The sequence below is a fragment of the Canis lupus genome, chromosome 33, assembly GCF_011100685.1.
Source record: "Canis lupus familiaris isolate Mischka breed German Shepherd chromosome 33, alternate assembly UU_Cfam_GSD_1.0, whole genome shotgun sequence".
Taxonomy (NCBI): domain Eukaryota; kingdom Metazoa; phylum Chordata; class Mammalia; order Carnivora; family Canidae; genus Canis; species Canis lupus.
This window is the reverse complement of record NC_049254.1, coordinates 26,087,045-26,193,434: the sequence shown is the minus strand read 5'-3', so window position 1 is coordinate 26,193,434 and position 106,390 is coordinate 26,087,045. Positions and strand designations below refer to the sequence as shown.

The following is a 106,390-nucleotide window of genomic DNA, read 5'->3' as shown; positions in this document are numbered from 1 at the left end:
CCTTAATACAGGACTTAATCCCAGTCCTGACACACATACCCAAAACATTTATTTAAAAAACAAAAAATGACCTATTCGTGGCATTTCTATTTAGAATATCTGCAAACTTGACTGCGGAAAAGGGAAATAAATCAATCATTAGGAACTCAGTTCTAAAACATTTATGGGAAATCTAAAGTAAACAAGTTGACTTCTAAAGAGAGGGAAACTTCTAAATCACCTAACTGGTGAAGATTAAGAGCTGCAAAAATAGAAATTGTTAAAAACAGGACCACCTGAGGAACTGCTTGAGAGCAGCAAATGCAAAGCTCTAATTAGGATTTCTGCCACTTTGGATTTACCTTTATCAGTATTCCTTACTCCTACACACTCCACATTGATGCTACCCTCTCCCAAGGACCTAACTACAAAATTCTTAGGCCTAATTCATAAGGACTACAGTATCAGGACTACATATTAATATTAGAACATGACTGGTAAAAAGACTTAACTACTTACATTTGTAGCTTTAATTATCTTTACACAATTTATTTTATTTATTTATTTATTTATTTATTTATTTATTTATTTATTTATTTATTTATTTATTTATTATTTATGATAGTCACACACAGAGAGAGAGAGAGAGGGGGGGGGCAGAGACATAGGCAGAGGGAGAAGCAGGCTCCATGCACCGGGAGCCCGATGTGGGATTCGATCCCGGGTCTCCAGGATCGCGCCCTGGGCCAAAGGCAGGCGCTAAACCGCTGCGCCACCCAGGGATCCCTCTTTACACAAATTTCTGATGCACTTTGTAAACAAAAAATTCCAAAGACCTAGGAATTGGTTTTAATAGTGGAAATTTCCTTAAATTCTGGGAAAATCTGAAGAAAAATTATTTCTGGACATTACTTTTTTTTAAAGTAAACTCTACCCCTAATATGGGGCTTGAACTCAATGACCCTAGGGATCGAGTGGCCTTGCTCTATTCACTGAGCCAGACAGGCGCCCCTATCACTAGGCGCCTTGACTGCCCCTTGTCCCCCTCATTCTTGTATTTCTAGTGGGTTATTAAAATATACTCCAGCACCAACACACCTTCCTAGTCTTCATCTCACAAGTTTACCTTCTATAATTTCCCTTCTTTACTCTCCTGGTGCATAGAACAGGTATTTGAAAAATACAAATTTACTTAAAATCTTTGGAACAAAGCCTACACTTTGTTCTCTATAGCGCTCCTAAATTTATTTTTTAAGGAGTTAATAAAAATGAAAATAGTCTCAACTGATGCAAAATTTTGGAGGGTTTCTAAGCTTCCCAGTAAAAATCATACAAAAGCTAATAATGGGAAAGAAGCAGAGTTTAATCATAACTTTAAGATCCATAAAAGACAAAAAAAGAAAAAAAAAAACAGAAGTGCTCTCTTTTTAAAATGTTACAAGGGGAATGGTCCGTGGTGGCTTGGCTTTAATAAATAGCTAAGAAGAATCCTACTTATTTATTTTTAATTTATTTATTTATGATAGTCACACAGAGAGAGAGAGAGAGAGAGAGAGGCAGAGACACAGGCAGAGGGAGAAGCAGGCTCCATGCACCGGGAGCGCAACGTGGGATTCGATCCCGGGTCTCCAGGATCGCGCCCTGGGCCAAAGGCAGGCGCCTAAACCGCTGCGCCACCCAGGGATCCCTTATTATTATTATTATAATTAATTAATTAATTAATTAATTATTTCTAAGAAGAATCCTAATTTAACGGATATAAATGGATGTTACAATCTACTTAAAAAGATGCTCTTCCTATTTCCAGCACCTCGTTATCGTTATTCGGTTAATCTGCACCAGCTAAGACTTAAGCTTTTGTCCAATTCCTGCCCAAATTCCAAACCATAGTAGTGGGGTCTTAAGGTAAGGAGGTTTTTAACTATATAGTCGATCATTACAGGTGATGGAATTATGTCGTGCCTCATTTAAAAAAAATTTTTTTTAAAGATTTTATTTATTCATGAGAAACACAGAGAGAGAGGCAGAGACACAGGCAGAGGGAGAAGCAGGCTCCATGCAGGGAGCCCGACGTGGGCCTCGATCTTGGGATTCCAGGATCACGCCCTAGCTGTAGGGGGGGCGCTAAACCTCTGAGCCCCCGGGCTGCCCCGTCGTGCCTCCTTTAAAGGCCAGACTTTCAATGATCCCTAATAAAGAACAGGCCAGAATTTATTTGCTTCCAAATGCTCTTAACTGTTGTTGGCTGTCCGGAAACATCCAGAGATACCCGCCGCAGGGGCGCCTGGCTAGAGACGTGGTAGGTACACACTACTCTTGGGTTGACGTCCAAAAAAAAAAAAAAAAAAGCAGCAGCAGCTATTTGCCAATTACAAGTAGGTACAAACTCATCAGGTTTGCATTTTTTTTAAACTTTTTTTTTTTAATTTTTATTTATTTATGACAGTCACAGAGAGAGAGAGAGAGAGAGAGGCAGAGACACAGGCAGAGGGAGAAGCAGGCTCCATGCACCGGGAGCCCGATGTGGGATTCGATCCCGGGTCTCCAGGATCAAGCCCCGAGCCAAAGGCAGGGCGCCAAACCGCTGCGCCACCCAGGGATCCCCCCCCCCCTTTTTTTTTTTAAGTAAGCTCTAACGCCCAAGGTGGGGGCGTGAACTGGAGACCCGGGGATCAGGAGTCGCACGCTCTGCGGGGCTGAGCCAGGCGGGCACCGAGACAGCAGCACCTGAAAACCATGTATCTTTGCGTCTCACTCACTCGGCCGCGGGACGTTCCCGGGGACTTGAGGTTCTCTAAAGCCGATGGCCGGTTAACCTCACAGCCGCCTTTATCGCTGCACCGACCTCTCGGTCGTCTTCGGGCTCAAGCACCCAGGCGGGGCTCACCTGTTGTCCTAGAAAGTTCGAGAAGCCCGGAGGACGTGCCGGAACGCACGTCTGCGCTCTCCCCGGCGCCGGCTTCTGGAGGCCCGCGACACCCTGTCCTCCCCAGGACGTTCAGGCAACGCTGTTAAGCCAGCAGCTTTACGGTCGGGGCATTACCCGGCTCAGCGCCGCTCGCCTCCCTCAGCCTCAGGCCCAGGCCGCCGCGACCACCGACCTGCGGAACCAAAGGCGTCCCCGGAGCCCAGGCTCAGGCCGGCGCCGGCGGGGGGAGCGGGGTCCACGCTACCTACTCGCCGCAACGTAAAGGGAATCGGGAAATCCAGTCCTTTCTTGTGACACGGTTTCCAAAAAAGAAATGAACGTTCCTTGAAATAGTCGCCGCTAGCCAGGGAGGCCGGGGACGAGCCCCGAACACCCGCATCCTCTCGCCGAAGGACGCCCTGCGCTTGCGCTCGCGCTCGGCAGCAGCCGGCGGAGGCCACCGGAAGGAAACGCCGGCGCCTTCCTTTGCGCAGGCGCAGGCGGGCCTCTCGCGTGGGGCCCCTCGGCGCGAAGTTGGGGTGCGCATGCGCTCTGCGGTGGGGCCGCCGGGTTGGCCGTGAGGCGGCGACGCCGCGCAGCGCCGTGTTATCCGCGGCTTGGAAGCGCCTGAGCCGCAATTCGTGATGCTTACGCAGGTTTGGTTTTGTTCTTTTTTTTTTTTTTTTTTTTACTTTCTGAAATCTTTTGTGTAAGGCGGAGATTGATTCGTGCTCGTCTGTCTGGCGGGCTTGCTCAGCGTCCGCCTACGTGCGGGGGCGGGGTGGGGGCGGGGCGGCGAACACCCTTCCTGCGGCTCCCGCGCGCCCCTCAGCGCCGCGCGCGGCCGTGGACGCCCGGAAACCACCCCCAGCGCCACGCTTGCCGACGGCGCGTTGGACCCGTTTAATACTGTTTCTCCAGTAGGAAGCGAGGAGGCAGGAAAGGGGTCCGGGCCGTGCCGCTGAGTCGTTGTACGTGGTCAACACAGACCGGAAATTGTAATCCTCAAAAGACCGATTATTTTTGAGTCTGATGCTTTTAATCTTCATTTTTTTGCCGGGCAGAGAGTCCGAGTATGGGGCTGCCCGGTTCCGGGCCGGACGCTGACCCAACCCACTGACCCGGAGCTTCAGAACCATGGCGACGGAGGCAGGAGAGGCCAAGGCGGAGTCGGGCCTCCTCTCCTCAGCCAGTCGGAGCAAGCAAATGCCTGAGAAACCAGACTATGCTCTTAAATTCACTCTGGTGGGACATACGGAGGCTGTGTCGTCAGTTAAGTTTAGTCCTAACGGAGAGTGGCTAGCAAGTTCTTCCGCTGACAAAGTAATTAGGATTTGGGGAGCCTATGACGGGAAGTATGAGAAGACACTCTCTGGTCACAGCCTGGAGATATCAGATGTTGCCTGGTCATCAGATTCCAGCCGTCTTGTTTCTGCCTCAGATGATAAAACGCTGAAGGTTTGGGATGTGAGATCTGGAAAATGTTTGAAAACCCTGAAGGGGCATAGTAATTATGTTTTTTGCTGTAATTTCAATCCACCATCCAATCTCATCGTTTCAGGATCTTTTGACGAGAGTGTGAAAATATGGGAGGTGAAAACAGGAAAGTGCCTCAAGACTTTGTCTGCTCACTCTGACCCGGTGTCTGCTGTTCATTTTAATTGTAGCGGGTCCCTGATTGTGTCAGGTAGCTATGATGGTGTCTGTAGAATTTGGGATGCTGCATCAGGCCAGTGTTTAAAAACACTTGTTGATGATGATAACCCGCCCATCTCTTTTGTAACATTTTCTCCAAATGGAAAGTATCTTCTAATTGCAACTCTGGACAATACTCTTAAACTGTGGGATTATAGCAGAGGAAGATGCCTGAAAACATACACTGGTCATAAGAATGAGAAATACTGCATTTTTGCAAATTTCTCAGTAACTGGTGGAAAATGGATTGTGTCTGGTTCAGAAGATAATCTGGTTTACATTTGGAACCTTCAGACTAAAGAGATCGTACAGAAACTACAAGGTCATACAGACGTCGTAATCTCAGCAGCTTGTCATCCTACAGAAAACATCATTGCATCAGCAGCATTAGGAAATGACAAAACAATTAAACTGTGGACGAGTAATTGCTTATCCCTTTAGAAATCAAGTAGTAGAGCCAAGTTGGAAAAAAAGTGTTTAAGAAGATGGGTTTCTCTTAAGTTTGGCATGGTTTTGCATTTCTTTTTAATAGTCTTAAGACTTCAGACCTATTACCTAAATTTACAAAGCAAGACAATTGGAAAAGCAAGTCTAAAACTTAGGGCTTCTCACCCTTAATCTTCAGGTCTGGTAATAACTTATGTCTGTCCCTGAACAGATGGCCATTCTGTGTCTTTCAATATTTTTGAAAAATATTTGGAAGTAAGGTTCACAAAATAGGATGACTGATTAAATAAGGGGAGCCAGAGTTTGGAATCACTCCAGTTATTGGTTTGGAGGATGAATAAGAGCATAAGCCTGGGATAGTGGTGGATTGGAGATGTATGGCAGCTGCCACTTACATGAAATGGTTCCATGGAACCAAGTCCATATAAACTGGGGAAACTAAGTCATGGTTAGGTTTGTTGTGAGAGTCTGAACATTTTAAGTTGTATGGTTTTTTAAAAAATGATTTTGAGAGAGAGTTCCAGTGAGAGAGTACAAGCAGGAGGAGGACCGGAGGGAGAAGCAGGCTTCCCACTGAGCAGGGAGCCCAATGTGGGGCTTGATCCAGGTGGGATCATGACCTGAGCCAAAGGCAGCCAATTAACCAAATAAGCCACCTGAGTGCTCCACATTTTAGGTTTTTTATCAAGATAAAAACTAAAAATAAACTGGAACATCATAAATGACATTTTCCTGAGGGACCTCTCCACTACCCTGTCATATTGTGCCCTCATGATTATCAGGCAAGCTACATGTCTAAATGGTGAGGCTATTCTCTTTCACTGTGTCTGACGAGTAACTCCTACCCCTACTTTAAACTCGGTTCAGAAATCACCACTTTGTGGACCATCGCTGCCTACCTGACTCCAATCACACCACACAGCTAAGTTAGATTTTTTTCTTTCTATAGCTTCTGTTATAAAGTTCAGAATATATCTTTTACCAATTTGTTTTATAATGATTTCACCGGCCATGTTTCCAGCATATTACAAGCTCTAGAAAAAAATAGGTTTTTATTCATTTTTGTTTTCTCAGTATTTATATATATAAGGGACTACGGTAATGTTTGAATGACAATGAATTATACTATCACCACTTCATTTCTTGCCTATTTTTCAATAAATGTTTGGAATCATATCCCCATACTATAAAGTGTAAAACGGTTTCTGCCAACTTTACCTACAGCGACATAAACGTGGAAAAAAATCTAGAAATTAGCACAATAATTGAAAGTAACAGGGCAAAACTTAATTTTTTGGTATTCTTTAGTAAAATAGTGCTTATTAAATCTGATTTGCCTGACAAGTTCTGAGGAATATAAGGTATTAGAGTTATTAGTAAGGTATGACTGCCAAGAAGGTATTATGTGAGGGTACGGGAAGAATTGGGATTTTTTTGTTTGCTTGGGGCAAAAAGAAAAGATTAAGGATAGGTGAAGTTTTGCTTTTAGCTGAGGGTAGAAAAAGCCCCAGTCTCTTTTCCCATGGGTCACAAAGGCAACTAGGTCTTTGAGCCTCTGTGTTGTGCCAGATGCCCGCCCAGGAGAAGGGCTCCCGTTTTTTCTCTTGTAATCCTCTAACTTGCTCTTCGAGGGAACTGTCACTGTGATGTAGGTGACAGATCAAGACTTAGGAGAATCTACTTTGCCCCAAGGTCACAACCCTTAGACGCTGAATGTCCAGTGGTGGGAAAGAGCCCTGCAGGTTGTGCCTGGAAGAAAGCAGTCATGTGGAGATGTTCTGGGTCAGGAACTCCCAGACCAGACTTAAATAGCCACAGCTGGACCAGTCTTTCTGGCTCTTTCTCACCGGCATCTTTAAAATAAGGTATGAAGTTGCTTTTAGGTTACATATTTTGGGAACATAAGAGCCTCTCACCCCAAACTTCTTTTCTCTTCCATGGTGCTAGAATTCTGTGTATGACCTGACAAAACAACAGAAGTCAAAAGGTATATACGCAAATGATTGATTTTGAGTTTAGTAGCATATAACGGGTAAACTTAGGTAGTTACTCTAAGTTACTGAATAGGAGAATGACACAAAATGAGAAATGATCATGTAAATTCTTGCTGTTCATTTTAACATGTGGGAGTTTTGGTTTAATGAAACTTTTTTACAATAAATGTCCAAGATAACACTTTAAAATACTTCTTTAGTAGTTAAAAATGGTAGTATTCTATGAAGGAAAACTACTTATTTTTTAAAGAAGTAGATTAAAATCAAAGAACTTGATATCTAAAAAGCCAAGGTCAGATTACTCTAAAGTATATCAACAAACATCATTAACATCATCAGATTATGAAATTCCATGTGGTGCGATACAGCTGCATATATTACTTCCTATCTGTAATAATCCTCTGAAGACAATTAGCAGGTTGGGATGAGGACTTCTCAGCCATTAATACTCCTGAGACATGTGAGAATATAAGAAATTCTTAAAATAGAAACCAGCATCCATACTTAAGTATGAGACAGGCTGGCATCCCAAAGTGTAAATGAAATACATACCATGTGCCAATGCTTATCTCTCAACATTTGTAAGAAAAATGCATTTGATAGATTTTTGTAATTGAGAAATTCAGTGTAAAAGTAAAAGCAAAAGGACTAATTGGGAGTTCGAAGCCATAGAGTAGAAGGTGTGTGCTGGCCCCAAGTGCTGGGATTTCAGAATTCTCAGAAACTCATGGCCAGACTCTCATCACCCTACTGGGACCTTTTCCAAGACTGCTGTCTGATAAGCCTCAGTCTGCCAGCATGCCCCAAGACGGCAGAGTATGATCCAGCTTCTTTGCGGGGTTCTGGCATTTGGGGTGGTTAGCTCCCCAGGATGTACCTAGGCGGCATACTCAGCTGGCCTTCCTTATCTCTCTAGAAATGAGTACACAAGAGAGAGAAATACAGAACTAGAAGCCATTTTGGCTTCTACAGAGGAAGTCACTTTGGTAATGGAAATGGGAAATACGGGAAGTAAAGTAAGATACGGTATCTGACTCTCTAAAGGAGAGTTAATACTAAAGTTTAAATCAGTTGCCCCATTCTTCATTTTCTCCAAGACCTGAAAGGCTGCATTTAACCCGGATCAAAGCCACAAAAACATAAGACAAGTCATTTCTTTTTTTTTCTTTGACATTTCTTAAAGGAAATTTATTTGTACCATTATAGCAGAAATAGGGAAATTATAAGTCTGTGCAAACCACACTTTGGATTCATGAAATGAATCCTCATACCATATTCTTTTAATACAGGCTAATGCTGCAACATTATTCCTGCATTTTCAAAGTCCAGCCAGCATGGATACCACTGCTACTCTGTCTTGGCCTTCACAGCTGCTTCCTCTCTCAGGCGAGCTTTTTTTTCTAAGTTCAGGCTTGTTAAGGACTCGTTTCTTTTGGCAGCCTAAAGTAAAACAAATTTGAGTAAGTGATTATTTATGCAGGTTTGGGGAGGCTGTCATTACGCCGCACCAATGTCAACAGATTAACTAGGGCACTGCAGGCCCAGAATGATCTACCGTGGACACCCTGAGCACAGAAGCCCCTGCCGTGCCTTCTGCTTCCTCTGATGCTTCACAGTCCTGTAGCATGAGAGAAATGCCATCCAGTCAAGCATGAGAGAAATGCCACACCCTCTACCTTCCCTTTCTTTCTGGCCCGTTCCTTTAAATCTGCTTTCTTCCCTTATCATTTATTCCTTTATCTTTTCTCTTTTTTCCTCTCTTTAGTATTGAATGCCCTTTTATTTCCATTTCTATCCTTTTTTTCTTTCCACTTTTCTTTGTTGCTACCATTTCTCCTTCCCCAACTTATTTTATACTTTCATACCCTTCTAACTCCTTACTCCTCTTTTACCAAAAATACTGAGCTTTGGCGATCCCAGACTTCACCAAATACTGAGACTAATGACTCTGAGCAGTATCTATCCCGCTATCCATCCCTTGACCGCAAGTAGCAGTGGGGGAGAGGCAACCATCCTCCTCCCATGTTTCCCTCCATGTGACCGGTTACACGCCTGTGAAGCTTACATAAGCAGACCAGTTTCAAAAGTTTTATGCCAAATAAATGAAACTAGCACCCTATATATAAGGTGGGATTTTCTTATACCTATGTAATTTCACGTGTAAAGAATTAAGTATGGGAAGGGAGAGAATGGGAATGCTAAGTTGATAGGATAAAGCATACAAGGTAATTTCTCTCGTCTAAATAGCATTCCAGTAGCATTTACCAACTTGTAAGAAACGGACAGTTCCATGTAAAACAAATAAGATAGTTTTCTGGCATATAAGGGAGAGAAACTTTTAGAGTATATGGTGTATACCCTTAGATGAGGCTAGAAGAAATCCCAGGAGGTGACTTACTTCTCGAGTACTTAGACTCAGTATAATCAAGTATACATAAGTAACGCAGACTTCTTGGAATTCTAGAAACCCCTATGTCCTGTCCACATGCTTCTGTAGGTTTCAGTCTGAGAGCTATGCATGAGAAGTCAAAGAGGAAGCCAGAAGAAAATCTGAAGTGGGGTAGACAGAAATGTCAAAAGAACTTCACCCAGTCCTGCACACTTGTCCTTCATGCTCCTGTAAGGTTAGTCTAAATGGTCAGTATTTTCCATTCCAAAAGTCTACAGAGAGCCAGAAGTTCATTTCCTTTTATTCTGTACTCACTGGGAATAAGGGAAGTCAGTTACTGCTGGGTTGATAGAAAAACCCTTTTAATAACTCATAATAGATATAAGACATCTCTTTGCATGTGGAAGCTGTAATATATAGAATTAGACATGGTATTAAAATAGGGGTATGATCAGTGCTGCTGCATATTTTTTTAAAAAAAACCCTATATTTTAATCACAAGATAGTATTATAGGAGTCTGAAAACTTGCAAACTTGGCTCTAAATTTTTATCCTGCCACTTATGTGCCTTTGGGAAAATGATTCAGTATCCCTAAGCTGCAGGTTCCTCTTATAAAGTATAGATAATAAGAGAACCTACTGCTTAGGTTCTAGGATATTGTGGTGATTGAATGAGTTTAATAAATGCCTGCTATATAATGAGCACTTGATAAGTGGGAGCAATTTTACTATCACCTCAATTAGGTCTAGGTTCAAACTGTGGCTCTGCCATTTAGGAGCTGTGTCATCTTGGGCAAGTGAGCAGAGCTTTCGAAGTTATGTTTCCTCATCTATCAGTGAGGTTCTAATAATCGTACCTATTTTGCCATACTGTTGTGAGGTTCAAATGAAAAAAAGAGCCAAGTGCTTAGAAGACAGTGAGTATTCAATGAATGATAGCTATTAATAATGATCTGGGTTAAAACAGATTTTTGGAGTTAAATTCCTATGTACTTATTTAGGATCTATTATCCTTAAACACATGGCCCAGTGTGGCCGACCTTCAAGGAAAGAACAGTGACTAGAATGCTCACTAGGGTCAGTGTGGATAAATATGCCCATGTCCTAGAAGTGCTATACAGACATACAGGTGTCATCATTAAATACAGTGCTATTTTTCTGGTTTCATATTATGACATCTGTGATAACTACCCCTCCCCTTTTTTTAACTTTATACAAAACTAATTTAGTCCTTTACCTTGCCAAAATTAAGAACTTGCAATTTATCCCCAGGCATAATATCCCAGGTTGTCTCTACTGTTTCTCATTTTGTTTCTTACCATTTCTCATGTAGAAAGTAGCCTCCTAAAGAATAAATTCAAGGGTCAACCCCTGATTTCTTTTATATCCTTTGTAGAAAACAGACAGAGGAAGTCCACTCTTACCTTCTTGCCCTCAATAACCATCCAGATGCATCCTGCCACTGTCAGGACAATCATTGCATAGCTAACCTTCACCCGGATCTTGTTCTTTGCAGCATCAAGCATCTCAAACCTAATAGCACAAGGAAAGCATGAGAGAAAGTTAACTCCTTTATGAAGTTGCCAGTAGGAAATAAAACTGTGTCCCACAAATCAGAAGTGAAATGGTACCTATAAATAGAAAAAAGGATGCAGGGCCTGGAGATCTTGGAGGATTTTGGAGAAGATGAAACATTTTCACAATTCACTATAAACTTGTACATAAAATCCAATAAGATAACACAAACTTAAAAGTAAGAAAAAAGAGAAGAAAGCATGAAGACAGAAAGTGAATCCAAGGGATGCCTAGGTGGCTCAGCAGTTGAGCATCTGCCTTCAGGTCCTGGGATTGAGTCCCACATCGGACTCCCTGCATGGAGTGTGCTTCTCCCTCTGCCTGTGTCTCTGCCTCTCTCTCATGAAAAAATAAATAGAATCTTAAAAAATAAAAATAAAAATAAGAAAGTTAATCCAAGAAAAAAAGCGGGGGAAAGGCACAGTATATTAATCTATGCTTGTGATGGTGGCCCCCAATTTTGGCTTTCAAGTTTCACATTAGCGGCCAATGCTAAAAGTAAAACCAAGAGCTGTTTCTCCCTGGGGTTCTTAAGAAGATCTTATACAATACAGTGATTGTCTAACAATATCCTGGCAACAGGTGCTACAATGAGCTTCGTTGAGTTTTATACATTTCAACACAAATCACAATTCAGAAAATGTAAGAGGAAGTTAAACAATGTGCTATTTACACCCAAGTTTTTCCTCTCTGCCTTGAACCAGGAATAGACTTAATAATCTAAATCTAATACTTAGATTCCAGAGAATATCTGGAACAGCACAAAAATCTTTTAAGCAATGCTCCCCTAATGTTTACCTTTTAACTAATGTTTTGCTAAAATTGCGTGACAGTTAACCTGAGACTGTGCTCTTTGGCATGTACCTCTCTGAACCTGTCTACTGAATACAGATCCATGTACCTTAACAGAAAATTGAGGGTTGAATCCAAACATTGTGTGAAAGCTAAGAGGCCTACCAAGGAAGAGTCTAAAGAGAAGGCCACTCCTCCTTGATTCTGTTATATAGGCAGTGAGGTGTGGTTCTGAGTTTAGTAGATCCTCAGGGCAGGGCAGGAGGAGTCCAAATGGACCCTGGAAAGAGCACTGGCCTACTCAGTAGGGGTGTAAATAGGAATTGATTATCTCTAGGTGATGGGATGAAAGTGCTAACTTCTTTCCTTTCTTTTTTCCCCAAATTTTTAACACATTACTTTTGAAATCAGAAGGGAAAAAGTACATTTTTTGCCATCTAGGAGGCACAGGGTCCAGGCTTTGCAGGTGGTAGGAGAACCCTGAAAGCATATACATTGTGATGGGAGAGCTGGAACCCAGTGAGGCAGCAATGTGAACAGAGTTCTCCAGGCACTGAAGCTGGGCCTGCAGGGGGGTGGGAAGACCCAGGGACAACTGCTAAGGACCATGAGTTGCTCTACTGAGAGCATCTGAGAGGCCGCCAACCACAAACTACCCATGTTGACAACATGTTATATGAATTGGCATGTCCAACATAAGTGCTGTGATACTCATGAAAATAATATATTTTACTTTTCATTAGAAGTATTTTACATTTTGGGATGCCTGGGTGGCTCATTCAGTTAAGCGTCCAACTCTTGATTTTGGCTCGGGTCATGATCTCAGGGTCATGAGATCCATCTCCACATTGAGCTCCATGCTGAACATGGAGCCTGCTTAGGATTCTCTCTCTCCTTCTGCACCTTCCCACCCTCGCTCTTGTGTCATTGTGCTCCCTAAAAAATTTAAAACTTTTTAAAAAGAAGTAGTATACATTGAGTATTTTACATTAAAAAAGTAAAATGCATTTAAATAAGATCATGAGGCTGCCCTCCATTCTACAGAAAGCAATCAGAATGGGCAAGTTCAGCAGTACCTGTTCAGAACTACCAGCATAAGGATGAACACTTGCCTAGGCCCAGAGCAGAACATTCTAGGGTGACTCAGTAAGTACTACTTTGGGCTTGAGGAGGATCTTGGAATGACCTGCAAGGCAGACTGAGGAAGGTGTTTCATGGCAAAGTCTATCTGGCACCTATTAGGTAGGCCATGAGTATACAGCAGCTTGTTTTCTGCTAGAATATTCAGGAAGAAATTAAGACATAGCCAAGAAATTAATATCATTGATATTTCCACCTTGCTCTTATTTCCCAGGAAAGTACACTGTCACTTTAGTTAAGAAGGACCAGGGCTTTCCTGCTCAAATAATTTTAGTGAAAATAATGTGCTATTTGACAGAAGTAGAATGGCCCTGTTAAAGCCGTTGTAAACAAAAAGCAGATAACTCTTTTTTCTGGGAAAAGATACCCTGAATGAACTTTTAAAATCATGCCTCAAAACCAGAAGCCAGAAGGTCCAAGAATAGTTTCTTACCAGAAAGGAATGTCTAGAAACTTTATCCCAAGTCCTTATCTCTGAAGAGGATGATGCCCCACAGGAGAGATGGCGCCTACTTCTCAGAATCTCTCTTGGCCAAGATGCAAAGCAATCGGGGTCTTTAACACTGGGCTAGAGCACTGGTTCTCAATCAGGGGTGTTTTATTTATTTTTAATTTTTTGTCATCCTAGGGGACATTTGGCAATGTCTGGAGACCTTTTTCACTGTTAAAACTCAATGTTACTGGCATCTGGTGGATGAAAAGGCCAAGCAAGGGTGCTGCTCAATATCCTATCATGTACACAATGGCTCCCAACAACAAAGAATTATCTGGCCCAAAATGTTGATAGCCTGGGGTTGGGAAATCTATACTCATCCATAGACTCTAAAATAAAGTCCCAAGATCCCAACCAGGGCTGGATTTAAGGAAGTTGGTGATAGGGATAGGAAGCATGCGTTCTGGAATCCCGAAAAGAGGATATGTTGCTCATAAATACTTTTATGCCTATTGTTAAATATTTAAGTGGATTTTATAGAATATAACTATTAACTGTCAATGGTATGTGATAGACCCAGATTAGAAATAAGCTAAGAACAGTGACCATCACTGCTTAGTCACATTTCTGTAGCTAGGAGAGGAATCAATCAGTTAACTTCAGAGTACCTGAGAGGCACAACATAAGGTATCTATGATAAGACACAAGATTGTCCAACTGTTTTTACTGCAAGTACCCACCAAAGAGGAAACATTTAGTGAAGTGAAAACTACTCTAAAATTTGGTTGAAAGGTTTTAAATAGACTCAGAGGAACTGCTTTGCTTTTGAAATATATCAGCGAGAAAGAAAAGCTGCTTGTAACCCCTACATTCAGCACTCACGAGACAGTCTCTGGGATTTCATCTTCCTTTTTGAAGCGACCTGACCACAGCAGGATCTTCTTCTCCCAATGTGTAGGTTTGTGTAATGGCACTCTGTGGCTGTAAGTGTCTATGAGAAAAACAAGACAAGTTATCTTATTTGAGGTTATGACTAAAATTTAGCAATTAAAAATACTATTTTTAACTATTCACGAAACAGAAACATTGAAAAACCTCAAGCTAACTAGAGCTTTATTTGAATGATTTCTTAGGATGCCTCATTTCTCAAATGAGGTTCCAAAAGTCTTTGAGGACTGAGGTAAAATAAAAGCCTAATTTCCTAGGCATTGAAAGTTCAAAGAACTCCCTAAACAAAAATATAAAGGTAAAGATGAATTAAAAGGGAACAAAGAGAAGCTTACTTGACTTCACTAGAAGAAAAGGGTTATAAGGTAAAATAAGGTTACAAAAGACCCTGAATGCCAGGTTAAGCTTTTGAAACCGGATTTGGGAACCACTGTATATTTTGAAGAAGGTAATGTTTTAGAAGATTAATCTGCATAATAGATGGGAGAGAGAAGGGAAAGATAGGCTAGAGTGGGCAGCAAGTCCAAATGGGGGGTTGTAATCTAAGAATGAGGTGACATGGTCTGAACTGGAGCTGTAATGGTGAGAACGGAGACAAAAAAAGTCCATCTCAAGATGACTGAAAGAATCTGGAGGGTGATTAAGGACGGCAAAGAGGCAGATGAACAAAAAGGTACACGATCACAGACTGGGAGAGAGGGTCTTCCAAAAAAGTCACTGAAGGAGCAGAAAAAGTTAGGGAATCACAGACTGTCAGGGTTGGAAGGGACCCTGGAGATAACCTCATCCAACTTCTATGTACTGCCTGCATCTCTTGCAGAAGGACCACCTCCTTGGCTCTGCCTACAGGACACGCTCATTCCTACCCCCACACCTTTGCTTGTGCTGCTTTTTCCACTTAATCAGAAGGCAGCAGCAAAAGGAACTACAAAGTCTCTCAGGAAAAAAAAAATCCATGAAGAACTGAAGGCAAGAAGAGGATCAGAAATATAGAAATACATTGCTGTAGTTTTATCTTTTAACCCTTCTAGCATAGCTTTATAGTTGTTTTTCCATTTTTGTTTTTAAGTACATTAAAGACAATTTGGAAAGCATAGATGGAAAAAAGGTAAAAAGATATCTCCAATTCTCCTGTCATAGCAGAATCACTGTATTCTTATTTTGGTAGTGTTTCTGAAGTCTTATCCCTGTAAGTATGGGGATTTATATGTGTATATATCTATATGTGTATCATGCTGTGCTTATAAAGGATATAAAATTTTATATCCTGCTTTGTTCACTGACATTAGGACAAACATTTCCCATGCCAGTACATGGTATTTATAAGCACCATTTCAAACAGCTGCACAATCTCATCAAGGAGATCTAACATATATACTTAATCATTCCCAGATTATCTGACATTTAGATTAGTTCTTATTTTCCTATTATATATAAAAAATGAGAATATCTTTACACTCAAAGCTTTTTCCACATATAGGGATTATTTCCAAGGATCAATCACCAGAAATGCAATATCAGGTTGAAGGGTACAAACATTTTTAAGCTCTTGATAAATATTCTTTGAGAATAGTTTTTTTCTATTTACCAAGATCTGCCTGACCCTAGTATATTCCTATTAAGAATTAACAAGCAAATAGCTCAGGGGACCCTACAGTTTATATATTATGCTCCTTTTTTCCACATGGACAGTGACCAGGATTTAAGTTAGTAAAAAGACTAATAATGATGGCTGAAATTAATGCCCAAGCCAAGGCTAGCACTATTTATACTGTACCCAAAATATCATTTCCTGATTTGGTTCCTCTTTGGGGTTCCTTAAAAGACCATTTCTAGATCACTATTACTTTGGTGCACCTATTCTCCAACAAAAAACTCCATAATCCTGGAAGCAAGGGTTAAAAGTGACAGATGAGGAAAATGAAGAAAGCATTGCTTTATGTGACTCAATATAAGTATAATTTAGGAGGGATGGACTACAAGATAGGAGAGGATGTCAGAGCCCCTGGGACAACCTTTTAGGTTCTTTTGATTCCATGTAGTTTCACTCTTTGGAGCTGCTTAGTCTATAACAAGAAAAATGAATAAAAACTTACAGGATGGAGCTTTTGGACTTTCTTGTGGTTTGGCACAATATCCATTTATTCTCTTCAAAGCAGAGTTTCTGGTAAGTCTTAGGGATGAAGAAGCACCTCTTTCATATAACCTAAAATAACTTCCTATAAAAGACAGAAAAACGTTTCAGAGAAAGAAAATCTAATGTTGTCTCAAAATGAAAAATGCCTACAGAGTATTATTTCATCTATAAAAATTAACTCATTTTAAAAGTGAAAATGCTACTCTCTATGTAGGATACACATATTTAAAATATGATACTTGATGCTGTTAATTTCAGCTATTTTATAAAAGTACTTCTTACATATATCTTGTTATAACAATGGTTCTGGTGGAAATATTACATATTATAGCACCCAGCAGTTTAGGTAAAGATTAGAATCTCCCACAAGTAATAAACCAAGATGTCAAATTGCCAATACTACTCTGGTAAACTCTGGGTAGGGTGCAGTGGCCAGCAAGGGGCTCTAGAAAGCCTTTTTCCACCCAAGGCAAAATTTTCCAACTGGAAATCAACTTTAGGTATAGTCATGAATTTTGTGAAATTTTTAAACTATATATTTTAAAAATATATAAAACTGTATTATATATATAATATATAATTTTAAAAATTTAAATTCTAAGGACACAAAGGCATCAGAATTATAAATCTCCATGTACTCACCACCCAGTGTCAACAATTAACAATACATGGCCAATAAATACGGTTTCATCTGAACACCCACACTCTCTACTTCCTACTGAATTATGTAGGAAGTAGAGGAATTATGTCTCTCTTGAGAGAGACAGAGTGAGCAAGTTGGGGGAGGGGTTAGAGGGAGAGGAAGAGACAGAATCCTCAAGCAGACTGCACTGGACACACAGCCCAACATAGGACTTGATCTCATGACCCTAAAGATCATGACCTAAGCCACCGTCAAGAGCTGGACACTCAACTGACTGAACCACCCAGGTGACCCCCAACTGAATTATTTTAAAGCAAATCCCAAACATCCTATTAATTAGTTCATCTATAAATACTTCAGTATGCATCTCAAAACAGCAACTTTTCAAAATCATTATCTGGAATACCATTAGCTTAACTAAAAAATATTATATCCTTGATATAGCATATGATGATCAAATAATGTATTTCCCCAGTGGGCTCCTAATTTTTTTAAATAGTTGGTTTATTCTAAATAGGTACACACTGAATATGGTTGATACATCCTGTATAGGTTTCCCCTTCCTTTCTTTCTTGTCATTTTTTGAAAAAAACAGGTCATTAGTTCTATAGAATTTCCCTCATTTAGGATTTTGCTGATTGTATCCCCACGTTAACATACTCTTCTAAATTCTTTTTCTTGTAAGCGGATTGTTGAGGCTTCAGCAGATTTAAATTAGATTTTTTAGCAAGAATAGGCCATAGGTGATACTGTGTATTCTCTACTGTATCACACCAAGAGGCATACATCAATTTTGTCTTTTTGTGATATTAAGATTAATCAGTAGATGCTATTATTCTGACTCAACCCTTATAAAATTGTCCACCAACCTTTCCTTTGATGTTTTAAGCATTGTTGTTACCTAGATCTGCTGTTTCAATATGAATTGTAAAATCGAAGTATTCTACAGTAACTATTTGATTATCCTAAGGTAAAATCCACAAGAAATGTGGAATAAATGCTTGATTCTTTCCATTTACCAGTTTTCAAATTCACAAATTGTTTTCCTTGCAGCCTCCACAAGTGATATTTTGTTTAAAAATAACATAAGGGAAAAAAAATAACATAAGGGGGGGTTCCTGGGTGGCTCAGTTGGTTTAGGGTTGACTCTTGGTTTTGGTTCAGGCCATGATCTCATGGGTTGTGGGACTGAGCCCTATGTCCGGCTCTATGCTCAACAGTGTCTGCTTGAAGGGTCTCTCCCTCTGCCCCTAGCCCCACTTGTGTGCGTGTGCTCGCGTACTCTGTCTCTCTAGGATAAGTGGAGAACTCTTTTTAAAAAATAATTAAAAATAACATAAGGGACTCTTGCAATTTATTTTATTTTTATTTTTATTTAAAAAAAAAATTTTTTTTTCATTTATTTATGATAGTCACACAGAGAGAGAGAGAGGCAGAGACATAGGCAGAGGGAGAAGCAGGCTCCATGCACCGGGAGCCTGATGTGGGATTCGATCCCGGGTCTCCAGGATCGCACCCTGGGCCAAAGGCAGGCGCTAAACTGCTGTGCCACCCAGGGATCCCTGCAATTTATTTAACACATGTACTCCAGCCCATTTCAGTCACTTTGTTTTAATGCTCAGATATTCCCATTTTTAGTCACTAGGGACCTTTTTATGTTGGCTCCTGAGTACTTTCAGCGTGTGCTCAGTGATCATTGGCAGCTTCCTTACTTTCTGACATGATGGTCCAGATTCATTTTGAATGCTTCCTGCCCCTGCTTTGGAATCAGACATTCCTTTAGGGTGCTCTGGTTCCTTTAAAGAGGAAGTATTTTTAGAGATGCCTTAGGGAAGGCTCATTGTTACTGAGATTGTCATTGTTTCCATGCCTTCTCAGTGAACAAAACTAGGGAATGCATTCATTCCTAAAACAAATGTATGCTAAAGAACTTAGTTTCAGGGGGTGCCTAGTTGGTTAAGTGCCCAGACTCTTGGTTTCACCTCAGGTAGGTGACCTCAAGGTCCTGAGATCCAGCCCCTCATCAGGCTCTGAACTCAGCACAATCTGCTTGAGATTCTCTTGTCTTCTCCCTCTGCCCCTCTCGCTCATGCTCTAAAATGACAATAAATGTTTTTTAAAAAAACTTAATTTCAGTTAGCCATTTTCACCTTCAGCCTTATTAGCATGAAAATTTTAAGTCAGTCATAATCAGAATTCAAAGCAGAGACAGCCAGAAATAGTTTTGATGAGGGTGAGAGAAAAGGAGGGTGATTCTGAGTATGGGAGTCATGGTACAAGAGGGACCAAGGCTGGTATCGGATTCAGAATTAGAAAATCCCTAGCTACCTAGAACACAGAAAAAGATGAGTGCTATTAAGCACAATGGAACAGAAAAGAAAACTGGAAAGGCACCACCAGTGATAAATCTGATTAATGACCAGGCACTGAGTGATGCTGGGGTGACCAAAAAAGGAATGCCTAAGACTTGTCTTTAATGCAGCAAGAATGTGCTCTCACAGCTATGTGGATAAAAGCTCACAGAAAAGCTCAAGTCGTTTTAAAAATCTGTTTGTTAGTAGACAAATAGTCTGTACCGTTGCAGTCCCTAACTCCCAACTTGGATATCTTTATAGCTTCAGAGTTGGAGCAATAAGGGGAGGCGAAAGAGGGGATAGGAGTAAAATATGGTTAGAGGTGGACTTCACAATGCTGGTGAGCAGCAGGGTTTATTCACTTTTTCTCTCTTGCTGTTAAAAAAATTTTTAATGTAACAATTAAAAGATATTACTATAGATTTTATACGGGCCTATGTTTATATTTGTGTAAAGATTTTTAAGATAACACTTATTGACACATAACCCTATATCACAAAATTCACCCTTTAAAAAAAGATTTATTTATTTACTTGAGGGGAGGGAAGGGACAAAGGGAGAGGTGGAGAGAGAATCTCTGGCAGACTCCCCATGACCCTTAATACCATGACCCGAGCCAAACTAAAGAGTAGGACACTTAACCAACTGAGCCCCCAGGTGCCCCAAATTCAACCTTTTAAAAATCCAACAGTGATTTTTAGCTTATTCACAGAGTTGTGTACTGATCACTACCATCTAATTCCAGAAGGTTTTCATCATCCCAGAAAGAAACCCCATATACATTTAAGTCACTTCCTGTTTCTTTCTCCCTCCAACCCTAGTAAATCACTAATCTACTCTCTGTCCCTATGGATTTGCATATTCTGAAAATATAGACATTTCTGGATGTTTTGTATGAACAGAATCATGTAATATGTGGTCTTTTAAGACTGGCTTCTTTCAGCATGTTTTCAAGGTTCATCCATGTTGTAGTACTTATTAGTACTTTTTTTTTTTACTGACAAATCTCATTCCATTGCATGGATATCCTAGATTTTGTTCATAGCTAATAGACATGTAAGTGGTTTCTACTTTTTGGATATTAAGAATAATGCTGATATGGAAAATTATGTACAAGTTTTTGAGTAAACATTTATTTTCACTTCTTTGGGGCATATACTAAGGTGAGACTCCTGGGTCGTACGGTAACTCTGTGTTTAATCGTTTGAGGAACTGCAAGCCTGTTTTCCAAGTGGCCACAACATTTTACATTTCAACCAGCAACATACAAGGATTCCAATTTCTCCACATCCTGGTCCACATTTACGTTTTTTGATAGAAGCCATCCTAGCATGTGTGAAGCAGTCTATCCCACTATGGTTTTGATTTGGATTTTTCTACAGAGGAGTAATGACGATGAGAATCTTTTCACCTGCTTATTGGCTAATTGTGTATCTTCTTGGAGAAATATTTATTCAGCTCCCCTCCTTATTTCTTAACTGGGCTGTCTTTTTATTATTGAGTTGTGAGAATTCTTTATCCACCCCCCCCCTTTTTGGTAACTAACAAAGATTTTTTATTCAATAGCCTTCTGTTCTTTATAATTTTCAGATACAAGTTCCACATCTATGATTTGCAAATATTTTCCTCCATTTCATGGGTTGTTCACTATCTTTTTTAAAAAAGATTTTATTTATTTATTTATGAGAGACACACAGAGAGAGGCTGAGAGAGAGGTAGAGACATAGAGGGAGAAGCAGGCTCCATGCAAGGAGCCTGATGTGGGACTCAATCCCACGGGGATCACATCCTGAGCCGAAGGCAGATGCTCAACCACCAAGCCACCCAGGTGTCCCATCTTTTCACTATCTTGATTAAGTCCTTTAAATACAGAAGTTTCAAATTTTGATGAAGTCCAACAATCTATTTTTTTCTTTTGTTTCCTGAACTTTTGGTGTCATATACAAGGTCATAAAACTTATTTCTATGTTATCTTCTAAGAATGTTCTTGTTTAGCTTTAACATTTAGGTCTGATCCATTTTGAGTTAATACTCGTATATGGTGTGTGGAAAGGCTCCAACTCCATTCTTTTGCAGGTGGATATCCAGTTTTCCCAGCATCATTGGTTGAAAAAACTCTTCTTCCCCCTGTTGAATTGTTTTGGCACAATATAGAAAAGCAATTGACCATAAATGTGAGGGTTTATTTCTGGACTCTCAATTCTATTCCATTAATCTATAGTCCCTTGTCTTCCATGTACGTTGTGTTAGCTTAGTGATTAGCTAATCACTGGGCAGAGACCTCCTTCAGTGCCTTCCACCAAGAAGTTTGCCAGCTTTTGCCAAAGGGCTTTGCAAGCCTGTTACAGTATGCTCGGGGTGGGTGGGGAGAAGCTGTTCTCACTGAATTCGCTGAGTCAGGTGGAAAAAAAGGCAAGCCCAGTGAGTGGGAGTTTCCAGAGAAGTGCCAGACAAGCAAATTGTAGCAGGTCTTGGGGGCTGGGGATTTTAGGGAGCTCCAAATCCATTCTGCCTTCCTCAGTGCCTGCTAGAAACTGCGGGTTTTCATAGTTACTGTGATTGAGAGACTATTCATTTTCAAGGCTACTGTGAAGCTGACAGGAGACAGAAAACTGTTAAAGCTATTATAAAGTTTGCTGTTCTCACTATGTTTAAGTCATTTTTCTTGGATAAATGCTACTCAGATTGTCACAAGCCTCTGGTTATTTTCTAGTTCTGAAAAACTTGATTTTAAGAATTTTTGGCAGTGTTTTCATCGCTTTTATATAGGAGTGGGTTTTCAGAGGTCCTCTTACATACCAGAAATTGGGACCTCTGTTTATGTAAAGATTGTGGTTATTTGCTGTCTGATTTCTTTCATAAGGGGCCACATTTATTTCATTTTCTAAATCTGTAATGCCATAAGGCCTTGCCCAGGTCTGGGAAACCACCCCACTAGTGCCACCTATTGGCAGTAAGTGTGCACCAGGAGGAAAGTAGATCAACTACAGTATAAATGATCTCTGCTTCTTCTTTCCTCCTTTTAAATGTGGATAACATAGTATTTACTGCACCAGGACTGCTTTGAGGGTTAAATGGAAAAACAAATGTGAAAGCATCTGGCAAGATTCTTGAAACACAGTAGGCACTCTAAATTTTAAGTTTGTTTTTTGAAGCACTACTTAATTAAACCAGTACTTTTCAAAACATTTCCATACCATTTTTCAATTTTACCCCTAAAGTAGTCAAAATGTCTCGCCAAGGTAATTTTATGCAGTTACCAGGGCATGAAGAATTCTATAAAACTTTACAATAACTTTTTATAGCTCTCGGGATTAAAACAAAATTCTGTAATGCTGTGATTCTCAAACTCAGTGTGCGCCAGAACCACGTGAGTGGCTTATTAAAACATAAAGCACTGGGGACACTCACCTCTGGTTTAGAATCAATAGTTCTGGGGTGAGGGTTGGGAATCTGCATTTTTAACAAGTTCCTATGAGGCTGCTACTAATGATTTGAAACTACATTTTCAGAACCACTCTGTGTTTTTTAATTGTGGTAAAATATACATAAAATTTACCATTTTTACCATTTTTAAGTGTACAGTTCTGTGGCATTAAGTATATTCACACTGTTGTATCACCGTCACCACCATCCATCTCCAGGACTTTTCTGTCTTCCCCAGAGAACCCCTTATTTACTGTAATCTATAAGCCCCATGTGCACCATCCTGCCCCATTCCTTTCTGCAGGCACTAAGACAGAAAGGAACAAAGTTAACTGGTAGTGAGCTACAAGGTCCACAGGAAGCAAAAAGGTCAGTAATTATTTCTTTAGGTATTGCCCTTCCCCCTCCGTCTTAATTAGAACAGAGGCAATTTTGGAGAATAGAAGACAAGGTGCCTCTCAGCTCAGTTTGGGTAATAATAAGGCAAAAATGTTATCATGTACCCCTAATTACTATCAGTGATATAAATCATGTTTAGAGATACTCTTTTCACAGATAATAACTGAGTACCTACTATGTGTTAGGCAATGTTCTAGACAATATACAAAACATAAAAATCTATGCTAGTAAAACTTATATTCTACTGAAGACAAAGTATATATATACACACACACACACGCATATATACACATATTCATATATATACAGACACACATATAGTTAGTAAATGCCTGAGGAAAAATGAACACTGGGGACATGACATGAAGTGCAATGTTTGTGTGCTTGGAATGGGGTATGTGTGTGAGATTTTAGGTACACTATTAGGGTAAGTTCTCTTTGAGAATGCCATTTTCAAAGGAAGTGAGGGAGCTAGCTATGCAGATATCTAGTGGCAGGATATTCCACACAGAAACAATTTTAAGTGCAAAGGCCCTACGGTGGTTCTAGGAACCACAAAGAGGAGGCCAGTGTGGTTGGAACATAATAAGGGAAGATTTGAAATCATAGAAGTATCTAGGGTACAGGTGGAAAACAGGGATGTGAAGGCATGAGAGGTTTACCTAGATCAGAAAATATGTCCCACCGTTTTTTTTTAAGACTTTATTTATTTATTCATGAGACACAGAGAGAGAGAGAGAGAGAGAGAGGCAGAGAAACAGGCAGAGGGAGAAACAGGCTCCATGCAGGGAGCCTGATGCAGGACTTGATCCTGGGACTCCAGGATCATGCCCTAGGCCAAAGGCAGATGCTTAACTGCTGAGCCACCCAGGTGTCCCCCTCCCAATTTTTTCTTACTACAACTTCATACTGGATGCCAATAATTTTTACCTCCCTAAAGTATAACTGTTGATTAAAACATAGCAAATGTGATCATATTATACATATTAGAAATAACAAATGTAAAAAATAATTTTAAAAAGCTGCATCACTAAAGAAAATTGTGAAGCACTTAATATGATTTCAATTATTTTGCAATTACAAAAAAATAAAAGCAAATAAAAGTTTTAGTATCATTAAGACTTCCTTTTCTGTCTCAAAGAGATAATATATATTCCCCTATAGACATCCAAGCCAGAAGTTTTCCATCCTCTGGTGAATCACAATTAAAAACAAACATACAAACCAAATGAAAAACAGCTCTTTGACCCTTTGGCTGCACTTGCAGCCTGCCCCTGGCTGACCAGTTCTGGATCCCCAGGGCCCTAGCAGGAAGTCAAGATGAACCCTCACTGCTGCCTCTAAGGATGTGACTGACAAACGGCTGGTTAACCTAGAGTTGAGGTTCTTAAACTTAAGTGTGCATCAGAATTACCCAAAAGATTTATAATAGATTACTGGAACCCAGTTCCATAGTTTTTGATCCAGTGAATACAGGTGGAAGCTGAGAATTTCCATTTCTAACAATTTTCCAGGTGATGCTGCTACAGTTATTGTGTTATTGAAAAACAGTACCTTAGTAGCTGGAGGCTGTAGTGGGTCAGCTGGAATGAAGCTGGCTCAAGTACTAGCTTTTGTCTTGTTGTTCCCTCCTTTCCCTAAAAAGCCTTTCCAGCCCCATGATGGACAGTGCAGAGAGGTGAAGATGCCTTTTTCTTTCCCTCAGAATCTTTCAAGACATTCCTTGAGAGAATCATCAGTGATGTGACCTTAGACATGATAAATGAAGGTTGAAAGAATGCTGGGGGAGAAAGAGGTTTTTAGATTACCGAATTTAACCTTTATGAAGATCAGTAGCCAAGTGTGATGCAAGTATGTTGGTAACTATGAAGGCTGCCAATGATCTGCTTAAAAATAAAATCATGGGGAACCTGGGTGGCTTAGTTATTTAAGTATCTGCCTTCAGCTCAGGTCATGATCCCAGGGTGCTGGGATTGAGTCCCACATCAGGCTCCTGCGTCTGCCTATGTCTCTCCCTCTCTGTCTCTCATGAATGGAATGAATGAATGAATGAATGAATGAATAAATAAATAAATAAATAAAGGCATTTGTCAAAACCCATAAAACTACATCACAAAGAGCTTTAATAAATTCAAATTTTAAAATTATCAACCAGGATGCTGGAGAATCCCAGAATGGAATGCAGACTGTGACAAATGTATCAAAGTGTATCAGAAATGTATGACATGACCTAGCCTCACAACCTTCAAGGTAAGGAAAAAGCAGCTGACCTAAGTAACTTTGAAAAACATCATTTTGACTGGAAACTGTAAGACTCAAGACAAAAAGAACTATACATTAAACACTGTACTCTAGTTGGCAAACTTGTTTCTTAGAGGAGCATGGGTTAGCAATCCCGAAACTACTTTACAACTGTACTGGGATTGAACAAATAAGTAAATAAATGGTAGATAATGAGACCCCAGAGAAAGGAGTTCCAAAAGCAAGGGTGGAAGGCTAGAACGAATGGATCAGTCAAAGAATTCAGTATTAACTCCTTTCTTTACATAGCTATTTATTAACATATTTATTTATATGTTATTTGTATATATTTATGTGTATGAGATGACAGACATGAGATATGGACATATTCCTAAGTACATGTGTGCACATGGGTCACTATACATGCATATGTTTCCTAGCTCTACCCAGTGGGAGGGCCTACAATCTTCAGTAGGAACAAACACACTCAGTGCCCAGATAATGATTTCTAAATACCATTATCTAATAAAAGGAACTAGGGTTCCTTTAAGAAAAATGTAAGCTCTTTAAGGAAAGTCTGATTTTATACTGGAGAAGAGAAAATACAAGATGAGTCTGGAATACCCTGTAGTGCCAGAAAGTGAGGAAGTATTCAAAAAAACACAAGGATGTTTTTGGATAGGGGCCATACAAAGGGACACAGGAGCTGATCTCATAGAGCCTAACCTAGAATAATTTGAACAACAAAATAATGTAGTAATAGATTACAATTTAGGGTATAAAATATATGAATCCATATTAATATAAATAACAAATGAATAAATGAGGGATAAGGGACAAATCTTCCTTATACAAAAAAAAAAATCCCAAATATATGTAGATAATCTTCCTTCCTGGATTGCCCCTCCCCTTGTGGGAAAGTGTGAGTTGGACTCAGTGACTTGTTTCCAAAGAACAGAGTATGGGAAGGGAAAAACAGTAACTTTTTAAGGAAGAAACAAAGTGACCAAGGTTAAAATCATCAGTCACAGGTCATATGGATATCATGTACCGTCAGAAGGATACTTGACCTCTGTGCTAGTTATTCTGTCCTCAAACCCATAACCCAGTCTAGTCTCATCATGAGAAAGCATCAAATAAACCCAAATTGAAAGACATTCTACAAAATATCTGACTAGTATTCTTCAAAATTATCAAGATCACCAAAATCAAAGAATGTGAAATTGTCAGAGACATGACAACGAAACATGATGTGACCTCCTGTAACAGAAAATGGGACATCAGTAGAATAATTGCTGAGATCCAAATAAAGTTTGTCCTTTAGTTGATAGTAATAGACCAATGTTAATTTTTTAGTTCTGACAAATATACTATAGTTATATAAGATGTTAACATTAGGGGCAATTGGGTGAGAGGTAAACAGAACTCTCATACTATCTTTGCAAGTTTTCTATAAATTAAAGTTATTCCAAAATAATATTTCTAAAACATAGTACCTGGGTATTAATTATATCTTTTTTTTTTTAAGATTTTTATTTATTTATTCATGATAGTCACAGAGAGAGAAAGAGAGGCAGAGACACAGGCAGAGGGAGAAGCAGGCTCCATGCACCGGGAGCCCAACGTGGGATTCGATCCCGAGTCTCCAGGATCGCGCCCTGGGCCAAAGGCAGGCGCCAAACCGCTGCGCCACCCAGGGATCCCGGGTATTAATTATGTCTTGTTTTTACTTTATACATGTTTTGTGGATATTTTATCCACAATTTTTTACTTTTTATTTTTTTACTTGATATTTAGTTTATTTATTTATAAAGATTTTATTTATTTATTTTATTTATTTATTTATAAAGAGAGAGGCAGAGACACAGGCAGAGAGAGAAGTAGGCTCCCTGTAGGGAGCCCGATGAGGGACTTGATCCCAGGATCTGGGGATCATGACCTGAGCCAAAGGCAGACACTCAACCACTAAGCTACCCAGGCATCCCAGTATTTTAAAAATATGATATTATCCCTATAAAACTGTCACTCTCACTCACTTGCACTCCAATATGCTTTTGGCATGAGACAGAAAAAGAAAGGGCACAGTAGGAAATGCGCCCAATTCAGGGTGGACTAAAAATAAAGGCATCTGACTATGTTGGTGGAAATGAGATGAGAAAATTATACATGTTGGTATGTATCTTGTCACACCTTGCTATTCTCAAATGTAGTCGACATCACCTGGGAGCCTGTTAGAAATGCAGATTCTTGGCTCCCACCCCAGACCTACAGAATCTGAGTCTGCATTTTTATTTTTGTGTTGAGAATCAGATCAATTTTAAGTCTCAGGAAGACAAAGCTAAATGTATGCTTATCCTGACCACTGCAAAGCTCATACACATTCACCTTTTAATCAATACTGTATTTAAAAATTATGATGAAATTATATGTCGAATGTTTATAACTGCTCAGTAGACCTAGAAGGAAGAATGACTTAATTACGGTAATTATCCCACTTAGATATTTTATTCCCACTCAGAGCTCATTTAAATTAGAGAACCACTGATTTAGTTTCCACATTAGAAGCAAAGCTGGGCTACTCTAAAGGCTGGCCACAACAAAACAAATGAATGAACCTGAGATAACTAACTTACCCTGAGCTTTCCCAATAATTAGGCTTGATATTTCCTGCAATTATTCTAAAAAGGATGGAATTTTTTGGTTTCAAACTCTGATTTGCCCAGCTCTTATATGCAACAAAGACTTCCAAATCTGCCTGCCAGGCTCCCATTGCTCACAAACCTAACTGCCTTCTTAATAAGGTCCATGCTGATGTTCTAGAGCTTGGAACTTAAGACACTGTCCTAACTCACTCTGTCTCTGGTTACTGTACCTACCCATGCTTTCCCACAGTGAGAATCCTTTTGTCTGAAAAACTCCCACAAGGATTTGGGGACAGGTAGAGAAGATTCAAGCAGGAAAACAACAATAACAATGGTGATTTCGTAAGTAAATAGGAGTCCAGAATGCAGGATGGGCCAGGGCTGAGGGATAAGTAGGGGTAAAGGGAGTAGAAAGACATATATATGGAATCCTCCTTTTGGACAGTGTCGTAACACTGTAGTTCAAGGGGATTGTGAAAAGAAAATAAGACAGGACCCAATGAAGAGCACGACCTGACAAACGGAAGGAAAAATGGCAAGAGAGATTGACATTATGGACTTTTGTGGGCTGGCTAGAACTCTAATCACTATTTGTAACATTGCTTCTATGGGAAAAAATTTTTTGAGTTCAAAAAATAGATTTATAAATAAACCTTTGAAACCTGGCCAGTTTTTAAGTGGGGAGGAAATTCAATGGAAAAAGTCTTGCGATTCTATGAATCTGGTGCCCAAATTTTAGTGAGATGGGGCCATTTCTTGGTGATTTTTCCCCCCTCTATCAACATTCCAGCCCATTCCCAGCAGTGGTTATCTGAAACTCTGTTGGCTTTAGCTGTTGACCTAAATCTTTGTGACACAAACAAATTCCCTATTTTTCCATCTGTTTTCTCATCCTTCCCCGCAGGCTTGCAAGAACACTGGGCTTTCCTGCACTTTAAACTAGTGAAGGAAGGGATGTTGTACTAAACTTACCTCACCATCTCTAGATCCTTCCCTTTGCCCCTTTCTCACCTAATGTCTGATTGATTTTTAAGATTTGATTTATTTACTGGAGAGGGAGAGAATCTGAAGCATCTCTGCACTGAGCACAGAGCCAGAAGTGGAACTCGATCCCACAACCGTGAGATCATGACCTGAGCTGAAACCAAGAATTGGAAGCTCAATCTACTAAGCCACTCAGACATTGCTCTTTCCCTGCTCTTAAAAAAATAAGCTTTAAATTATAAAAGTAACACTTGCTCATTACAAAAAAATTTGGAAGCTTAAAAAAAGTATGAAGAAAAATAAAAACACCTATAACCATATCATCCAGAGATAACATCCCGGTATGTCCTCCCCAGATTTTTCCTATGCTTGTACGTAACATATACATTTTTCATAATCAAAAAATACTGCATCTTATGTCAAAACACTTTTCCAACATATAAATTAAAAAATACTTTTGATGGCTATATAACATCTAACACCTGAATATAACCTGAATTCAACCATTCCCTTGGCTGGATTTGTTTCCCAATTTCACTAAATGAACAGTTTTCTACATAAACCTTTGAGGGCATTTCTGATTATTTTCTTTTGTAGAATCCTGATAGTGCAGAGTTAGAGAAGATGAGCCCTTTTAAGAACAGAACAGTTGCTTTCTAGATAGTGCAGAGTTAGAGAAGATGAGCCATTTTAAACAGAACAGTTGCTTTCTAGAGGCAGAACTGATTTGCACTTCTACCAGTTGATGCAAGTCCTTGTCTCCTCATACCACATTCGTTCTGAGGGTACACTATTTTGTACAAAACAATCACTTGTTCTCAACAGTTCTATAAATAAAATACTAATCTTCGTTTCATTGTTCGAATGACTGAATAAGTGCCATATATTCAATTTACTACCTTAGCCTCACCACCCACACATTTTACTATAATGTTTCTTCCCCCACTCGTTTTACTAAAATTGCTCTAACATTAGTGATCTCTTTATAGTCCCATGACTGTGTTTTTTAGAATCTCATCATTAGCTCAGTTGATTCTACTCTTTCCGTCTTTGAAGCCGTTTGACTCTACTGATCTCAGCCCCCTACAAGGCCTCTTTCCCTCCTTACATTATACTGCCACATTCTCTGCCTTCATCTCTGACTGCCATGATGTACATCTTTAATGTCCTTTGCCACTTCCTATTCCTTACACTGTGTCAGGCCTCCAAGATTCAGTCTTTAGTCTTTGCCTCTATCCCACATTTGTCTGTCTCAGGGAGGACTCCCTCTTTGTCCCCTGGTCTTTGACTAAGAGGCCCCACACTCACCTGTAAATCCATGCCACCTACCACTCAGTAGTGCATGACCCTCTCTGCCACAGCAGTATCCCTTAACTTTCTTATTTCAGACAACAGGGCAACACTCCTTCAGTCCTCTACACTCAAAAACTGCATCTTCTTTAAATCAACCTGTCCAGAGGTTGATTTACACAGAGCCACTAATTTCTTTAAGACACTTCCTAGATATATTCCTTTGTTGTCATTTCCATCAACATCTTACACATGGATATCTTCACAGGTAGTAACTATTCATGTTGTATGCAGCAACCATGTACATTTTCCAAAAATGTTTCCTTAATGACTTCTGCTGGAAGGCTTCCTTTTTGCCCAAATTCAAGTGGTTCAAAACCCTCAAAAGGCCACACCTTATCTATTACCTCCTGATGAAATCCAAGGTAATCCTTTCTCCCTACTACCCTTTCTCCCCTCATATCCCCTGCAGACTCATTACTGCCCCTACCTCTGCTCTTGTCTATCTCCCATGCCTTCTGTTTCAACGGAGCTTTCAGTAATTTTAACCTATACTTCTATTTCTTCCCTAAAGCCAGTGGTATGTTGGTTCTTGGGAGGAAGTCAACGGGGAAAAGCCCTGATTTTGTAGTGTTTGCCAATAACCCTCACCATAGCAGATTTTAAGCTACCAATGTTAACATAACTAATTGGGAAAATATTTGTACAAAGCCAAGAGGACCTGGCTCCATGGCACCATAGCAGCACTTAAAATCTGTTCTGTAATCTAGAACTTAATATATACTGTCTTACATAAGTTCTCCCGATGTATTATATACTTGTTCACTGCAACAAACTCCAGCCCTAGAAGAGTGGGAGTCCATTAACTTTAGAGCTTTCATAGTATACAGGGCACACAGTGTGTGCTCAATAAAAACCTTCTGAGAAGACCTGGAGGGACTGGTAAGCAAAGCCAAAGAACAGTAAAAATGGGCATGTACTTATTTAGGGTTGGTTAGCAAGAACAAACAGGAAAATGAAGGAACAGAATGTAAGAGAAATAAAATCAGAATAGGAGCCAGGAGATATTGGTGACTCTTCTGGAGCCAAGTCAATTCCCTTCTGAGGCCTTAAGTTTCCTCACCAATAAAATTAGAGGACTAGACTACATGAGTCCCACATTATCTCTGGATTCTAATGCTGTAGAATGTCAGTTAAACTGACAAAGAGGCTGCTATCCATGATCCATTGTATTGGAATAATAATGATGATAATAAAATCATTTTAAAATCTGCCGAGTCGAAGTTTAGGACAACAAAAATTTTTCTGAAGGTGTGAAGAAACATTCTTGTAAAGCCATTCCATTCCTTTGACCTGATAACTATTCTGTAGAATGTAATAAGTGTTATTAAAAATAATTTTAAGTTTTTAATTTAAAAAAATTATAATTATTTAAAATAATTAAAAATAATTATTCCAAAGAATATCTACTGTCTGCCTACTCTGAGCTGGACACTGATAAGTGCTAAGGTTTAGTAAAAACAATTTAGTCTTTACCCTCATGAAACCCACAGGAGTACGGGTCAGTAGCCATTTAGTTCCAAATCACTGTATCAGTGTCCTTTTTAAAAAAAAAAAAAAAAAAATTTATTTATTCGACAGAGAGAGAGAGAACACAAGCAGAGAGAGCAGCAGGCAGTGGGAGAGGGAGAAATTGACTCCCAGCTGAGCAGGGAGCCTGATGTGAGGCTTATCCCAAGACCCTGGGATCATGACCTGAGCTGAAGGCAGACACCCAACCGACTGAGCCACCCAGGCACCCTGTATCAGTGCCTTTTAACTTAAAGAGCACAGACTGCTCTAAGGAATGTATGCAAGCTATGGATCCTCTCTTCCCAAAACAAGGATATAGTCATAAAAATATGAACATAATTGCAGAGGTTCACAGGACCGCTTATCTGTGAAGGGATCCAAGAACCTTTACAAGTTAATAACTCTGACCTATATCTATACCTACATTTGCAAAATGATAAATTCAAGCTCATCAAAATCTATATTCTGTTTACTAAGAAAGTACAGCAAAGATTTCCAACAAACAATTTTAAAAAGGCCCACTGTTTAAAGGACACTGTTTAAAGCCCACTTTAGCTATTTGATATTTCCCTCACCTGGAGTGAGTACCTTATTCCAAATAATATCCTGGATAAGTGATGCATGCATAGATGGTTTCTATTTGATCTGCCATTCCTTTGGTTAAGATCGCCTGATAAATCATTCTTCTTACTTGAAAACCTATTTGCACATAAATGTGTGCTTCCACTTCACAAGTAAATCTGCATTTCATGACTCTCCCATTTCACATCAAAGAGACTCAATTAGCCATGACAAACACATATACGGCACACACATATCCTGAATAAACCGCTTGACTGAAACAAAGAGCACAAGTTCCTGAATTAGATGGTACTTACTCATCTCCTGGCTCTAACATTTTATGGCTATATGATCTTGAACAAGTCATTTAACCATCTGACCTATGTTTATTCACTTGTACATTGGAGGATGGATGATAAGATTTACCTAAGAAGGGTACTATAAGAAATCAATCCAGTAAAATAATGTATGTCAAAGTATGTAACTATAAAACGGCCACAAGTGGGTGAAAGGGCAGATTGCTTAGTTGCTCACAAAACATCAGACATTCAAAGAAGATCTTTTGTTAAGAGTTCTTCATATAACATTCAAGTGGATCTATCTGGAATACAATACATTGTTCTTTAATTGCTCAAGGAATTTTGTTTTGAGTGCCCAATAGTGAAGTTCTTAAATATCAGAAGTCTGCAGAGAGGCTTTGGAATCTTTATAATGCATAAATATATTTTCAATGCAGGAAGATAAAACTGCTTAAAACTCTAAGGTCTTAGTTCTGATGTAGTCAAAGTCTCTGTCACTCCGTCTATTTTAGCTTTTTTACGGAGCAATGATTCTTTCACTTACCTTGTAACAGCTAACAGGTCAGTAGGATGTACACAAAAGATTTTAGGTAAATTACTTCCACAAAGCTAAATAAATCAATTAAATCAATCTCTTTTAGTGGAGGGAACGTTTACTTTAAAGGAAGTAAATAATATTCTTCAGTTTGAGACATGTTTTCCAGTCCATTCTCCATTGGAACACAAAATAAGCACACAAAAGATAAATTTTTTTTTTTTTACGTTACTTCATGTACACTTGCAATGTGTATTTACACTATTTCAATAGGCAAATTTGGGGGCGATTCTTCCTTTAAAATTGGAAATAAATACCTTTTTCGTAATTTGTCACCACGGAATAAAAGATCAGTCATTATACCTTATCAAAGGTGACTTAAAAGTGATTTGCCCTGGTGCCTAGAAAAAAGTCAAGCAGCAAATACTCTGATTTCTCAGTCCCTACTAAGCAAAGGCTCCGCTGGTTCCCCAAGACGACAACTTAAATTCTGACTTCAAATACCCATTTCGCAGATGCCTACTAGAAAAATAAACTGCAGATTCTATTGAACACTTTCCTCAACAAAATTCAAAGCACTTAACTGCAGATCTGCTTGTAAGAAACGTACCCCCTATCTTAGGCAACACCCCCCCCCCCATTATCCTGTAAGACCTTAAATTCCTTTGCTAATCAGACACTAAGTGCGTGGGAAACCCTAGACTCAGATTGAGATTTTCTCTGAGAGCAGGGATAAACTCTTGAAACTGTGGGGAGGCTGGGGAGACTCAGAGCTGTGGACAGGAGAGGCTGGAGCAGAAGGCTGAACCCACCAGGCAATGGGGGAGTCCCGGGGATGGCAGGCGCATTAGGAACCGGGGATATGGGGGCGATAAGGGTCTGGGAGCAAGGGCCCGTTAAGTTGGCGGGAGGGCCAGGCGCGGCGGTCACTGTGGGCCAACCCCGACTACCTGCTCGGCCGCTGCGCGCTCAGCCTTCGCTCTGTGGTCACTGGGGTGGGATTCCGAGCCACCTGGGGCTGCGTGATGCAACCGAGCAACCGCCAGACCCGGCGGGCAGGAGGACTCCCCGACCTCCAACCGCCCCCAGCCCGGCCCGCGTCTCACCCGCCACCTGGCGCAGGCCGCGCAGGCTCCCCATGGCCGCCTACTCCGCCGACCCGACAGCGCCTCCCGGCCGGTGACGGCGCGACCGCATTCAATGTCACCAAGCGCCCGGGACGGGAAAGAGCCTGACTGCGCGGGCGGGGCGGGAGGGCCTGGGCGACCCGAGGCCGGGGGCGGGGCCTGCGTGATGCGCGGGGCGGGGCGAGGGGGCGGGGCCTGCGTGATGCGCGGGGCGGGGCCTGCGTGCGGAGCGTGTGGGACGTGCCTGACGCGCAGACTCTGCGGGCGGTGCTCCCCTCCCCCCCCACCCCGTGCAGCGTGCAAGGCGCGGTTGTGTTTTTTGTTTTGTTTTGTTTTTAGTTTTTAGTTCCTGAGAGAGAAAGAGAGACACCCAGGCAGAGGGAGAAGCAGGCTCCACGCAGGGAGCCCGACGTGGGACCCGATCCCGGGTCTCCAGGGTCACACCCTGGGCCCAAGGCAGGCGCCAAACCGCTGAGCCACCCGGGCCGTCCCAGGACGCGTTTTAAAGGATGCTTTGTGGCATCTGGGTGTCGCAGGCCTTTGCAGCCTATTCCCTGCGTCTGTGCAAGGACTCGCTAAAATACAGGTGTGCTCGCTGCAGAACTTCTGTGAACTGCACACCCTGAAATCACACTGCCTAGATAGACAAGTGTTTCAAAACTGTTTTTCCAGCATTTTTAACGAATACGTATATTTTTCTTTCCTTCAAAAACACGTAATTGGGCTCCTGGTGACTGATGGGCCCCCACATCTTACTATTTGGGAGTATTCCCAGCCTACTTAGGAAATCACATGTGTGCTTCCTATTCCTTTGGTTTGTCTATTTTAATAACACCTAACATTGTATTCCCACGCCCGAACCACCTTTGTCAACCCTTACCCCACAGGGTCAGTAAAGTCTTTTTTTTTTTAAGATTTTATTTATTCATGAGAAACAGAGAGAAGCAGGCTCCATGCAGGGAGCCCGATGCGGGACTCGATCTCGGGTCTCGACCCCGGGTCTCCAGGGTCATGCCCTGGATCGAAGGCAGGCGCTAAACCACTGAGCCACCCAGGCATCCCCAGCAAAGTCTTTTTAAAGACTGTTCCTTAGCAGCCCCAAGGGCCAGGAGGTCAATGATGAAATGGGAGGTTAAGAAAAACACGACTTTTAGGCTAGATTTCCTACTCGAACGACCAGGTTGGTGCGACCAAGAAACTGTTTCCCGTTCTGTAATATATATAAATATATAATATATACATAATATATAAAAATATATAATATATGGAATATATATAAATATATAATAAATACATATTATATATAATTAATAAATATAAATATATATATATATTTTTTTTAAGAGATTGGAGTAAAAAAGACCCCTTCCAGTTTCGGTAGTCTCCGACCCATCGAGGCCTGTTCCAGGAGGCTCTGCGAGAGCGAGACGGGGGTACGCGAAAAGGATACAGGGTTCCGGGTTTGGATGGAAACCAGCGCCAGGTCCCGCTTGGGCTCCCCGCGGATTCCCTGCGGTCTCAGTTCCGTTCAGGCGGCGACGCGGACACCCTTGCTCCGCGGTGATTGGCTCGCGGCGGGGGCCTCGCGTGTGTCCAATATGGCGGCGCCCAGTGGCGGTGTGAACTGTGAGGAGTTCGCCGAGTTCCAGGTGATGGGGTTTTCCTCGCGTGGCAGGCGTGTGCCTCCCTTGGTCCCCGCGCCCTGTTCTCTGCTGTGGCCTGGGAGGGGGTACGGGCCGGTTGTGGAAGAAGCGGGCGGGTCAAGGCTCCTTTCCCCCGCCCCACCCCCCCCCCCCCAGCCATTGGAGGTCACGGGGGCGCGGGCTCGGCCGCGGAGAGCGAGGCAGCGCCGGCGGGGGGTCATGCCCGTGTCGGCGGCGCCCAGACCTCGGGTCACCTCCCGGGGAACCTCTGGTTAACACCGAGCTGGGGCCGGGTGGTGGGGATCGCAACCACCTTTTAAGTACCCTCCCCCCCGCCCCGGACGCAGCTCCTATAACCTCTGCGGTTCCCCTTCCTATACTTAGAGTCGAGCATTAGTAGGAGAGAAGAAAGTGGAGGAGAGCTTACTTCCTTGATAAAGTAAACAAACAAACCCGGTACAGGCTTGGCTCTTACGATGGGGGCGATTGGTTTTAGGACCTGTTGTGGTGCTTCTGCCTTCCTATTAGAGGGAATGTGACATTTAAGGAACAGCCCAGCCCGTACCTTTTATACGTGGAGAGAGACCAGAGGTCCAGGGCTGCTATCAGCCTGTCAATTAACAGGGGTCCGGATTCTATGACTTAAGTTGCTATGAAAGGGATCTGTTTCAACCCTAGACATAGACATGGTCCTGTCTAGGTAAAGAGTGGAGTCTTGAAAACAAAACAAAACAAAAAAAACAGGACCTTACAAATGTACGTTTTAATCAAAGACAGGGAAAAGTAATTTCAGGCGTCACCAATCTTATCTGTAGGAAGCTTTGTGCTATGACCCGTTTTGTAGGGAGTGGCATTCTTGAAGATGACCTCAACAGGCTGAACTATTTATTTTAATTTTATTTTTATTTTAGAGATTTTATTTATTCATGATAGACGTAGAGAGAGAGAGAGAGAGAGGCAGAGACACAGGCAGAGGGAGAAGCAGGCTCCATGCAGGGAGCCCCACGTGGGACTTGACCCCAGGTCTCCAGGATCGCACTCTGGGCCGAAGGTGGTGCTAAACCGCTGAGCCACCCAGGGATCCCCTGAACTTTTTTTTTTTTTTAAGATTTTTTTTTTCTTATTTATTCATGAGAGACACACAGAGAGAGGCAGAGACCCAGGCAGAGGGAGAAGTAGGCTCCATGCAGGGAGCCCGATGCAGGACTCAATCCCAGGACCCCAGGATCAGGCCCTGGGCTGAAGGTGATGCTAAACCACTGAGCCATCCAGGTGTCCCCTGAACTATTTGACAATAGGATTTGGGCCAAAGAAATTTGCGTGGGAATCTTTCCACCTCTTACTTGTACCCACGTCACCCTTCAGCTCCCCGTCCTCAGGTTAGATCAGTGCAACAGCAGCCAACTTCAAACGTGATCAAAGTGTGGGACAAATACCGATGACTTGTAAACATCTTCAATAAGATGGGAAAAGACCGTTGGATCATAAAGCATAAGGAATATTTAAGTTTAGCAGGCCCGGTTGTGGCCTTGGCCTTTTCATATTAGTACTACTATGGCTTGGCTTGAGTTAGTGAGCTCAGATAACTGGGACATGATAGCCTTAAGATTTATCAGAATGAGCACTACTTAAGGAGTTAGATGACCTGGGTTCTTTTTTTTTTTTTTTTTCCTAAAGATTTTATTTATTTATTCATGAGAGACACAGAGAGAGAGAGAGGCAGAGACACAGGCAGAAGGAGAAGCAGGCTCCATGCAGGGAGCCCAACGCGGGACTCGATCCCAGGTCTCCAGGATCACACCCCGGGCTGAAGGTGGTGCTCAACGGTTGAGCCACCCGGGCTGCCCGATGACCTGGGTTCTAATACTGCTTTGGAACCTTGACCCTAATGGCTTAGCCACTTAACGAAATTAACTTTTGAATCTGTAAAATAAGATCTTGCTAAGTGACATTTAAAACCGCTTCCATCTCTATAATTATTTGAATCTCTAAAACAGGGTTTTTTTTTTTTTTTTTTTTGGTTTTGTTTTTAAGATTTTCTTTATTTGAAAAAGAGAGGTTGTGCACAAGTGGGGAGAAGGACCAACAGACCATGAGCTGAGCAGCAGCTGTGGCAAGTGGGGGTGCTCTATCCCAGCACCCTGGGATCATGACTGGAGCCGAAATCTACCAACTAAGCCACCCAGGCGCCCGTCTAAAAACTAAATTTCAAAGGATCTCTGTTAAAATACCCAACAGTGCTTAAGAAACACTTGTATTTTTCTTTTGGAAGTCAGATAAGATGTAAGGGGGACAGAAGCTAAACTTTCTTGTAGAAACATTCCATTCACAGAAATAATGTAAATGAAAAGATTGTAAAATGGGTTTCATTAGTGAAACCTGGGGCAAGATGTTTGTTTTTTTTTTTAAGATTTTTTTATTTATTTATTCATGAGAGACACAGGAGAGAGAGGCAGAGACACAGGCAGAGGAAGAAGCAGGCTCCATGCAGGGAGCCCGACGTGGGACTCGATCCCGGGTCTCCAGGATCATGCCCTGGGCTGAAGGCAGGCGCTAAACCACTGAGCCACTGGGGCTGCTCTGGGGCAAGGTTTTAGATAGTTTTCCTAGGCTTTTCCAAGTGTGTGTTTTACAATGGAGAATACCATGGGTTAAAAGTCAGAAGATCTGGTTTTCCAGAGCTACCATGGCATATCATTTAACCTCATTGTAAATAAGTAGAACGTTTGCCCCAACTATGTCAGGCACACATGAACATAAGTTAATGTGCTATAAATGTAAAAAATTAGTATAATATTTAGGTTTAGGTGGATTGGGTAAAATTATAAGCTGTGGTTAACCGACATACAAATTATTAAAGTTAATATTTTTTAAAGCTATGAAACCATTACTTTTTGTATGTTAAGTACCATAAATGTGAAAAGCTCTGCACTGATTCTATAATCAGTGATTTTGTGTGTTTATCATATCTATCTCTCAACATAATCATCACTTCACCTTTTTTAAAAAAGACTTTATCTATTGGAGAGAGAGAATGCATGAGCTTGGGGGAGGGGCAGATGGAAAGGGAGAAGCAGACATCTGCTGAGCAGGGAGCCCAATGTGAGCTTGATCCCAGGACCCCCAGGATCACAACCTGAGCCAAAGGTGGATGCTTAACAGACTGAGCCACCGAGGTGTCCCCACCTTTTTTTTTTTTTGATGCATTTCAAAGTAGGTTGCAAAAGTCCTTATTCTTTATTTGTAAACATGTCTATTCATATCATTTTTTTTCTATTCATATCATTAACTAGAATTCAATATTTGTTCACTTTCATTTAGTAAAATTTACATGCAGTAAAATACGCTAATCTTAAGCATACCATTCTTTTGACATTTACATATACCTATAGTACAAACCTCGATCAATATTGAGAATAATACCATCACCTCCAAAAGTTTCTCATGCCCCTTCCCAGTCAGTCAGTCCCTGTCCATATATCCTTCCACCCCTGTTAAAACTGCTGTCCTGGTTTTTTTCCATGTAGGTGCAGTTTTAAAGCTTGAGTTTTTAAAGTATTTTAAGTTTTTGCAATTCTTATTTTTCTGTTATAAAAGTTGGACTTAATACTCCTGGAAAATATACTATTTCTAAAATGGAATAAAATCCAGACTAGAATGTTTAAAATTGAGTGTTTAGGATTCCATTTGAACACTCAGTTAGCAAGGATTTATTGGATGTCGCATTAGTCTGCTGGGGCTGCCATAACAAATTCCACAGAATGGGTGGCTTAGACAACAGAAATTCATTTCTTCACAGTTCGAGAGGCTCAGAGTCCAAGATCAAAGTCCTGTCAGAGTTGGTTTCTGGTTCATCGCCTCTTCCTGGCTTGCATATTACAGCCTCATTGCTGTGTTCTCACATGGCCTCTTTGTGCACAGAAAGAGAGATTTTTGTTGTGTCTTCCCCTTATAAAGACATCAGTTCTGTAGGATTAGGGCTCTACCCTTATGACCTCATTTAATCTTACTTACCTCCCTATAGGCTCTGTCTCCAAATACAGTCATGTTTGGGGTTAGGGCTTCAGTATATGAATTTGGTTGGGGGAAGGGACACAGATAACTTCATAACAGATACCTGTTAGGTACCAGGCACTTGGAGAGATTCAACTGACAATATAAGGAACGTAATGCAAGCAAGGAGACAAAACATGTAGAAGATACTGAGAATGTGAATAAAATGCTGTAACAGGTTAGAGAGAAATAAGAGATAGTAATTAAGTTAGCCTTAGGTGGGCAGTACCATGGGACTTCAAGGTAGACAGAACAGTATATAGGCAGAAAATTGTATGTATTTGGGGGAAATAGCCAATCAGTATTGCTGGAATTCAGGATTTGCACAGGGACACACTGAGATTACACAAAAGATTGGAACAAGATTATGAAAGGCCTTGAATGCCAAGTGTGAGATTAGGGAGTCATTTTTGTCAAAGAGATGCTTTAGGGACATTCATCAGTACTGCCACAGTCTGTTGAGACCTTATGTTTGCAATTAGCTTTGCAGTATCCCTCCCTATCTTCAGTCATTCCTTTCTCCAATATCTCCCCCAATCTGATCTTCATAATACTTTGGTTTCATATTGTTGTCTTCTAAATTTTAGAATCTGAACCATGCATCTAATTTCAGGCTTCTGTGACTAGGTCTAAACTACTTAACATGCCATACAAGACCTTTTAAAACTCAATCCCAAAGTCTTCACCCTACTTCTATCTCTTATCCTCCCTTACTGATGTTTCTCTCTCCTTAACCACTGTCACCTCCAAAACACATTTAAACTCTTCTGTCCAGCTGCATAGACTTGCTTTTCCCTGAACACATCAAGCTCTATATTTTCTGTGTTTTTCCCCCACTGTTGCCACCCTGAAATCGAGGGTCTTCCTGACCCCATCTCCAACCCAGTTCATATATCACCTGAACAAAATCAACTAAGTATTCTTTCCCAGAATGTTTAAGTCTTGGTGTTTCTGTCGGAAATACTTATTCATTTATAGACGATTGTGGTAATTAAGTACAGATGAAATAGACTTTTCTGACATCAATGATGGTTCCTTTCGCAACATGCCCAGCTGCTGTCTGAGCCTGGGGTGCTAGGTGTCAACTCTGGCAATTACAGGCAAGTCTCTGTTTCTGATATAGGTGGACACAGTGTGAGTATTACCATAAAAATGTGGTTTGAAGAACAAGATCTGTTTGAAAAGAGGACCATGTGAATAGAATCTACCTCTGGGTGCCTTTAGGCCTGGATCTAAGCTAAATTACACAGAATTCTTTGGCGTTCATTTTTAGTTTACTGTCATGTAATAGGCCTTTTACCACTCCCCATATACCCTAGAAGCTACCCAAAATAATAAAAGGAATTTACCTGAGGATTAATCTTGGGAGTAGAGTGTAGTATAATTATAGGGGCAATAGAAAGTTTTCTCTACCCCTCTCTACAAAATGTGGGCACTCATTCAGTACCAAAATTGGCTTCTGTGAGGATGAGATTTTCACCCCACAATTACAAACAAGACATAAAATGCATTTCCAAGATGAGTGTCTGAATAATTTTAAAGGGCCAGCCTAAAATTAGAAATTCATGATATCAGAATCTCCTTGTTTTGGGGAGGAAGGAAAATTGGAAAAGCTGGAGACATTACCAAATTTGGAGAGTTCGTTTTTGCTAGTCCTTTGACATTTAGAAGTTGATTAGGGTTCCAGGTCCTATACAAAGATGTGGTTTGAGAGAGCCACTGAACTGTATGTATTTCCATATTATCTCTGTGGACTTGTGGCTTATTGTGTATAATATCTGCTCGGGGTGTCTTCTGTATATTTTCTTAGTGAATTTGTGAGAGAGAAAGGAAGGGAGGATGCCATTGGAGCCAGGCATCAGATAGGTAGTAATTTCTTATGAATGATACACATGATTTAATGGCAGCACTTTGGTGTCTCCATTAACCTTCATTTGCCCTGAGTCTGTGAGGGCCACTCAAGCTTTTCTCTAGACCCTTTTGGAGCTGCCTTAAGAGCTTTGGCACTTTTTGCTTTGCCCTGTAAAGAAATGTGTGCCTAGTGAGATGGTTTGTAGTTGCTTTCCTTCTCCCTTTGTGATTTTGAAAGAAATTCCTTTCTGAATCTTACCCACTCCTTTTCCCCTTTATCTTTAGGTTTTTGTTTTTTGTTTTGTTTTGTTTTGTTTTTGGTATCTTTTCTGTAACATTTAAGAATAGCTTATAGTTCTCAGCAATCCCTGAACAAGTGCATTATCAATTTAGAAATTCTCATTATGTTTTCTTGAATTCAGCACTGTCCAGTAGAACTGTGATGGTAGAAATTTGTGCCATCCACCAGCAACATATGGCTTTTGAGCACTTGAAATGTGGTCAGTGCAACTGAGGAACTAAATTTTAACTTATTTAATTAAAATAACTTCATATAGCTAGTGTCTACCATATTAAAAGCCAAGCTCTAGATCATATATTGATGATTTCTAGCATACTGAAAATTGATATATTTGAAAATCCACAGTTGTAGGTTCCACTGGTAAGACTGTGAAATTGACTTCTCATTACCAAGTTAATGTAGATAAATTTCCATTGCTATATAAAGGAACTTAACAGTTATGTCCACATTTTTTAATGGAGAGGAATTTGGCTATACAGCTAGTGATCAAACTCAAAGCTGGTTAAAGTTAAGAGTAAATAAAAATTCCAGGGAATGTCAAGCTTTGTAATGTCTTACCTGGATTACTGTGTTCATCTCCGAACTGATCCTTTTGCATCTACTCTTTTCCTGTCTAATTCATTTTCCACATTTTAATACTTTAACCTAAGTCATTTCAGAGTACAAATTTGATCATGTAACCTCACATGTAACACTTCATTGGTTCTCCATTCTCTCAGGAAAAAGATTAAAATCCTATAATGTGACCTATAATGGTGGGCCTAATTTATACTATGTTTTTTCTTACTCTCTGTACGTAAGCCACATTAACTTTCAGTCCATTAAACATCCTATTCAAATGAAGATATTATCACCCAGGATTTCCAGCTTGCTGAATCTGAAAGTTAATTTCTGTTCACATCTTTCTTTGACTTCCTAGTAACACTCAGCACAGGTAGCCATTCCCTCCTTGAAATCTTTCTTCTGACTTTTGTGATATCAGTTTTTCTCCTGTACTTTTTTTTTTAAGATTTTATTTATTTGTTTATGAGAAATGGAGAGAGGCAGAGACATCGGCAGAGGGAGAAGCAGGCTCCTGGTAGGGAGCCCGATGTGGGACTCGTTCCCAGAACCCTGGGATCACGACCTGAGCCAAAGGCAGACGCTCAACCACTGAGCCACCTATGCCCCTCTCCTGTACTTTGATTGCTAGAGTTCTTTCTGGACTCTTCTTCACTTTCTACAGTCTCCCTAAGTGATCTCTTCTCATCTCATGGCTTTTAATAATGTCAGTGTGTTAATATGACTCTAGGCTGATTCAGTGTCAGACTGAGATTTTCAACTTTCTGTTCAACTTGTCTATTCAGATATTTATTTTTAAAAAATATTTTATTTATTTATTTATTTATTTATTTATTTATTTATTTATTTATTTATTTATTAATGAGAGACAGAGAGGGAGAGAGAGGCAGAGACACAGGCAGAGGGAGAAGCAGGCTCCATGCAAGCAGCCTGATGTGGGACCTGATGTGGGACCCAATCCCGGGACTCCAGGATCACGCTCTGGAACAAAGTCAGATGCTCAACCCCTGAGCCACTCAGGCGTCCCTCTATTCAGATATTTAATGAGCATCTCAAATTTAACATGTCCAGAAAAGAAAAAAGAAAAAAACTTTTTGCTTGCAAAATTTCAGTCCTATTCAAAAGGAGAGTTGCTACCATGAAACCATATGTATCCAACCCTTAATTTCAACAGTCAATTCATGGCCACTCTTGTTTCATTTATATTCCACCACTCACCTCATTCTATCTAGCTTATTTTGCAGCACACCCTAGATACCCTTTTTCTGTAAATATTTCAGTCTGTATCTCTAAAAGATTGTAATTTTAAACATAATACCAATATCACATACAATCGACAGTCATCCTAAGTATCATCAAATATCCTGTGAGTCTTAATAGCACCTTGATCTTCTCATCCCTTCCAAATCTTTTCTTCCCCTACTCTCTCCCCAACATCTGTTAATGGCACTACCATCCATTTTGATGCTCAGACCTCAAAGCTAATGGCCATCTTGTTTTCTCTTCTCATTCCTCACCACCAATTCATCAGTAAGTCCTACCCACTGTATTTTCAAAACATATCCAGAAGCCAGCTTCCTCTCGCTATTCCACTGCTACCTCTCAAATTATCTTTATCTCTTGCCTAGACTACCATAGTAGCCTGCTATATAGTCACCCTGTTTCCATTCTCCTCTCTATAATCCATTCTCTACATAGAGGTGAAGTTATCTTTAAAAATTGATCACGTTATAGCATTCCCTTGCCTAAGGGAGAGAATCCTTCATTGTCTGCATGGCCTGTGTTGTCCCTCACTTTCTGGTCTTTCTGACCTCACACAATATCACTTTGCCCCAAATTCACTCCCAGCCCACGTGCCTTATTTTAGTTTAGCTTATATATCCTGAAGTTTGTTCTTGCCTCATCATTTTTTACTTACTCCCCCAGGTGTTCATTTAGTTGGCTCATTCATAGCCTTCAGTTCTCAGCCCAGATCCTGCCTCCTCGGAGAGGCCTTTCTTATTCTCCCTGTCTGAAGGGCTAGCCTCTCAGCCCCACTGTCATTCTTTATCCCATTACCTCAGTTTGTTTTCTTTTTCACAGTATTATCCAGTACTAAAGTTACCTTGTTTATTGAGGTACTTGCTCATTGTCTGTCTCCCCCTATGAGAAAGTTTCTCCAAGAGAGCCAGGACCTTTTCTGTTCATTCACCACTGTAGCTCTGGTGTATAGAATGGTGCCTGGCACACACTAGACATTTCCAAGTGTGTTTTGAATGAAGAGTGAGTTAGTAAATGAACTGTGCTGTGTTCTAACTGCTGCATATATTTAACGAAGAAAGACTGCTGAGGACTGTCAGCCAAGGAAAGCTTTATCTAAAAGTTATAACTTAAACCTCAGCTTCAGAAGATCATTCAGCGGCTGGTTTGTTTGTTTTGTATAGAATAGTCGAGTTGAGGGTGCTAAAGTTGGCAAGGAAAGTCCCTGTTACTACTGCTACTTACCTGGTTTTTGACACTAAATGGTGCTGCCACCATTTGTGTAGAATTTGGCCACTCTTACACATATATCCTCCATTGTACAAAAAACGTTCAAAGTGATGGTTGCTTAGTGAATATATTGAGATTATCCCTTAAGAATTCCAGTTTATAGAGAATAATACTACCATTGACAAAAGTAGATAAAGGAAGAGGGGATAAGATAGTGACATTGATTTTAGACCTGACATTCGCCTATATTTTAATTATTAGTCTAAATTATGAGCCTTCAATAAGCTGCTTAAATTCTAGATTGAGATCAAAAAAAGGCCATTAATTTACTAATTAAAAGGTTAGTGGACTGATAGGAACAGAATCTAAATTGCAGACTTAGATGGAATGGCTTAATAACCAGATGGTTATTATAATTGGAAACACCTAAATGTTCATTATTGGAGAAGTGGCCTTACAGGTTGTGATAGCTCCACAGGATACTTAGTAACTATTAAAAATGTCTTCTTGGCACTTTCTAGTAACCAGGGCAAAATGCTCATGGTACAATGTCATAAAGTAGGCAGGGCTTTAGAGTGTTACAAAGGACCTCAAGTTTATAAAAATATTCATAGATGATGTACAGAAAAAACAGAAGGAATATCTTATAATAGTAATAGTGGTTAACTGTGGATGATTTTTATTTGTAAGTTTTTCTAATTTTCCAAAAATGATAATACTTTAATCATAATAAAAGTTTTTACTTTAACAAATAGATGAAGAAAGAAATGAAGAAATTGGTTTCAGTCATGGATTTCATTGTAGCAAAGGGAAGAAATAATTGGCATGTAGAAGGAGGCGAGGCAGAGGATCAAGCAAAGTTGCTTTTAATACACTTTAATATTGACTGTTAACTTGTTGGGGTTTTTTAATACTTATATTTCTGGCACTATATACTTCAGTTTTCCTGGTGATTTTTCAATCATGTTTTGCTAGGCTAGGGGCAGAGAGGAGAATTTAAGAAACAAAAAGAAAAGAAAAGAGTATACTCCTAGAAACTGGTTCTAGCGTTTGTGTTTTCTGGGGACAGAGCATAGCTGTTGTCCAGACTTTCTCTAGTGACAAGTGAAAAGAAGTACTCTAATCAAAATGTAGAGAGGAGACTACTACCCTGGGTAGTATACTCACCAGAGTCTTTCTTAGTCATCTGACCGGTTGGTATTATTATTATTATTATTTTTTTTTTTGGTTGGTTTTTTGAGAGTTGGAGCCTTTTGAGGAGGAAGAGATCTTGGAAAATGAGAGTAGGGTCACTAAAAAAAGATAAAACTAATTTCTATTCTGTGAACAAGAAAGCCATGAAGAGATTTGAATCCTTCTCTAGCAGCATGCTTTGTTTTACCTATTTTTGTTACAAAAATAATACACAATCATAGTAAAAAGCCTAAAAAAACAAAGACTAAAAGGTTATAGGTTAATTTCTGCAAGTGAACCACTACTGTTTCTTGAATATCTTCACGGAATTTTTCTCTCAAGCACCGCATTTTAGAATGATAGACAAGGGCATAGAGCAAGCAATCATGCTGGATTGTTTGGGACAATTTGAGGTAATTAAGTTTAGTAGAACCCTTTATTGGCTGTATGCTGGGCATGGAGAGAGCACACACTGTTTGCCAAGCACTGTCAGCAGATGGGGTATAAAAGGGAATAAAACAATCTTGACCCTTGAGATGGTCACATCTGAGCCAAGGAAACCGAGTTGGTGCCCATTCTTAGAATTCCTGTTACATAACCTACCCATTATTCTTGTAATAAAGATTTTCCTGTGGTTGCACTAAATATAGCATGGTTTCTCTCCTCCTAACTTACAAAGCTGTAAAATATCCAAGAGCTTGATGGGGTTTTTTTTGTTTGTTTGCTTAAATGTTTCTTTTTTATCACTTTCCATTTAGGTTATTATTCTTTTATTTTAAACATATATAGGAATTACTCAAGGTGATGAGGACGATTGATGACAGAATAGTACATGAATTAAACACTACGGTTCCAACAGCTTCCTTTGCAGGGAAAATTGATGCAAGCCAAACCTGTAAACAACTTTATGAGTCTGTAAGTGTATCTTTTGAGTCTTTTGTGCTTCTGTTATGCCTTTCTTTGCAGGCAAAATAAGAAACCAATTGACATATAATTAAACTGGATAAAAGTATGCCATCTTCATATTTTCTTGCCTACATCTGAGGGTGTGTATAAGTTTTGATCTGGTTGCTACAAACTCAAGAAAATGTGTGATCTTATGCACAGGCCTGTGAAGAGAGGGTTCTAAGGGATGAGCGCAGTAGTTTTTTTGGCCCCTTCATGGGCAGCCTTTAACTTAGGGAAACCTTATGCACCAGGGAATGAAGGAGAGAGTGGAACAGTCAAGTCAAACAGTGAAACAAGAGCAAGGGCTTTGAGTGAATCAGTCCAAAGAGCCAAACACCTGATACAACGAAGAATTAAAACCCTTCACACTTTCTATCCTCAATCATCAAGAACAGGAATAGAAGCATTTGGTAGGAGAAAAGCCACAGATAAATTTTCTTTTCCTGAGGCTTTGGTTTCTCAAGTATATATTTTTTCTTTGCCTCTTAAAGATTCCCGTTTTGTCTCTTTATAATTTCCAAAAGCAAAAGGAAATTGTAATATAGCTAAGTATTTTTTTATATATGTAATTTACTTCTATCTTTTCATTAATTTGGAAGCTAATGTTCAAATGACATTTGCTTTTTTGGGATCTCCCACAAGATTACTATTTAAATTCTTGTAAAGAAGGTATTACTTAAAACCTATATTTTGTTTCTCAGTTACAAAAAAAAGTCAGTTTTAGATAAGCTTATTCATATCAGTTAAATTCAGAGTGTTAATGTTGATATTTTTATTCTGCTTTTATATGAAAGTATGTTATTTCACTGAGTGGTCAGGTAATTCTGTGGCTTGAAAATTTCCAAGGTCGTGGGCTTTAATGAGTAGGATCCAGTATTGGAAGTAGGGAGCATGAGTCCAAGCCCTAATTTATTTTGAGATTATTTGATAGTTTACTTAGTTTCTTTGGGTAGCTCTCTCTGAAGAGCTAGAAATTTATGATCTCACTACCCATATAATTTCTATAATCTGTTCAATTGTTTCCATTTACAATCTTTTTATTAACTTGAAGATTTATAGTGTAGCGTTTCACAACATGGATTCCATATCTAAATTAAATCCTACCTCTGCTACTTCTTAGCTGGTAACCTAGAAAATGTTACATGACTTTTTGCCCCAGCTTCCTTATGTGTAAACTAATACCATAATAGTACCTTGTTCATAGGGTTGTTAGGGGCTTACCTGAGGTAATAAGTGCTTAGTATACTAAGCGTCTTACCTATAAATGTTTGCTGTTTTCATTACTGTTGTTTTTATCTCTTATTCCTTTGTTGAACCAGGATAATCTTGCATACTGGAACCTTTTGTTTGGGATATTTGGGATCTTTTCTGTTGTGGATATTCTTACGTATGTGTTTGGGTTTTTCTCTGTATCCTAAGGGCTCCAACAACATGAACAGCAGAGAAAGGATGGTTTACCTAGTACTTTTGTGCCAGTGATGGAACCTGCAGCAGAGTGCCCATGCTAAGAACTCCCACTAAGTTCCTTTAAGTATTGTCTCAGTTGAGAATGGAACAATGTCAAACCTCCAGAGTGTTTAAGGTTACCTTGACTTCCTTTAGTCCCAACCCTTCCTTTACAGACAGCTAAGGAAGGAATGTTTGCACTCTCTAATGATAATACTTCTTCACATCAGATGGTCAGCAAAGTTATGAAGAAGCCCTAATTGTAGAAATTCCAAAACTTAAAACTATACTCTTAATAAAAATAATTTCAGTGAAGATGCCCTTATTAGAGCATATTCCATTCAGTCTATGAAATTTTTCTAGCTGTACGTTGTTTATTGTTTAATCTCAAGATAAACATAAAAATCAGGACTGAGCCTTAAAAAGTCTATGAACTTGGAATAGTGCTTAACAAATGCAAAACTAGTATTGGTGTCACAGTAATTAATTTAGGATAATTTTTAAAGGTATCTCTTTAATATAATGAATTTTTGGAATATATGTTTAAATGATATGTTTCCTGAAACTTGAATCTTTTTGTCAGAAATTCTAGAGGAAGATTTAAAACAAAGTGCCATGACAAAAACTTATTAATTTTTATTCTGTTTTTAAGGATAGTTAAACCAAGGGTCATTGTCAGGGTTCTAAAAGGGTTCTTAAGAGATGTTTGGGGAATTAGAATTTAATTTTGTAGAGTTAATTTAGAATCAGCCTTTGTTCTGGAAAGAAAAACACCAAAAAACTATAATCAGGATAACTCTTGGCATTGTTTCCCTTAAAGGCAAAAAGCATTGTTTTAAAATAACGATTAAAAGATAGTAGGTAAAAATTTGACTAAAAAAAGTTTTTACAGTTTTGGTAAAGTAAAATAAAACTGAAGTCCTAAGTAGATGCTACTTTTGAATCATTCTCCTGCCCCATCCCAAATGACTTTAATTCCAGAATTACTCCAAATCAAAGGAAGTATGGTTATGATAGGGGTATCATTTAGGAATTTTCTCCCCTAACCAACGGCCTTGCCTTTTACCCTACCAAGTTTCTTGATAAATTTTATCTTAGTTCCTTTAACAAGCACTTTGTATATCAGAAACAATTCTCATGTGACCCAGCTTCCAAAACATCTGAATCACTAATGAGTTAATAAGTCTGATTTAGTGCTATATTTTTCTCTGGTAGGCTTATGTCACACAGTCTTATTACTAGTTATCAAACGTCCTCATTTCTTTGACATACCATGTGTACAGAAGTCAATGCATATTCCTCTTGCCTGTGGCTCTTAATTCTGAGTTTTGTTGAAGGATAGTCATAAAAGCTAGACTAAAATAATTGATGATACAGATTAAAAGATAATTGGCTCAGTAATTTCTGTCCACATGGGAGTGGGTGCACATTGGGGCTAATCTGAAGGAAGAGTACACAGGTGAGGGTAGGAGGGTGGTCTTTAGCTAGAAGTGTGTCCACAGGAAAGGAGCCATGTGAGGGAGGGGAGCAGTGGATGAAAGGCCAACCATGGAAGGAAACTGGTGAGAGAGACTGAAAGGAAAATATTGAATATTTTGATAAAATATCCACAATTTGAACTTGATTTTAAAGTGCAGATAGAAAAATTAAAATACTGTGACAGACTTGTAGTTGGTGCTAATACGATTCTGCCAATTGTTGGAGGTTTAGACAAAATATCAAAGCGATTAAGTAGCTTCTGACATCTGAGCAGTGTACTGAATTGCTAATGCAATTTTACCCTTAAATTTTAGAGGTAGAAGGATGTTAGTAGTGATTATTTACTCATAATCCATAATTTTGTAAAAGCAGAAACTGAAGCCTGGAAATACTAATTATTTAGCTAGTCTCACAGGGAGAACTTCTTAACTCTAAAGATGGTTCTTCTTACTCTATTTTGGTAAGTTTCCTACCCTCAGTGGCTCCTTTCATTTTCTGGAATTATACCTGGAAGGAGGAAACAAATAACAAACAGCATATTAGCCAGTGAAATACATGCCTTGGGCTGTCCTTGTGAATCCTAACTGTTACCATGAAAAAAAATTAGCATATTAGAGAAATTGACTGTAGGTGGGGCTAATATCTGTTAGTTTGAATTTCCTTCTTTTCACATAGGTATGATTTATAATCAGTGCACTTTTAGTATTACTGTACTCTAGAAATGCAAAGGTTTATTTTTTCTTGGTGCATATTAGACCAGTAATTCTTAACCTTGGGGTCCTGAGATGATCATTTAAGAGATGTGTTCCAAATTACTTACAAAGAATGCTTATAGGATGGTTTAGTCCTATATTTTGAATAAATATATGTATAATGGTTAGGTATCCTTGGTATAATTGTTAGTAGCATAGTATTAAGATATTCTCTCTTCAGAGGGAAAAAGGAATGATATAATATGATTACTTAACACCTAAGGTTTAGTTGGAAGTGAATCGCCTTTTTTATTACTCCATTAATGCTCCATTAATTACATGGCATTTACATATTATTTTAGTACTTTGGTTTTTCTTCTCCCCCAGATTATTGGGGTGTCCTCTGAATTTGACTGTGATCATGGGAGTGTGTTTGAATTGTGACCATAATACTTTGTGAATCAGGGAACAAAATAGATTCAAAGTGGTATATTGGATTTGTTATATAAAGATAAAAGTTTAGTAAAGAATTGATCTATCACATGTCCTTTCAGTCAGTATACACAGTTGATGGAAGTAATAGTCTGTACTTTATACACAATTTTTCCATATTGATACTTGAACTTTAAAATCTTGGAAAGGGCTGTCTTACATTCCTTGTTTTTCTTTATTGTAACAAATTGGTTCCCTACCTCACTTACTTTAAAATTTCTTGTACTTAGTGACAGGAGGCTGAAAAAAACCATGAAAGGATAAAAAAAAAAAGAGGAAGAATAGCAATAGTGGCCCTGGAGGTTGGTGAGAGTGAACGGAGGGTAGAAGAACAGAACACAGGGTTGGAATACTGGGGAGAGAAATGTAGGGAGAAGGGACTGAAATGAAAACCCCCCTGTGAGAAATGCAGGAAGAGGAGTGGTAAGTTCCAGAAGCAAAGTGAGGAAGAAGGCAACCGGATCACATACTTTGCACCAAGAGAGGTGCTTCTTTTGATCTTTTTAGGTGATTTAGCTGGTTTAGCAAAATCTTTGCTTCCATAGATTGTTTTTAAAAATTGTTTTAGAAAGTATTATGCTTCTATAATCTAAAAAAAGGATTTTTTTACTAAAAGGTAAAAAATCGGTGTGATTTTTCTCTTTTGTTCTTTTAGTTGAGGGAGGCTCATGCCAGCAGGGACAGAGTCATAAAAAATTGTATAGCTCAGACCTCATCAGTAGTAAAACACCTCCGAGAAGAGAGAGAAAAGAATTTGGATGATTTAACGTTATTAAAGCAACTTAGAAAGGAACAGACAAAGGTAAGTTTAACAAGATTTACATTTCTGAGCCATGGATTTTCCAAATTTAATAAAGGTAGTTTTTAATATGAAAATTTTAGGGTAAGAAATGGTCATTACTTTAAAAAAAAAAAATGACCAGCAGAGTTATAATTCATTTTTAGTGGGCTTTATTTTATTACACTTAGATATTAATTGGTAAGTTAATGTGCATTTCATGCATATATGCCTGGTAGCAGCTTAAGCTTAAAGAAGCATATAGTTGTATTTTCTTCTATTTTTTTATGTATTATACTGTTAAAGATTAAAGGATTAGTATAGACCCAACACCACATCAGAAAATCTAGGGAATTCATATCTGAATCAATGTTTAAAGGCTTGACTGGAAAATAAACTTTTAAAAAGTGTATTTACATTTTGAGAATATTTACCTCTGGTTTCATCTGTAGAAATTTGCTGAAATGCAATACAAGTATTTCAGGATATTTCCTGTTCAGCCACAAAAATATAGTACTATTTGGATATAACCAGATATACTAGAACCTCATTATAATATATTTCCCTACTGCAGAGAAGTTGCTATGGGTCTTTGGCTCATTTTGGACACTTTTTTGTTTCTACTTCATCTCCCATCCCTGCAGTTTTCACTTTTAAGAAAACTGCAAGTGTCCACTGAGTGATATGTCAGAGGAAGCCTTATTTTCCCAAAGTCAGCTATAATGTAGATAGGATGTGGACCTTAGAATATAATAAATGGAACAGAACTGTTTCTTTATAGCCCTTAATGGTGACATGTCAAGAAAACAATTGAAATGTGTATCCTGTTTTATTATGTGGAATGCATTGCTGTCTTCCTTTTGGGAGTGGTGCTTAAAGAGTAATGTTTTATTTTGGTATAATTTCAAACTTACAGAAAAGTTGCAAGATGAGTACAGGGAACTCACATGTACCCTTTACCTATATTCACTCATTGTTTACATTTGCCCCACCTGCTTCACAATACTTCTCTCCACCCCTCCTTTACCTATATCCCTTCCCTTCCTACTACACATAGGTATTTTTTTTTCCCCTGAACCATCTGACAAAAATGTTGGGTCCGTGGTTCCTTTGCCCCTTATATATGTTGATTATTTCCTAAGAAGAGGGGCTTTTTCCCACGTGAACACTGAGCAATTATCAAAATCATGTCTGTATTTTAAGATGGCACAATAGGTGTCTTATTGATCTTTGGATGTCGAGTGACTGAAAACCCAGTATGGGATGGAATTGTGTTTTTCTTTACTAAATAGTCATGAAGTTTGCCCTTTGTTTAGTAGATGTAGCCAGACTTTGAAAAGGGGACCTTATCATCTCTCTCAAGCCTTTATTCTTTAACTGCCTACAGGTGAGTATGTGCACTTGCTCAGTCATCCCACTAATGCAGCATGTCTTGCTGGGTATAGATTCATCCACTGTCTTCACTGCTCTCTTTGTTCATGATGACCACTTCAGTCCTGTGTTCCATACCTGCCCATTTATCAGGCAGTGGTGGGTTCCTCAGACAGTGAACCTATGCTGTGATGGCCATCTCACTCAGTGTTTATGAAGTCTTAGAGATAATTTATATAAAACAGATTAAAATCTAGGCATTTTGTATTTTGTATTTTAACAGACTCTTGAAGGTATTGACAAAGGAAACTGCTGGGCAGGGCTGTTGTATCAGAAACTGAAAACTCACTATTTACACGTTAAATCAAACAAAGACTAGAATGACTCTTGTCAGTGGAGAGCAAAGTTCAGAAACCACTGAGTACTTGGGAGTGACAAGTCACATAATTTGGTCCACCCTCATTTCTGCCCTTTAGCCTCTAAGGCCCAGAAAGAATCAGCTGGATGACCTTTCCAAGGAGCAGTTTTAGAAACCAGTCAGCGAGTTACAAAAGGTAGCTTTCTAGACTGATACTGTATAGGACTACAGGGTGACCATGAGTACCTAACCAAGTAAGGAAGCTTGAATTTTTGTTTTAAATTTTCGAGTTTGTCATGAAGATTATGGAATCAGAGAACTCTTAGAAATGCTCCAGCTCTCCCTCTCCCTTTTCTGAACAAGGAAACTGAGACTTAGAAATACTGACATCACCAAAGTCACAAGCCCAAAGTCACAAGCTAAGTAAATGGTAGAGCTGGGACTTTAACCCATCTCTTCTGACTCTGGATTTAGTGTTTGTATGTTAAATTATGATTGATAGTCAAATTCTGATTACTTAAGTGAACATATTTATTTATATACAGAAACACCAGTCTAAAAGTCCTCAGTTCTTTCCCTCAGTCTTAACTCAGAGAAAGCACATTCCTTATTGGCACTATTATCTGTTGTCACCTGTTAGTGGCCTTTGAAAAGGAAATTGACCAGTTCAAGACCTAGAGCCTCAAAAACAACCATCTGAGCGGCAGCATTTTGTTAGTGGCACTGAAATTAATTGTATTAGAAGTTGTATTATCTGCAGCATTCAAGAAAAGAAAAAACATGGATTATAAAGGCAGATAGCTCTAAGGAATAAATCCCATCCAACCACGTGGTGGCTTTGTAAACTTCTAAATTAATTGCCCTGAAATAATCTGATATTTAGTTTGTAAAATGGAATCAAGACTTCTTAAGCTTTCATTTTTAGGGATTAGGATTAAATTATATAATGTGTCTAAGAGCTAGCATATCCCTGACACATTTAGTACTTAACTTTCCTTTCTATATTTGTTACATTGATCCTCCTTACAGTATCTCCCAACCAGTAATTTCTACCTTACGTTTAACCACTTTTAACCACTACTTAAGGGGTCGGGGAGGAAGAGTACTTGAATCTTTTGTAGCAATGCATTCTCTTTTTGAACAGTTGTTAATTATTCAGAGACTTTCTTATATCTTGTGAAAATCTGCCTCCCTGTAATATGTGATTATTGCTCCTTAATCTTCCCTCTGCAGGTATGTAGGGTAAGTCTAAACCAATTTCTGCTATGACTTCCCTTTAAATATTTGAGAGCAATTATGAAGACTGTCCTAGTGGCAGTTGTTTTTGTTTTGTTTTGTTTTAAAGATTTATTATTTATTTGAGAGAAAGAACAAGGGCAGGAGGAGCAGAGGAGGAGAAAGAGAGAATCCCAAGCAAACTCTGTGCTGAGTGCAGAGCCCAGTGCAGGGCTTGATCTCCTGCCTCTCACATCACAACCTGAGCTGAAACCAAGAGTCAGAGGCTTAACCAACTATGCCATCCAGGCGTCCCATGACCCTGTTTTTTGACTGAACTTGTTAATTTTTTGGCAGTCAGTCCATGCTTTGACAGAGCAGTGAAGTTTTAATGATTTCTGGTCTATCTATTCGATTATTATCTGGAACTGAAGTTGCTTTGATGTAAGCAGATAGGCTTCTTCAGGCTTCGTTACTACTTTACAGCATGATACTGGTTGTCAGAGATGCAGTCCTTCCTCTCGTTCTAGTTTGAGTCCTTTGTACCTGCCTATATATTCTCTGATACTACAGAGTCTAGCAAAGGAAATTACAAGGAGCCAGTGGATCAGTACTAAGTTCCTGTCTTATTAGTGTTACATGCGCATAGCTTAAGCATCCTGCCTGAGCTCTGCTCCTAACTGGTCAGGTTCTTTGGCCTGGGTCCCTGACTCATGGTTGCCTAGATCTTGTGTAGCTCACTGGCATTTTATTCCCAGATCTCCTGGCCTGAGTCGACTTTGGCCTGAGGAAATCATCCTACTTTTAACCTCTTGGCTGCTTCAACCTGTAGCTCCTGCTTTTTTTCTCCTAATATTCCTGAGTATTTTCAAGCTTCCTTCCTGGAACTAGCTAACTTCTTTTCTTTTAAGTTTCTGTGACCAGAAGTGACTAGGAGTATAATAGGCTCCACCATCTGGGCCTGGCAGTGGAATTGGCTACTTTTCTGATGGAGTAATTAGATTGGCAGTTATCAAGAAAGTTAGAAAGACTTTAACATCTTTAGCCTCAGACCTCTGGCTTGTATGCTCAAGGTGTGGAAAACTCATGCCATTCTAGATTACTTGGGCCTTATGCATTCCCCTTCTTCACTGTTTTTCTGCCCAATTCTCTTTTCTTTATCCAAATTAGGTGGCCACCTCTTTCTCCTTTTTATTCCTCTGTACTGTCTTTGCAGATCAGTATTATAGAATCAGTAACTAGAACTGGAATTCTTGAGTTAAAGAACATGTGAATTTGTTTTTATAAATCTTAACCAAATTCCCCTCCACACTTAAAAATGTGTATGAATGTATCTTTTTCCATACCCTCACTACTAGTAGGTTTTATCAGATGTACTCATTTAAAAAAATTTTTTGTCATCTATGGCTTAATTTGCATTTCTTTATATGATCTTACTCATGTAAGTAAATTTTTTAAAACACTTTTTAAAAATGTTTATTGGCCATTTGTATCCCTTTTGTGAACTACCTGGACTTTTGTATTTTAGAGATCTCAAGGTAATTATAATATGCTTGAGAACCATGGCTTTATAAAATTTAACAGCTGATTAGATATGTGGAGAATGGACTGTGTTCAAGATCTAGCCCAGGTGATACCATTAACAAAGAATGTAGGAGCAGGAGCTCCATTTTATTAGGAAACTATAAATAGAATTTGGTTTTAATTCTTTAGCTTGAATTTTCATAACTCCAACTTTTTTTTTTTCTTTTTGCAGTTGAAATGGATGCAGTCAGAACTGAATGTTGAAGAAGTTGTAAATGACAGGAGCTGGAAGGTATAAAATAATGCTAGTTCATGGAGGAAACTATGAGGGAAACTGACCAGCAAAGGGAAACCAAGGGAGGGGAATAAGGAATGCTTTGTGGCTCTTGAGAATAGATATCCTTCATTAGAAGCATTAGAAGCAACTGAAGGTTTTAACTCTGAGAAGGGATGCAGTTGGCATTCAAGTGGAGCCATCTTATAAAAATCAGCTTTACAGTCGTATGGCACATTGTATGACCTGTCATGGTAACAGAACTGGAGAAGAGGATTTGGAGAAGCTTAGCCAAGTCATAGATATCATCCCACCCAGGGTGCCAAGGCCCCTAATCTGAAGCCTCCCCTGATTTGAGCATTGGGAACTTCAGGCAGATGTCAGGGCTGGGAACTGATGAGACGAGCTATAAGACAAAAGGGCCAGAGTCTGTACAATTTCTGCATTTTTTTCTTTTAATTGTGAGATAACACATACCAAAAAGTATATAACATGTAGAATTAAGGAGTGTTAATAAAATGAACATTCATGTATCTACCACCCAGTTTAAGAGATTGAATTATACCAGTACCATAAAAGCTCCCTATGTAGATTTTTCTTTTATTTTTTAATGATAGTTCACAGTGGCCAAAATACATTGTTTTTTGTGTTTCGTTTTGTTTTTTAACCTTAAAAACAATTTGTTCCTTATGTCAATGAAGTATGAGGGTAAATTCTAAAAAAGAAATTATTTTAGGGATCCCTGGGTGGCGCAGCGGTTTGGCGCCTGCCTTTGGCCCAGGGCGCGATCCTGGAGACCCAGGATCGAATCCCACGTCGGGCTCCCGGTGCATGGAGCCTGCTTCTCCCTCTGCCTGTGTCTCTGCCTCTCTCTCTCTCTCTCTCTCTCTGTGTGACTATCATAAATTTAAAAAAAAAAAATTAAAAAAAAAAGATTTACTTAAAAAAATTATTTTAGTTTTTTATAATTTTTTATTTGGACACTTAAAATTTAGGCATGATTAAAATTTTTAAAAAATATTAAATGCTATATGGTAAAAATTCTACCTCTCACTCCTCCCTTTTGGCCACTTCCTTTCTTTTCCCTCTGAAAGGATGGTATGTGTTTTTAGATATTTGCCTCTTTTCTAATTTTATGTATGTGTGTATTATGTATGTATTAAAGAAACAATTTTTGTTTCTTTAATGTATCTTGGAGGTCTTTACAAATCAGAACATACAGAGCTTCCTTATTCTTTTATGTCTGTATTATATTCCATTGAATAGCTATACCGAAATTTTTATTTAATACAGTCCCATATTAACAGACATTGAATAATAGAATGTTCTTTTAAGATTTTTGGTATTTGTTTAGATTTTAGGAAGCAAGGCAAATAGAACGGAACATTCTATAAATTTACACAATTTAGCAAAGATTGATCTCTCTTCAGGTGTACCTACTTATAAAAAGGGTACAGTACTCATTTAGAAAATCACAACAGATATCTAAATAAAATCTATATTATAAAAAGAGGGACAAAGCTTTATCTCAAACTATTTGAGATATTTTTGTCTAATTGTCCAAAGTATGCCCAGAATATGTTATCAAAATGTTTATTAGTTACTATTACTAAATAAGCTAGCTTGTGATGTTTTTTTCTTGAATAATATAAATTTTACTTAAAAATTAAAATTGTCTTATAAATGGATATCAAAGCCTTCTATATTCCTTGTGCCTATGTCATTTTGAACTCCTGAGGAAAATTCTCTGTTCCCTAAATCTGTTGATCTGGGACAAAAATGGTTATATCCTCCTGAACCATGCCAAATTTAATTCAGTTCCAGGCTTGATTTATACAAGATGTCTCAATGGCTTTCATTTCTGTTTAAATATCTTAGGTGTTTAATGAACGCTGCCGAATTCACTTCAAGCCTCCAAAGAATGAATAAAAAGATACTTTTTTTTAAAAAAGGACCGACTGGGACATCTCATGAGCTAAGCATGACAGACATCAACAAGGTGGGCTTCCTAGGATGATTTCTGAGCCAACAGTCCAAGACCTTTTGTTGATTTCAGCCCCACTTAGCCAAGACCTTACATACAAATAATTCTGATAATTATGGAGAAATCAACTGCTATTTTATACTGATTCTGTAAAAAAAAAAAAAAAAAAAAAAAAAAAAAAAAAAAAAGGTTTTGTAACTATTAAAATAATTTTCTGACTCAGTGTACATATTTATTTGATTGTTTTCCAAGTTGAGATAATAAGTTCTTATAAGAGAATTTGAATACAGTTTCAGTATCTGATTTGATTTTTATTATAGCTTTTTGATTTTTACAAATTTGGCAAGAATGTGGACCTTTCTGGTCATGAATGATTTTATCCTTTTATTTATCTTTGTGGCATTTATTGCTCTTAATAAGTAAGAGGGCAATATTATAAGCTGAATACTGTCCAAAGAAACTTTGTCTTGGTACCTTATCTTGTTTTCATATGCAAAAACTAATTTGGGGTGGAATTTCAATGGACAATGAAAGGAAAACAGTAAAATGAATTTGGGAAAGGCAGAGGAAGGCTTGCATACTAGTAGTATTCAAATGAGTCAGTAAAAAAACCCTATCATTGCAGAATTTGGTCATTGCAGAGAAAACACTTTCTAGTACAGAATGACCATATTAGTTTCTATTGCTGCTTGACATATTGCCACAGTTTAGCAGCTTAAAATCACACCTGTTTATTGTTTTACTCTTTTGTAGATCAGAAGTCCAAGACTAGGTTCTCTGCTTAGGGTCTCAGGCTGAAATCAAGTCAGCCAGACTGGCTCTTGTCTAGCACCTCTATACAAATAGTGTGTTTCTTGGCTCATTCCGTTTGTTGGCAGGATTCAGATCCTTTTGGTTGTAGGACTGATGTTCCCATTTCCTTTCTTGTTATCATAGGCCTCTCTAAACTAGAAGCTACCCACACTTTTTGGCATATGGGCCCCTCCTTCTAGCTAGCAACAGCGTATTGAATTCTTCTCATTCTTGGAATCTGATTTCCTTTTCTGCCATAAACCAGACAAATACTGCTTTCAAAGGGTCTGTGTGATTAGTTTAAGCCTGCCATGACAGTCTTCCTTTTGTTTAACTCAAAGTCAAATGATTATAGCTTTAATTATATCTGCAAATCCCTTTTGCCAGGTAAGGTAACATCACAGATGTAATGTCTCATATTCACAGTCTAAGGGATTAGAGTGGGCCATCTTAGAGAGCCATATTAGGATTCTGCCTACCATTGAGGATTTAAACAACCCACCTGGTTCTGGCACAGTTAGATTGACCAACTGGGTCATAGGTAGGCCTATGTGTTCGGTATGTAGACCCTTATCAGGTTATGCATTTAGAAGTGAGCAATAAAAGTATAAAATACCATTCTTTCAACAAATCTTTTGAGCACTTATTGCGGGTCAGATGCTTAGTTATTGGGGATATTGATAGATAAAACCTACTTTTGTGGAAATTATAATCTAATCTTAAAAAGGAAAAATTTCTTTAGGCCAGCAGTAAAAAAGGTTTTCTATAGGGCTTAAAGCGAGTGGTGCCTGACAGAAAGTTGTTTTATTTATTTATTTTTCTTTCATGTGTCTTTTCAATTGAAAGTACTCAATAAAAAAATAAGACTCAATGCATAAAGATTTTCCTGATGCTTAGGAGGGAATTGAGAATTCTTTGAAAGGATTCATAATAGCTTTTCCAGAATTTCAGGTCTGCTAAAATAATATCTAATCCAATTATGTTGGTTAGGATGTCTGAATCATCCCAATGTAACATGAAAAATGTGCAATCAATAGCCATCAGTGACTTTTAGTATAATGAATATTAATATGTTTGTGATGAATGGCATTTAAAGCCTCAAATATGAAGAAAAAGGGATGGCATAATGTTATTGAAAGTTAATTTGCCTCCTGAAACCATATCTTGCATATTCTTGCTGCCTCAATAATTGTTGATTTTGTTGGCTTGAAAGATAGGTAGGCTTCAGTCAGGGAGAGAGGGAGAAGAAGCAGAATGCAAAAGTTCAAAGGTAAGTTTGGCTTTTCCTTGGCAGGACAGAAGATAGCCATAGAAGAAACACCAATCTTTAATGAGTACTTGAGTGTCTCATGTATTCTAGGCACTATTAGCCAATACTAATACATCACTGAACAAAAGCAGATAAAAAGTCCCTGCTCTTAAAGAACTTCTATGTAGTGAAAAGAAACAATAGTAAAGTAAATTATGTAGTATGCTAAAAGATGATAAAGCTATATGCCAAAAAGGGAATCTGGAATGAGAAGTGGAAAGTGAGTGGCAAATGACTGATTTCAGCTGGTTAAGAGAACATGATAATGCCCTTGTCTTTGAAAAGCCAGTTTAAATAGAGACTGAAATATAATATACCAAATAAGTGCAGTAATAAAAAGCAAGTTTTCTATTAATTCATTCTCTGTGTGTGTCTTTTAAAGTAATCTCTATACCCAACATGGGCTCAAACTTAAAACCCCAAGATCGAGAGCCATACTGCTCTATCAACTGAGCTAACCAGGCCCTCCAGTCATTCTCTTCCTTCAGTTGTCCTTCAAAGATAACCAGTCTAGGAAATGGCGTGGTAATGTACCCAGTGCGACTGCAGTAGTCCTTGCTTCTGTGCCATGCTACCTATTTAAGACCGTCCAGGGATAACTTGTAAACTGGGAGATTAGTCCAACATGTAGTCTCACTGCAAATCAAAAAAAATGAATATTCTGCCCAAAGTTATGTAAGCTAATCAAAGGTTAGAGATTATTTCGTTGCTGATGATTTCTGTGTATACTTAACCTGATAGTTAAGCCTTGATTGTCCCTAAACAAACAAACAAAAAGCCAAGTACATAGTTGAGCATGAACATTGTAGAATATAGTCAAAAAGTGATCACTCCTGATAGGGGCAACATTTTTAGGAGAAGCCTAATTTACCCCACAGCATTATTTTGGGGAGGAAACAAAATGTTAGTAAGGTTTAAGCAAAGATAGCTCCCAGCTTCTGAATGCAGTGGCCTGCTGAGGGTAATCCCTATAAAAGGGAAGAAGACTTAAGTTAGGTGAATTTGTGGATCTCTTGATGCATGAAGAAAGGACAGCAAATCCACTGAACTATAGTTGCAGTTGATGGAGTGGGTTTTCCACTCTAATTTTATTTTATTTTTTTATTTTATTTTATTTATTTTATTTTATTTTATTTTATTTTATTTTATTTTTATTTTTCTAATTTTAAAAATGTAGGCAAAATTTGACTCCTGCTTAAAATTCCTCAGTGGCTTCTGAAGGATAAGTACCAGGTTCTTAAAACTGTTTTTGAAATCCTTTATGCTCTGGCTCCTGCTTACCTCCAACCTCACTCTCTGCAATGTACTCTATTCCCCACTAGTAGGAAACCATTTAGGTTTCCAGAAAAGACCCAGTGTTACCTCTGAACTTCAGCACATGTACTCTTCCCTGGCCAACTCCTACCCTTGCTTCATGTCTCAGCTATCGTTTCCTTTAGCGAGCTTTTCTTGACTTCTCAAATACAAATTAGATGTCCTTATGTGTCCACATGATAAACACCTCTCATGATCTTTATCATCCTGTTCAATTGGTGGTTTACCTCTAACCCACTAGGTTTTGAGGGCTGGCACTGTGGAGTCCTCAGTGCTTAGGATAGTTAAGCCTGAGATACTGCTAGTTTTCTACCCTATATCTGTTTTCCTCTTCCTGAACAATAGAATCCTGATTTTGTCTACAATAGCATTGTGCCCAGTTTCCCTTGCAGCCCCAGATAGCAGTGAGGTAGTTTTTGACAATGAGATATAAACAGGAGACTTGGTGCATTTTGGGGAAACTTTCCTGATACGGGTATTGTCCTTCTTTCTCCCTGGAGTGTGGTTAGGATTGCTAGAACAAGGGTGAGAACTATTTGCTCACATGGTGGTGAACACGAAGATAAAAGCCACATGTTGATGGCTGAACAGAAAGAAGGAGACTGGATCCTTGGTGGCATTGTGATTTGCCATACCAGCCCTGGGCTGTGTCCCCAAACTTGTTATTAAGTGAGGGCAGGGATTTTTAATTTATTCATTCAAGGATGTAATAGGAGTGGTTCATTTATTTGGGTAAACCTCTATGTTTAGGATTCTGTTACATGGAGCTAAATGCAGCCCTTAAGTGGTATGTTCAATGAGCGAACAGTATACTAATAGCTCATTTGTTCATTGCTTACTACAAATTAGTTACCATTCTAAGTATTTTACATGATTGCTATATTTGGGAGATGAAGTTTGGGAGATTCTAATAGGCAAATGCTAGAAAAGACTTGGCCCTAAACCAGGTCAGAGTGTATGAAAGAATCTGGGGGAAATTCATCCTCTTTCTCTAAAAGGAATGGCTTGGCATTAAGAGCTAGTTCAACTAGGATCAGTTCATTACTTGGCTCCTAGGGACTTGGGTCAGATCTCATTCCAATATTGCAACAAACAGGGTCCTGGGATTGAGCCCCACTACAGGCTCCCTGCTTAGTGGGGGAGTCTGCTTGTCCCTTTCCTCCGCCTGCCCCCAGTCCTGCTCTTTTACTATCTCTCAAATACAATCATTAAAAAAATATATTGCAACAAATACAGAGGATTTTGTGTGTGTGTGTGTGTTTTCTCAGTTGTTAAACCTGCATTAAATCCTCCCCCCCCCCCGCCCCCATCAACTTTGCCCCACTTCTCTAAGGACATAATATTCCTGTCTATCCGTCCAACCATCCACTCACCCATCCATCCATCCCTCCATCCATATGTTCGTCATGTGGATCAGATACCAGCCACACCACAGCCCTTCCTAGGAAAGACTCTGGCCCAGAGCTCCTACTGAAAGAGCACCCCTTAGTAGCCCATATTACACTATGCTGGTTCAACCAGGGCTGGGCAACTGACCAGGAACTGCTAGATGTTGGTCCGTGTTTTAGGACATGTCCTGGGCCAAGAAGATAATCTAGATAATCTAATTCTTCAAGGCTTTGAACTGAGCAATACTGAGGAAATGATGTAGTTAGCAGTGGAAGGGGAAGCTTGAAGGGAAGTAAGTGGTGTTGAGGTGCAGTAGGGGCCACGGTGGTCCATTGTTCTGAGAAAGCAGGAGCCGTGAGGACACACAGAAGCAGAGAAAATACACAGAAGAAAGGTCAGTTGGAGCTGGCACAAAAGTGGACAGAGACAGAGATGCAGACCACACAGCTCCTTGGGGCATAGCTGAGCCCATTAATACAGCTCTAGAGTAAACCCACATCCATAGTTCCTCAGGTTCTTAGAGCTGCCTTGGATTCTGGTTCTTGGGTCTCCAGCTGCGAGACCCAGTTCTGTATGGGTCAGTCCCCCTTCACAAGGCTGGTTGTTTGACATTTCCTAGATTTCTAAGCAGGCGCATCTTTATGATAAATCCGCGTTACATAAAATAAACTCTCTTGAACCAAAGGAGTCCATCAAGCATGTTCCCACTGAGTCAGGTGGCCAAGTGGATATCTCCCTGTTTAAACTATCCATTGACATTAGGACATTTTTATCCTCATTCGGTACTTCCTCATATTGTCATTTAAAGTACTATGTATGTGCTTGGATAGTTCCTCGGGAGAAACTCCCCTCTGTGTCTGAACCAAATTCTAGCAAGGGAAGACTCAGAAGCCTCCAGGGTCCAGGATGAGTCTTCAGTTCTTTCCTAAAATAAGAAACCAGACAGAAAATGATAGATTCGCTCCCTCCGGTAAGTGAAGAAACCGGTTTCCCAAGCCAGAACAGAGAAGGCATTGCCTACAACCCTGACCAGAATCACTACCTCTGAGTTGTCACTTGGCCCTAATACCAGTCGTTTAAAAACAGTCTGTGGCAGAGAATTTGGGAGGGCCTAACAGCTGGCGTTGAGTCTTTCACCCTTGTAAGACAAGTACATTCTCTCAGTTTCTCTCTTGGGGATTAGACAAAACAATTTTTGCAGTAGAGTACAAATTCTTGCCCCCGGGTTCCATTTCAAATTTGATGGGGGTGGGGGGGGGGGGGCGGGAAATGCAGTTAAGTCACTCCCTTTAAAAAATATCTTTCACGTTAAAATTGTTTTTAAAAAGAATAGTTTAATGTTTCAACATAGTGCAAATCTTCAGTAACAGTGTAATTTTTCAACAACTTTTAGTAAATGAAAAATTACCTTCACACTTTTTATTTTACCCAGACTAAACAGATTTGGGTCACATTTTCTGACATCTATTTTTTTGTTTTCATCATCTTGTTTTGGCTGGTCTCAGCCTGTCAATAACCAATGTGGCTGGACCAGCATTTGGGGTTCTTACAATGATTTCAAGACACCCTGCAGCCCTTGAGCAATTACTATCAGGAAACTTCGGCGGGGTGGGAAGGACATTATTACTGTCATGGTTTACCCTACATATCTATTCTGTTTTTAATGTACTATCAAAATTTTTGTGATAAATTTTAAGCTTTGAAATATATTTCCAATTCTATTGGGGCAAATATTAAACCTTTTTCTTTTTTCCTTTATATCACTCTATTGCTCGACCCTGGCTGACATTAGAATCATCTGGACTTTATTTCAGATTCTTAGTCAATTAGTCTGCATGGGGCCTGACTTGGGACTTTTATTTTAAAGATTTTATTCATTTATTTGAGAGAGAGTGAGAGAGGGGCTGACAGAGAGAGAACATAAGCAGGGGGAGGGGCAGAGAGGGAGAAGCAGACTCCCCACTGAGCAGGGAGCCAGACTCTGGGCTCTATTCCAAGAGTTCCATTCTGGGACTTTGGGATCATAGCCTGAACCAAAGGCAGACACTTAACCAACCAAACCACCCAGATGCCCCCCCCGACTTGGTACTTTTAAAAAATTTATAAATTAAATGATTCCAATATGCAGGGACGATTGAGAATCACTGCACACATTACTTGGTCTTCTTTACTATTTATTCCTGTTTGTTACCATGTTCTTGCTAACATGAAGTCTACTTAACCAGTGACAGGTTATGTTGATCCATTTATTCAAGTCTTTTATTTCTGACAGTGAAATGCTGTAATTGTCTTTGCGTATGTTCTATATGCCCCTTATTAGATTAGTTTTTTAAATCTGTGGTATATTCAGACTTCTATACCAAAATCAGGATAATGTATAAATAAATCTAATCAATATGATTAAAGTTGTGTATATACTTGACCAGCTGCTTTGAGTTTATAGCTATAGATGTTCATGTGTCCATGTTTGCATTGTTCAGAAAAGGATTCTTATTATTAGGCCAATGGGATCATTTCTGGTATGCTCTGTTACCTAAGAGCCCTATGGCATTAATACTAGTTCATTGATTGAACTTAATATCTATGTGCTAGGAGCTGAAGGCAGATGAACAGGACAGTTTCTTTATTATGAAGGATCTAGCAGTGGTTTCTCTCAGTTTCTCTCTTGGGGGTTAGACAAAACAATTTTTGCAATAGAGTACAAATTCTTGCTCCCAGATTCCATTTCAAACTTGATTGGGGGAAATGCAATAAGTCACTCCCTTTAAAAAAATTATCTTTCACGTTAAAATTGTTTTTAAGAAGAATAGTTTAATTATATATATATATATATGTGCATATATATATATATATATATGCACATATATATAACTATTTCAAGCTCTCCCTTACGTCCTACGGGGGACAGAATACATAAGCAAATGAATTCTGAGTGTAGGGATTAAGAGCATTGGTCCTGGAGGCAAATAGCCTGGGATTATATCTTCACTTTATTAACTAGCCATGAGGCTCTGGGCAGTAACTTAACCTCTCTACACTCAGTCTTCCATAGAGAGAGGATAATAACAATATTTATCTCATGAGGTTGTTATGGGAATTAATGAGTTATATGTGTAAAGTCTTTAGAACACTATGTGGTATATAATAAGCACTTAATATATACTATTATTATTTGGGAACAGAGGGACTGATAAGTGGCACTAGTAGCATGGATGAACAGAGTGCAGAACAGAGGGAGACATTATTTTGGGCATCTTTAAAACAAATTTCCTCTTTTCCCTTCTCTCCTTTCTCCTTTCCTCTTTCTTGTACTTCTTCCTTACTTCTCCTTCCTAACAATTCAGTCCAAAATCCATTAGGTAGGTCCAAGGAAGGAATACTATGAACAATTATATGCCAATAAATTAGATAATATAGATGAAATGAATAAATTTTTAGAAAGACAATACCAAAACCAACTCAAGAGGAAAGAGTCAGTCTAAATACACCTATAACAAGTGAAGAGATTAAATCAGTAATCAAAAACTTCCTATAAAGAAAAGCCCAGGCCCAGATAGCTCCACTACTGAATTCTACCAAACATTAAAAAAATAATTAATACCAATTCTACAAAAAACTCTTCCAAAAAGTAGAGGAGAGAAAACTTTTCAACTCATCCTATGAGACCAGTATCACATAAATACCAAAACCAAGACATCACAAGAAAACTATAGATCAATATCTCTCATGAGTATAGATACAAAAGTCTTCAACAAAATGCTAGCAAATCTAGCACATGAAAAAATATTATACACCATGACCACATGAGATTAATTCTAGGAATGTGAAATTGGCTTAACATTCAAAAATCAATTAATGTTAAACTCTATAGTGAAAGAATAAAAGGCAAAACCACATGAACATCTTAAAAGATGCAGAAAAAAAGCATTTGACAAAATATAATAGCTTTTCATAACTAAAAAAGAAAAACTAAAAGAAAATGTCATCAACTTGATAAAGGGCATCTACAAAAATCACACAGCTAACATCATACTAGTGAATGACTGGATGCTTTCCCTCTAAGATCAGGAACAAGACAACAATATACACTCTCACCACTTCTATTTAACTTTATATCAGAGGTTCTAGACAGTAATTAAGGACAAAATAAAAGATATTCAGACTGGAAAGGAAGAAGTAAAACCATCTTTCTTTGCAGATGATATGATCTTGTTGTAAAGGAAAATCCTAAGAAATCTACCAATAAACAATTTCAGCAAGATTGAAGAATACAAGACCAATATACTAAAATTGATTGCATTTCTATACACATGCAATTAATAAGCCAAAATAAAATTAAGGAAACAATTTCATTTACAATAGCATCCATAAGAATAAAATACTTAGAAATAAGTTTAACAAATAAGTGCAAAACTCATGCCCTGAAAACTATAAAACATTATCAAAAGAAATTACAGAAAATGTAAATATTTGAGGAAACATCCCCATATTCATGGATTGGAAGGTTTAATACTGTTAAAATGGCATTACTCCACAAATTGACCTACAGATTCAACATAATCCCTATTAGAATCCTAGCTGACTTCTTTGTAGAAATGTATTAGCTGATTCTACAATTCATACAGACTTTCAAAGGGTCCAGAAGAACCAAAACATTTTTAAAAAAGAAGAAAATTGGAGGATTCACACTTGCTGATTTCAAAACTTACTACAAAGCAACAGTATCAAGAAAAGTGTGGTATTGGCATAAAGAAAGACATGTAGACTAATAGAATAGAATTGAGGATCCAGAAAATGAATTTATGTGCCTGTGATGTTTCTACAAGGATGCCAAGACCATTCAATATGGAAATGAATAGACTTTTCAACAAATGGTGGTAGAACAACTAGATAGCCATTTACAAAAGAATCAAGTTGGATCCTTACCTCATACTACTTATAAAAATTAACTAAGAAAAATTAACTCATTAATAAAAAATTAACTCAAAAGGAATCAAACACCTAAGGGTAAATATTAAAACTATACAATTCTTAGAAGAAAACAGAGGAGTAGATCATGTGCTTGGATTTGATAAAGGATCCTTAGATCTGACACCAAAAGCACAATAACTTAAACGGAAAAAAACATAATTTGCATTTCATTAAAATTAAAAACTTTGACACTTAAAGGACAGTATCAAAAAGTAAAAAAGAGCCACAGAATGGGAGAAAATATTTACAAAGTATATCTCTGATAAGACTATATCCAAAATATGCAAAGAAATCTTACAACTCAAAAAAAAAAAAGAAAGAAAGAAAGAAAGAAATCTTACAACTCAATAATAAAGACAAATAGCCTGATTAAAAAATGGGCAAAGGATCTGAATAGACATTTCTCCAAGGAAGATATGCAAATAGATAATAAGATCATGAAGAGATACTTGACATCATTTGTCATCAGGGAAACGCACATCAGAACCATAATACGATACCACTTCATACCATTATGATGCCTAGACTCAAAAGGGCAGATAATAGCAAGTGTTGTAGGATGTGAAGAAATCCAAACTCTCCTACACTGCTGGTGGGAATGTAAAATGATGCAGCTACTTTGGAAAACAGGCCATAAGTTCCTTGAACAATTAAACATATAGAGTTGCCATATGAAATAGCAAGTTAGCCTTAGGTATACACCCAAGAGACATGAAAACATATGTATGGACAAAACAAAGTGTGCAAATGTTTGTACATTGTCCATAATAGCCAAAAGGTAAAAGCAACTCAAATATCCATCAACTGATAAGTGGATGAACAAAATGTAGTATATCCATAAAAGTGAATATTATTTGACCACAAAATAAATAAAACATTGGCACATGCTACAACATAGATGAATCTCCAAAACACTTTATTAAGTGGAATAAGCCAGTTGCAGAAACCCACTTGTGATTTAAAACTTATGAAATGTCTAGAATAGGCAGGTCTATAGAAACAGTAAATAAACTAGGGGTGAAGTTGTGGAGGAGGATGGGGGGATGATAGCTAAAAGGTATGGAGTTTCTTTTTGAAGTGATGAAAATGTTCTAAAATTGTCTCTGTGATGGTTGCACACATTTTTAAATCTACTAAAAACTTTTGAATCGTATACTTTAATTGGATGAATTATATGATATATAAATTATATCTTAATAGAGGTTTTAGAAAAAAGAAAAACAGCAATTAAATGGAACACTTGGTTTTGGACTGGAACTTTTAGCAATAAAGGACATTTTGGGGATGACTGGGGAAACTGAATGTTTTCTGGGGATTAGATGTTAGCATATGTATCAGTGTTACTTTCTTGATTTTGATAGTTGCATTTCAGTTATTCAGGAGAAAATGCTTGTTAGTAGGAAATGTAAACTAAAGTGTTGATGGATGATGGGGCATCACTGTAGGTAACTCATTCTCAAATGTCTGGAAAAAAGTATTTTTGCAACTTATTTGTGAGATTATTTCAAAATATAAATATATAATATAATATATATAAATATATTTCATAAAATAACTGATTTAATTTTAAAATCTGAGGCTAGGGATGGAATATTGTGCCCTGTGATTGCTAAGATTCTTAGCCTGCCTATGGTGAGAATGGTGGTGGTGGTGGTGGTAGTGGTCTTATTCTTCAGCAAGTTGCATTGGGCCTAAGTTCTATAAGATTTCCAGCTGACATTGATTTGTATGGAATTTCTACTCTAAAGCAATAACATTGACTTTGAGAAAGAAAAGGTAAATACTATTTAACACAAAAGATAAATAGTTGAAGAAATCAATTTATTTGAAAAGGAATGCTTTCTTGTTGTTACATTTATTAGCAGGGAACATTAATCAATAGCCAGTAGAAAATATCAGACCACTTTTGGAACGTGCTGCTAAAAGCCTGTGAGCTCATCATCCTTGCTTTTGTCAGTCTGGTAACCAGTAAGTGTCAAAGTTGGATTTTGTCCAGGAAGGCCTTTGAATATTTTTAGGTGAATATAACTATTATCACCTACCCGCACCTAAAAGAGAAGAAAAAGAAAAAAATTAAAAAGAGATTCATTCAAATGCAACTTTGCCATGTAAAACATTCTCAGACTTAAAGACTCAATGAAATAAGGTTTTCTAGAACAGTATTTCTTAGACTCTTGATTTTCATAAATCTATCACCTTATTTTATGATAAAGGGCAGGCTAAAGGCATGGCAAGAGGCATAAGCCCTTTTTTTTTTCTTTTCTTTTCTTTTCTTTTCTTTTCTTTTCTTCTTTTCTTTCTTTTCTTCTCTTCTCTTTTCTTTTCTTTTTTCTTACTATTTTCCACTTTGGGTACAAATGAAGGTGCATTTCATTTTCAAAGATGCACAATGCAAGAGAACAAAGGACAGTTTCTTTGTTGATTCTGTTTTCTGACTTCCAAATTGGGACACTTTATTTGCTACATGGTTTGAGAAGGGAGGAGGAAAATCAGAATTGTCCTAGAAAATTTGGGATGTTTGTTCCCATATCTCTATTAGAACCTACATTATAAATGCCCACTGATAGGACTGAGCAGGGACCAGAGGATGGACAGTCTAGTGTCCCTATAAAGTGAAGGGTTCTTGCTGGGAAGTCGTTGGTATGAAAATTGAAATGGTAGTGTGGGCATGAATCTAGGACCTAGATAATCATGATAAGAATTTAAACTTTCATTTTTGGTTGGTACAATAAAAGTTTTGTCATAGAATAATATTTGTTTACATTCTGATGTCCCTTCCTAATTAACAAATACCATTTATCAAATGTTTACTACGATTTGTAGGCTATGATGAACATTTTATATACTTCTTACTATGGGCCTGAACAAAGGTAGAACCATGACAGTTTTACAGATGCAGAAAGCATCTGTGTAATTAGTAGAGATTAAGTAAATTTCCATAAGTCTCTCAGCTAATAGGTGACAGAATCAAAACCCACATCTAGACTCCAATATCAATGTTATTTTCACTCTATGGTGTAACCATTTTTTTTCATGTAGGCTCCACACCCAGCATGGAGCCCAATGTGAGGCCTGAACTTATAACCTAAGATCAAGACCCAGGCTGAGATCAAGAGTTAGATGCTCCACCAACTGAGCCACTCAGATTCCCCTACTATGTAAACTTTTTTTTTTTTCTATGTAAACTTTTAAAAGCATTTATTCTGTACTTAGAACAGGACATCAGCCTTTGCATACATTATTAGAAGCAGCACAGCCAGTAGTTCAGCATCAGACCACCTGGCTTCATATCCTGCCTCTGCTCTTACAACTGTATGATATTTGTTAGTTGCTCCATCTCCCTGGGGCTCCATTTTCTCATCAGTAACACAAGGGAAATCATCACACTTAGCTCATAGATTTGCTGAGTGGATTCAAAGAGATAATACATGTCCAGCCCTAAGAACAGAGCCTGCCTGGCACGTTGTAAGTGCTCAGTAAATTTCTTGCTCATTTATTCCACACAACATCTGGCAAAGTAGGTTTTTATCTGCATTGCACAGATAAGGCCCTTGAGGCTCAGAGAAGATGAAGGGCTGTGATCACACAGGCACTGACTAGTGGCACAAATTGAACAGGGGATCAAACCCAGAACTACCTGACACCACAGGCTGCAGCCCTTCCATTCCACCACCTGCCTCTTGATAGATACTTGAGAAAGAACATAGAAGGTCTCATCATCAGAAAGACCTTACATGTAGAGAACAGTTCAGAGCAGAGATCAACAGCTAGATGGCAGGAAGTAATGGGGGGACTGGAGTCAGCAGTTGTAATCCAGTATGAGAAAGTTAACCAGGCAAGTGGTCTTAAGGAATGAAATTTTCAAGTTTCTTGATGAGCTTTTTAGGAAATACATGAGCTGGTTAATTTGTGAAATTTATGAACTAGGACTAATTGTAAACTATTAAAACAATGATTTCAATTTTGATGCAATGTTTCTTGTCTTTGAACAAAATCATTTTTAAGTGGAAAACATTCTTTTTTAGCTGTGAAGAAAGCAGATTGAGAAAGGAGGAAATGATTGTGCCATTGCTTTCTGAGGATAAGGCGGGATCTCATTCATGTGCTCCACCACAGGACCCTGGCATATGCTAGGAGCCCAAATTCAGTAGGACTGCGCTGATCCATTTACATGACCCAGTGTTGTAATCTTCCTATGCTGAGCTGGTTAGGATCTGTTATTTTAAATTTTTTGCTGAAAACATTTTTTAAGCATTTTATGTCGTAAGTAGTTAATTGTTAAAGAAAAATAAGCCAGACTGTGCCTTGGTCAAATGGTTTTGTAAAGATCAAGCACATACGTTTGAATATCTGTTATTATTTATTAAATCAGAATTATCATCTCAATACAAAAAGATGAAGATAGTTCTCAAGTATCTACGGTTGACTTGTTGAATTGGTTTTCTCTCAACTTTGCAACCATTTTCTTCAGTTACAACTGGGATAGTGCATCACTTAATTTGTTGATGTAGCTATGAATTAAATTCTAAATTATCTTAAATGTTCCACTGTTTTAAACTATACCTTCAGTGTCACAAATTGAATCCACTTACTTGAATTGCAAAAATTGTTTACATTGTGTTAATCAAAATGCTTATGTAAAAGACAAAAGAGGTTTCAACTATTTTCCCACCTTAAATGTATTTAAGTCATTCCTAAAATCCATATAGTGTAGACACATAGAATCATAAAGCTTTGAGTGGAGCATCTGGCTCAGCTCCAAGCCCGTGGGCAACTGAGATATTCTCTCACTTTACACAAAAAGCGCTATAGCCACAAACTAAGCATGCTTGGAACTGTTATGAAATCTCTTTCTATACGATTTTTGACAAACGTAATTTGTAAATTGTAATTGTAATTTGGAAGGAGTCAACATAAGAGAGCTTTCTAAATTCATAGGAAACAGATAGTATAAATATACCATCATCTACCAAATTTGAGAGTCTATTACCACTCTCAATTTCATGCTAGGTAAGCACCTTCATTTAGGACAACCGGAAGGGACAAAAATGGTAGGGGTGACAGGAAGCATCACACCAAGTGAAAAATCCCATATCTTTTAGTGCCAAGGTGAACTCATCAAGGATGTTGAACTCTAACCTTAATGTAGTAATTTATTCCAGCCACCACTTGAGTTTTATACTCTACGGCTTCAAATTCTTGGTAAGTCTCATTTGTTTTTTCTTCAAGCTGAGGTTTAACCTTAAGAAGAGAAAAAGAGGAAACACATTACCAAAGCTATATGGGACTCCATTTGTGTGATTTACAAGTCCGGGAACCTTGTGTTTCTAAAGGTCCTTGAACATAGTAACGAGAGGTATTTTTGGTATTTCAAGGAAAAGAAACCATCTATCTTCAAAAAAATTACATGGGCTAACTAAAATGTTAAATTTTTCTGCTTTAGGCTGCATTTACATCAACTCAGCATGGCAATTTGGCAATATGGTAATGTTTTCACTAGTAAAGCTCTGATAAGAAGTTTTAATAAAAATGGGAGGGAGAGCAATAATTACTACTTCACTTCCACATTTTTTATTTGGAAATAATTTCAGACTCAAAGTTGCAAAAATAATATAGGGTACCTCAAGACCTTTGATTCAATCACATCTGCAATTTCCTTTGCCATGGGGGATAACACGTTTACAGGATTCAGGGATTGGGTTGTTGGCCACCAGTCTGTCTACCACAGAGGGATTATAAGCTTTGGTGCCAGCTTACCCGAACCAAGCATGACAAAGGACTGGAGAGTCTCAAATGCAATCTATGAACTTTTACTAACTCTACTGGTTTTCAGTATCAGTCCTTCATCCCTCCCTCAGCTGAGCCTGATATGCTAGTGTCCACTATGTTCTCTCTGACTCACTTTGTTAAGATAAGAGTACAGCTTGGAAGATAGTGAAAGGGGCGGCCTCATTGCTCCTCATACAGATCTGCCATCGGTTTTCCTGGTGTTAGCCCTATGCCTCACTCTCATCTTCATATGTTTCTGGCATTGCTAGTGCTTGAGCCACTTCGAAATTCTGCACCATGAATCCACTTGCTGCTGGCTCATCTTTCCCTTCTGTGGCTGGGCTCCGTCTAGGTGGCCCAGTCATTTTCCATCGTTCACTGGTTTTCTGTCTTCCAAGGTTTGGTCAGTATCTCTGAGGTGGTGTTTGCCTATCTCCTGTTCTCTTCCTATTTGTGGTTTTGTAGCCTTTCTCTTCTAATCTTTTTCTGTCATCTAAAAGAAAGTAGATGTGTATGTTCGATATATCTTGTTTATTGGGAAATTGCCTCCCTTCCCTTAACTAAAGCATTTTTACGTATTTCAGGCGGGCCTCTTGTGCATCTGGGTTCTCCCAAGGCCGTTCAGTCCTTCCCATCAGTGGACAGATATACTGAATCCTTTTCTATTGGTGCTTTGGTTGGTGTACCAGAACTGGTTTTCAAAGATGTAAACATTTTTCAACTCTTTGAGTTCTCAGACCATTTTAGAGGATGTAGCACCTCATGGACCACTATCCATTTCTCCTGTGACCTTCAGAATGGATGAGAAGAGTGTGATATTGCTTTCTTGAGGTGGAAAATGAAGATGGAAAGTGAGATGGAAAATGAAGCTTCAAAGTGGAGAAAGGAAGGAGACAAATCATGAGGGGCAAAAAACCCAAATGGAAAGAGGTAGGGTGCAGGAGAGAGGAGGAAAAGGTAGGCAGAAATGCAGAGAGAAATCGAGTAGGGAGAGTAGCCTTACTGTCCTATTGCTTCCCCTGTCTAATCCCTCTGAGCCAACACTGGGTACCAGTTAAGTTAGGAGCTGAGTTGGAAAGGGTTAATCTCCAAACCCAAAATTGTCTATTCAAATCTCATTTCACAAATGAGGGACCTGAAGCTGTGAGGAGAACATGACTGCTGAAGGCTGAAAAATTATTAATTACAGTAACCTAAGATTTTCAATCCCTTGTCTGATAGTGTAAGTATCTGATTTATCTGTTCCAATGACCTGTATTCCTTCTGGTTTCCAGTCTTTTGGTGATGGTGGTTTGGTTTTATTTTTTACCGAATATCAGAAAATTTTATTTCTAACTGTCCTAAAAAATAGATCAAAATTTGTAACCTTTCTCCTGCATCTGTGCAGGCCACAAGTCCAGAATTTTCCATAAGAGAGCTGATTTCCAATGTTCTGGTTTGTTTTGGTAAGTGCACTGGCACTTGTTAGACTGTGTGCCATGATTTCAGGTTTACTGTACTTATTACCCCTCGCCTTGTTCTCTTTTCCCAGTGAAACAGTTTGGTGTTCTTCTAGTGTTGGGTGCTATGAATCTGGGGTGATGAGGTCTAAGCTGAGGGCAAGTAAGGAGGCATAATAGGAAGGAAATGGTCAGTGGATTTTCAGAAGGTAGCTTGGTGTTGAACACCCCTACCCCTGCCCAGGGATGGGTGCTGGGAGGATGGAGGCCAGCTGGGAGTGGTGGTCTGGGACCTGGTGGTACACAGACAGACCTTGAGCTGAACACAGTTGGCATTCACCTTCCTCAGCCTGTCATGCATGGTAGTGGCTGAGACGCTGGAAGAAACAGTGTGGGTTTGTCACTTGGGCCCCAGCCGGAGAAAGGATGCTACCAGAGAGGAACAACTGGCACAATTACCCTAAAGCTGTTCAAGATATTTTTATTGTTGCAGAGCATGAATCTTGGTGAGTTGTTAGTTCTCTGGGATCTGAAGATTTGAGCCATGCTGCACCCAACACCTAGGCACTTTCCCCGTCTATAATCATTCTGCAGAAACACTGGGCTATGCGTAATTTAGAGAAGAATGGGTAGAAAGGTGATAGTGGCAACATGAGTTCACCATACTTTGGGATGTTTTACAAAGTAAGAAAGGAGAGTTTGCATATAGCATAAAAGTAGAGTAGAGCTGATAAGTGACTTATAGACATTTGTCATCTATGTTTTGAAGGAAGGGGCATGTATGGGGCAAGGTACCTGGTATGCAAGAAATGATGGCACCCCACATAAGAGAGGAAGGGAAAGAGTCTTGGACTGGAGGGAAGAATGAGATCCAGCAGGGCGTAAGGAAATTGGGAGTGTTCTTGTACCAGATGACTGCAGTCTTTTAAGAGAAGGAACTGAGATACTGGCTGGAGGGGCCATGGGGATGGGAGGGACTGAGAAACCAAGGAGAGAGGAGGTCCAGGTCCACTTCTCTGGGGTTTCTAGAAAAGGGCCCATAGGATGTGACTGAAAGGATGTTCTGGTAGCCTGAGGCTCCTGCTGGGGTTGTTTGCTGGCATGAATTCATAGATTTCTATTGAGTGAGTTTCTGTGGTTCTACAACTTCCTTAAGCAAAGTTTCTGAACCTGGAGCAGAAGCTGAAGAGGAAGTGGTGACAGTGGGAGTGATCTCTAATTGAGGATTGCAATGCGAGAATTGCACGGGGTCAACAGCAATCAGGGGTGGAAGAGTTCATGAAACCACCCATCATGGGTCCCGGCTAGATGAGTGCTCAAGTGGACCTAGGCATATTCTGATGATGAAGACAGGAGCATAAGTGCCTGAAAGATTGTGATGCAGCTGGATGGCAGGTTCTCTGGGTGTGGCGCAGTGGAGATGTGACTGATGAAGAGGCTGTGGTTGGAGAGGAGAACACAAATGGGTGGGTGAGTGACAGCTGTGACATGCTAAGCTCCAAGGTGTGGTGTCCTTGATGGTATGCAGAGGAGGTGTTTGTATAGTGTTATGGTCTGTGTGTTTGCCAGGAATGGCATTCAGCAATTAGGTTTGACTTAGGGGTGTGTGTGTGTGTGTGTGTGTGTGTGGTGTGTTGTGTATATACCTGCACATGCATAATAATAGACCTTATTCTAAAAATAATTATTGAAATAACAGTTCTTTCCTGCACATAAACATAGTCAGAATTCTCATTCCAATTCTCAGGCCAAGTATAGCTCTTTATTTCCTTGAGCGTATCTCTTATCTTCTATTTTGTAAATGTCTCTGAAGGCAAGAATCATCTTGGTGTCCCTTCTGTCCCTACAGCAATTCACACAGTACTCTGTACATAATGTTTTCTGAATGAAGAAAGCAGGACTGTTTTTCTTCATGACACTTTGCTTTCCCACAAAGGAAAGAGGATAGAAGAGGATAGCAGAGACCCTCAACTAATACAGAGAATCCTGGGAAAGGAGAGTTTTTTCCATGTGTACATGGGACCTAAGTACCATTTACATCCTTTAGTGATACATGATACACAATTATCCTTCAGTGTCTATTATCTTCAGAATGGGGATACTCCCTTTTTTCTTCCTTCAGAAATATTCAAGTCTTCTCAACCCCAAGCTCTTTGATTGATTTTCTTCTTTTTCTGACCTCATCCAACATCCCTTTCTTTTTGACATCAAATTCCTTAAACCTGCAGTTCTTATTTTATCTTTGTTACTTTCCCCTCTCTATGAGATGGCCTCCCTTTTCCTTTCCTTCTCTCCCAAATGGAGTTTTTCCTTCAGTTGGCATTCCACTAAGAAGCTCTCTATTAAGGACAGGGAAAGCTGATAAACTTCATGTCCTCTAAGAATACCTGCATTTTATTTATTTATTTGTTTATTTGTTTGTTTATTTATTTTTAATACCTGCATTTTAACAGGTGATTTTAAAAAGTTTGAATACATAAAAAAACACCAAAGAGATAAAATTACAAGGTAAATGACAGGTAGTGGTGGTATTCCTTAGGACCACCTCAGATCATACTAAATGTATAACCACCAACACCTACTTATTTGCCTGGCTCTGACTGGGCACCTAACTAATTCTATAATCTTGGAGGTATTGATTAAATTTCTTCACCTAAAGGTGGTTTTGGTAATACCTGCTTCTTGGGGTTGTTTGTGGGGAGATAAACTTTATCATTGATAGGTAAGTGCTTCCTAAACTGATCATTCCTCTGCCTTCTAATACATAATTGGGAATTGTTCCCTAAGGTTTTCCTGTGAGAGCAGTGCCAAATGATAACTGGGAACTTAATACCCCAGGAGCTGAATTACTACACAGTAATTATTCACCTGGAAGTTAGGAGCTTTGATGGGCAATCTCTAATGTCCTTCCTGGTTACAGACCTACAATTTAAAAAATGTTCCTAACTGGAGATTGTTTTATTATTATGTTCCAGTTATCTTGACTTCTCTAAATGGACTGTAAATCCCTTGAGGGCAGGGGCCAAGTCTTAAAGTCCTTATGCATCTTCTACAACATTTAGCACAATGCTGGACACCTTAGAGATATTCAAGAAATGATTTGCTGATATTCATTTCTCAAATTGATTTAAATCTGAGGCTTACTGCTTGCACAGATAAGGCAACTTTCCATACCATGTATTTCCCTCAACTCTCATGCTTCTCTATGTTCCTGCCACTGTACAGGGGAAAAGGCAGAAGGTCAAAAATCTGAAGATAGTCTAGCTTCTTAACTAGGCAGATATTAATCTCTCTGAATCTCAGTTTGAAATCTTATGTGAGAAATGGACATGATGATTTCCTTCCCTGCTCCAGGGGTTATGAAGATCAAAGGAGAGGTCGCATGGAAGATAGGGCTTTTGAAACTTCAAAGCAACTTTCCGGGGTGATGTAGCTATTGCTTTTTTTTTTTTTTTTTAAGATTTTATTTATTTATTCATGAGAGAGAGAGAGAGGCAGAAACACAGGCAGAGGGAGAAGCAGGCTCCATGCAGGGAGCCTGACATGGGACTCGATCCTGGGTCTCCAGGATCACACCCCAGGCCGAAGGCGGTGCTCAACCGCAGGGCCACCGGGTCTGCCCTACAGCTATTGTTAATACCAAGCTCTCATTCTACCTCCTTGGCAGGGCTGGGGCCTGAGGTAAGCAGGAAGAAACACATTTTCAAATTAGTTTCATAATTTAAGATGTGGCTCACAGATGGATGTTTTTTTAACAATGCAAGGCCTTCTTATAGCTTCTTATTAAAAGAAAAATTATTCTTCTAAAGAAGATAGGCTTTTTAAAAGTCATTAAAATTTTCTGCACACTCTCTATAAACGAAATCTCAGTTATTTCCCCATTTCCCTTACAGCTCTGGTCCCTAGAGAGTCTCAGGGGGAGTTTCCAGGGTCATAGGTGAAGCAAAGATTTGAAGCAAATACCTGTGATGCCTCACCTATGCATATTTCTTTCTTGTTTTCAAGTCATTGTTATGCACATCACCTTATGTAGTTCTTACAGCACGGAGATCAGCAGAGCAAGAAGGTGATCTTCATCTCATAAGTAGAATTGAGAATTTTTTTGCAGTGCTCAGCATTTATTTATTTATTTATTTATTTATTTATTTATTTATTTATTTATAAAAGATTTATCTATTTATTTTAGAGAGAGAGAGCAAGGGGAAGGGCTTTAAAAGGAGAGGGAGAGACTCTTAAGCAGACTGTGTGCTGAGCTCAGAGCCTGACGTGACCTGAGCTGAAACCAAGAGTCAGAGGCTCAACCAACTGCACCACCAAGCACCCTCTGTGCTCTGCTTTTAGAAAGCCCATCTCCCATAGGCCTCTAGAATATCATGTATCTCCAGTCCTGTAGGCCACGAGGTCATGGACAGCAGCATAAACATCTCTTGGGAGCTGGTTAGAAATGCAGGCTCTCAGCCCACCGTACCATATCTGCATTTGAACAAGGCCCTCAGGTAATTTATGTGTACATTGACTTTTGAGAAAACTGAACTGATACAGGAACTCAAATAAAGGTATTAATGACTCAATATTACCCATTAAAGAAAGAAAAGCTACAAAGTATATGTTTTTTAAAAGAACTCTTGAAAGGGAAAGATTTATCCCCAAAGAATGTAGAATTCCAGGCATCCAATCTCTGGGGAGCACTCCAGAGCCCTAACATAGAGATCCTATCTCTTTCACTTACACAAGAAGTTGATCTTGTTGGCCAGAGTCATAGAATGAAGTTTCACAGAGAAAAAACAAGGAACGATACAAGAAAATAGGGGAACAATTTAAAAACCTAAAATAGTAACTTATATATATTTTCTTTTCATAAAATATGCAGTATAATAAAATTTTATCATATAGATGATAGCCAGTGAAACAACACTTAGAAAAATATATCAACTTACTAAAAACATTGAGTTCTGTTTTCACCATAATCAATTTTGGAATCACCATAGACTATGCCACGCCTCTTTCCTACTAGTTTAATCATCTTCTAAATATGAAGAGACTGAAATATTTTCTATTAGGCAAATTGGCAGGAAGTGTGTAAGTGGATTGTCTTCGCAATATTGTTCTTCCTTTAACCCATTTAAAAAAATCTCCCTGCAGAGCGTGTGAAGTCTAGTTCGTCAAATTGTTAACAACTTCAGACTTTAATTACATGTTGGCTCCATTTGGTAAGATTAGAAGCTTCAACAGACTGAATTAGTAATCCTAGAATCATACATTGTAAGCCTATAAAGATGAGCCAATATAAATTCTTTTATTAATGGGGAAACTGAGGCTCAGAGAAGGGATGTTACTTGCTCAAGATCACTCTCATAGGATTATTAGAGGTTTCATCTGAAAAAGTTTTTAGTTGTAGGGAAGGCTGAACAAAACCCCACATTTCTCAGTGTTCTGGTTTTCAAGTTCACCCACACGCTTAAGACGGCCCACCTAGGAACCAAGATATTAGATCAATCCTTTTCATGAGAGACATCAACTCACCTCATTAGCAATCTCCTGGACTTCTGGAGTGGCAGGTTTGGCTTCAGTTAAGCCTCCAGGCATCATTTTGGCTAATTGCTTCTTTGCTAGGCAGGATGCTGGAACTGAAGTGATCCAGTAAGCGTGGAGACTCTGGTTTTTAAAGAGGGTGTTGTTGCTCAAACAAGCTCCGCCTCCAGAAAGTTTTCTTTTTCACAAAGAGCAAAAAGGCACAAGGAAAATGAATATGTCTTGAAGCAAGCCATGGTGCTTCCTCAACAGAATATGCCATTAGGGGTTTGGGAGAATGAGGGTTGGATACAAATGGGTGTATCCAGGGAGCAACGTCGTCGCGGGGAGTCAGACTTCTCTGCATTCTCTTAGACAATAGTTTCATCCTGTTGCATCTGAGGAATGAAATCTGGAGCCACAACCAGTTTCCCAATGCTTTAAAACCTCCAATACAAAATTTTATACTTTAAAGGTATATTTATTTATTTATTTATTTATTTATTTTTTTAAAGGTATATTTATTAATAACATCAAGGCCAATTGTTTAGAGTTTACTTGACTTTATAAAGAAAGTAAAAGGGTCTTTCTGGAGAACTTTGGTTGGATATTTGTATTTTCCTTTTTCTTTTTCCTTCCTTCCTTCCTTCCTTCTTTCTTCTTTTACATTTCTAGAACTGCAGAAAAATGCAAAGAATAAAACAAGAAGCACCTATATTTCTATCACCCAGATGTAAAACTTTTAACGCTTTATCTTACCTTACTTCCCTTTTTTCTTTTTCTTTTCGTAGTTGTTTTTTAAGAAATATAATATTACTAGCCTCTCATTCCCACTTCCCCCTAACTTTGCCCTCCACAGAGGTAAAATTCACTGTGGGTTTGGAATCCTTTTAGCCCACTTTATATATTTACTTAATGTGTTTTTAAAAATTTACTTAAGTTGTATGCTAAACACATACTGTCTATATACTTTTTTCTGCTCAACATATTTTTGAGTTGAAACACAGATAGATCAATCTAATTGATTTCCTTTAAAGTTATCCTATGATAGATTTATCTATCATCTATTCTAACCGCTATATGCTATTCCACATTTTATATACTCATTCCCCTACTGATAAAGATTTGAATTATTTCTAGTTTTTTTACCCTTATCAATAATATTGCATTTTTTTCCTTTTGTACATGTGTGATGGCTTCTGCAGGGAAATTATCTAAAAGCAAAGTTGCTGTTTTATGTGGATATTTATCTGCCTTATTTTATTCAATTTTTGGAGTATATGACACACAATAAAAATGTTCAAAAGGAACAAAAGAGTTTATTTATTTATTTTTAAGAGTATATAATATAAGGAATTCTTCACCCACTCAATTCCATAGCCACCCTTTTATTCTCTAGAGACTACTGTCATGAACTTCTGTATCTTTTAGAGATATTCTTTACATGTACAAATATATAAATACTTAACTACACACATACATATGTGTGTATATACTTTTCTTCTATAAATGGTACAAATGGTATCCTACCACATAACCTATTATATACTTTGCTTTATCCCCAACAATATATTTTGGAGACTGTTTTATATTATTATATTCTACATTAATACTTTCATATTATAATTAATTAATATGTAATATATTTTATAAATTATATATTAGAAAGGTACTTTATTCTTGATAAAGTTTGGCAGGTGCTTGACAAATATTTGGAGGTAGGTAGGTGTTTTACTGGATAATCTAAGGAGTGCTATGCAGATGGATGTCCATGGAATGCCCTCATGCATGTACTGAGAAAAACAGCAACTGTGAATGACATAGTGCTCACTTAAGAGGCCACAATCATCTTAGCACTTAGCTCTGGCACAGATAATCCTTGACATCTTCCTGTGACCTTTCTAAGTCAGGTCCTCTCATATCCAGGCCTTCAACTTTTTTTCAAGGCCACAGTCCATTTCTGCCTCTCTGTTTACCAACTAGTTCAGGTGATACTTATCTCCCCGGTGGTTAGGCATGGGGTAAGCAGCATATCTTCTGTTCTCTTTTTAGAGTCTGTGACTGTTACTCTTGGATATTCCCTGTTGATTCTCAAAAATTTATTTTGGAAGCAAAAACTGACCTAAAGCAAATACTACTTTTGTCTTTGAATTTCTACTGTAATATTCTAGCTTTTCTCAAGGTAGTATGGAAGAGTCACATACAAGGATGTGCAGAAAAGAAAAGCAGAACAATGAATATAAAAAAAAGAACAATGAATGTTAACTAATTAACTAGTTAACTAACGTTAACTAATTAATTAAATGCACATTTTAAAATACCTTTAAGATTGCTCTATTGGATATTGTTTTTGGTATCAATTTTCTGGCTATCTTAATGGAACTGGACATTCTTGTATGTTTTATATGATGAGCTCATCTTCCACAGGAATGATCTTTATGGGAGGTTTAGGAATGATCTTTATGGGAGGTTTCCCTTGTGGGAAGCTGGGTTGTGGGCTTTCCTATGGGGTGGTACTCTACTGGGTTACACAGGTTACACAGGCTCCAAAGTAGGTCTTATTTTGTTGTTGGCTTAGGACTCTTGAATCATGAAAATACTGAGAATTGTAGCTTATCTACAGCTTTTGACACAGGCTCTGGGCTCTGGACTTCCCTAGCTATGTTTCCACCCATGACTGGGTAAATATTCACTCACTTACTATATATACACCCCATCATTTCCACTCCTAGGTATTTACCCAAGAGAAGTGAAAACATGTGTCCACAAAAAGACTTGTGTACAAATGTTCATAGCTGCATTATTCATAACAGTCCCAAACTGAAAGTGATCCAGATGTCAATCAACTGGTAAATAGATTAAACAATTGTATATCCATACTATAGAGTACTACTCAACAATAAAAAAGGACAAAATAGTAATATATTTAATAATATAGGTAATATAGGTTAAAAATAGCTCAAAGTGAAAAGAAGTCAAGTAGAAGAAGTCAAACACAAAAGACTATGTACTATATCATTCCATTTATATGAAACCCTAGAAAAGGCAAAATTATAGCGACAAAAACAGATCAGAGGTTGCTCTGGCTGGGGTAGGAGAAAGGAACTACTGCAAAGGGGCACAGGAAATGTTCAGGAGACGGAACTATTCTGTATCTAGATTGTGGTCGTGATTATGCAATGATATACAATTACCAAAATTCATGAAATTGTACACTTAAAATGGGTAGACTTTGTTGTATGTAAGTACATCCAAAAAAAGCTGAGGTAAAGAAGCACTACCTTTTAAACACCTTGTTTATGTATCTCTTGGTCTTGCTTTTTTTTTTTTTTAAGATTTTATTTATTTATTTATGAGACACACAGAGAGAGAGGCATAGGCAGAGGGAGAAGCAGGACTGGATCCCCAGACCCTGGGATCGCGCCCTGAGCTGAAGGCAGATGCTCAACCACTGAGCCACGCAGGTGTCCCTTTTGGTCTTGCTTTTATACTGCTTCCTCTAATATTTTCCATTAGAGTCTCAGCTACCACTGCATCAGCATGTTTCCTTAAAAATGGTTGTAAAGACCCCATTTGAATTGCGTGCCCAAAAGGAGGGCAAAGTTACTACTCCTCATTATCTTCATGGTGAGGGGGAAAGTAAGAGGTAAGGTTGATTGAAGATAGGTCATGGAAAACAGGTGAAAAATTTTATTCTTTTAGCAGACCCCAAAGCATCCAGTACCATCAACACTCATGTAACTAGAATCTCTCACTGCTCTACTCCAACTCCAAATGCAGGGCAAATGGCTACTTTCTCAAACTCACAGTTTTGTCAATCTTTCCTCCCCAGAGCTACTGCAGTGGTTTTCAAATTGCCCTCAAGGGACTCTCAAGGTTTCTCAGAGCTCCCCCGGGGCCTAGAGGCCAGGGTGAGAGGAAATGGGGAGGGGCAAAGAGCAGTTAGCTACCCATAAAGGCTTTGCCTCTGCTATTTGCTTCAACCAGAGTAGTGTGGCTAAGCATAGAGAAGAGGGAGTTGTGTATCTCCCACAATTCCTTTCAGAAGGAGTGCTCTATTCTCATGAAAGATTTTCCTTGTCCAGGCCTTTTGGGGAGAAAGCTGTGACTCTGTGGTCTGGGTTTTGGCTGGCATCTTGGCTTGAGAAAAGCAGTTTTTATTCTGCATTTAGAAAGAAGGGGAGACAGTTATGATGAGACCACTCTGTATGACTTTGAACCTCAAATCTGCAAAAAGTTGACTAAACTTGCAAAATGCTTGGCAGAAGTGGATGTGTGTGTGTTTGTGGGGTGTGTGTGTGTGCGTGTGTGTGTGTGAGGGAGCTCATTGTCAGAATTTCATCCCTGGATTGCTGTGTAGCAAAATTGAGTGGACAGCAGGGAATCAAGAGGATGAACCCTTAGGGCTCAGCCAAACTCCTGGGGAGGCATAGAGTTTCCTCCTCTCCAAACTGGATCTTTTTGACTGGGGAGTTCCCAGAACCCATCTGGGTTGCGTATATTTGGGGTTCCATGTGGGATTCTTTTTTTCCCTTTTTAAAATTGAAGCATAATTTATGTGTAGCAAAATGTAAACATTTCCAGGGGATAGCTCAATAATATGTGCTTATATTTTTACAGTTGTATACAATCCTACAATGTTATAAAATATTTTCGTCATCCCAGAAAGTTCCTTCATATCCCTTCCCAGTCACCACAGTCTGCTCAACCAGTAGCTTTCCAGTTTTTAAATTTTGTATAAATGGACTCATACAGTAGATTTTTTAAATTTAAATTTAATTTAGTTAACATGTATTATTAATTTTGGGGTAGAATTTAGTGATTCATCAGTTGCATATAACACCCAGTGCTCATTCCATCAAGTGCTCTCCTTAATGCCCATCACTCAGTCACCCCATCCTCCCCTCCACTTCCCCTCCAGGAACCCCAGTTTGTTTCCTATGATTCAGAGTCTCTTGTGGTTTACCTCCCTGTTTTTATCTTATTTCATTTTTCCTTCCCTTCCCCTATGTTTATTTTTTTTCTTCTTCAATTCCACATGTGAGTGAAATCTCAAATTGTAGGTATTCTTTTGTGTTTGGCTTCTTTTGCTCACCAAAATGTCTTTGACTTTCACTCATGTTGTTGCTTTTATCAAATAGCTTGCTCCTTTATTTCTGTATGGTATTCCACTGTATGAATATGCCATTTTTGTTCATTCTTCTGATGGGCTTTTGGGTTGTTTCTATTTTTGGCTATTTTGAATAAATCTTCCATAAACAAGTCATTTTTCTTGGATATATATCTGGGAGTGGAAATCCTGGGATATAAAAAAGGTGTATGTTTAACTTTATTAGAAACTGCCAAATAATTTCCAGTGTGGTTGTACCATTTTAAACTCTATCAACAATTCATGAGAGTCCTGGTTTCTCCATTCACTTCAAAATTTGGTATTGTTATGTTGTCTTTTTAATTTTAGCCATTCCTGTGAATATATAGCGTATCTCGCTGTGATTTTAATTTGCATCTCCCTGATGAGTAATAATTTTTAGCACCTTTTCATGTGCTTATCAATCATTTGGATATTTTCTTATGTTTAAAGTTTTTATTTTAATTCCAATCAGTTAACATACAGTTTATATTAATTTCATGTGTACAATGTAGTGACTCAAGAGTTCCATACATCACCCAGTGCTCATCACAACAAGTGCACTCTTAATACCTATCACCTATTTAAATCACCCACCTCCCTTCTTGTTAACCATTAGTTTGTTCTCCATAATTAAGAGTCTGTTTCTTGATGTATCTCTCCCTTTTTTCACTTTGCCCATTTGTTTTATTTCTTAATTCCACATATGAGTGAAATCATATGGTATTTGTCTTTCTCTGACTGACTTATTTTGCTTAGCATAATAGTCTCTAGCTCCATCCATGTTGTTGCAAATGGAAAAGTTTCATTCCTTTTTATGGCTGAATAATATTTCATTTTTATCCACATTTTCATTATCCACTCATCAGTCAGTGGACACTGGGCTGCATCCATATCTTTGCTATTGTAAATAATGCTGCAATAAACATAGGGGTGCATGTATCCCTTTAAATTAGTCTTTTTGTATTCTTTGGATAAATACCCAGTAGTATATTATTACTAGATTATAGGATAGTTTTTGTTTTTTTTTTTTTTTTTAGCTATTTGAGAAACTTCCATACTGTTTTCCAGAGTAGCTACAGCACTGTGCATTCCCACCAACAGTGCGTGAGGGTTCCTTTTTCTCCACATCCTTACCAACACCTATTGTTCCCTTTGTTGTTAATTTTAGCCATTCTGACAAGTGTGATAGTCCCAATAGTTTATTTTTGTATCTAGATGTATCTCAGATACATGACTGAGGAGATGTATCTAGAGAAAAGTTGGGATGCTGATGTCAAAGAGGTTTATGTCTGTCCTTGTTGCAAATAAGTTAACTATGTAAATTTGGGCCTGTGCACTTATTGCTAAATGTCTTTTCCCCATCAGGGCTTGGTAAGCCAAAAGAAAGGGGAAAGACAGCAAACATCAGGTATCTGGCCAAGGAAGTCTAGATCCAAAGAATAAGAGTGTGAAAGGAAATAGTATATGGTTGTTAGCTTTGTCCTTCTCTTGCCCTTAAGAATAATGCTCCTACTATGTAGGTCTGCTGTTGGTAAAGGGATTAAATGCCATGCTTGTAACCAGTTACATGGACTTAGTAAGTGCTATAGCCAAAATGGTGAGGCTCTCAGATTTCCACCCCTCCCCCAATCCCCTTAGGTATTATTGTACTCACCTATTTTCCCTATCTTATCTATTAAAACTTACTCTTACAAAAGAATCTGCAAATCTTTTACAAAAAAGTATGGATGATTAACAAAAATCATCCATGAATACTGATATTTTGGCTGATAGAAGTGCTTTGAGATGAAGAAATATGATAGTGAAGCTTCATGCATGAGATGAACAAACACATTTTGGGAAGTAGAGTGTTCATAGTGTCTATCGATTACTTCAGTTTGGTGATCACTTACCTTGTTTACACGTTAAAGCTAATGCTTCCTTGCTTCAAAAAGTTGTTCTGACTTTTTTAGACACCAATTGTCTCTTCTACCTCCATCCTTTACAGGGACCCATCTCTATCCATTCCAATAGTCTAAAGTTGGCAAAAGCTGCTCACAAGGAAGGAGGTGGCTTTTTATTATGGAAAAAAACAATGCTGGATTAAATAATTTTTGAGAATAGTTGAAAACTTTAAAAAAAGTGTATCTAATTGTCCTCAGGTGTTTATATTTACTTAAATTTTCTCTGGATTATAAACTCTACTTATATATACAATTTAGGGATTGGCTAGTGTCTGAATTAAATCTTCTTTAATGGTTCTTTCAGCTTTGTTGAGGTATGACTGAAAAAAATTGTAATATATTTAAAACGTACATTGCAATTATTTGATATACATATACATAGTGAGAGAATTCTCACAGTTAATCAATACATCCACCTATCCGTCACCTCACATAGTTACCTTTGTGTGTGTGTGTCAACACTGAAGTTATACTCCCTTAGCAAATCTCAATCATACACAACAGAATTATCAACTATAATCACCATGTTTTTCATTAGATCATCAGAGCTTACTCATACTGTAACTGAAAATTTATACCCTTTTACCACCTTTCTCTATTTTCTCCAGCCCCAACCTTTAGCAACCATCATTAAAAAAAAATTAAAAAATAAAAAAAAGATTTATTTATTTATTTTAGAAAGAAGAGAACGGGACAGAGGGAGAGGAGGGTAGAGGGCAGAGGGAGAGAGAAAGAGAGACTCTCAAGGAGACTCTCCACTGAGCGTGGAGCCAAACTCAAGGTCTGATCCCACAAGCGATAAGATCATGACCTAAGCCAAAATCAAGAGCTGGATACTTAGCCACCTGAGCCACCCAGGTGCCCCATTAGGCAACCATCATTTTTACTCTGTTTTTATGTTAGATTTTTTTTTTTTTTTTTTTTTTTTTTAGATTCCACATACAAGTGATACAGTATTTGTCTTTCTCTGTCTGGATTATTTCATTTAACACCATACCCTCCAGATTCATCCATCCACGTGCTGGGTTTCCTCCTTTTTAAAGGCAGATTAAGATTCCTGTGTGTGTGTTTGTGCATTCACATTTTTTTTGTCCATTCATTTGTCAACAGACACTTAGATTATGTCCATACTTTGGCTATTGTGAATATTACTGCAATCAACATGAGAATATAGATGTATTTGAGATAGTGATTTGTTTTCTCTGGGTATATATCTAGAAGCTGGATTGCAGAATGATACGGTAGTTCTATTTTTAATTTCTTGAGGAACCTCCTACTGTTTTCCATAGTGGCTGCATCAGTTTACCTTCCTACCAACAGGAAGTTGGTAGAGGGTTCCTTTTCTTCACATCCTAGCCAGCATTTGTTATCTCTTATCTTTTTTCCCTCAGCTTTATTGAGATGTCATTGACAAATAATACTGTGTAAGTTTAAGGTCTGTTGATTTGACATATGTACATAGTTCAAAATGAGTATCTCAATAAGGTTAATACAACCATCACTTCACATAGTAACTTCTTTTTTGCGGTGAAACTTTAAACATTTACTCTCTTAGCAACTGTCAAGTATACAATACAATATTATTAACTATAGTCACCGTGCTGTAATTACATTCCCAGACCTTATTACTCTTATAACTGGAAGTTTTTATTTATTAACTACTTTGACCCATTTCTCTCATGATTTGTGATCTTGAATACCTTTTCAAGTACCTGTTGGCTATTTGTATGCCTTCTTTGGAAAAATGTTTATTCAGGTTATTTGCTGTTTTTAAAATGGGTTATTTGTTTTTTTGCTATTGAGTTGTTATGAGTTTCTTGTATATTTTGGACATTAGCTCCTTATTGGATGTGTGGTGTGCAAATATGTGTGTGTGTTTGTGGGGTGTGTGTGTGTGCGTGTGTGTGTGTGAGGGAGCTCATTGTCAGAATGTCATCCCTTTCTGCACAGAAGCTTTTTAGTCTGATGCAGTCTTACTTGTTTATTTTTGCTTTTTTAACCTTTGATTTTGGTGTGAAATCCAAAAAATTAATCACTAAGACTAATGTCAAGGAATTTACCCCCTAAGTTTTCTTCTAGAAGTTTTACAGTTTCAGGTCTTATGTTCAAGTCTTTAACCCATTTTGGGTTGACTTTTATACATGATCTGAGATAGGGGTCCAATTTCATTCTTTTGCATGCGGTTCTCCAGTTTTTCCATCACCATTTATTGAAGAGACTATTCTTTTCCCATTGTGCATTTGTACTCCTTTGTCATAAATTGACCATGTACATCTGAAACTAATATTATACTGTATGTTAAATAACTAGAATTTAAATAAAAACTTAAAAAATTATTAACCATATATGTTTGAGTTTATTTCTGAGCTCTCTATTCTGTTCCATTGATCTGTGTGTCTGTTTTTATTCCAGTACATTACTGTTTTGATTATTAGCCTTGCAATATAGTCTTTAATTAGGAAGTAGGATGCCTCCAGCTTCGTTCTTCTTGTTTAAGATTGCTTTGGCAGTTAGGGGTCTTTTGTGGTTCCATATGAATTTTAGGATTAAAAAAGATCTGTGAGAAATGCTATTGGAATACTGATAGGGATTGCATTGAATCTGTAGATTACTTTGGGTAGTATGGGCATTTTAACAATATTAATTCTTCCAGTCTATGAAAACAGAGTATCTTTCCATTTGTGTCTTTCTCAATTTCTCTCATCAATGTTTTATAGTTTTTAGTGTGTAGATCTTTCACTTCCATGGTTAAATCAATACCTAAGTATTTTATTCTGTATTGTTAATGGAACTGTTTTCTTAATTTCTCTTTCTGAGAGTTCATTGGTAGTGTATAGAAATGCAATTGATTTTTGTATATGATGTTAAGTCCTGCGACTTTTCTGTATTTATTTATTCTTTGTAATACGTTTTTGTTGGGATCTTTATTCTTTTTTTAAAGATTTTATTTATTTATCTGATAGAGAGAGAGAGAGAGCACAGTGACGAGTAGAGGGAGAGGGAGAAGCAGGCTCCCCACTGACGAGGGAGCCCAATGCAGGGCCCAGTCCAAGGACCCTGGGATCTTGACCTGAACCCAAGGAAGATGCTTAGCCAACTGAGTCATCCAGGTGCCCTAGAGTTTTCCCTATATATCATATTATCTACAAACAGATAATTTTACTTCTTCCATTCCAATTTGGATGCTTTTTTTTTTTTCTCCCCTAACTGCTTTGGCTAGGATTTCTAGGACTATATTGAATAAAAGTGGTAAGAGGGGGCACCCTTGTCTTATTCCTGATCTTAGTGGAAAAGCTTTCAGCTTTTCACTATTAAGTATGATGTTAAATGATTATCATTAATAGAGCTGAATCTTATTCTTTTAAAAGCAGAAGGTACATATGAAAGCATTTTTTAAAAGATTTTATTTATTTATTTAAGAGGGAGAGTGAGAGAGATCATGAGCAGGAGGGAAGGGCAGAGGGAGAAGCAGACTGCCTGCTGAGCAGGAAGCCCGATGTAGGACTTAATCCCAGGACCTGAGCTGAAGGCAGACATTTAACCACTGAGCTACCCAGGGGCCCTATGAAAGCAGTTCTTAACCAATCACATCATAGTTAGTTATTGGGTTCATGGCATTCTAGCTTCTTGGAGTTTCCTGCATGTCCCTGACTTCTCTGCTCATGGAAAATTTTTGAAACTGCAAGAAAAATCTTTCTGCTGCAAAACGTAACAAAAATTCTAGCCAGACAAGGCAAGAAAAAAAAAAAATTCTGGCCCTTGCTCTCCATTGGTGGTGGTTGCCAGTAATGAGCAGAGAATGAGGCCCCCCAAGAGTTCCCCTGTAGAGAGTGAGATGGAGTCATTAAGGTCATGCAGGGACCTGTGTCAAGCAATGACTCAAGCAGCTAAGGGCACTGCAGCTACACCATATAGCACAGAGTCCAGCATCAGCTACTGACACTCAGAACTGATAACCAGCAGAAATGGAGGAGATCTGCAAAGGCCCAAGATTGATTAAATCCTTTTTTTTTTTAAGATTTTTATCTGTTTATTCATGAGACACAGACAGAGAGAGAGAGAGAGGCAGAGACCCAGGCAGAGAAAGAAGCAGGCTCCATGCAGGGAGCCGGAGTTGGGACTTGATCCTGGGTCCCCAGGATCACGCCCTGGGCTGAAGGCAGGCGCTAAATCGCGAAGCCACCCAGGGATCCCCTGATTAAATCCTTTTAAAAAGAGAGGATTTTTGCAAGTCAGACTCCTTTGACACTGACCCTTCCGTGTCAGACCTCTTTAGAAAGGGAGCTGCCACTGAACGCTCCGCCTGCTTAATCTCGAAAAAGAACCGAGCTCTTCCATTACTTGAACATAATAAGCAGCAAGTGCCCAGAGCTGACCCATATCGGACTGAGGCTTTCCGTCACCTGCATGTTCACAGACTGACTTTGCCATTGGGTTGTTAACCTCCTACCCGCTGTTCTATCTTATTGGTTGTGTGACTGGTCTTATGCTTTGCTTTGTGGGACACATAAGAAGCCAAGTTAAACGTGGTGAAATCTCATTGAGTTTAGAATCCTGAACCTGCTTTATCACTATGTTAACTTTGCTTTGTGACTAAATAAAGCTGACTGCGTGGAAAGGCATCATGTGTGTGCCTTCATAGTATGTTCATGACGTTCCCAAAAGGTGTTCTGAACTTAGTGAATTAAAGGTGAGTACGTTGCAGTGGATCAAGGATGAAGAAGCACTAGGGGTAGGGTAGGGATGGGGATATTAGGGTGATTTTTAACCCATATTTGCTTTATGGTCCTTGACTTGGCTAACTTCAGAGAGGCTTATACAGGTGTTCTGAGACTGAAGGTGGGACTAACATACTTAAAGCCAACAAGTCTGGTGCCATACCGGCCCCAGGGCACCCCTCTTGGTGCCAGGACACTAGGTGAGGTAGGTAACATAGTTTGGAGGGTTGTAGAAACAACAATTCATTCTTGTCATCCTTCAAGAATAAATCTTTCAGGAACCCACAGTTTTTCTCAATTCAAAAATGAGTGTAACATCAATCATTCTCCTTCTCCTTCTCCACAGGATAAAGGAACTGGTGATCTCAACAATCCCAGTGGCTTTTGGGTACTCTCAAAACAATGCTGAAAAGCTTGTATGACCTCAGGGATCATTCAAACTTTTGCTCAGAAGCCTGGTCTATGAGTTGGGTTGCACATTTGCCCTTTGAGTGGAGAGGGAAGTAAATTGTAGGGGTCTACCCACCTTGGATACTCATCAAATGAACTGGCAATACTGGAGTTGGCTCAGTCAATTTTTATGACTAATAATAAATGCCAGGGTGGAGTAACATTAAGCAATCAATGTTTCTGCACCTCTCCCTAGGGAGAAAATCTGCCCCTGCCCAAACACACTGGGATCACAGGCATCTGACTTTGCATCAGTTTACACCATGGAAAAAATTGACACATGCATAACATGGGGTCATGTTCTCAAAGGATTCTTGGGAAATGTTAATCTATGAGTTTGGCTTTGTGCGTTGTGTTGCTGGATTCAACTTAGGAGTACTTCCCAACTAGGTCTGAATCCCCTGGCAAACTTCCTGAGTGAGCCCCTTCCCACATTTATTAAATTAACATTCTATGGTGGTGAGCCCTAGAATCTGCATTTTATTAAAGAAGCTCCCTAGATGATTCTTGTGTGTACTGAATTTAGAGGCCTAGCAACTTATAATGTTGGTGTCCTAAGTTTATAGATGCATAAGGGAGGTGAAACGTTAGATATCTGGAAAAACAGTTCATTGCTAGATGGCAGCCAGTTTTGCAAAGAGAAAACAAATGAAAACAGCCCAAGGGAAAAATTAAAGCAAATGTTGGTAACGTGTAATATTCATATCAAATTACCTGCATAGGTTTTGAGTTCATGTTGTAGAATATCCAGTGGGGGACATGCCATGTGTTTGTCTTAGCCCAGTGACCATGCCCCCAGTTGTAGCCGAGGATTCTGTGACTGGGTAGGTGGAGCTCTTTAATCAGAAGGGGAGAGATGATAGTTACCACACAACCACATCATTGATTAAAAAAGAAACTAATCAATAGTTCTCCACCACCTGTGGAGTCCCTTTGCCTTCTGTGTCATTTCCATTTGTCTTTTGTGCCCTATAGGTAACCAATGTGTGGCTGGACCAGCCCTGTGGTTCTTTTTCTTTTTCTTTTTTACAGCCAGTGGTTGTCATTATGGTGCAAGACATTCTCAGCAACGACTATCAGGAAACTTGAGGGGGGAGGGATATACTGTTTACATGTTCTGGAAATTATGTGACACATGTCGGGCCACACAACAGTCACAGGTAGAGAAGTAGAGACGAGCATGAGAGAGTGCAAGCACGCACCTGGGGTTCTGCTGTTATTAAGGTCGAGGGTGAGGTTTTGCAGGGTCATCCTTTATTGGTGAATTCAAGACATAAGAGCAGGAATTTAAAGTGTGGTGAGAGAAGAAATAAACAGCTCAAATGCTCAGTTGTTGAAACCAACCAAGATCTCTATAACAGAGGAGCCCTGCTGGCAGAGAAGGGTGGGAGGAGTGGCCTGAGTCTTTATCTAGTCCTGCGCTAGCAAGGAGTTTATTCAAGATAGCCATCTTTGAAATGGATGCTTTGAAGTGGATGCCCCAGCAATCAAAGCTTCTGTTAGGTAATTGCATTACAAAAAAGAAAAACCTCCTTTCGAGACTTACACTACACCATTTTAACCTTTCTGGTGCTCCTGTTCCCTTGCACAGAGCCAGCCACCCTGGGTAAAAAGGGAAGGCAGTGGTAAACTTTAAAACTTTTATGTTACATTCACTGATATTTGGAAATACTATATTCTTATAGAGGGACCTTATAAAGACTGTACTAGAATATAAGCAATACCAACCTTATAAGTAAGTAAATGAGGTCTTGGCGTAATACTTCTGAGATCCTATAAAATTCTAACTTTAAGGCCCATTGCACAGAAACCCTGAGGTGATATGGCTAGGAACCACTCAAATATATTGGCAGTTATGATTTCACAATGTCTCTCAAATTCTCCCTTCCTTGCTGTTCCGCAGGTGCCACTCCATCAAAGCTTTCATCACATCTTTACCAGATTATTGCTACAGTTCCTGGCTGGATCCCACCCTTCTAGCTCCTCTGGGAAACCAAACTCTTTCTCATATATTTAAAAAAAAAATGTTGCTCCATCAGTTGGGAACTTCCCATGGTTTATCCAGTCAATCACTTTGCCAATAGGTTGTAACTCCTTCGGGTGTCCATCTGGGGCTTATTGTGTCTCTCTAATGATAAAACAAAATTCCACAGATGCCAGAATGGTAAGGGAAACTTTTTTTTTCTTTCCTCTCTTTCCTTTTCTTTCTACAGATAAGCTGGGTTTATATTTTCCAGATAAGTTGAACAATGTTTTCTGTATTTTCATACAGAAAATAGCTGTGCTCCAGAGAGACAAGCAGCTTATTGGCAAGAAAAGCAGGGCACCCCTGCCAAAGAAGGCCAGGGCCTTGGCAATCTCGGTTATGGGCAGCGACTTCAAACAAGCCAGAGGCCTGACCAGAATTGAGAAATCTGTGTAACAACCAAAGTGGGATATCCAGAACACTAGATTCATTGGATCTCCTTTAAACATTCTTCCATAAACATTTCTCAGGGATGGGCAGCCTTGACGATCAGCTGGGCTTCCGGTTCTCTGCACTGCTGGCCAAGAGCTGGTCTAGATATTTTGACAATTTGCTCAGTCACTCATCTAATCTGTTCTTATAAATGAGTTGTTCGGCAATCTGTATGCCTGGTCTGAATTTAGGCTTAAGGCCTAGTTTGATCTAAGCTGGTACGGAGAGGATGGTAGGTTACACAATTCCAGGGTTTTATTCATACTATATTCTAAAATGGAGCTCAAGTCTGTGGAATGTTTTTATTAAGGCTATTTTCTTATTTTTCAGTAAAAATGTACATGAAGGGCAAGAAGGCTTTTAGGAGACGGATTTAAATTCATCCAAGTTTTCAAAGGAAGGCTCACTGGAGATAGAAAACGTAGTGGTTAATACAGTGGGCTTTGGAGTCGGAGATAGCTGGGTTCAAGAATCTGATTCTGTAACCTTGGACATGTGACTTTGCCTTTTTGAGCACCAGTTGCATTGTCTCTGAAATATAAATACTGATAACTATCTTACGGGGCTGTGAGGGCTAAGTAGAAAATGCATGTAGAGAATTTCACTGGCGTCTGGGATATGTATAGTGTCCCATAAATGGAAGCAGTTGTATTTTCATTTCTAGATATCCTAGCAACCATGCTTACATTTTGCATCCTCAGCTGCATCTTGAAGGATCTAGAAACATAAAGAGAGATGAAGAAAATAAAACAAATTGGAAGGATGCATTTGGGGTTTTGGATTAATTTTCAATATTTGAGTTTGGTGAGGTTAAAAAGTCTCATAATTACACACACACACACTCAAAAGTCTCATAATTATAATCAAACCAGTATGTTTCTCCTTAATTTCTTCTCCTCCTTCTTCTTCTTCTTCTTCTTCTTCTTCTTCTTCTTCTTCTTCTTCTTCTTCTTCTTCTTCTTCTTCTTCTTCTTCTTCTTCTCACCCTCCACTCTTTGCTCATTCTCAGCCTTCTCTCCAAGTAATCACCATATCCTATCAGTACAATGGACTCCATCTACTTCTTTCCATTTGGATTACATCATCCCCATTCGAGCCATGATTATGTCTCTCCTGAATAACTGCAATAGCTTCCCTGGCCTCCTCCCTTTGACCCTGCTTCATCCTGACACTACAGCCAAATATATCTTCTAAAAAGCAAATCTGATAATATTGTTTCCTTAGTTAAAATTTTCAATAGCATTCTATTGTTCTTAGGATACAGTTGTCACTCTTTAACATGGCTTATAAGACTTTTCTGATTTAGTTCTTACTAAATTCCCCTAGGCACCCTTCTCTTTGCCTCTTTGCTTATGCTGGAAATCCTTCTCTGTGCTTCCATTTGCCTGTCTGACTCCTTTATATCTATCTGGCCTGTTATGTCTGTCCCCCCTTCCCATTCATATGTTGAAACCCCCAATATCTCAGAATGTGACTGTATTTGAAGATTGGGCCTTTCAAGATGTGATTAAGTTAAAATGAGGTCACTAGGGTGGGCCCTAATCCAATATGACTACTATCCTTATAAGAAGGGGAAATTAGGACACAAACATACAGATAAGACTATGAAAAGACAAAGGGAGAAGATGACCATAGAAGAGCCAAGGAGGAAGGCCTCAGTAGAAATCAGCCCTGCTGACAGCTTGATCTCAAATTTTAGCCTCCGAAATTGTGAGAAAACAAATTTCTGTTGGTTAAGTCATACAGTCTGTGGTACTTTGTTTTGATAGCCCTAGCAAACTAATACAAGGCCTCAGCTGAAGTGTTAATTCCCGTCCCATTCCCCCCCACCCACCTAGTACATCTGGGTTTCTCTGTTGCCTACTCCTGTGGCACTTTGTAATTTCTCTATTAGAGTTTTTACTACAGGGTTTTAGAATGGCCTGTTTTGCCTTTTTTTATTATTTATTTTGCTTTTATGTTTTTGATCTGTACTGTCTAAACCATAAGCTTCATAGGTAAGGACTATGTCTATTTTGCTCAAGATTTTATCCCCAGTGCCTCACATAATGTCTTACACATTCTGGGCATTCAATAAATTGTTGAATGAAGGGATGAATGAATTGAGGATGATTAAAATCCTGGAGGTTAAAAAATTTTAATCAAAGGTCACCTAGATATCCAGGATGTAACTTTGAGTGTTGGAGTTGGTTAAAAGAATGTTAACTAGATTATAGTTCTCAGTGCAAAGATAGAAACCACCCCCTTTCCACCATTCTAGTTACAAAACAATGCAAAAACCAGAGGACAGCAGAAGATGACATTGCTGAATGAAGCAAACCACTTTATTTTAACTCCAAATGGAACTAAAGATAATTGATTCAGATATAAGAAGAAAAATAAAGTGGCTGTAGGTTGAAATCAGACCCAGATTCAGTGCTGGCAAGTGGGTTCTTACCCTTCACATTCATAATTCTTCACTGGGCATCCTTGAGTCATGTTCTAATCCTCCTTCTAACTACCATTGCTCTTCCTCATTTAACCTGCAAGCCTACTGAGTAGGTGGGGCTGTCAGACAGCCAGGGCAGAGCCTGGAGACAAAGGGTGGAGTCAGGTATTATGAAGTCCAGGACAAGTAGTCAGACCAGAATTTTACCCAACCTGTTCTTAATGACTCACTTAACCTGTGAACCAGGATATTGGAAACCTGTATGACATATTCGACTACTTCCTGGTTTTGCAGTCAACTGTGGGGAGACAGTACACTTGCAGTACAATCTCCTCTTTGAATCAGCAATTAGTGTACATGATTTACATGATTTGCAAAATGCTTTTACGAAGCATATTAATATCTGAGAATTAAAAAAAATCAAATAGTATATTTTCTATGAGATAGCCAAGAAATTTTATTATTGTAAAACATTTCTTTGGTGAGCAAGAAAACCTAACCAGGGCTGAGAATATCTCAGCAAATATTTTTCTTTCTTATTCTTGTTGTTGAAGATCTTTGCTTTTGTTTATTTATTTATTTTTTAAAAGATTTTATTTATTTATTCATGAGAGACACAGAGAGAAAGAGAGAGAGGGGCAGAGACACAGGCAGAGAGAGAAACAGGCTCCCTGGTGGGGAGCCCGATGTGGGACTTGATCCTGGGGATCACCCCTGAGCCGAAGGAGGCAGATGCTCAACCACTGAGCCACTTAGGCTTCCCATTTATTTATTTTTTTTAAAAAAAGATTTTATTTATTTGAGAGAGAGAGAGAGAGCTCACGAAGTGGGGGAGGAGCAGAGAGAGAGGGACAAGCAGACTCTGTGCTGAGTGCAGAGCCCTATGTGGGGCTCGATCCCACAACCCTGAGACTATGACCTGAGCTGAAATCAAGAGCTGCATGGTTTACCAGATGAGAAACCCAGGTGCCCTTACTCTTATTTTTTATTTATTTATTTATTTCGCTCTTATTTATTTTAAAAAATTCTTTTGTTGAAGTATAACATATAGGTGGTCCACAAATCATAAGCTCAATAAATGTTTTTGGTTTTTCAAATAACATTATCTCTCTGATCATGAAAACAATGTATGCACATTGTAGAGATATTTTATAATATTGAATATATTGTTAATATATTGTTATTATTAATTGTTAATACACTTAACAATCCCACTTACAATACCACCACACAGGGATCCTTTTTAACATTCTGTCTGGTAAGGAACTTTCCAGCCTTTTTCTATAGACTCTATTCAAATCTGTACTTTAAAACATTGTAATTGCATAGTTTATACTGGGTTTATTATTTTATTGTGAATATTTCCCAATATCATCACATATTCCTCTACAATTTGACACTTAATGGCTGCATAGAATTTTATCCTGTGATCCTACTCTATTTAAATGATTCTGTATTATTGAACATTTAGGTTGTTTCCATTTTTTTGCTAATATAAATAATGCTGCATAAACATTGTTTTATATAAACTCCTGCCCACATATATGATAAGTCAATAAATGATTAGAGGATGTTACTACTCCCAATTTCCTTAGTGAAGATGATCAGATGCCCTGATTTTGTGGGTTGGGTTTACTTTATGTTTTCAGGTTCTAGGATCATTGGTGTTATAGAAACAGGGCCACAGCAGAGAAATATTCAATTGACGAAAGTGGAGTTAGAAGTAAAAGTGAATTTTGCAACTTATTTTAATAGGGAGGCTAATCACAGATACAAAATTGTTTAAGAAAGATATCTGAGAACCCATATAAATACTGAAAAATCAGTGTGTCCAGATAATATTTCAGGTCCTTACCTATATTTTTTACTTTTCTTATACTTTCTGCTGCCCATTCAAGCTAGTGGTCACCCTGTGCTCAACCATCTCTCAAAGGAGGGATGATACATGTTAGACAGCAGAAGGTTAAAAGGCTGTCTCCTGTTTCTAAGGGGTCAAATTCCAGAATACAGGGTAGGTAGACAAGATGTCTGTCTGAAATGATAATGAGACTTGAAAATGTTGTCCTGGCTAAGAGAAAGGGAAGTGATGAATGAACAGAGATCTCTGGGGACTTGGAAAAAAGGTGGATAGTAGCAAAACTTTAACGAGGCAGCCCTGCATGGATTCCTGTGCCTGGGTGTGAGGCAGGAGCAGAGGGGTACTGACTGGCATGGTAGGCATCTCCATTATAAACTGGATACACTTGAGATTTGGAACCAGTTTGTGACTCCTATTCCCCATCTTTGGCATATAAGGTTCTGAAACAGTGGCATACCCCAAAGTGAGTGAGAGAAAAGAATTAAGTCAAAGAATTAGGGCTGTTTCTCTGTTAAATGAGAGCTCAAAACAGGAGCAGAAATTTGGAAAATCAAGTCATATTTCTTCAATAAGCTAGCTTGTCATTTGAGATTTATACCCACTATAATTTCTCTATTTTCTGTAGAAATTAGTACAATTTTCAAAAATCCTAACAAGAGCATTAATGGGAAACAGCGTCATTCTCAGTTGCATTGCTTCAAACGCAGGTATATATTTATGGCGCAGAGTTGTAGAATATATATAATTCATGCAAATTTTGATAGTATCATGGAGTTATTTTTAAAATATCTGAAATTCCTTCACACTGTTTCAAAGGAATGAAATAGTGATTTGGGCTTTTTAAGAATTGATTTATAGTATTTAGAAACTTTAGATTTTGCTTGAGAACTTTAAAAGTATACTTCAGTTCTTTATATTACCTTTCAGTCCTGATTAATGACATCACATGTTTTACAATTCAGTAAAGTCAAAGAGAGGCATATCACAATCTCTAATGCTCTGGCTTAATCTAAGAGTTAAGGTTGTAGTATTTAGAGCCTGGGCTCCATTCTCTCCAGTTATTCTTCAAAAATCACATTTCTCGTAATTGGATTTGTGATAAGGATTGGACAGAGAACACTGCAGGTTGTATTATCTGGTAAATTCTCAGTGGGCAGCTTCACTTTCAAGCCTTTTCACCCAATTCGATTGGCCAACTAACTCTCAGAGGACTTTATTCAAACATAAGAGAATTAATGCTTCCTAAGGAGGAGATTTGGAAGTGAGACAGGAATAGAGATAGATATGGAAGGCGGAGAGACAGACAAATAATGAATGGATAACTGCTTTTCTAAGGAGGTCTGAGAGTCCTAGCTCTTCCTTGGTATCTATGTGACTTGGGGTAAGTGGGTTAAGGTTCTAGGCCCCGATTCTTCATGTGCCCCAAGGGTGCTAATCTCTAGTGACTTCGCCGAGTGGACAGGCTCACATGAGAGGGCCTGCCGCAAGGGCCCTGGCTCTCGGGGGGCACTCAGTGCTCTGCTCCAGGGGAACTTCCTCTTTTCTGCTGAGGCTCCTTAACAGCAGCACGTATATATGGAGATGGGCCATTTTACGGTCCCTGTCTCTTCCCAGAAGAAATGTATTGTTTTTTTGTTGTTATTTTTCATTTTTTTAAGTTGCAGAAAGATCAACTTTATTGAGGCTCCCCAGTCCTAGTTCTCTTTCTCCTGCATAGTCTCGGTTTCTCTGAGATGCCCAGTCCTCTGGGCAGTGATGAGACCCACTTTGCAGCCAGTGGGGGCATCTTTGAGGATGATGTCAAGTTTGCCGATGTGCTGAAGGGATGCCCCACGGGGCTCATGGCCACACCCTGCATGCGTGGCCAGCAATCCCTCTTATCCACATACTTGTGGTAGGCACAGTGGCCTTCAGGATGGGCTTGTAAGTGCAGCCACTTCTGGCCACTACACCGACCACAGCTCTGTTGGCTGAGGTGATGACCTTCTTGGAGCCCAAGGGCAGCTTCACCTGGGTCTCCTTGGTCTCGGGTTGTGGGAGGTGACAATGACATCATTTGTGGAGGCTCTGGCCAGCTTGCCTCTGTCGCAGCCTTCTCTTCCAGGCAACACACCCGATGGTGCCTCATAATCTCAGGAATGGTGCCCGTTGGGAGTACATGGCTGATGCTGAGCTGGGCCTTCTTGCCGCAGGACAAGAACCAGCTAACATGGATGCTTCAGCCATGAAGGATAGCTCTGTTTCTCACAGGGTAGGGATCCCAGAGGACCCCCCAAGCCCGAAGGGTGCTCCATTCTATGGCATGGACGACGTCTTCCTGATACCCTTGAGGTAACTGCAGCTCAGAGAAGTAGGTGCGCAGGCGCCCAGTGCCTTTGGTGCTCCACGTCTGTGCCACATGGGCCAGCGCCTGTCTGGTTCTCCCCAGCCACAGGGTGCTTGGCAGGGCCCTCAGGGTTACTGGCAGCTGCCCAGGGACCACTGCCATCCTTGAGGGGAAGTTTTAAGGGTGCTTCTAGCCGTGTATAGACTTTTTTTTTTTAAAGATTTTATTTATTTGGCAGAGGCAGAGAGCACAGGCAAGGGGAGCAGAAGGGAGAGGGAGAAGCAGACTCCCTATGGAGCTGGATGTGGGGCTCCATCCCTGGACCTTGGGATCATGACCTGATTGGAAATAGATGCTTAACCTACTGAGCCACCCAGGCACCCCACCATGTATGGATTTATTTAAAATCTCTCTCTCTCATAAATAAATAAATAAATAAATAAATAAATAAATAAATAAATAAATAATTAAAAAAAAGAAAGAAAGAAAGAAAGGACTGAGGAAGTCAAGTGGAGATCTTACCTGGACCTTGGCAGTTCACTGAGGTGGTGAGTTTATCCCCCATTATTTAGAGTTCATGGAAAACTGATGTTCTTTACCAGCAGCAAGGAAAAGTGAGGTTTTCGGAGGGCTTTCCAACTTGGAATTTCCAAGTCTAAGCATCTGTAAGGCAGGGATCTTCAGATGTGTGAAGACAGGTCTGGGAATCTCTTTGTGGTAAGAGGAGGAGGAGGACAAGTAAAGTTTGAAAACTCATGTTTGTTTGTATGTTTGGAACATAAAACATTGCTATTTTAAATAATTCAGACTTCATAAGAGAGGTAGTCTTTTTAAAATTCTTATTTAATGGGTATGTGAGTGAATAAAGCTTGAGAAACTGCTTTCAGCTGTAAAAGAAGGTGCCAGAAAGCATAAATAAAGTTTAACCCCAGAGTCAGCTAAATAGGGAATTGATAGCAGTTTAATTAACAGAGACATAGCCAGACCTGAGGGACAGACCATCCAGCCCAGGGACTGCCTAACTATAGCCCCAGGGGCCAAGTCCAGGCTGGCGGCTGATTTTTTTTAATGACCTATTAGCTAATAATGGTTTTTACATTCTTAGATGGTTGAAAATAAAAGAATAATATTTCATGATATGTGGAAATTATGGGAAATTAAAATTTCAGCGTCCATAGCGTTTTATTGGAACAGAGCAATGCTCATCTGTTTGTGTATCCTCCTTTGCTGTCTTTACGCTGCAGAGACAGTGTTGAGTAGTTGTGACCGTGTGTATCCCCAAGAAGCTTAAGGCGTTTATTACCTGACACTTCACAGAAAATAGTTGCTGACCCTCTTGGTCTAGCTCAGGGTTCGGGGAAAGAAATTCAGGCTCTGTGGGGGTAACGGGCTTGCTCAAGCTCAGATGATTAAACAGTAGTAGGTTCTTAATATTACTGATATTTCTCTTCAGCATGTCTTTTTAGTTATCATTACTATGTCAGCACTTCTCTCAATCTTTTCTACCTCCAGAGAGCTTGCATAACAGAGGGCGGGTAGGGATGGGCGGGCTGTGCGGGGCGGGTGGTGTAGGTTGGGGGGGGGGGGGGGGCGGGGGGCGTGGAGGGGTAGGGGCTGTCGGGAGGGAGGGGAGGGGAGGGGTGCGGTAGGTTCGGGGCGGGAGGGGAGGTGGGGTGGGAGGGAGGGGGAGGTGAGGGAGGGAGGGAAGTGAATGGCAGGGAAGGGGAAGGGAAGGGAAGTGAAAGGGAAGGGAAGGGAAGGGAGGCAGGGGAGTGAAGGAGGCCAATAGAGGGATGGACGGGGAGAGACTACTGTAATTCTTTGCTTTCTTTCTTTCTTTCTTTCTTTCTTTCTTTCTTTCTTTCTTTCTTTCTTTCTTTCAAGAGAGAAAGAGAGAGAGAGCGAGAACAAGCAGGGGGAGCGGCAGGCAGACAGAGAGGGAGAAACAGGCTCCCTGCTTAGCAGGGAACCCCAACATGGGGCTGGATCCCAGGACCCCAGGATCAAGGCCTGAGCTGAAGGCAGACACGTAACTGGCTGAGTCACCGGGGTGCCTCCTAACAGAATTTTCTAGAGCATATCCACAACTATATTTTTGACAAAGACAGGATATGTTATGCTTTGCTTCTAATATCCTTTTAAAGGATAGTCAGCATTTGTGACCTGCCTGAAATGTCTTTATAAATTAGTTTCCAAATCAATTAGAAGGCTGTTTATACCTTTTAAGGACTTTGCAGGCAATTAGAAGTCTATTGCCACCAAGTGGCCAATGGTATGTTGATTATGCTCGTCAAACTGCGCGATCATAGAATTGTCCTAGTGTCACAGGGTCTCATGGTTTGACCTGAAATTCCAGCCATTTAACAATGGATTGTTAAGGAGATCATGATGCGGTCTAGTTGATTGTTAGAAATAAAAACATATATTTTTTTAAAGTAAGGATACATACCTACTTAGTCACTTTTAAAGCCAGATGTAAAGACATGCAAAACTACAAATGCACTTTGGTGCTCTCCTCAGTCCTCAGTTGTTATCAATCATAGATAAAACTGGCCCTGTTGGACTAATGACACCTCTCTAACTCATTCTGTTATTTTCAATTAAGTGGCCCTCAGAGATGTCTTAAAACAGTCTGATATTTAAAGTAACCCTTGTGGCTTGCAAGGATTTATTCCTCTTTTAAAAGAGAAGTTGGTGGCCTCTGTGACTCTGCGGACAGCCCAACAGAACGGGAGCCTGCTCACCTTCACAGCCTTTTCCTTTAGCACATGATGGTGAATTGTGTATTCATATTTTCTGCCCATTTTTATATTAAGTTTCTGGTCTTTGTTTCCTTTGATTTCTAAAAATAATTTATATATAAAGTATATTGCCCATTATCTGTGATGTATGTTGCAAATATCTTTCTTGCAGTGAGTGATTTGTCATTTGACTTAACTTTTGGGGTTCTCTTACATGATGTGACAGTTTTTAATTGTTCTGTAGTCAACTTCGTCAGTGTTTTCTTTTACTGAATTTGGATTTTGAGTCATAAAAAGCCTTTTCCCACATTCAAGTTATAAAGGAATTTACCACTGATTTCATCTAGTATTTATTTGATCTTCTTATTTGTTACATTTAGAACATCTAATCCATTTGGAGTTATTTTTGTGTATGGTTTGGGTATGGATCCAATTTTATTTTTTTCAAAATGGTTATCAAGTTGTCCTCACACCCTATAGATGCCCCAGTGATTCTTTTTTTAAAAGATTTTATTTATTCACAAGAGACACACACAGAGAGAGAGAGGCAGAGACATAGGCAGAGGGAGGGGAAGCAGGAGCCTGATGTGGGACTCGATCCTGGGACTCTGGGATCATACCATGAGCTAAAGGCAGATGCTCAACCACTGAGCCACCCAGGCACCCCCACCCCCCACCCCCACCCCCAGTGATTTTTGATACTATGTTGATCACATTAGAA

At 39.0% G+C, this 106,390-nt stretch overlaps 4 protein-coding genes, 1 long non-coding RNA gene and 1 pseudogene across 7 annotated transcripts; 2 read left to right on the top strand and 4 right to left on the bottom strand.

The window, feature by feature from the left end:
* Positions 1–3,401: 3,401 nt before the first annotated feature.
* Positions 3,402–6,228, top strand: WDR5B (WD repeat domain 5B). 3 transcript variants are annotated; one of them, XM_038583007.1, is made up of 2 exons: positions 3,402–3,543; positions 3,952–6,228. In XM_038583007.1, exon 2 carries the CDS (start codon positions 4,025–4,027, stop codon positions 5,021–5,023), a length of 999 nt encoding a protein of 332 aa, XP_038438935.1. In that variant the 5' UTR covers positions 3,402–3,543; positions 3,952–4,024; the 3' UTR covers positions 5,024–6,228. The 3 variants fall into 3 exon arrangements, with proteins under 3 accessions (XP_038438935.1, XP_038438936.1, XP_038438937.1); XM_038583008.1 differs by having other exon boundaries at positions 3,420–3,543; positions 3,809–6,228; XM_038583009.1 differs by having other exon boundaries at positions 3,428–3,543; positions 3,812–6,228.
* A 911-nt stretch (positions 6,229–7,139) lies between these two features.
* Positions 7,140–34,647, bottom strand: FAM162A (family with sequence similarity 162 member A). The gene is made up of 5 exons (XM_038583010.1): positions 34,490–34,647; positions 16,397–16,519; positions 14,235–14,343; positions 10,837–10,945; positions 7,140–8,463 (listed from the first exon to the last, which is right to left on the bottom strand). Exons 1-5 carry the CDS (start codon positions 34,521–34,523, stop codon positions 8,371–8,373), a joined length of 468 nt encoding a protein of 155 aa, XP_038438938.1. The 5' UTR covers positions 34,524–34,647; the 3' UTR covers positions 7,140–8,370.
* Positions 34,648–35,614: 967 nt separating this feature from the next.
* Positions 35,615–59,283, top strand: MIX23 (mitochondrial matrix import factor 23). The gene is made up of 6 exons (XM_038583006.1): positions 35,615–35,690; positions 35,855–36,159; positions 47,351–47,476; positions 52,274–52,420; positions 57,097–57,156; positions 59,017–59,283. The coding sequence occupies exons 1-6, from the start codon at positions 35,627–35,629 to the stop codon at positions 59,065–59,067; spliced, it is 753 nt and encodes a 250-aa protein (XP_038438934.1). The 5' UTR covers positions 35,615–35,626; the 3' UTR covers positions 59,068–59,283.
* LOC111093725 lies at positions 39,807–49,019 on the bottom strand. Its single transcript, XR_005383394.1, has 2 exons — positions 48,768–49,019; positions 39,807–40,062 (listed from the first exon to the last, which is right to left on the bottom strand). It is a non-coding gene; the product is annotated as an uncharacterized LOC111093725 (long non-coding RNA).
* An 11,414-nt stretch (positions 59,284–70,697) lies between the features above and the next one.
* CSTA (cystatin A) lies at positions 70,698–81,899 on the bottom strand. The gene is made up of 3 exons (XM_038583005.1): positions 81,629–81,899; positions 74,037–74,138; positions 70,698–70,945 (listed from the first exon to the last, which is right to left on the bottom strand). The coding sequence occupies exons 1-3, from the start codon at positions 81,692–81,694 to the stop codon at positions 70,817–70,819; spliced, it is 297 nt and encodes a 98-aa protein (XP_038438933.1). The 5' UTR covers positions 81,695–81,899; the 3' UTR covers positions 70,698–70,816.
* Positions 81,900–102,296: 20,397 nt separating this feature from the next.
* On the bottom strand, positions 102,297–103,090 carry LOC100856337 (annotated as a pseudogene).
* Between the last annotated feature and the right edge of the window lie 3,300 nt (positions 103,091–106,390).

Coding starts and splice junctions, on each gene's coding strand:
- FAM162A (XM_038583010.1), bottom strand. CDS start 34,523: ATGGGGAGCCTGCGCGGCCTGCGCCAGGTGGCGG. Junction 16,520..34,489: donor CGGCCTGCGCCAGGTGGCGG/GTGAGACGCGGG, acceptor TGTCTTTTATAG/GAAGTTATTTTAGGTTATAT. Junction 8,464..10,836: donor TGGTTATTGAGGGCAAGAAG/GTAAGAGTGGAC, acceptor GTTTTACTTTAG/GCTGCCAAAAGAAACGAGTC.
- WDR5B (XM_038583007.1), top strand. CDS start 4,025: ATGGCGACGGAGGCAGGAGAGGCCAAGGCGGAGTCGGGCCTCCTCTCC.
- CSTA (XM_038583005.1), bottom strand. CDS start 81,694: ATGATGCCTGGAGGCTTAACTGAAGCCAAACCTGCCACTCCAGAAGTC. Junction 74,139..81,628: donor TCCAGGAGATTGCTAATGAG/GTGAGTTGATGT, acceptor TCTCTTCTTAAG/GTTAAACCTCAGCTTGAAGA. Junction 70,946..74,036: donor GAATAAATTACTACATTAAG/GTTAGAGTTCAA, acceptor CTTCTCTTTTAG/GTGCGGGTAGGTGATAATAG.
- MIX23 (XM_038583006.1), top strand. CDS start 35,627: ATGATGAAATGGGAGGTTAAGAAAAACACGACTTTTAGGCTAGATTTC. Junction 35,691..35,854: donor TTTCCTACTCGAACGACCAG/GTTGGTGCGACC, acceptor ATTTTTTTTAAG/AGATTGGAGTAAAAAAGACC. Junction 36,160..47,350: donor AGGAGTTCGCCGAGTTCCAG/GTGATGGGGTTT, acceptor AAACATATATAG/GAATTACTCAAGGTGATGAG.